The following is a 121896-nucleotide window of genomic DNA, read 5'->3' on the forward strand; positions in this document are numbered from 1 at the left end:
GAAACCATATGAGGGAACTCTTGGCAGAGGCAGAGCAGCCAGAGTTGGTGGGTGGGAGGGGAACGGGGCCACAGACTTCTAAGAGTGGGATGGGGTGGGATGGATGGAGAAAAAGCTTGTCCCACAGCTCCTGCAGGGGTGGTGACACAGCCAGGTCTAACGGAACTAGGATCGCAGAGGCTGGGGATTTTCCAGTCTCTCTCTGATTGAAGATTAGGAAGAGGCTGGAAAATGAGTAACTCTCTCAAGCCCACCCCTCATCCCTGCCTCCTGTAGTAGGGGCAGCTCCAAAGTCCTCCCCAACCCCCGAATTCTCCCTGGTGGTTACCCACCTGCCTGCTCTCCCCAAGCCGGGCCCCGCCCCACACGTGCCAGAGAGGGAGGAGGAAAGGCCCAGCTTAAATGTCCGAGGTGGAGGTCGGAGGGGAGGGGAAAGAAAGTCGGAGCCTCCGGGACCCAAACTTCTCAGGAGCCCGGGAGCCGGAGAGAGTGAAGAGAAAACGCAGCAGCCGAGAGCCCTGATTCTCAAGAGCCTCCCACTCCGCCTCCCCCAGCGAGGAGGGTGCGGAGACTCCGCTGGGGGCGGAGGAGGAGGCCGGGAGGCAGGGAGGGGGAGGCAAACCCTGCCCACTCGGCTCCGAGCCCAGGCGGCCGCGGAAGACGGAGGCCGGCGCACAGGGCGAGGGCACCGGGGGCGGGGGGCTCCGCTCCCCATCTGACCCCTCTCGCCCCCGGCCAATCAGCCAGTAAGTGCGGCTCCGCGGACTTTCGAGACAGCGAACAGACCAACCGGGACTGCCAGCCACTCCGGGTCAAGGACTCGCCCCACCCGTGCCCCCCACCAGGCGCTCCCAACTCACTGGTGAGCGCGGCCGCCCAGGCGCTGGATGCGGGGGCGGCCGCGATGGCCCCGCGCGCGGGACAGCCGGGGTTCCAGGGGCTGCTGATCGTGGCGGCGGCGCTGAGCCAGCCCGCGGCACCCTGTCCCTTCCAGTGCTACTGCTTCGGCGGCCCCAAGGTGCTGCTGCGCTGCGCGTCGGGCGCCGAGCTCCGCCAGCCTCCACAGGACGTGCCGCCCGACGCGCGCAACCTCACCATCGTGGGCGCCAACCTGACGGTGCTGCGCGCGGCCGCCTTCGCCGGCGGGGACGCGGACGGGGACGGAGACCAGGCGGGCGGCGTGCGCCTGCCACTTCTGAACGCGCTGCGCCTCACGCACAACCACATCGAGGTGGTGGAGGACGGCGCCTTCGACGGGTTGCCCAGCCTGACGGCGCTCGACCTCAGCCACAACCCGCTGCGCGCCCTGGGCGGCGGCGCCTTCCGCGGGCTGCGCGCGCTGCGCTCGCTGCAGCTCAACTACGCGCTGGTGCGGGGCGGCCCCGCGCTGCTGGCCGTGCTGGACGTCGCGCTGGCCCCGCTGGCCGAGCTTCGCCTGCTGGGCCTGGCGGGCAACGCGCTGAGCCGCCTTCCGCCCGCTGCGCTGCGCCTGGCGCGCCTGGAGCAGCTAGACGTGCGCTTCAACGCGCTGGCCGGCCTGGGCCCCGACGAGCTGCGCGGGCTGGAGCGCGATGGCGGCCTCTCCGGGCCGCGCCTGCTGCTCGCCGACAACCCCCTGCGCTGCGGCTGCGCCGCGCGCCCCCTGCTGGCCTGGCTGCACAACGCCACGGAGCGCGTGCCCGACGCGCGGCGCTTGCGCTGCTCCGCTCCGCGGGCGCTCCTGGACCGGCCGCTGCTGGACCTGGACGGGGCGCGGCTGCGCTGCGCGGACAGCGGCGCCGACGCTCGCGGGGAGGAGGCAGAGGCCGCCGGCCCGGAGCTGGAAGCCTCCTACGTGTTCTTCGGGCTGGTGCTGGCGCTCATCGGCCTCATCTTCCTCATGGTGCTCTACCTAAACCGCCGCGGCATCCAGCGCTGGATGCGCAACCTGCGCGAGGCGTGCCGGGACCAGATGGAGGGCTACCACTACCGCTACGAGCAGGACGCAGACCCGCGCCGCGCGCCCGCGCCCGCCGCGCCCGCCGGCTCCCGCGCCACCTCCCCGGGCTCCGGGCTCTGAGCGGCGCCCCCGGGCTCGGGGCTGCCCCTGCCTGGCCCGAAGCCGTGGAGATGAGACGCCCGTGAGCCCGGAGCTCGGAGACCTTCCCCCGACTCGGAGGCTCTAAGCTATACCCTCTCGTCCCCGCCTCCGAGAGCTCCCACCGTCAAAGACCCAGAGATAGCCCGTCCGAATCCAGAAACCCCTCCTGCCCACCCTAGTTTCTGAAACCTCCCTCCTAGACCACCCAAAGTACGTTCCCCGTCTCGGGGCTCACACAGAGACTCTGTCCTTCAAGGCCAGAGCTCTGAGACCTGCCTGCCCCCACCACCCTATGCTTGGAGTCCCAGCGCCCGAGACTGCCCTGACCCCCACCACCAGCTCGGAGCCCTCAGTCCCCTCCGGGGCTCCTGGGCCCTCCCATTCCATTCTGGTCTCGAAGCAGAGCACCCCCATCAGGAGGGGTTTGTGCACTTTGAGCCCTTTGTCCGGTCCCAGAGCTCAGAGCCCTCCATCCTACATGGAGGCCCAACCCTGGGGCTCTGAGGATTGGGCACCCTCCCCTCATCTGAGGATATATTACGTACCCCTGCCTCCCCCTTCACCCACCCCCGCCTCTGGCTCAGGCCCTCCCTTCCTCCGCCCAGGCATGGGGGCATGGGGCTCAGCTCCTGGTCTGTCTCTCCCATCCCAGGGACAAGCACACCCCGTCTAGCCTTAGTATGGAGCCGACTCTCACTCAGCCTTTCCCACCGGGGCGCTGACCTCCCGATACCCAGTGCCTGTCCCCAGTCTCAAACTCTCAACTCTTCATCCCGATCTGACTTTCATCTCCCGCCCGAGCCTTAGGCTCTTAGCTCCCCCATACCCAGTGCTGGCACTCAGCACCCACCCCTGCCATTCACTAGTGAAGGTACAGTGAGGAATCTGTCCCTGGGATGTCCTCATCCCCGTTTCCTCCCAGGACGAGCTTTTCAGTCCTGCCAGACAGGTGCAGGTGCCATGCACCCCCAGTGCATACTGGCAGATCCTTGTGGGGAAGGAGAGAGGCTTGGGTGTGTGAAAGGGATAGCGAGGTATTGTGGCCTCAGAGAGGGGCAGGGAGTGGGCTCTGAAGGGCTGGAAGCGCCTGCCCTCCGATTTCTCCATGCTCTTTTCCAGCCATGTGGCTCTTTGCCCCTGCGGATTCCTTGCCGCTGCCGCTGCCACCACCACCACCTCACCCCGTGTATCTTCTGGAAGAGAAGGGGGTCTTGCCTCCTGCCTCAGGCACAAGCCCTCCTGGTTCAGGGTCAGAACCTCAGCACCCTGCCTTCTCCAAGATCCCAAAGCACAATTGGTGAGTGGGGGAGTCACCCCTCTCCCTGACTCACCACCCCCTAGGTGAGGCAGAATGGCTGGCCTGTGCAGCGTCTGCACACAGGAAGTCACCCTTCCTTGAATATATTGACGTGAGGCCTGCCTTCCCTCCCCATACCCAGAAAATCTGGATCTCCCCGGAGCAGTTTTCTATAAAGTCTGCAATAATCTCAGATACTCTACTCTTGTAAGTGGTGCTGTATCATTCCTGCTGACCTTGGGGGACTGATGGGGGTGGGAGGGGACTCTTGGGAGGGCATTTTGGACCTCTCTGTGGTGGGGTAGTGACCCTGGATGCGTTCTCCCAGACCGTGGGAGAAGAAATGGGCTCTGATTGCACATAGCAGGATTAAGGTTAGCTACATGGAGGGACTTCTCATTGGGATGACATTGTTCCCTACACCACCCTGCTCTCTATTGTTGGAGGAGGGGTTATGCAAGCCAAAATGGGATCTGACACCTCCTCTACATCCTCTTCCCTTCCATTCCTCATCTTCAGGGTGGGGATGGAGTTAGACCGACAAACATTAGCCTCAGCCAAGGCCATCCGGGAGGAAATCCAGCTACAGAGAATGAGGAGTTAATTCAGACAGGAAAGAAGAGGGATTGCTTGCTGCTTTGGGATCAACCTCTCTGATGAATTATCTGATAGTCCCTTATGTCTCGTGTCATGTCACACTCTCCTGGCCAGAGGGTAAGACCTGCATATTGGGTATGTGAGAGGCTGTGAGGTGGGGGCATGGATGAAATGACTCCTTGAGATATGTGAAGCAGGGGTCTGGTGGGTTCTGGGCCAGGAGGACTTCCAGGTCCCCAGGCTGGATTATTTCGCTTTCAGGGTCACAGAGCCCTAAAACCATAGGGCAGAAGCCTAGAATTCTGGCATTTTCTAATTTTAGGGCCATATAATTCTAGAATGTGTGCCTTCTAACTATTGAAAGGTACTACAGAGATAATGTGGGATGCCGCCTAAGCATCTCAACTGGAGGCATTGTCTCGTGATGGGAGGCCTGCTCCCTCCCCTCCTTTCAGTGTCCCAGGAGCCTGCCTGGGACTCCCTGACAGCCCCAGCTTTGCCATGGGGTCAGGAGCACCCCTCAGCCCAGGACCATTCTTCACAAGTCAGAGACCGTGGATGGGGCTCCTTGTCTTTTCCTGGCACGCTCCCTACTGCTTCTCCCAGTCATTCCTCATGAGAAAGGATTATCTCTTGACAAAGTCCCATCTGTCAATGACCTTTAAAGGGTGCCCGGCAGTCCCCCAGGACAATATAGTGTTGGTATCTCTAATGCAAGTTAGAGCATGTTAGTTGATTTTTTTTTATAACTATTGATTTAATTCTTAGTTTAGCAGTAGCTCTCATAAAAGCCTCAAAGATTTTTGCTGACAACAAACCTATAGCTAATAGCATGTTTTATTTGCCAGGCTTGCCAGAACTTACTGTGATCTTAAGCTACATTACCAGAGAGCACATCTTTGAAACTGAGGAGGTGATCTGTACATCTGTAGGTCTCTTCAGCTCTAAAGATGTATATGAGAGCTACTGCTAAGACATATCAAATCAGTAGTCATCAAAAATCAACTAATTGAGTGTCTACTGTGGGCCAGTTGGTGTTCAACCTTAATATGATTCGCTGATCCCCATTAAATGTCTTCTCTGGGCTGCCATCCTCCTTGCTGTCTGTCTGTGGCCTTTAGCCTTATGGGGCTATCAACAAGGCCCAGGGCCCCCAGCTTCACCTCTTCTACAAACCCAGCCGTTCACTCAGCCCTTACTGAATGGAACTTTGCCAGTTCTAGAAAAGTTAACAATCCAGGGAAGGAATCACATGTAATCAATATCTGGAGAAAAGAAATCCCAGGAAATAATGAGAGCTCAGAGTAAGAGCCCTGACCCCACCTAGACAGACTTCTTAGAGGAAGTCACATTTGAACTGGGTTTTGGTAGATGAGTAGAAGTTTGCTGAACAGAGAAAAATCAGAAGTACCAACTTCTGCAAAGGTCTGGAGGCAGGAGGATCTTGTTAGTCTGAGGATTAAAGGCTAACAATGGCTGGGGGTAGGTGGGAGGACCTACTACATTCACCACATTCTCCACTGGGAAGCACCAGAGGGACCTCTGCCCTCAGAGGAAAAGTCAGGAAGGCATCGAGGTTGAGAGATGTGATGGGGGAGGGGTCGGAGGCAGGGAGCTGCACTGCACCTCCCGCTTGTGAAGCCTGGTTGTTCCTTCCTTCTGCCCATCCTTTTTGTGCCTGGCCTCATACTGGGCACTGGAGACACAGAGAGGAATCAGACCAAAGCCGTGGCTAGATAGGGGCGGAGAGAGAAGGGAAGGGGAGGGATCCCGGAGAAGCCTTGCAAGAAGAAGTGAGATGGGGCGTCTGGCTGGCCCTGCCCGGACTCCTTGACATCATCCATTCCAGACCCTCTCTCAGAGGTGCCAAGGCCCCACTAAATGACTGGCTTCCTCCTCTAATCACACACTGGGGGTGCTGCTGGAGTGTGAGGTGGGCAGAGGCCCAGAGGCCTGGGGCCTGCCTGCAGAAGCCAAATGATGGAGGGAGAAATCTACCTCAAGGCTGTCCCCTTAAAGAACAGGCATAGCAGACAGCAGGAGAGGACAGATGTGTGTGACTGTAGGAAACGTGGGAGACATGAAGCCAGCTGCACACCCAGAGAAACGTGGCAGACTTCCCAGGTTCCGTGACCTCATGAACACATGAAATTGCCTCTCAAAGATGTCTCCTTGAGAAGTCTTTCGCTTCCAAGCCCCCTCGCCTACTCGCACCCTCAGATCTGGGGTGGGAACCAGGGAGGACCTAGCTAGAGTCGGGAGGACTGGGTTTGAGTCTGCACTCAGCACCTGACTTGCCATGACACCTGATCCTTAGCCAGAAATACTGGTTGAGACCCTACTATGTGCCAGGGTCTGGGGATTCAGCAGTGACCACGGCAGAACTGGCCCCTGCCTTCCTGGCCCAGCCTGGCACTGTGGCCTCAGACACCCCTGCCTGCCTCTGGCTCCAGGTTCCTTCTGTCCGGGCTGGGGCTAGACTTGTGACCTCTGGAGGGACTGCCTACTCTCCCTGAAGTCCATCTCCTTCTTCATTAAGCCACTGCCTGGCAGACTCCCAGCCCTAATTTATGGGTATGGCCTTTCCCAGACTAGGAAGAGTGACAGGGGCAGTTAATATTCCTGTGCTAATAATGCACTTGGCCGCTTTCAGAGTCCCCTCTCCACCCCTCACCCCTGCCTCACTACCCCCACCTGCTTCCCTCAGCACTGCCACAGGGTGATTTGCTAGGAGCTGGCCAGGCCCATGCAGACCCTCAACTAACCCTTCATTGGATGGGTGGGGAAACTGAGGCTGAGAGCATGCAGGAATCCATCCAGGTTACACAAGTTGTCAGGAACAGATCCTGAGCCCAGGATGCCCCAGGGCTGCCCCTGCTATGCCCTGGGTCTGAGCATATGGCAGAGCCACCCCATCTCCCAACTTGCTATCTCAATGCATCCAGTAGCCAGCCCCAAGCCTGTGGTAGCCTGCAGATGAAAACAAGAAAGTGAGCTCTGGAGGGCTGGAAGCACTCTTCAGCCTGTCAGCGGCTCCCGGCAGGCCTCAGGAGCCCTATGCCAGCATCTTGCAGGCAGCAGCCCTGCTGAAAGTCATGTCTACCCTCCCTGAGAGGAGAAGGGGGTTTGTCTGACGCCCCAGGCTCTGAGGTCCCAGGCATTAAACTCATTGTTCCTGAGCTTCTATCATCTGAGCACGGGGCTCATCTGGATGAACCGGATCTTGTTCCTGTTCTCAATCAAGATGGTGACCACACAGGTCACTGTGATCATGGAAACACAGGGGAGACGCCTAATTTAGGGGATCATCCAAGCTGGCAAACTTGGGAGTGAAAGGGGCCACTATTAATTATTGCACTTGAGCAAGAGTAAACTAGGACTACCTGGGCGTGGTGGCTCACACCTGTAATCCCAGCACTTTAAGAGGCCAAGGAGGGTGCATCACATGAGGTACTGAGTTCCTGAGTTCGAGACCAGCTGACCAACATGGTGAAACCCTGTCTCTACTAAAAATACAAAAAAGTAGCCGGGTGTGGTGGCGCATGCCTATGATCCCAGCTACGTGGCAGACTGAGGCAGGAGAATCACTTGAACCAGGAAAGGGCGGTTGCAGTGAGCTGAGATCATGCCATTGCACTCTAGCCTGGGCAACAAAAGCAAAACTCCGTCTCAAAAAATATATAATAGTAATAATAAACTAGGACTGTACCAAGCTGCTGGGCCCTGGACTTCAATGACTTTTGACAAGACCTGGAGGGAAAAGAAAAAGTACTAGATTGTTAGACTAGACCAGCAGATCTACCAGCAATAAATAACTAATACACTCCCCTTCTTTGAACCATATTCTCCAGCAGCACCAAACTGTGAGGATGTTAGTAATGGAGCCCAGCTCTTCCATGCCTTGTGCCTTTGCTCACATGGTACCCTCTGCCTAGGATACCTTCCCCAGCACAGGGAGCACTCAACACAGCCCAGGAGTACCCCAGTCTTTAGGACCACACCGTCTTTCTCCTACTGCTGTACCGTCGAGACCTTTCTTTGTATTGACTGGTTTTCTTGCCTCTTGTCTGCATCACAGAAGCTCCCACATCACTTTTAGGGCCCCAGTCACAGTGCACAGAGATTGGTGAACGCTGTCCTAGCCCCTGCCCCACAGAAATAACACAGAAGAAGAGGCATCACCCAGAACGCTGTGGCTTCCCTCTCTGCACATTGCATGGGTGCTTCCTTTGACTCTCACAACCCCCGCTTCATTAAACTGAGGGTTTGATGATATAAGATTCCAGGATAGTTGGCTCCTTGGTCTACAAAGTGAGCGAGCAGAAAGAAAATGCAGTTTTAGAATATGTGATCATGCAAAACACAGTCTCTTAATTTCGGCATTTATTTATTTGGGTTTTTGTTGTTGTTTATTTACGAGATAAGATGAGATCTCCCTCTGTCACCCAGGCTGGGAATGCGATGGCATTATCATAGCTCACTGTAACCTTGTACTGTCGGGCTCAAGTGATCCTCCCGCCTCAGTCTCTTAAAGTGCTGGGATTACAAGCATGAGCCACCGCGCCTGGCCAACTTTGGCTTTTTTTTTTTTTTAGACAGAGTCTCGCTCTGTCGACAGGCGCCAGGCTGGAGTGCAGTGACGCAGTCTCGCCTCACTGCAACTTCCGCCTCCCGCGTTCAAGCAATTCACCTGCCTCAGCCTCCCGAGTAGCTGGGACCAATTAGAGCTTCTGGCCCTCCATTTGGAATCTTTGTCCAGGACTCTGTCTCGGCAGCGCCTGCCGCTGGCTTAGTCTTGGTTTCTCATTCATGGGAGCTGCAGCGACATCTCTTGGCCCATGGTGTCGGAGCCGAACCAGCTTTAACTTTTCTTGGCATACATGCGCCATCTGTTGGTGGAAATGGGAAAGTGCCTTTCTTCATTCGGTCAACAATCCCTCCAACAAGTGTCTGCTGTGTGCCAAGCACTGTGCTAAGAAGATGAGGACACAATTTTTAAGAAAACTAGAGCCGGGCGTGGTGGCTCAGGACTGTAATCCCAGTACTTTGGGAGATCGCTTGACCTCAGGAGTTCAAGACCAGCCTGGGGCAACATGGCGAGACTCCATCTCTATAAAAAATGCAAAAATTAGCTGGATGCCGGGGCGTGCACCTGTAGTCCCACCTACTTGGGAGGCTGAGGTGAGAGGATTGCATGAGCCTGGGAGGTGGAGGTTGCAGTGAGCCAAGGTCATGCCACTGCACCCCAGCCTGGGTGACAGAGTGAGACCCTGTCTCAAAAAATTTTTTTTTAAAAAGGAAGAAAACTAATAAGGTCTCTGCCCTTATAAAGCAATAATAGTAGTAACTAACACATATAGAATTTGCTATGTGCCAGGGATTGTTCTAGGTACTTTACCTATATTTATCCATCTTGTCCTGATGACAATTCTGTGAAGCAGGCATTATTATTCCTACTTCACAAATGAGGAAATTAAGGCACATAGAGATGAATAATTTGCTCAAGATCACACACCTAATAAGAGGCCAAGTCAGGCTTAGAACTCAGGCTCTGCTCCAAAGCCCTGTGCTTACTTAGACCACAAACAAGTAAATAAACAAACACGGTACTTCTTATGAGAGAAATAAGCAGAGTGATGTGAGAGTGAGTGACAAGGAGGGGTCTCTTTTGAATGGGATGTTGGAAATAGATACTCCCTGCTGCAAAGAAAAATTTAGTACTGGGACGAAGGATCTCTCAGCAAAGCAATTCTTTTTACTTCCTGCAGAAAGGGTACTCCCATAGCAATCTTGCCACAAGAGTACAATGAACAAAGGAAAGCAGACATATTTATTTCTTATGCATTTGGGGTTGTCCTTATGCTGTGTCGGATCTCCGTTGGCTGGAGCCAGATCTCACAATTTAAACTAAAACCCGGCCGGGGCGGTGGCTCACACCTGTAATCCCAGCACTTTGGGAGGCCGAGGCGGGTGGATCACGAGGTCAAGAGATTGAGACCATCCTGGTCAACACGGTGAAACCCCGTCTCTACTAAAAATACAAAAAATTAGCTGGGCACGGTGGAGCTTGCCTGTAATCCCAGCTACTCAGGAGGCTGAGGCAGGAGAATTGCCTGAACCCAGGAGGCGGAGGTTGCAGTGAGCCGAGATCGCGCCATTGCACTCCAACCTGGGTAACAAGAGTGAAACTCCGTCTCAAATAAATAAATAAATTAATTAAATAAAATAAAATAAAACCCGATTGACTAATAACTTGAAACTTTTCTAAGCAGGTAAAAGCAATGGCAAGCAAAAAGGGGAAGTCCATATAAGGAAGGGGCATAGGCTTCGAGCTGGGACATGCCTGTGAGCAATGATATTTTGACTAAAGTACAAGGACATAGAATGTACTATGTGCCTGTAAGCATGTCTAACAGCTACATAGTATAGGGCTTCTAGCAAAAAGGCTTTTAAAGAAAGTGTTTAAAACAAACTATTATTTCTAACATGGGGTAAGTCATGGAAGGCCCCTCCGAGAGGGCGACCCACCTTGAAGAATGGGAAGGAATGATCTATGCAGAGAATCTCGGAAAGATTGATCCAGTCAGAAGCAACAGCAAGTGCAAAGGTGCTGAGACCAAATATTCAAACATTGGGTGGAAGGCAAGTTCTGGCCACTCTACCCCTTCACCTCCCCACACTGTCTTAGGCTCCTTCCCCACCTGGTCGCAGCCTGGACTTCTCTCATCTGCATCCCTGCCCCAGCTTCCTCCCTGGTCTCCCAGCCTGAAGCTTCCCCCTCTGATCCCACGCTGCAGCCGGAGTGAAAATGCATTAATCTGATCCCTCTCCTTACTCTTCCTAAAACCTGTCCCACTGTCTTCTGGATAAAACCAAGCTCTTTGAGGCCAGGTGCAGTGAGTGGCTCACACCTGTAATCCCAACATTTTGGGAGGCTGAAGGAGAAGGATCAGAGGGCAGGCATTGGAGACCAGCCTAGGCAATATAGCAAGACCTCATCTCTACAAAAAAAAAAAAAAAAAAAAAAAAAAAGCTTTTTTTTTTAACTGATTATCTGTAACCCCCACCCACTAGTCCAATCTCCTGCCAGCTCTCCCAGCAACCTTCACTCTGGTCATTCTGATGTCTTTACAGTTGCCTGAAAGCCCCAGATTGTCTCACCCTGAGACACCCCATATGCTGTGTCTTCTACCTAGAAGGTCCTTAGCTCCTCCTTGCCTACCTAATGCTTTTTTACCCTTCAAAACTCAGTTCAAGACCAGGTGGGAAGGCTCACACCCATAAACCCAGCACTTTAGGAGGCCAAGGTGAGCAGATCACCTAAGGTCAGGAGTTCAAGACCAGCCTGGCCAACATGGTGAAACCCCATCTCTACTAAAAATACAAAAATTAGCTGGGCATGGTGGCATGTGCCTGTAGTCCTAGCTACTCAGCAGGACAATCACTTGAACCCGGGAGGTGGAGGTTGCAGTGAGCAGAGATTACACCACTGCACTCCATCCTAGACCACAGAGTGAGACTCCATCTCAAAAAACAAAAAACAAAAAACAAAAAAATCAGTTCAAGCATTTTCTCCTCCTGGAAGCCTGCCTAATTCTCATCTTAGCCACCCTAGCTAAATGTAAGACCTCTCCTTGGTGCCCTCATGGCATACTGTGACTACACAATAGGCCCCCTGTTATCAGCAATTCCAAACCTTTATCCCCCAGTTAATCTGCCAGCAATTTGAAGGAAGGGATTGTCTTTTTTTTTCCCTAAGACTGAGTGTCACTCTGTCGCCCAGGCTGGAGTGCAGTGGCGCAATCTCAGCTCACTGAAATTTCCACCTCCCAGGTTCAAGCGATTCTCCTGCCTTGGCCTCCTGAGTAGCTGGGATCACAGATGCCGACCACTATGCCTGGCTAATTTTTGTATTTTTAGTAGAGACAGAGTTTCACCATGTTGGTCAGGCTGGTCTCGAACTCCTGACCTGAAGTGATCTGCCCACCTCGGCCTCGCAAAGTGCTGGGGTTACAGGGGTGAGCCACTGCACCCAGCCAAGATTGTCTTATTTAATCTTAGTGTCTACAGGGCCAGCACAGGCCCCAGCAAATGGTACATGCCCAATAAATACTGTTTGCAGTTGTGGGCTATAAATTGTTCTGATTATTTTTATTGAAATTTTTACAGAGTAAAGTTCACCCTATTTGGCATACAGTTCTGAGTTTTGACAAATGAGATATAGAGTGTTCCATTACCCCCCAACATCCCTCCGGCTGCTTCTTTGTAGCCAACCCTTCCCCAAAGTTCAGCCATTGGCAACTCCTGGTCTGTTTTCTGTCCCCGTTGTTTTGCCTTTGACACAATGTCATATAAGTAGAATCATACACGTTTGTCCTTTTAAATCTGACTTCTTTCACTTAGCATAATGCAGTAGAAACTCATCCATGCTGTTGCCGGTATTGTTATAGTGTGTTCATTTTTATTGCTGTGTAGTATTCCATCATATGGTTGTACAATCATTTATCCATTCAATAGCTGAAGGACAGCTGGGTTGTTTCCAGTTTTTGATGACTACGAATATAGCCACTGTAAACATTCTTGTACAGGTTCCTGAAGGAATGTCACTTTTTATTTCTTTATTTCTTTTATTTATTTTTTGAGAAAAGGTCTCTCTCTGTTGCCCAGGTTGGAGTGCATTTGTATGAACACAGCTTACTGCAGCCTCGAACTCCTGGGCTCAAGTGATCTTTCTTCAGTCTCCTGAGTAGCTGGGATCACAGGCATACACCACATGCCTGGCCATTTTTTTTCTTCTTTTTTGTAGAGACAGGGCCTCACCGTATTGCTCAGGCTGGTCTTGAACTCCTAGGCTCAAGCAATCCTCCCACTTTGGCCTCCCAAACTGCTTGGATTACAGGCATGAGCCACTGTGCCCAGTCACTTTTTCTTTAAAGAGTGGAACTGCTGAATATTACAGTATGTTTAAATTTATTGTAAGAACCTTCCAAATTGTTTTCCAAAGTGTCTGTGCCATTTTGCATTTCCACTAGCAGCGTATGAGAGTTCTAGTTCCTCTTTGTCTTTGCCAAAACCATTTGTTGAAAGCAACAATTGAATTACCTTTGTGCCTTCGCTGAAAATCAATTGACCATCTATGTGCAGGTCTATTCTGAATTCCCAGTTCTGTTCCACTGATACAGGTGTCTGTTGTTTCACCACCGCCACACTGTCTTGATTACCGTAGCTTCCTAGTAAGTCTTGAGACCAGATAGTAGAGTCCTCCAACTTTCTTCTTCTTTATAAAGATTGCTTGGCCATTCTAGATTTTTTTACCTTTCTAAATTTGGAATCAATTTCTCTATGTCTTAAAAACAGTCCTACAGAGGTCTTGATTTGTATTGCATTGAATCTAAGAAGGAAAACAACCCAACTGTTCTTCAGCTATTGAACGGATAAATAATTGTACAACATAAGATGGTACAACCATATGATGGTTGTACAGTCATTTAGCTGTGAACATGATATAGCTAGCTCTCAGTTTATTTGGGTCTATTTGATTTCTTTCATCAGTACTTTTTACTTTTCAGCGTAGAGATCATGCACATAATTTGTTAGGTTTACATCTGAGTATTTCAGTTTTGGGTGCTGTTATAAATGACATCATCTTTTAAATTTCTATTTCAGTTGTTCAGTGTTACTCTACAGAAGTACAGTGGATGGATTTTTGTGTGTTAATCATGTTTCCTGCAATCTATCTAAACTCAGTTATTATTTCTAGTAGACTTTTTAGGAATTTTAATGTAGATAATCAAGAAGTCTGTGAATAGAGACCATTTTCATTTTTTTTGTTTTTGTTTGTTTGTTTTTTTAGAGACAGGGTCTCTCTTTGTTGCCAGGCTGGAATGCAGTGGTGCAATCATAGCTCACTGCCACCTTGAACTCCTGGGCTCAAGGGATCCTCCCACCTCAGCCTCCCGAGTAACTGGAATTACAGGCATGCACTACCATGCCTAATTTTTAAAAGTTTTTGTAGAGATGGGGTCTTGCCATCTTGCCCATGTTGGTTTCAAACTCCTGGGCTGAAGTGATCCTCTTGCCTCGGCCTCCCAAAGTATTGGGATTACAGCTATTGAGGGTCTGCTCCTGGCCCTATTTTATTTCTTCTTTAAAATCAGTAGGCCTTTTGTACCTGTTTTTTGCCTTATTGCACTGGCTAGGACCTCTAGTATAATGTCAAATAGGAGTGGTCGAAGTAGTCATCCTTGTCTTGTTCCCAGTTTTAGAGGAAAAGTATTAAGTCTCTCACCCGAAACTATGTTAGTAGATGTAGGTTTTTCATAGATGTTCTTTATCAGGTTAATAAGTTTTCTAAGAGCTGTTTTGCTTTTTTGAATCATAAACAGATGTTAAATTTTGTCAAGTGCCTTTCTGTATCTGTTGAGATAAGCACTGCTTTAGCTGAATCCCCAAAATTTAAATATTTGTCTTTATTTTCATTTAATTCACAGTATTTTCTAAATTTCCTTGTGACTTCCTCTTTGGCCCATTTAGAAATAGCTTAATTTTCAAATATTTCCAAATTTTCCAGTTAACTCTCTGTTATTCTGGTTTAATTCTGCTGTGACCAAAGAACATACTTATGATTTGAATTCATTTAAATTTAGCCGGGTGTGGTGGCTCATGCCTGTAATCTCAGCACTTTGCAAGGCCGAGGCAGGAGGATTGCTTGAGCCCAGAAGTTCAAGACCAGACTGGGCAACACAGCGAGACCCTGCCTCAAAAAAGAAAGATTTTTAAAAGTTTAAAATAAAAAACATATAAATTATTTAAAATTTGTTAAGATGTTTTTGCCCAGAAAATAGTTCTTGGAGAATGTTCCATGTACACTTGAAAAAAATGCATATTCAGTTGTTTTGAGATGAAATATTCTGTAGTGTTTATCAGGTGAAACTGGTATTGTTGTTCAGGACTTCTATGTACTAATATTCTATCTTCTTGTTTCATCAGTTACTGAGGGAGGAATGTTGTGGATTTGCATATTTCTCCCTTCGGTTCTATTACATTTTGCTTTGTATATCTGGAAACACCATGATCAGGTGCATACACATTTAGGGTTGTTATCTTTTCCTGGCAAATTGATTTTATTATTATATATGTCCCTTTTTACCCTGGTAACATTCCTTGTTGTGAAGTCTATTTTGTCTGATATTAATATAGCCATTTCAGCTTTCTTTTTATTATTGTTTGCATGGTGTATCTTTTTTATTCTTTTCATAAGACAAGCTTATCTATGTCTTTACATTTAAAGTATGTTTATAGACCACTATAATCAGCTCTTGTTTTTTAATCCAATCTGGAAATTTCTATCTTTTGTTATATACAGTTCATTTACATTTAATGTAGTTATCGATATGGTTGTATTTAGGTCTACCACTTGTATTTTTCTGTTTGTCCCCCTATTTTTTTTTTTTTTTTTTGTTTTTTCTCCAAATTCCTGGTTTAATAAGGACTTGTTTATTTTGAAGAAAAAAGGTCCCAAACATCAGGCTGTTCACAAAAATAACCCACAGTATCAACTTTAGAAAACAAATCTTAAGACTATAACACTAATTATTTTTCTAGAGGATGCATTTGACATGCCAACTCTCATTCACAAAAATACATCATTACATTTGTGTTGAACTGCCCCACACAGCACACTAATGTTGGGGTGTAACACACATACTTCTAACTCAAAGCTGCTTTCAGGAGCTACTCAACTAAATGAGATTGCCTTTGCAGTTAGGGAAGCAACTACTGAACATATGTATGAATGAAAAGAACTGTACTCCCTTCATAACAAGAGATTATTTTGGAGACAGTTGATAAAAACCATACATCCTTTTTATTGTTAAGTCATAAAGAGGTATCAAAATTAAAAGCAAAAATTACAGGGTAAGACTTAACAAAACTACTAGGAGCGTCAAAGGAAGTGAAAATGGGACTAGGCGCAGGGAAATATGAATTAATGAACATGGGAAGGACAAGGATGGGGAGAACAGTGAGCATGTGCTGAAGATACTAGGGGAGAGGATCTGGTGAAAAATTTGATCTTAGACAAGCGCCTAGGTAAAGAAATAATGGGATAAGATTTCTAAACCCCACTATGTGCTTAAGAGTCATCCTCGCCATTGGCGCTGTCTCTGTCATCCTCTCCTTCCTCAGCCTCTTTTTCATCATCCTTGATCAACTCCAGCTGGTCATCCCCCCGATCTTCATTATCATCATCATCCAGTAGGTCCCCCTCCTCAGCAGAGTCATCTGCACCCCCCTCAGACTCCATCTTCACATTAGTCTCATCTTTCTTCACGGAGCTGCTGCTCTGCTCCTCTTCTGACTTATCATTCTTCATCTCTACTGCTTGTTTGCTCTGTTCCTTTTCAATTTTTTCCAGGTTTTCCAGGAGAGAATCCACTTTTTGTTTTATCTGGGTCAGTTCCTTCTTAATGGCCTGAAGGTCATCTCCTTTCAACTTTCCAGACTTGGAAGATCCCCACTGTCCACTCTTAGAATTGAAGCCACTTTTGCCCCTTCATGAGGTGTTTCCTGATACACGCTGACGTTTCGAGGGCACTACAGCCCGAGCAATAGGAGGAGGAGGAGGTACACGTGCTGGGTAACTGTACGTCCTATCATAATAATCCCGTTGAAAGTCATAGTCCAAGTCAAAAGAGGAGCCGTACATCTCCGCTGCAGATCGTTTCACACCTGCTTTTCCTCGGTTCACTTTTGGCTCTGCAGCCAGGTTAATATCTAAAACCTGGCCAGCAATCATCCTGCCATCCTCTCCTGCTACAGCAGCCCGGGCATTTCTCTCATTAACATATTGAACGAAGGCAAAGCCCTTATGAACAGAGCAGCCCACAATTTTGCCATACTTCGAAAAGATTGCCTCCACATCAGATTTCTTGACCACGAGTGTGTTGAGATTCCCAATGAACACACGGGAGTTCATGGAGCGAGGATCTGTCTTGTTGGTAACGTTGCTGGCCATTGTGTTTGATGATAAGGTTTCTCACAAAGCCGAAAATGTAGCTGAAGATCAAAAAAATCTCACAGGAGGAAGGAGGGAGAAGAGATTCGATTCTGAGTCTCCTACTCCCGGGTTCTAAGTGCAGAAGCCGACTGCTGCTGGAGGTCGGCAACGCGGACACAACCGCTCAGTCTTCGTCTCTTCACAAAATGGCCCTGTCCCCCTATTTTTTATTCTTTTGTTTCAACTTTCCTGTCTTCTTTTACAATACCTGGATGTTTTTAGTATGTCATTAATTTTTTTTTTCACTATTGTAATTTATCTATATGTCTGGCTCCATTTTAGTTGTTGCTGTAGGGACAATATACATATATAACCTTTCACAGTCTACTTAGAGTTAACATCGTACCATTTCACCATTTCAAATGTAATATAGAAGCTTTGAAAACAAATATGTTTATCTCCCCCCACTGAGCGTTCCCTGATAGCTGTTACATGTATTTCATCTACTTGTCAACATTGGTAAACCTATCAGACAATGCTATATATATTTTTTTCAACAGTAATAAGGCAGGCATGGTAGCTCATGCTTGTATTTGCAGCACTTTGGAAGGCCGAGACAAGAGAATCGCTTGAGCTCAGGAGTTTAAGACCAGCTAGGCAACATGGCAAGGTCCCATCTCTACAACAAAAATAAAGAAAATTGATTGGGTGTGGTGGTGCATGCCAGTAGTTCCAGCTACACAAGAGGCTGAGGTGGGAGAATCATCTGAACCCAGGAGTTCAAGGTGGCAGTGAGCTACGATCACACCACTACACTCCAGCCGGTCCAGCCTGAGTGACCGAGCAAGACCCTGTCAAAAAACAAACAAACCAACAAACAAATTTTAAAAAAAACACCAATAATAAATACTCTAAAGAACTTAAGAAGATTAGGGGATAAATGATAAATATAGCATTTTAAATTTATCCAGATAATTATCATTTCTGCTGCTCTTAATTTCTAAAGATCTGGGTTTATCTCTGGCATCATTTCTAACTACATAACTTTGTTGAGCATTTTTTTTTAGAGTAAATCTGCTGGTGACAGATTCTCTTGGTTTTCCTCCATCTGCTCATCTATTTTGCATTCTTCTTGAAGGATGTTTTCACTAGATATAGATTTCTGGGTTGGCAATTCTTTTAGTGCTGTAAAGATGTTGTACCACTTTCTTCTGGTCTCCTTGTCTTCTATTAAGAAATCTGTATTCAGATAGTTATTCCTTGTATGGAAGAAAATACATGAATGTGTCCTTTTCTCTAGCTGCTTTCAGAATTTTAAAATTTTTCCTTGGTTTTCAGCAGTTTGGTTATTTATGTTTATATGTGATTTTCTTTGAGTTTAATGTATTTGAGATTTGCACAGCTTCTTGAATCTATAAATTTATGTCTTTTACCAAATTTGGGGTGTTAGTGGCCATTATTTTCTCAACTATTTTTTCTCCACCAGTCTCTTTCTCCTCTCTTCTGGGAGTCCAATGACATGAAATCTTAGGCCTTATGATACTGATCCACAGGTCTCTGAGACTCTGGTAATTTTTTTCAACCTATTTTCTCTGTTTTTCAGATAATAATTTCTATTGATCTGTATTCAAATTCACTGACTCTTTCTTCTGTCATACCCATTCTGCTATGAGCTTATCCAATAAATTTTTAATTTCAGATATTGTACTTTTCAGTTCTGAAATTTCCATTTGGTTCTTTTTTAATAGTTTCTATATCTCTGCTGGGAACAACTATTTCCATCTATTTTAAGTTATAACAGCCACTTTAAAATGTTTTATAATTCCAACATCTGAGTCATCTTAGAGTTGGCATCTGTTGATTGTATTTTTCCTTGAGAATTGGTCACATTTTTTTCTTTTTTAATTGAAACGGAATCTTGCTCTGTTGCCTAGGCTGAAGTGCAGTGGCACAATCTCGGCTCACTGCAACCTCCACCTCCCAGGTTCAAGCAATCCTCCTGCCTCAGCCTCCCGAGTAGCTGGGATTACAGGCGCACGTCACCATGCCCAGCTAATTTTTGTATTTTTTTTAGTAGAGACGGGGTTTCACCATATTGGCCAAGCTGGTCTCAAACTCTTGACCTTGTAACCCACCTACTTCAGCCTCCCAAAGTGCTGGGATTACAGGCATGAGCCACCGCGACCGGCCAGTCACATTTTTATAATTACAGTTGTCGCCCCCAATCTTCAGTTTTGCTTTCCCCAGTTTCAGTTATTTACAGTCAATGACAGTTGAAAATATTAAACAGAAAATTCCAGAAATAAATAATTCACAAGTTTAAATTGTGCACCATTCCGAATAGTGTGATTAAATCTCACACTGACCAACTCTCTCCTGCCCGGGACAGGAATCGTCGTTTTGTCTGGGGTATCTTGGCTGTGTACGCTATCTACTCATTAGCCACTTAGTAGCCATCTTGGTTGTCAGATCAACTGTTGCAATAGCACAGTGTTTGTGTTCAAGTAACTCTTATTCTACTTAACATGGGCCCCAAAGTGCTAAAGTAGTGATGCTGGCATTTGTTATAATTGTTCTATTTTATTATTAGTTATTATTGTTAATCTCTTACTGTACCTAATGTATAAGTTGAGCTTTATAATAGTATGTATGTATAGGACAAAATACAGTATATAGAAGATTTGCTACTATCTGCAGTTTCAGGTGTCCGGTGGGGATCTTGGAGCTTATCCCCCGTAGATAAGTGGGGACTACCATATTTGAATGTTGAGTGATTTCAGATTGTGTCGTGGACATTGTGGAGGTCACATTGTATAGACTCTGGGTCCTGCTATAATCCTCTACAGAATGTTGATTGCATTGTTGTTACTGTTTCAGGAAACAATTAACTAACTTAGGTTCAGATTCTAAGCTCCATCTCACTTTCTATGCGTGGTGGTTCTAATCATAGTGAAAAGCCACAGAAAAGAGAAGAAATGGGAAAAATCGCCCTATGGAAATTACTTCTTTAAATTTTAACTCGCGTGTATCACTTGCCTTTATTTGTCTAACTTTCAGAGTCATTATTTAATTGTGTTTTGTATATTCGTCCAGGGTTTTTAGGTGTAATCAGTAGGAGAGATAAGCTATAGTGGATTTACTCTATGTTGGCCAGAATTTGAACCTCCTGCTCAGTTTCTTTTGATTTACTGGAGTTTTAAAAAACTAAGAGAAATGAAGCTCCAAAGCAAAATGAAGACAGTGATAGTGGCATTAAGGTTGAAAGATATGAGAAAACAGCAAATATCTCTCCCTCGTTTGGAATCTTGTTCAGATGTCAAGGCATTCCTTCGAAATTGTGGTAGCCAAGCAAATATAACTACTTTTACTTTTTGGATGAGAACACTAAGGAAGAGCTTGCGATTTGCCTGTTTGATCTCAGATCAAATCCCCTGACCTTCTCTTGCTCTGTATTGTCAGGCCCTGACCATTGCAAACTACATTTTCAAATTTCTTAAAAATGAGCTTTTAATTAGATTCTGCCAATGGGAGGCACTGGCTTGAAATTGGAGGGTAGGAGGAGAGAATAAGCCAGAGCGTGTCTCCAGTCTCTGCCTTGGGCAGCATTCCAGCACTGGTGGTGTTTCCTCTGTGGTCCTGGCTGTCATAGATACCCTCTTCTTCAGTGTTCCTGCTGGACTGCCCTAGTTCCTCAGCCCCTCTCCTTGTCCCTCCACCCTAGGGGTAGTAATGGTCTCCTATTGTGCCATAGCTTCGGGTGGTCTCAAACCCCATCTGCACTTTCATCTCATCCAACATTTTAATAAACATTTCCCCAATTAAATTGCATTCTTTTTTTTTTTTAATTTTAAAACATTTGAGATAAAGTCTTGCTATGTTGTCCAGGCTGGTCTTGAACTCCTGGGCTCAAGTAAGCCTCCTGAAGCAGAAGCCACTGTGCTTGGCTTTTTTTTTTTTTTTTTTTTAAGACAATTTCTGGCTCTGCCACCCAGGCTGGAGTGCAGTGATGTGATCATAGTTCACTGCAGCCTTGAACTCCTGGGTTCAAGGGATCCTCCTGCCTCAGCCTCCCAAGCCTCCCAAGTAGTTGGGACTTCAGGCATGCACTACTACTCTCGGCTATTTTGTTTGTTTGTTTGGAGAGATGGGGGTCTCCTTATGTTGTCCTAACTGGTTTTGAACTCCTGGCCTCAAGAGATTCTCCTGCCTTAGCATCCCAAAGTGCTGGAATTATAGGCATGAGCCACTGCATCTGGCCCAGTTAAATTCTCGCCACAGGCATAGACTGCTTATCTGGATTCAGACTGACACAGTCCTTATGGGAGGGCAGCCGAACAAAAGTCTCCTGATTCAAATGTCAGTCTTCCCACTGCCCTACTGTGGCTGGAAGGGAACATCAGAGGAAACAGACTCCCTTCTGGCCACCCAGGAGGCCAATGTTCTGATCTACATTGCATTTTACAGGAATGTTAAAAAAAATATTGTTCACCAGAAGTTCAAGACCACCCTGGCCAGCATGGAAAAACCCCATCTCTACAAAAAAAAAATACAAAAATTAGATGGACATGTTGGCACACACTTGTAATCCCAGCTACTGGGGAGGCTGAGACATGAGAATCTCTTGAACCTGGGAGGCAGAGGTTGCAGTGAGCCAAGATCGCGCCACTGCACTCCAACCTAGGTGACAGATCAAGATTCTGTCTCAAAATATATATATATATATAGTTCATATATAATTAATGTTCTAGGGAAGACATCTTATACACATGGGCATCTTCCTTTTGTGTTAATACAGCACATTAGTGTTTGCAACGTCGACTGTTTCTCACTGATATCCTTACTCCCCCCATATGTTCTGTTAGACCAGGTGGCAGGTAAGACTTAGAAAACTGAGGTGACTTTAGGAAGACCCAGCAGAGCAGGAGATGAGCACTGATCAAGAACCAGGGCTGGGGCTGGGGCAAGGTGATGTGGTCAGTGATGCCAAAGATAGAAGATGGGATGGCTTCAGCCCAGGAGCAAACCATGGGCATAAAGTCCAGTGGTATCTGGTTCGGCAGCTTTCCAAGGCCATAGGGCTGAGAAGTGGTGGGAGAGGGACAGGAGAAAAGTCTTTGGCAGTCTCCAGAAGTGGATGCCAGGAGCAGGCCGGAGCTGGGGCCACAGACAAGGGAAGAGAGCACCCACTCAGGACAAGGGAAGAGAACACCCAGTCATGAGTCCCATCGCCAGTCCAGGGCAGCAGAGCAGCATTTCTTCGTCTTTGTCCTGCCATGGGCTTATGAGACAGAAATGAAAGCACAGCCAGCATCCTCTGTCACAAAAGACCTTTAATGGCCTCCTATTTATTGTTCTTTTGTTCATTTGTTAGAGTTGAATAAACTATAATAACTCATCTGACATAATAAGAATGCCACCGGTATAACAGATAAACCTGGCAGGTGGTCCAGGAATGAGAGTGGCACAAAATAATCACTCAACACAAGGGCCACAGACCTGGAGACTCTTCCCAGCCATCTCTCACTTCCGCCCCAGGACACAACCCATGCAGGCTCCCATTCCATAGGAAGAGGCAGGTCCCACAGCATCTGCGGCTAGACCTTAACACTGAGCAGAGACGCCCAGGAAGACGGCACTTCCTATACTAGTTCCCAAGTGCTCTGTCATCTACCGTGCAGATCAGCACCACACCCCAAGTTTGTGAGGCACCCACCTCTCATACTCACCACCTCATATGACCACCATATCCACCTCTCCTATGACCCTTGCAGTTGTCCCAGGGAGGTGGGAAGAGCCTGACACTAGCCCCATTTCACACACAGGGAAACTAAGGACACACTCGGACTAATGTAGTACACCCATGTCATGCGCTTGCTGTGCCCTGAGCTCCACATTTTCACCTAGAATTCCCTGGGGTTGGTGGGTGGGGGGCAGGGCAGGCAGGATTTTGTACCAAGGGCTGGTCCAGGTCTCACCAAAATGTCCAGGATTCCTGGGGGAATCCTGCCATCAAAGGAGGGACTTTTGTCATAAAATCCTCCCTGAGTCTGTCTTTTATGTGAGCCAAGATTTCCATCCATCTGGCTTTACATAAAGATGAATTTAACCCTAGCCTCTCTCTCCATCACCCTGCTTCTCCTGCTATCCATTGGGCCTGGGCCAGGAAAGTGGGGTGCCACACAGGGATGCAGACACAAGTCCTCGGCGGGGGATTGAGGCTGTTTCCTTGCTCCGGAGCTCCCCAAACTTCATGGGCCAATATCGGGGTCAAGACCCATCCCCACTGAGCACCAGTCCCCTGTCCAAATCAAACCTTGGCCAGAGCTTCGGGGTGGGTTGGCTAGAAAAACCATCGTGTGTGTGTGTGTGTGTGTGTGTGTGTGTGTGTGTGTAAATGCTTGGGCCTGGGTCTGTGACCCAAGTTCCAACACAAAGACACTTTGTACTGGAATGCTGGAGTGCTGGAGCCATTACAACGTGAACAGCAAGAATAGAACCTGTGCTTGCTGGTCTAAGATCAAACTTCAAGATGGTGGTTTGAAGTTTTGCTTCAAGGAAAGCTTGAAAATGAAATCTCAGTAGGCAAGACATAAAAGCAGAGTTGTTCTGGTGGAGGTGGAAATGGGAGGAGGGCTGGAAACCTATCCTTTGCCTCCACTCCCATCTTCCCACCTTAGCAGCCCCTGACAAAGCTCTGTGGAATACCAGGGGTTCCACAGCACCTGGTTTGAAAACCCCTGTGTCAGTGTCTACAAACCATGGGTCCCATGGACCTGTGCTTTAACTTCCCTTTTGGGGTGAGGAGTTGGGAGCATGATGAGGGGAGGATGTTTCCCCTTCAACAGAGCCTCTCTTTGAAGCTGCTGTGCAGTGACCCTGTATGGAAGAGGCAGAGATGGGGATCCTGCCACTTTAGTCCAGGAGGGAGGGCAGAAGTGATGGAGCTGCCTGGGCCAGGAGGACACAACACTAGGCCCAATTCAGGCCATATACATGAGGGTTCAGGAGTCTGTTTTGGTCCTTATTGAGTTTAAAAAATATCTGTACCAGAACAGGCATAGGCCTATGTCCATGAGACCCCATAAGAGTATAAGAGGGTCGGGCGCAATGGCTCACACCTGTAATCCCAGCACTTTGGGAGGCTGAGGCGGGTGGATCACGAGGTCAAGAGATCGAGACCATCCTGGTCAACATGTTGAAACCCCATCTCTACTAAAAATACAAAAAATTAGCTGGACGTGGTGGTGCGTGCCTGTAATCCCAGCTACTCAGGAGGCTGAGGCAGGAGAATTGCCTGAACCCAGGAGGCGGAGGTTGCGGTGAGCCGAGATCGCACCATTGCACTCCGGCCTGGGTAACAAGAGCGAAACTCCGTCTCAAAAAAAAAAAAAGAGTGTAAGATCAGGACCTAACTCCTTCCTCCTGGATGGGTGGATGGAGAGCATCCATCCCCAGTGAATGGCAGAAGAGAAGCCGCCACTCTGGGCTGCTGACACCACTGGGGGATAGATCCCCTGCGGCTCAGCTCTCAGGGCAAAAGGCTTGGATTTTCCCTGGGCCCGAAGCCCTCCCAATGTCACCGAGAAGCTGTGGTGGCTCCAGTTGATCCTGGAAGAGGCCTTACACTTTCAAGGAAGGAATAGGCAATTTCTATTTCTCCTTGCCCTTAGATTTCTGCGGTGGAATAGTGGTGGTTTCAGCTCCCTGAGCCTGGGAGCTGGAGGCGCTCTTTAACCTGGGGTCAGAGCCAAGACCTCTTGGCCTCTGTGGGGTCTGAGAGATGGAAGATGTGAGTGACACCAGGCCAAGGAGGGTCCAAGATGTTCCCATCCATCAATCACTGACAACATCCATGTCTTCCCTCTGTGTCTTGGTTGCTGGGACCGCTATTTTTGGGCATGATATTCCTGAATTGTGTCTACTCTCAGCTGGGTCATCAAAGCCAAACTGGCTGTATCTCATTCTGGTTGACATCTGCCTACATGAGAAGCAGGGCAAGAGATGAAGACTGGTGGGGAGGGCTCCTCCTGCAGCAAACTTCCTGTGTGACCTTGGGCCATCCCTGCAGTGGCAGGGCCACACCTCTGCAGCCATTTTCAATGTACAGAGCCCTGACCGCTGACTTTCATCTCATCTGGGCCTCATAACAATTCCTGTGTCAGGCAGGGAAGGGATTACAGTCCTATTTTACAGTTAGGGAAACTGAGCCCAAGAGGTCGAGTAGCTTGCCCAAGCCCCCCAGGTGGTTGGTGACAGCCAGGACTGAGAGGCAGCACTGGGGACTTCCAGGACATAATTCCTTTGACTGCACCATGTGGGAACCAGCTTGTCAGGGACTCTCCCACAGAACCAACAGCCAGGTGAACCCACTCTAGCAGGTCTGAGCTCTGAGGCTGAGGAGGGTGCAGCCAAATAACTCAGTCCTCTTCATGGGAACTCAACTCTTCCCCTGGGTGGAATGCTGAAGAGGTCCAGCTGGCCCTCTGCTTGGTGGGTTTTCCCTGGGGCTTGCTCTTCCTTCCTGCCCAGACCGGTGTCCACATGCCACCCACAGGGAGCGCTGCCAAGTCCCAGTGAGGGATGACTTTGCCAGCGCAGGCCCCAAACGCTTGGCACAGAAACCACCAATACTGTGGGCTGGTGCCTGGGGGCCAGTGAGTCTCCCCCACCCCTAGTTTCACTTCAAGGTCTCACCTGGGCAGGCTGACTTCAGAATGGAAAGGGGCTCTGCAGAGCAGCGCTCACTCGGCCATGTTTGGAGGCTGGGAGACGGTGTTTGGAGCTGACCAGAAGCTTGGAAAGATGACCTGGGCCTTCCTCTCCAGGAAGAGGCTGAAGGAAACACAGCCTCTTTGGCCTGTGCGTCCCTCGAGGCTACAGCACATGGCCATGCAGCAGGGCACCTGACCATGGGACAAGGGGTGCCAAAACCTAACCTGTGTGTCACTCACAAAGCTGCACGGTCTAGTGTGGGTCTGAATCCACCCAGAAAGGGCACCGTCTTCTAATTCACATCAAGGCACCGTAGGGACCAGCAGCCACCAAGAGCCCTAAAGGGACCTGCCCTCTATTACTTCCCCCTACAATGTTCCCCTGACCACGGGCTTCCTGAGGATAGGGGCTGAGACTGACCCATCTCTGTGTCTCCCGCACTTGGCATAGAGCTGAGTCATAGAGCTGAGCAAAGGATGGTTAGGCTGGATTCAACTAAATTTGACATTGCCTTGTGCAGTCCTGGCTTACGGAGAAAAAAAAAAAGTGCTCTGATGCTTTCCTGCAGGTGGAGAAATTTGCTACATAACACTAGGCTAAACCCAAAAGAGTGAGTGTCATGTTGAGGTGGAGAGGAGGCTCGGGAAACCAGCCTGACAAATCTTTTCCATGCATGCGTTAGGAACAGGGCAAGAGTTCTGCAGGAGAGGGGTCATCCCAGACACTAAAGGGTCTTGTGTCAGCCCCAAAGGTTTCAGAGGAAGACACTGGAGGGCGTATGCTTGCCATGTATTGCTCCAGCATTTCATCAGCTCCATGCCTGCTCAGATGAGATGCAGCCTGCCTAGCAAGCTCTGAGAGGGGCTGAGACATCTGCTGCTAGGCCCTCAAGACTGGCCTGGGGAGTGCCACTGCCCCCAGCTGACTTGGTTCTGGTCTGGGGAAGAGAGGTCCCTTGGGTTGAGTGGTCATGAGACTCAGAAGGTGCCCTGCCAGGATTGTGAAACGGGTGATTTCACCATGGGAAATAATCACACTGCCTGCCCCAGGAGGTGCTAGACTGTAAAGGATTGAGATCCCACTTGTACAAGATATTTTTGTCTCTCTTTTCAGACAAGTATGGGACAGAGATGAAAGAGAGCAGAAATTGAGGAAAGAGCTCTTGTCCTGCTAATCAATATATTTGCTTGGATAAACCTCGGGGTGTCTGCGTCCACAGGGGGCTGTGAGGTACTGGAGGCCCTATCGCAAGCCTCTCAGCTAAGCCTCAGCAAGTACATGCTCTGTCCCTCCTTGAGCAACTCATACTAGCTATGGCCACAGCCTGACATCAGTCCCTTCCCAGTCCTGGGCACGGGGTGGGGTTCAGGGCAGTTGGTACTCCATAGGGCCCTGTTACCTCTGAGGTCCAATAAGTCCCCTCTGGAGGCAGAGAGACCAATCTGCAGCTCTCGCTCCACTCACCAGACCACGAGCTCTAATGTTCACAAATTCTTGGTGGCTGGAGCTAGGAGGGCCCATTGCGATCATCTGGTCAAGCTCTTTGCTTTACCAAGTGAGAAACTGAGGCCCAGAGAGGGGAAGGAACTTGTCCAAGGTCACACAGCAAGTTATTCTCAAAGGCCAGGCAAGGAGGATAACTCCTAACACTTTCTACCTCATCTCCCATCTGACCTCTTGCCCCAGGAAATGCCCCAGGTCTTAATCACACCAACACCAGTGTGTGTGTACTGGGTACCCGTGACACTGGGAACTACTGGAGGTCATCAACTCCCCAAGAAAAGAGGGGGCTTCTTTGCCCCAGCAGCCTCCTTCCCTTTGGGTGAGGATATCTCAATGGATGCTGCCAGCTTCTGGGGTAGGACCCCCTTTGACTGTGGCATGGTGGCCTCAGGCTCTCTCTCCCAGTCCGCAGGGTCAGTCCAGCCCTGGGGAATGGCAGGGGGAAGCAGGAGATACTAGTGGCCTCGGCCCCCACTGGACCCCCAGCCTTGCTTCTTGCATGACCATGTGAAGTCCATAAGGAAGGGACATAAGACAGACTCCCCTCTCCCCTCCCCCTGCCCCCATCTCCGAGTGCCCCCAACTTTGGGAACTCTCCTCAGGAGCTTCAGCTCACTCTGCCGGGGGCTGGTGCTTGCTGAAGACCCTCTCCCTCCCTCCCTCTGCCTTTCTCTCTGTGCATGTCTCTAGACAGGCCCATGCACATGAAATACAAGGTAGCCAAGATGTCACATCCTGACAGTACTGAAATAGGCTTGGGTGAGTCCACGCAGCTTGCCTCAATCTAGGTAACTGCTGGTAGGAGTCAGTCCAGTTGCTTTTCTGCACTCCTGGGGTCTACGAACTTTCACCAATGTCACTATCAGACACGGGGAGACCGGATGGGAAGGCGGGTAAAGGCGGAAGGTCTTTGGTGGGTCAGAACTTCAAAAAGGCATTGAGAATCTGTCCACAGTTCTTCCCCTCCCAGCCAGAAGGAGGTGGCCTTCAATGCGTCATCTTTTAGCTGCCAGAACCGTGTTAACCACCTGGGACTGTGGACATCTTCCCTCGTGTCTTGAGCCCTCATCCCCACCCCTCCAAGCCCTCATGCCCACCGCACGCATGCCCCATCCTCCCCTGTCTGCTCCCCATCTCAAGTCCAATTCCAAGGCCAGAGCCCCGGAAGCTTTTCTGGGAGACAGCATGAAACAAAGGGGAGTTGGGAGGTGACGGCAGAGACGGGGTAGAGCCGGAGCGCTGTGGTCCTGTTGGCATGGTGACTTGGGGCCAATCCTGAGCCCAGAGGTTCATCACCGTGATCCGGAAGGCCACGGGGGTCCCCTGGTAGAAACTGGAAGAACAAAGAGGAGGAGAAACCAGAATGGGAAGAAGACAAATAAGCATCCGAGTGCACGAGAGTGGAGCTGGAGCCGCGTGGAGGCAGGGCCAGCCCGTCTATCTGTTGTTGAGCTGTGGAGAGCCGGTACCGTCCTCCTCTTCCTCCTTGTCATCCTTCATGCCTTTCAGTCTCTGACGGGCAAAGTCCTCAAATACAATGTCGTCATCACTGGTGGGAGAGACAAGGAAAACGTGGTGTGTTTGCAGGGGCAGGGAGAGTAGGCTTATCCAGAGGCCCGGCCAGATGTGACTCAGAGTGTGGCTCTGGGGCCAGGGAGGGAACCACCCTCTCTGAGGTCTCTGGCCTTTGGGGCTGACCGTGAGCAGAAACGCCTGCCTGGCTGGCACATGTAGATGCCACCTGTGGCAGTGGGGGCGGTCACATCAGGGCTCGGGCCAGTCATAAAAGGGGCAGAGAGGGGCATGAATTTGACTCTTGTGCCTGAGGGCTGGAAAAGTAATCCGATTCTTTTTTTTTTTTTTTTTTTTTGAGACGGAGTTTCGCTCTTGTTACCCAGGCTGGAGTGCAATGGCGCGATCTCGGCTCACCGCAACCTCCGCCTCCTGGGTTCAGGCAATTCTCCTGCCTCAGCCTCCTGAGTAGCTGGGATTACAGGCACGTGCTACCATGCCCAGCTAAATTTTTGTATTTTTAGTAGAGACGGGGTTTCAACATGTTGACTAGGGTGGTCTCGATCTCTTGACCTCGTGATTCACCTGCCTCAGCCTCCCAAAGTGCTGGGATTACAGGCGTGAGCCACCGCGCTCGGCCGTAACCCGGTTCTTTGGGAGGTGTGGGGAGCAGTGTGGCTCTGTAGCCAGAGGAAGGACTTATTCCCACTGCGAGAGGCCAGGCCACCAGCAGCTTCACAGCATGTTCTGAATCCCCCAAGAATAGCCCGGCAAATGCCACCCTACCACCCAGACAACTACCCTTAGGAAGTATTCCTGTTTCTGGACAGAAAGGAGTGGTTTGGCTTAATGGAAGAGAAGACCATGAAGAATCTTTCTCCCAGGAAGTGTCAGCTCAGATTCTATCATGGGGAATCCTGGACAGGAGAAGGATGGGGTAGGAGGATGGTGAATCCAAACAGGAGGGCAGAGGACCTGTTCGTGAGGAAGGGGGAGACTTGAATGGGGTTTCAGGACTGAGGACTGCCTTCAAGAACAGCAAGCCCCTTCCATCATTAAATACGTCCACTTAGGGACCTGCAGGGGTCCAACCAGGTCCCCTGCCCAACAGGGTTCAGCTAGTGCATGGGGCATGCTCATGGGGTGACTTGAGACCCCCACACCCCAGATTTCTCCTGGGGGACAAGGGAAGATTGGCTTTGGAGTTGGAGCAAGAAAGCCGCTTGGCCCTGGAGGTGGTCCACACAGTCGGCCCAGGTCCTCCCCCTCTGGCCACTGTCCGATGACTCGATGGCCTTTGACCGCAGGGAAATCCACATCGATTGGTCCTCAGGAGTCAGAAGCAACAAGATCCCCAGTCCCCTGCCCACCCCACAGCCTGATTCCACTGATTGGCGTGGGCAGGGCAGGAGAGCCGAGCCCAGGGCCACGGACCAGCCCTGTGTGAGCCGAGCAGGTGCTGTGGATGGACGAACAGACTGACGGACGGACGTGCAAGGACGAGGGAGGAAGACAGACCCCACCAAGGCAGGAGGAAGAGGAACAGGCACGGAGGGTCCTTCAAGTCACATGCAGGCAAGCGGGTTGCTGAAGAGGCGAGCAGAGGCGGCTCTCAGCAGACGGGGTTAGACCAGTTGCTCCTCAGGGATTAATAAGCAAATGAGCCCCTCCACCCTGTGCCCCCCCTCCCGCGGCCCGCCCACCCGGATGTCTGCAGGCAGGGTTCGGCTTACTTTGTGTCAAGTTCTATGAGATTGGTATCTACTGGCGTCTCGTTCTCTGGAACTAAACACAGGGCAGTGGGCAGGACGTCCAGGGGTTAGTGAGGGATAAGCACGGGGCGAGTGGGCACAGGCCCCCACCCTGGGGCAACCAGACTAACGTGAGGAGGGCGAAGGAAAAAGGGGACTGGAGAAGGGAGGACTCGTTCTTGGTCTTGAAACATCCCAAATTATCTGGAAGGCAGGGAGGAGGGCACCAGGAGGGCCCCAAATGCCCACTGCAGCCCCAGAAGAGCAGAAAATCCTCTAGACCTCTGTTCCTTTTGACAGGTCTCCAACATGACTTAGGTTAATTCCCTGCATGCATGCCTTTCACCAACTCTAAGACAATTTTTTAAAAATTTTCCTTCACATTTTAACATCTCTGAACTTGGAGCGTCTTACCATCGATGGCATTTTAACATCTCTGAACTTGGAGCATCTTACCATCGATGGCATTTTAACATCTCTGAACTTGGAGCATCTTACCATCGATGGCATTGCACAGTTTAGCCATGGAAATTCTTTCCCAATCGTACCTACTACAGTGTTGTCTCTCTCTACTGAAAGTCTCGGATTCAATAAAATATGACCAATCTGGTATCACTTGAAAAACATGACAGGCCAGGCGCAGTGGCTGAGGCCTGTAATCCCAGCACTTTGGGAGGTTGAGGTGGGAGGATCACCTGAGGTTAGGAGTTCAACACCAGCCTGGCCAACATGGTGAAACCCTGTCACTACTAAAAACACAAAAATCAGCCAGATATGGTGGCAGCCTCCAGTAATCCCAGCTACTTGGGAGGTTGAGGCAAAAGAATCTCTTGAACCCAGGAGGCAGAGGTTGCAGTGAGCTGAGATCGTACCACTGCACTCCAGCCTGGGCAACAGAGAGAGACTCTGTCTCAAAAAAAAAAAAAAAGAAGAAGAAAACATGACAATGGTGTGTCCAACAGTCATCTTATCCATGCAGCCCCTTCCCCTACTTCCAAACAGGACCCAGCCCATGCCTGAGTGCAAGATAGAGGCTCAAATCATGGCCAATGAGCTCCCCTCTCCACTCCTGGCCTCCCTCTCCCATGGGGAACAGGAGCCATGCCTCACTGTCTCCTGGTAGGGTCAGAAGCAAATTTAGTTCTGGATCCCACAAAAGATCTGGGGACCTGAGAAAAGGGTGACTGGGCTGAGGGCAAACCCGGGGCAAGGGGTGGGTTACAGGGTCACATGGCAGCTGCTGGAGAACCCCCACCCCAGAGACCCACAGATTCTGCTCACCTTCCCGATGCGGGGGTTCCTCTTTGGGCTTGGGGTGCATTAGGGTGAAGGGCAGTTCCACGGCCACGTCGCTGAAACAGAGACCCAGACCCAGTGAGCCTTGAGCAGACTCGCGGGCTGTGGGACTCAATGCCCTGCCAGTCCAAGGACTGCGGAGGGTTTTGCTGTCAGAGGAGGTAGATCCCAAAGATGCCCTCCAGCCCCAGTTCTGCCACTCAGAGCCTCGGTCTGCCTGGGAGCTGGACTAGGAGACTTCCTCTGGCTCCAAAAAGAAATGGAAGCCTCCCCTTTCCTGAGAAGGCTCCCTGGGTTCCCACGGGCTGGGAGGAGGCCAAGGGGTGGGCAAGGATTGCCCAGGGCGGCATGTACCATGGTCACTGGGGGGCTCCAGAGGTGCCCTGGAACCCTGCCCACCTCAAATTGCCACAGCCACCTCACCTCCCCTGACATTGCCTTCCCAGCTTCCAGGTTGGAACCCCTCCTACCCTGACACCATCCCATCTCCCAACACATCCAGCGCGCTCTTGTGAAAGTGCTCAGGTGACCCTAGCCCCCCTGAAATCTGGATGAAGCACTGTCGAGGTCAGTTTAGTCAGGTTTAGGATGGCCCCAGGGCCAAGGCTGTCCACACTGTGGGGATGCAGGGGAAAGTGGTCGGGAAGACCCAGCCACCAGCCAGTGCTACTGATGGGGCTATCTCTGTGTTTGGCCCTGACGGACAGAATAAGAGCAGGTCTTCACATGGTGCTGACCCTGTGCCAAGGATTACTGTAAGCCCCTTCCATAGAGTAACTCATTTAGTCTTGGCTGGGCGCGGTGGCTCAAACCTGTAATCCCAGCACTTTGGGAGGCCGAGGCGGGTGGATCACGAGGTCAAGAGATCGAGACCATCTTGGTCAACACGGTGAAACCCCGTCTCTACTAATACAAAAAAATTAGCTGGGCACGGTGGCGCGTGCCTGTAATCCCAGCTACTCAGGAGGCTGAGGCAGGAGAATTGCCTGAACCCAGGAGGCGGAGGTTGCGGTGAGCCGAGATCGCGCCATTGCGCTCCAGCCTGGGTATCAAGAGCGAAACTCCGTCTCAAAAAAAAAAAAAAAAAAAAAAAAAATCTTGCCCAAGGCTACGCAGCTATTAATGGTAAGTGATAGCGGATTCTGGCTCCATAACCACACCCTTGACCACTGTGTGACAGTCGCAGGATTGAGACTAACAAAAGCAACCCCGAAGGCTCCTCTCGGCCTGGGGTGGCATCACCCTAGGAGACCCCCCAGTTGTGAGTGCCTCCAGGCACAAGCCACATCTCACTGATCTTCTTGCCCAGAGCCCAGTTGGGAAGGAGAAAGGGAAAGGGAACGTAGTGGTCAGAGGCACAAGCTAGGCAACTAGAAGGGTCTGCTCCGCCAGCCTCGCCACTCTCTGGTGCAGCATTCTGGCTTTGAGTCTCACCGAGCTCAACTTCGAAACCGGGATAACAACGCCTGTCTTCTAGAACCACTGGAACTTCCTAGAGATGAGGCAGCTAAAATGCTAGTTTAACTTCACAGTTTAACTGTGAAGCTTGACCAGGCACAGTGGCTCATGCCCATAATCCCAGCACTTTGGGAGGCCAAGGTGGGCAGATCCCTTGAGCTCAGGAGTTCGAGACCAGCCTGGGCAACATGATAAGACACCATCCTCCACCACCCGTCTCTACTAAAAATACAAAAATTAGCTGGGCATGGTAGTGCACACCTGTAGTCCCAGCTACTCAGGAGGCTGAGGTGGGAGGATGGCTTCCATCCAGGAGGCAGAGGAGGTCACAGTGAACCAAGTTTGCACCACTGCACTCCAGCCTGGGCAATAGCATCAGACCTTGTCTCAAAAAGAATAAAAAAATAAATAAAAATGTGAAGCTTGTGCCGGCCAGAATCATTACTTCCCCCAGTGGGAACCTGGGGTTTTATAAGGCTGTCAGAACTATCTGGCCTTTTTTTCTTCCTTTTTTTCCTTTTGCTTTGGGGACTACTTCAGAATGAAGCTGATGGAAGACCAAGTTTGCCAACATTAGGGAAAGAATCTGGACCTTAGCCTTCTACCAGGCCAGGAACGATAAGGCAGGGGGCACATCTGATTCCTCTCCGGGACTTTGGCACTCAGCACCAGCCTGGGCACCAGCCTGGGTTGAGGAAATCCTTGCTGAATGATATTGAACTGAATTGAATTGAATGCATTTCACCTGTCAAATTAGACTAAGATTTCTTAGGATGAGCCACATTGCCATCTTGTGACAGAAGGCCAAACTGCTGTGTGTAGGGTACATACATGTTTGGAACCTAAGTGCATCGAGCTGGCTGCAAGGAAGCTGTGTTTACAGAAGAGGATCTCCTAAGGACCTCTCCTTAGCAACACTTGGCCAGCAGCAGCTCATTCTCATTAGTGCAGAAGTTTGAAAGCCATGAAGTCTGCATTTCTCCAAAAGCTCCTATAATTCAGGTGATCGGTAATTCAGACAGCCCTCTTGGGGGCCACTCCCTGTATCGATGCAATCAGGCTTTGCTCTCTGTAAAGGTCCCTGTCACTCGGGTGGGATGGAAGAGCAAAGTGAGGTTTGTTAAAGAGAAACGGTGTCTCCCAGCCCGCACCTGAACCTGGCAATCTGAAATGACCACCAGGATTCCTTCCAACCCAGTGCCCTGTGATTCTGGTCAGTCAAGCCAATGGGCTCCAGGCCCTCCAGGAAGGTGGGTGAACCAGGTGGAAGGGAGGAATTTACCTGGATGCAAGATCTCCCAACAGGCTGGGTGGGTCAGAGGAGGCAGGAGAAGTGGTCAGGAGAGAGTTCAGAGAGGAAGAAAACAAAAAGCACATTCATTCACCACTTCTGCTGCCCCCCAGATAGAGAAGACCCATGGGACACACTCCACCCGCCCCCCCGCCCCACCCCGCACAGCCCTGACTGCTCATTCAGGGATACGTGGAAATGGCATTAGCGCTGCCCTGGGGGACTGGCATCTAGACCCAGCTCAGCAAACCCCCTGAGCCGCAGGATCCTCATCTGTAAAGGCAGTGTGAAAATCAACCCTGGTGCTCACTGCCCCAAGGGAGGCCGGGCTATCTAAAGGCAGAGGGAAGGACTCCAGGGTTGCCAAGAATGTTTGAGAGACTGTGGGTCCTGAATGGTCACCAGACACAGCATTTGGGATTTGTAATTTTCAGGTGTCCTATTATATAAGGTCAGGATTACACACTGCCACCTGCCAAGAGGCATTCTTCTAATAACCAAGGAGACCCAATGTCTAATGGGATTTAGCTTTTCAATCTTTTCATGGAAATGCATGAACTAAGTCACACACACACAAAAAGAGTAGTTTCTTTTTTTTTTTTCCTCCCCAAGCTTCCACTAAATTACGCTCCAGGGCAGGAAAGTCTGGTCCACTGCTGTGATCCCAGCCCATGACCTGAGTTAGGGGAGGAGACTTCAGGCAATGTTTGGGGCACTGTTTGGGCCTGTTTCACCATCTGTAAAATGGGAAAGCTAGCAAATCCCCAATCCAGCTGTGGGTTCTGAGCCCTTTTAGCTGCTTCCTCAGAAAATCAGCTTGGGCATGCATGCGGGTGGGTGTTATGCCCCAAGGTGTGATGAGGGATATGGCACTCTAGGGGACCCCACAGCATAGACTCTGAGGACTCTGTCACCTGGGCATGGCCAATCCTCAGCGCAAGCCCAGACCCAGGATAGAAGAGGAGTTGAAGGAGAGAGAGAAAGAGATGGGCAGGGGCTGAGGGAGGGGCTGAGGGCCAAGGATGGAAGAGAGGGAAAGTGGGCAGGGGAGGAGAAAGAGGAACACAGAAGAGGAAGAGAAGGGACAGGAGGTCCTCCTCCAAGGTGGATGCAGCTGAAAGGACAGCAAACAGGCAGAATGGGGCAGGGGGCTGTGGGCGTCTGGGACGCTCCCCTCTGCACCAGGGGTCTTGGCCTGGGCTAGAGCACTCACCCGCCCCGAGACACCACCAGCTTCACTTTCACTTTGTAGGAAACAATGATCCCCAGGATCTCACGGTTGGCGCCTTCCCTCAACCTGCAAAGTGGCACAGGGGAGCCGGTTCAGGGGCCTCGAGGGGTGGGCAAGACCCTGCAGGGGTGGGTGTGCTGGGGGGCAGTGGCTGTCCATCCCCCATCTGGCTGGCCTCTCAGCCACCATGTCCAACAGAGCCCAGTGTGGGGCCCAGTGGAAGTAAGGAAGGCAAGCTATGCCATTAGGGAGCGGGGACCCAGAGCCCCAGTTGCACGTCTGGCTGTGAGGTTCACTCGCTGTGTGGCCATCTTGAGCCCCTCTCCCTGCCCAGGCCAGCGTCCCCACAGTGAGGGCCGGGGCCAGGCTCCTCCTCCCCTCAGATGGACTCTGCTTCTCTCAGCAACCTATGGGCAGAAAGGGCCAGATGGGAAGTTCACAGAAGGCGAGGCAGCTGGGGTGGGGTGGGGACCGTCAGGGGAGGACTTCTCCGTGGAGGTGGTGCCTCAGCTGGGTCTTGAAGATGGGTAGAGTGCAAGCCAGGGTGGAGACGGGGCAAAAAGCTTCAGGTAAGTGGGAGGCTGTGCAGTTGCTGGGAAGAGAGCTGAGTCTGTGCTGGGAGTGGAGGCTGCTCTAGATGCAGGCCAAAGCCCCACTGAAGGACCACACTTGCAAGAGGGAAAGATGGCAGCCCCACACACCAGGGCACTGCTGGAGTGGAGTAGCCTAGAGGTGTCTGTGATGACCGTGCAGCAGGAGTGATCAGAGGCCCTGGGGCCCCTGACTTGGAAGGTCACCCCATGTTGGGTCTAACTCAGCTCACCACCCTGGTCTCTCCTCAGGGATACCCCATCTGACTGAAGGCATTGGGTCAGAAGCCGCCACCTCTTGCAGGAAGCCTTCCCAGGTTGCCCTTCCCCAGGCATGGTAACAGAGCCCAGCACTGCCTGAGTGAGCTGACCTAGTGGTCCATCTTAGTCCCTCGGTCACCCCTGGATAGGGATGGGAGTAAGGAGGTAGCTTCCCTGATAAGTCAAGCACCTGAGGACAGGCCCTGGACAAGGCTGGGGAGAGGGTAGCCTGAGTCTTGTCTTTGAACTGGGGGGACTAAGGAGGGTGAAAAGCAACATGCACCAGGATCCCAGGGCTAGACGGGCAGGTCCTCACAGGGTGCTAGAGGCTAAGTTCGTGTCTTCATGCTTGAGCTTCCCGTCCAGGGCGAGGCCCCGCTTCTCGCGGTTGTTGGCCAGGAAGGGGGTCAGTGTGTAGACCTTGCAGAATGTCGAGCTGGGTGCCACAGTGTCGCTGGAAAGAAAGGAAGCAGCTGTGGAGCTGGCCCTCCCCAGAGCCAACCTCCGCCCTGCTCTCCAGCCCAGCAGAACATCTAGTCTGTCCCTGCTCCAAGCCTCCCTCTCCTAACCTCTATCCCCCACAGACACAGGGACCACCTGGGCCAGCCCAGCTCCGGAGACCACTGCCACTCAAAAGAGGCACATCCACATTCTATGCACAAACAGGACTGAATCTGGGATATTCTAAAAGATTATCCTGGTCAAGCAGCACAGTGCTAAAAAGCACATTTATTTAAAAAATTACAGCCACAGCAGGCACAGTTGCTTATGCCTGTAATCCCCACAATTTGAGAGGCTGACAGGAGGATTGCTTGAGGCCAGGAGTTTGAGACCAGCCTGGGCAACAGAGCAAGTCCCCATCTCTACAAAACATTTTACACATTAGCCTGGTATGGTGGCGCACACCTACTTGAGAGGCTGAGGCAGGAGGATCACCTGAGCCCAGGAGTTCGAGGCTGGCTCTAGTAAGCCAAGATCGCACCACTGTACTCCAGCCTGGGCAACAGAGCAAGACTCTGTCTCTAAACAAATCTTATTTTATCTTATTTTTTGAAACAGTCTTGCTCTGTCACGCAGGCTGAAGTACAGTGGTGCGATCTTGGCTCACTGCAACCTCTACTTCCCGGGTTCAAGCGATTCTCCTACCTCAGCCTCCCAAGTAGCTGGGATTACAGGCACGCACCACCATGCCCAGCTAATTTTTGCATTTTTAGTAGAGATGGGTTTTCACCATCTTGGCTAGGATGGTCTCAAACTCTTGACCTCAAGTAATCTGCCCGCCTCAGCCTCCCAAAGTGCTGGGATTACAGGTGTGAGCCACCGCACCTGGCCCTGTCTGTAAACAAATTAAAAAAAAAATTATAGTGACACACAAGCCATAAATGAAGCTATTTGGGCACTCACATACCCACCATCTAGGCTCAACAATGAAAACTTTACTTGCTTTATCACATCCATCATGTATAGTGTGTTTTGACTGTCCAGTGTTTGCTTGCTTTTGCTCTATCCCCCATCCTTTCCGACGAGAGAGCTGACATGCAGCAGATAGCGAGCAAGCCTTGGAGTCGGACGACCTGTGTTCCAGCCCCAGCTTTGCTGCTTGCTAGCTTGCAAGTCACATCTCTCTAGCCACTTCCTCCTCAACCCACTGGGGCAGCAGCAACCCCAGCCCCACAGGGCTTCCTGAGAAGTAAACAAGTCTGTGAGTGCCAAGGCCTACCCAGCCACCCCTGCTGGGATTTGTTATGCAGACGCTGGCACCATCTGCAGGGGTTGGGATGTTCTGCCCTTTAGGGATTATATGTTACTCTGTTCTAGATCACTTCACTTTACCATCTGGAATCTATGCCTCATGGCTCTGATGTTTTTAAAAAAGAACAACAGTGAATATCAAAAATATCCAATAACCAGAGAACGCTTGATCTCATCATAGCATGTTCACCTATAGGACATTAAAAACTGTTTCCAAGACCATCTAGTAACATTTTTTAAAAGTTTTAGGTTGCGAAAAATGCTGATTGGAATTATATGTAAACAAATACACATACACAGTAAAAATTACATCAGATGTAATTGCCCCAAGAAATTACTTGCAGGGCCAGGAAAAAGAGGGCGTGTGTCTTTAAATGGGAGCATTTACTTCCTTTAGGTAAGTAAAGATGTTTCACTTGAGATCTCTCCTCTTGCCTTAACTGCCAACAAGCTTGGGACAAAATTCAGTCCACACTCAACCACAGTAGCTCTCCTCAAATCTAGATTTTTTTAAATGTGTGTGTATAATTAGTCTCTACACTCCCACACACAACCCCTTTACCCAATGAGCTGGATTACCCCTTTATCAGACAAGAAGAGCTCTGCGCCCAGTGCCTTACCTACTTTGCCCTGGCCACCAGGAAGCTCAGAACAAAGTATTTCCCTTTAACCTAGGTTTCTTGTACAGCGTAATTATTTTCTCTCCCCAATCCCGATCCCCTTACATTCATTAGCTCGTGTTTTGTCATTCTAGTTTTAGTGGGTCTCTTCCTTGATTGTAGCTAAATCAGGTGGATGGTTTCTAAAAGGCTCTTTGGGATCATCTACTCTGAGTGGCAAGGAAGTCTGAGGCCCAGCCCTCTGCCAGGTGAAGAAGAGACACCTGGACTGTAACAGGACACCGAGAGCTTCTTTTTCCCACCCAATCCCACATGTCCAAGGCCAGATGTGTGCTCACTTACTCAGCCTCTTCCATGGCAACAGGGCACTTGTACTGAGCTGTGTTGAAAAGGCAGATGTCTGCATACTGGCGCACTGGGGAGGGAGAGGAATGAGGTGGAGTGAGTCTGGAATGCAGCTCCCATGGAGTCTCTCAGGCTTCCTGGGGTTGGGGATATTCAGCCCCAGGCAATGGCCAGAGGCCACCAGCGGGGACTTCTGCCTGAGACTACCTCTGTCTTCCATCCAAAGGGTAGCCCCAAAACACACATATTTCCTTCCATAACCGAAGCCTTCCCCTCAAGGACAGCTTTGCCCAGAACCCAAGAAACTAAAGAGAAGAGGTGGCTTAAAGAGTAAACTCATTACCTGGCCAATAAGCAGCCTGCCTGACCCGCCTCAAAAGCGGGGCCGTGTGGCTCAGAGCAGGCCCTGGGCTTCAGTAGCTATTTATTATACAAGGCTGTTAACAAGGGAGACCCTTCAGCCACCCCCAGCCCACAGGAAGATTGCCTCTCCTGTCCCCTACGCTGACCATCTGCCTGATCAAGGCCACATAGTTAGTAAGGGGTACCTGAGATCTTGATCTTCTTCACCATCTTGTTGGTGTTGTTGGTGACGTGGACGTTGACGCTGATGGGTTCTCCATGGTAATAGATCTGGGGGGCATAAGAAGGGATGGCTGGGAGGATAGCAAGGTTCTAGGGAAAGAGGAGGGAGAAAAGCCCCCCATGATCTTCTGGGGTTCCTCAGACCTTGGGTATTCTGACATTTGCCTTAAGTTCATCACCCACTTCCCATTGCTGCTAAGGTGGCATGAAAGTCACCAAGCACACTAGCCTTTCAGTTCCCTGGAGGGACCCTTGAAAGATAATGGAATTGGAAGGTGACAGTCCTGGGCTCCAGCCCTGGCTTGGCCACCAGTAATCACATGAGAAAAGCAGTGCGACCTGGGGTAGGTTATCTAAGCCTCAGGGTCTCCCTCTGTGCAATGAAGAGGTTGGACTAGGTGATGTCTCAAAACCCTGCCAGCTCTAAAATCTGTCCACAGAAGGATCTGGAAGAAGCAGGGAAAGGTGAGGAGTGGCTGACCAGCTCCCTGAGGGAGCCAGCTCTGAATCCCTCCCAAAAGGCCTTAACTTGCATCTTGCCCAAGGCACGTGCCTTCGGCCATGCCCCGAGAAGCGGGGGTGCCCACACCTCACGGAAGGGCCAGCCCAAGCTCACAGCAGGCGTCAGTCAGCTGGGTTTGAATCAGAGCTTGAGGGGAGGCCCTTCCTTCTGCAGGGCTTGTTGCCCTGATGCTCAGAGTTGGAGGGGAGGTCACGGTCTCCCCTGTCCCCTCTGCAGAGCTCGCTGGCCTTCAGCTCTCGGACTGAGGCAGGCAGCTGGTGGAGGTGGGGGGATGTCCAGGACCTTCGGGAGGGTCTGCTGCTCCCTTCTGAAGTCCGTCACATCCCTCAGGTTCATGCCCACTCTGCCACTCCTTTAGGCCCAAGAGGCTTCTCCACATCCCCCAGGGGAGGTCTCAGATTCCCTGAGCCCTGTGGTCCTCGGGCTGGGGGTAGGAGCTCTTGCCTGAGGCATCCCCGCAGGCCAGGAGAGAGCAGTGATCTGAGGCCAAGCCCTGGTGGAGCAGCCCCCACCCCCTGCCAAGTCTCCTACCTCCTTATCCAGGGAGGCCTCTAGGTGTAAGGGCTTGTCCGACATTAGGAACTGCCTGGTGGTCTCGGCTGTGGGCTGGGGACCAGGCCTCTCTGGGGCATACTGAACTTTCCGGATGACCAGACGCACAGAATTCCTAATGGAGATGGGCGGAGCAAAAGAAGGCCAGGGTCAACTGCCTTCATCCCCTCTCCTTTCGAGCCTCACATCACTCTCCTGCTCAAGAGACTGCCATGGCTCCCCATTGGCTTGGAATCCAGCCAAACTGCAGAGGTCAGCATAGGGGTCCTGTCACCATCTGGCCCCATTCCATCCTCCCCTGTTCTGTCACAGAGTGGCCCTGTGGCCACACAGGGGTCCTGATACCCAGCAGGATGCTGAAACAGGGACTGCATTTTCACCTCCTGCTTCCCTATGTCACCAAACAGGTGACATTTTCACTTCCTGCCTCCCTATGTCACCTTACACAAACAGTGTCCCTCTGTCATCTATTTTGGTCACATAGGAAACTATTTCTATAAGCTCTTTAAGGACAGAAAGTTGTGTCTAAAGTGTTCACAGCGGTACTCTGAGCACCTATGCTGTGCCTGCCATATAATAAACACCTGTCAGATATCTATCATGCAAAACTATGCAGAGGGGACAGGGGCCCTAGGAAGAAATGGGGCTTGAGGAGGTGTTGGGGTTCAGGGAGGAGATGTGGATTCAGTCAGGGGGATGCCAGCCAATGAAGGGGACAACCCCAGGGAGGGGAGAAGGCCCAGGGATGAAACTGGCTCCATGAAGTTTACAAGGGCTCAGGGAGCAAACGAGGATCTTGTGAGGGAGAGGGACTCGGTGAGGCTGTCTCTGAGACGTGCTGGAAATGCTGGCATCTCCATTGCTCAGATAAGCTGCCTCCATTGCCTGGAACCAGAGAGCCAGGGTCAAACTCCCAGCCCTCCTCTTACTAACTATGTGGCCTTGGGTACATTAATCTCTCTCTGCCTCCATTCCCTCATCTGTAAGGGTGATGATAGAAGGACCTATCTCTTTTTTTCCTTTTTAAATTTTTATTTGTTCATTTATTTTGAGATGGAGTCTCACTCTGTTGCCCAGACTGGAGCGCAGTGGCGTGATCTCAGCGCACTACAACCTCTGCCTCCCTGGTTCAAGCAACTCTCCTGCCTCAGCCTTCTGAGTAACTGGGATTACAGCCATGTGCCACCACACCTGCCTAATTTTTGTATTTTCAGTAGAGATGGGGTTTTACCCTGTTGGCCAGGCTGGTCTGGAATTCCTGGCCTCAAGTGATCTGCCCACCTCAGCCTTTCAAAGTGAGAGCCACCGCGCCCAGCCAGGACCTACATCTTAGAGTTGCTGTGAGGATTAAATCAGTTCATACACACCCAGCACTGTGAATGGTGTCTGGCACCTATTCAGCCCTTGATAAATGATAGCTTCTGTATCATTCTTAGTAACTCCTTGGTGTGGATTTTAAATGTCCCATTGGTGGTAGGGTAAGAGGGTGGCTCTCAAAGTCACCTCCTCTTTCTTGTGCTTACCAAGCCTCCTCCCACATCCCACAGCACCCGTCCTTTCCCTGGTCTCAGGTCTTAAGAGGAAAAGGGAGTCAGGGAAGCAAGGGAGAAAAGTCCCATCTCCCACATAGCTGCCTGGGCTGCAGATGCAAATGTATGCAATACACCCTGTAGCCACCAGGTGGCAAACGCAGCCTTCGCCCTAAAGAGGCTGCTGTGCCCTCAGCCAGCCTTCTCTGGGAACAGTGCCTCTGGATGCAGGAACATTAGCGTTGGGGGTGCCTAAGGCCAGCCATTCCAGGAGGCAGGCAGAGCACAGCCCGACCCAAGAGAGGCAGGCATGAGACATCCGGGCCAGCTGTTTCTGGCTGCCAGCCTGGGCTCTCCGTCTGCGTCTGCCCGGGCTGTGCCTCTCCGGAGAACGCTTCCCCTCTCTCAGATGTGGGCCGACCTCCCCATCACTCTGCCCTGGGTGGGTTCACTATCTCCACTTCCTCCTCCCTCAGAAGCTGCCATTGACACACACTCCACCCCTGCTGAACACCTCCCAGGAGGAAAACTGGAAAATGGGGATGGTCAGGAAACAGCCTGCTCACTGTTTAACACAATCTGAATTTAGGGTTTTTCCAAAACAAATTAAAAAGACATGCAGTCTAGAGGGGATGAAACGAGGGGCAGGGAGATGAGGGAGGAAGCTGCCACAATGGTGCAAAGGAGAAGATGCTGCAGCCTGAACCCAGGCAGTTGAAGCCACCTCCCCCAGGAAGCCCTCCGTGACCTCCCGGCTTCCAGAGTGCCCTTCTCAGAGCTCCCAAGGCTGGAATGTGCACCCCTCCTCACACACTTCCAGGTATTGTTACTTATCTCCTCTTAGACTTTGCCCATCCTGTCTCCCTCCTTACCCAGCAGGCGGCCCACACCCTGGCATCCTACTCACCGCTTGTGGATCTTCTCCTCCAGATTCTCTGCACAGAAGGCTTTGACTTCATAGTCCACACCGCAAGCCTGTGGGGAAGGGTTCACTGACTGCAGAGCCTTGGAGAAGCAGCGTCCCCAGTGCGCGGACAGCCCACCTCTCATTTTACAAACGAGGACACTGGACGGGAACACCAAGCTCCCACAGCCCAGCCCTCCTAGGTCTGGAAGAAGCTGGGAAATGCCCTTGTGCTTAGCCCCAGAGCTGTGCTGCCTCCTGCATCTGACATGGGACATCCCAAACCACCCTAATGCGGCTCTGCTCTTTGGGCTCCTGCCTTAGTCTGGGTGGCCATCCTCATCCAGGCAGCTGCTCAGAAATAGCAACAGGCACCTGAGCAGACTGGGTGCACCTACTTCTGTGTGCAGACCTAGCCCTGGGTGACTTGCTCCAGTATCCCTCTGACAAGACAAGGAGGCACATGCTGTGATCTCCACTTTGCAGATGAGGAAGCTGGGCTCAAAGGTCCAGAGCCTGGGACATTAGTAGTGTCACTTCTCTCCAAGCCTCAGTTTCCCCATCTGTGAAGTGGGGATGATCGCGCCTTGAATCAAGGTTGCCAGGGGTTACATGAGGCCAGGTGTAGGTCCTCAGAACACTTTGGTCCTGTTGCAGCCCACACCACGACCAGCAAGGGTGACTCAGGAGGGCCTCTGGACCCACCACTGGATGGGAGAGTGAGGCTGATCCCATACCTGCTGCCCTGTCTGAAAAGAGACTGGTTGTCCAAGGTGGGACCAGCCTAGCCAAGACACAAAGACTCTTCAACAGGGAGAGGGGTACTGTGTGTCCAGCACCTCCCAGGGAGAAAGCCAGGGACCTGGGGACATGAGAGTCCTGGAGCCAGAGAGATGGTCCCCTTGGGGTGACCTACCTTCCCCGTGTCTTCGGGCCCTGGCTGCAATGTCACAGAGCATGGAAGGTTTGGAGGGATCTGTCAAGAGGAAGACAGAATGAGCCACCTGTCACATCCACCACTGTCCTTTCTCATGTCTTGCACCCCAGACACTCCCATACACCATCAGACCTGGGGACCCTCGGAACAGGCCACGTCTACCCCATCAGACCATGCCAAGCCATGCCCAAGTGTCTGAGTTTTCGTTATCTAAAGGGTTTGGCTCAGCCCAGTCCTCACAGCAATAGTTTAAATAGATCTGTCTATGATATCTACTGTGGTAGGCAGAATAATGGTCCCCCAAAGATGTCCACACCCTGACCCTCCAAAACCTGGGACCTTAATGACAAAAGTGACTTTGCAGATCTGATTAAGGCCTTGAGATGGGGATAGTATCCTGGATGGTTCTGGTGGGCCCGATAGAATCAAGAGGGTCCTTAGAAGTGGAAGCAGGAGGCAGAAGTGTCCGCACCAGAGTGAAGGGATGTGCAAGACTCAACCGGCCACTGCTGGCTTTGACCATGGAGGAAGGCGCCGTGAGCCGAGGAAAGCGAAGCTGGAAAAGGTGGACGCTTCCCGAGGGCCTCCAGAGAAGCCAGCCCTGCCATGCCTCCACGGCAGCCCACTGAGACCTATTTTGGGACTTCTGACCTCCAGAGATGTAAGCATATACATCTGTGTTATTTTAATTGCCACCAAACTTGTGGCAATTTGTTTCAGCAGCCAGCAGCCATAGGGAGCTAAGGAAGGGACTGCACTGAATCTCAGAATCAGAGAATCTAAGAAACATGAGATTTTTTTTTTTTTAAGACAGAGTCTCGCTCTGTTGCCAGGCTGGAGTGCAGTGGCATGCTCTCAGCTCACTGCAACCTCCACCTCCTGGGTTCAAGCGATTCTTGTGCCTCAGCCTCCCGAGTAGCGGGATTACAGGCATACACCACCATACCCAGCTAATTTTTGTATTTTTAGTAGAGATGGGGTTTCATCACGTTGGCCAGGATGGTCTTAATCTCCTGACCTCATGATCCAGCCCGCCTTGGGCTCCCAAAGTGATGGGATTACAGGCATGAGCCACCGTGCCTGGCCAGAAACATGAGATTTTGAAATCCAGTGTCTCAAAGTCTCTGATTTGAAAGGCGGTGGGGCAGAAAGATCACTTGCTTGCCATCCCTCGCTTGCGAGCTGGGTGACCAGACAAGTGGGGAGCTGACCTGAGCGGGAGACACCTTGCAGTGACTCAGGGGCCAGAAAGGGCTCCTTCTTTCTCTGAAGTCCCTTTGCCCCCCCTTTCTCCCACCAATGACCTGGCCTCAGAAGGCTCTGAGGAGTAGCCCAGAGGTATGGGTGACACCCTCGGCAGGGGCTGAAGAACAGACACTTACCAGGTAACACAGGTGTCAGTGCCCCAGGTCCCAGCATCCGTTGGGAAACCGGGTGGCAGGGAGCAGCTGACCCTCACCACCCCTTGTGCCCACCCCAGAGGGCTTCCCAGAGGCGGCGCTTCTGGAATGGGGCCCCAGGGATGGCAGTCCCTGACCTCAAAGGTGAAAGGGTAGGCGTGCTCGCCCAGCTTCTTGATGAGGCGCTCCTGGAGCCGTGTCAGGGGCTTCTTGTCCTCAGGGGCCGGCGGAAAGGACTGCACGTTGGCCACAAACAGGTCCTTGCGAAAGGTTAGGCCCAGGACATCCAGGTCCTCCCGGCCATAGCGGAAGGCGCAGGTCAGCGTCACATAGACTGTGGGGAGCAGGGAGCACTGAGGAGGGGCCGGGGAGAGCGGCAGGCGAGCCCGGAAGAGTGCCCACTGCAGCCCGGAGACCCGCCCCACTGAGGACCGCAGGCCTGTCCCAAGCTCTGTGGGGATGGCTGTACTGTCTCCACCAGGAGGGGCCGGTACTGAGCACCTGGAGGGATGCCACGGCCCGGCCCCTGGGAGGAGGAGGGGCTGCCTGCTGAGCCAGCTCTGTCCTTCCCCTCCCACCTCTCCCCAGGGCTTGTGTGGAGGGGTATGGAAATGGTCGGACAGGCTTGGGGGTGGCTGAAGTAGTCTGGCAGGCCTGGGGTGAGGGTAGGGGAACCTGGGGAAGGAGGATCAGGGAGTGGTGGGGGCAGGGCAAGTGCTGGGTGGTGTCTGGAAGGCAAGGATCTTGTCACAGCCCAGTCCCCCACTCCTGTCTTCCTGCTGACCTTGGATGTGCATTGATACTGCTCCAATATCAGTGTTCTGTTTTGTTAAAGGAGACCCTGCTCCTGCCCTGCTGGCACCCCCAGCCCTGTCATAGTCATGACATATTGATGTAAAAGTGCTCAGGGCATGGAGAAACCTTCTCCCCAAGTAGACCGGGGGAGGACCGGCCCAGGCTGGGGAAGGCAAGGGCATCTGCGTGGGTATTTGTTGGGGCTTTCAGGGGAACCAGTAGGGATGGGCAGGGAGACCCTATGCTAGAGGTCCGGGGGGAAGAGGAGGCCCTTGGCAGGCTAGGGGTGGGGCCACAGCCTACCTCTCCTCTCTTTCAGATACTCAGGATCCACCAGGACCACACCATCTGGGGAAAGGACAGAGAGTGAGCAGCTTCCCCTAACCTGGCCTCCCAAACCCCTGCACCCCAAACACCAGCCCAAGCCCAGATGCAACCATCTGTCCATCTAAAGCCATCCTGAGGAAAATGAAAAGGCCGGCACCCGGCAGGTGACACTGCCTACTTCCACCATGCCCCACCCTTCCCCCATCCCAGGCCGGCCTTCTGGACCCAGCTGGTGACTTCAAGCAGGTTAGTTAACATTTCTGTTTCTTCATCTGTTAGGAAGAATAATAACACAGGTCCGAAACTCCTAGAACCAGGTACACTTTGGAATTCAGTAATTGTGAAGTACAGAGAGGCAAAATGGGCTGGGCATGGTGGTTCATGCCCATAATCCCAACACTTTGGGAGACTGAGGTGAGTGAATCACTTGAAGCCAAGAGTTCAAGACCAGCCTGGCCAACATGGTGAAACCTCGTCTATACTAGAAATACAAAAATTAGCCGGGTGTGGTGGTGGGTGCCTGCAGTCCCAGCTACTGGGGAGGCTGAGACAAGAGAATCACTTGAACCTGGGAGGCGAAGGCTGCTGTGAGTTGAGATTATGCCATTCCACCCCAGCCTGGGCAACAGAGCGAGACTCTGTCTCAAAATAAAATAAAATAGGCAAAATGGTACATGTTCTATATATTCTGTGATGACCTCTGCAAGATCTGCACCCTATTATTAAAGCCATTCGTGCCTCCATAGGAAAACACAAATATTCTGACCAAGAGGTGAAATAAGGCATAAATAGCCTCACATCAGTTTGGGTCAGGTTTGCCAATAAATGAAGTCTGCATTAAATTTGGAAGCAATGTTAGGTTTTCAGAGCTTCTTGGGCTTGGCACGTGTGGATCGGGGTTGTGATCTGCAGTGCCTCCCTCATGGGGCTCCCGTGAGGGCTGAACGGGTGCATGTGTGAATGTACACATGTGTACAATGCTTAGACAGTGCTGGGCACTCCAGAGCACTCTGCAGGTTGTGGAAGGTGCCTGAGTGCCCTGAGGCCAGTCCTCGGGGGCAGAGTCCAGTTGAACATAAAGGACATCTCTGCTCAGCACCCCAGGAGGCCAGGAACACTGGCTCAGGGTCACTCCCTTGTTGACATCCCCTGTCTATCTCTGGCCAAACCTTTCTTTCCTCTCTCTCCTCCTCTACCCTCTAACCCATTGTCACTCCCACTCCATGCTCCTCCCAGCTGACCTCTTAGAAATCTCAGAGGTACCTGGAAGTCAGTGCCTGGAGAGGTCCCAGTCCAGTCCCAGCCCTGGCGAGGCGCAAGGGACAGCTGGTCAGGGGAGTGCCCAGCCTGTCCCCAGGGCCTGCCATGCATCTCCCTTGCTTTTATGGTGAAGTGTCCTCTGTGCCACATCCTTCACTGGGCACCAGGGGCTCAGAAGAAAACCAGTGGAGAGGGAGCCCCCAAAAGGGCACTCAACCTATCGGTGGGTGTCACAGAAGGCTCCCTGGGGGAGGGAGGCTGGAGCAAGGCCTCAAAGGACAAGAGAGCATCATTGATAATATGATGGAGAGGGAGGCCAAGGCAGGCAGTGGGAAACATAGTGGCTCTGAGGCCTGGGAGAGCAGATTCTGGAGGCTGGTGGAAGAGGAGGGCCAGGCTGGATCACCAGAGTCCCGCTGGCCAGGCCAGTGGGCTTGGACTTGCATGCAAGTTTGGTGGGGAACCGGGAAGCATAGGGAGGATGTGATCAGATCAGGCCAAACGGCAGGGTCACTATGGGAGGAGCATCTCTCACTGTGAGTCCCTGATCAGCAACGCACAGTGCCCCAGAGCTCTCTGGGATCCCAGGGCTCACGCAGGGCCTGGCACTGAGTGGGTGCTCTGTGAACACCTGCTGAACAGCTCTCAGGGTGCCTGCGTGTGTTGGAGGCTGGTTTCCTGCCCCCATCCCTCTCCCAGCCTCTGGGCCACCTCTGCTGCTGTCCTTAGTAGGCCAATGGGCATGGACAACCCTGGCCTCAGTGGGCCCACCAGAAATGACATGAAGCAGGCCCAGGCGAACACCAGATGCCAGCTCCCAGCCTCTGAGGGGCCAGCTCAGGGAGAAGATGCCAATGGCAGAGGGACACTGAGCTTCAGAAGACACCAAACAGTATCCCAGGCACGGCTGGAGAGGAGAAGTGGGGGTGTTCTGCTCCAGGCCATGAAGGGCTCTGCTGACAGCCCCCTGCCCCAGGAGCCCAGTGTCCCCAAATCTTCCTCCTGGTGAGCTGAAGCCCTCTGCCGGGCTCGCTCCCTTGGCTCAGGAACCACACAAATCACTCCTGCCCTGGTCCCAGGACAGCCCACAGGGACATGATGGGAGAGGCCACACTAGGCCTCACTTTGATATGCTATTTTTTTTTTAGATGGAGTCTTGCTCTGTCACCCAGACTAGAGTGCAGCGGCATGATCTCAGCTCACTGCAACTCCACCTCCCAGGTTCAAGCGATTCTCATGCCACAGCCAGCCCAGTAACAGGGAATACAGGCACATGCCACCATGCTCGGCTAATTTTTTTTTTTTTGTATTTTTTTTTTAGTAGAGATGGGATTTTACCATGTTGGCCAGGCTGGTCTCGTCCTGACCTCGGGTGATCCACCTGCCTCAGCCTCCCAAAGTGCTAGGATTACAGGCATGAGCCACCATGCCCAGCTGGTTGGCTCATCTTTAAAAAATCATTGAACCTCTTTGGACCTCACCATGCCCAATTGTAAAACAGGGGTAATTCTAGGCTTCCCTCCACAAACAGGCATGAGAAGAGGCCATGAGACCAAGCCTCTTCCAATGACAGCAGTGATTCTTAATCAGGGTAATTTTGTCCCCAAAGGAGACATTTTGGTAATGTCTAAAGACTTTTTTTTTTTTTGAGATGGAGTCTTACTCTGTTGCCCAGGCTGGAGTGCAGTGGTACAATCTCAGCTCACTGCAACCTCCACCTCCCAGATTCAAGCAAGTCTCCAACCTCAGCCTCCCAAGTAGCTGGGATTACAGGTGCCTGCCATCATGCCCAGCTAATTTTTGTATTTTTAGTAGAGATGGGGATTCACCATGTTAGCAAGGCTGGTCTTGAACTCCTGACCTCACGTGATCCTCCTGCCTTGGCCTCCCAAAATGCTGGGATTACAGGCGTAAGCCACCACACCCAGTCTAAAGACATTTTTAGTTGTCATAACTGGAGCATGAGGTACTCTGGGCATTGAATGAGTTGAGTCCAGGGATGTGAGTATCTGTCCCATAACACACAGGACAGGCCACTCCAACAAAGAACTATCCAATCCAAAATGTGAAGCATGCAGAGACTGCAAAACCCTGAACTTGAACAAGACCTTGGAAGGTACCTTCAGCCAGCCTGGCTTCCAGCAGAAACCCCATGTAAGTGAGGAGCCCCCGTTTCACAAGTCCTAAGAAGGATTCTCCCTCTGCCTCCCACCCTTTGCCATCACAAGGAAGCAGAACAAAAGGTTTTGCAGACTGCCAGGTTTGAATCGGGCTACTCTATCTACTAGCTGTGTGACCTGGAGTAAGTCACCGAGCCTCTCTGTGTCTCATTCTCCTTTTCTGTAAAGCAGGGATAGTCATCATAGCCACTCCCACTGTCTGCTACATGACACGCCTTACAGTAAGTGGCGTCATCTGTTGTCATCACACCCACCCTTCTTACCATCATCAGGATGCCTTCCCTGATTGTCACCTCAGTCCTTCCCACAGTCTCTTCTTGCAGTCCTCACTTGAGTGGGAAAGTAGCTGCTCAGTAAATGCTGCCTGAAGCAGGAAGCCATTCACCCCCATTCGTCCCACCAGGCCCCTCTGGAGAGTTGAGAGCTATTCCTGGGAGGCTGGGCCAGCCCCACCTTCCCCCAGCCCTCCTCCCACCCTCCGGGGACTCACCCACAGGGTCCACGAGGTCGATGTGGTCCACAAAGTCCCGCTTTCCCAGGTAGACAGTGAGCTGGGGAGGAGAGGCATAGGGGGCGTTAGCAGCTGCAGGTCCGGAGGACACAGGACCCTGCCCTGGAGGAAACCCTGTGAGTTGCCTCTGAAACTCTAGACCCATCCCTAACCTTTATCAAAATCCTAACTGGACTTGGGCCTTCACCCCAGCCCTAATACCAAGATTCACAAACCCATATAAAATGGTGAAAGCACCTCTTCCTCCCAAAACCCTGTGAGGGAGTGATTATTGTTCCTGTTTTACAGATGAGGACGCTCAGACCCAGAGAGATCTTCATGCCAAGCACCACTGCGGGTGGAGCAGCAGCAGCAGAGAAGACGGCTGAGCAGGAGTGCGGGCACCTTAGAGGGCGAGAGCCCCAGGCAGGTGGGAGCACGGAGCGCTCAGGGGCTCTGAACGCGGGCAGCGCTGCATTCCCCAGGTGCTCCTCCTCCCATGCAGCCAGGCAGGGATCCACTGATATGAGGACTTTTCTTTTTTTTTAAAATTAATATTTTAAAATGATATTTATCATGCACAACACAATGCTTTAAAATAGATACACATTGTGGAAAGGTGACCTCTAGCTGATTAACAAATGCACCGCCTCCCACAATTAGCAGTTCTGTGCACGAGGACTTGCCTTCTGAGGCACTGAGGGATCAGGGAGCTCATGACCCGCTCAGTAGCCAGCCTGCAGGGAAAAAACCCCCGAGAGAGAATTCCAGAAGCTCAAAGCCCGATCCAGAGCGCCACCCTGATGTGTCCTGCTCCTCAACAAGTCTTCGATCCTTGTGACTCGACCTCCATCATACTTCTCAAGTCCATCCCTCTCCATCCCCACAACCATTCTTGCCGGGACTACACCAGCCTTTTGCTGCTCACTTGCTGAGAGCCTACTCTCCTCCTTAGCTAGACTAGTCATTCTAAAATGCAAATTTTTTTGAGACAGTTTTGCTCTTGTTGCCCAGGCTGGGGTGTGATGGCGTGATCTTGGCTCACTGCAACCTCCACCCTGCAGGTTTAAGCGATTCTCCTGTCCCAGCCTCCCGAGTAGCTGGAATTACAGGCGCATGCCACCATGCCTGGGTAATTTTTTAATTTTTTAATTTTTAATTTTTTTTTTTTTAAGATGGGGTTTCACCATGATGGCCAGGCTGGTCTTGAACTCCTGGCCTCAGATGATCCACCCACCTCGGCCTCCCAAAGTGCTAGGATTACAGACGTGAGCCACCGCACCCGGCCAATTTTTGTATTTTTAGTAGACATGAGGTTTCGTCATATCGGTCAGATGAGTCTCGAACTCCTGACGTCAGGTGATCCGCCTGCCTTGGCCTCCCAAAGTGCTGGAATTACAGGCATGAGCCACCATGCCTGGCTTTTTTTTCTTTTTTCTGATACGGAGTCTCACTCTGTCACCCAGGCTGGAATGCAGTGGCGCAATCTTGGCACACTATAACCTCTGACTCCTAGGTTCAAGTGATCCTCACACCTCAGCTTCCCAAGAAGCTGTAACTACAGGTGCATGCCACCACGCCTGGCTAATTTTTGTATTTTAAGTAGAGACAGGGTTTCAGCACGTTGGCCAGGCTGGTCTCAAACTCCTGACCTCAAGTGATCCAACCACCTCGGCCTCCCAAAGTGCTGAGATTATAGGTGTGAGCCACCACGCCCAGCCCTAAAATTCAAATCTAACCATGCTACTCCTGCCTGAAACCCATTAATCATTCCTCAGCGCCCACAAGTAAGGCTGACAAATGGGTTTTGTTCTAAGTGCCAACTCTGATCTACCAGTGCGGGGAGGAGCTGGGATGCTGTCTGGGGCTCCGGACTGAGAAAGAATCGAAGATGAAACCCTGGTGCAGCAGGAAAGGGTGATGGTGGCTGATGGTATCTGCTATGGGCACAGGAGAGAGATGTGGAAGCACATGTGGTGCTATTTGCCAACCCAGGCCAGCTCATAAGCCCAGCCACAGGGTTCCCGTGACCAGCCCTGCAGCCTCTCAGCCTCAGCCTCCCTCTCGGCACTCTGAGCTCAGCTGCTTAAGATTCTCACAGTCCCTATGCTTTTATGTCCTGCCTACAATGCCATTTTCACCTTGCCTTTCCTGGAAATGCACCCCTCCTAGAGGCTGCCGCTGCCCACCAGGCTGGGTCCTGCAACCTCGATGGCCCTGTATCTCCCGCCTGCCACTTCACGCTGAAATGATGGGTTTCTGTGTCTGCCTCTGCCATCTGGCTGTGAGAGGCACAGGCTGTGCCTCATTCATCTCAGTCCACCCTACCCCTGTCCCCGCCGGGCTCAGCCCAGGCCTGGTGTGGAATGATGTCAGTAATATCTACCTGCTGAACTGAGGGGGAGGCAGGATGGTGTCTGCACCTGCAGGGAGAAAGAAAGGGAGACAGGCCCTGGGAGCTGCCCCGGATAAGGAGGTGATGCCAGGGTCCTCTCAGCAGGGGATTCACTCTCCCACGGCCCTCGGCACTTACTGATTGGCTTGTCCTCCACGGTCACACCCTCAGTGAAGTCTCTCTACAACAGGCCAACAGGCCATCTCTCCCCACACCAGAGCTCGGGGGAGATGTACTTCCCCACTCAGACAAAAAGTTTCCTGAGTATGTCCCTCCTCCTTCAACTGACAACTCCAAAAGACAGAGCTGTGTCACCCCTAACACGGTGAGTAGCACCTGCCCCCTCCCACAGAGCGGAGGACATGCCATTTCCTCTGCTATCCCAAGAGAAAATGACCAGAGTGTGAGGTCAGGGAGGTGCTGGGCACAGCTGTAACAGACTCACCTTTCCATTCGGACTGGCCTTCTTGAACACTCTGTGGAGAGAAAGAGAGGTCAGGCCAGGGTTCGTGTATCCTGCCCAGGGGCAAGCTCCTGCGGGCCACCTTGAGGCAGGACCAGGGACCAGGGCCGGAGTGACTGACAGGCACTATGCAAGCTTGAGATCTGAACAGTGCCCACATAATCCACGCTTACCATCTCCACTGGTAAGCCCCCACGATAGCCATTCAGCTCTCCTGGGCGATGCAACGGCCCCTTTGCAGTCAGGTCTTTGCAGGGCAGACTGAGGGAGTCTCCAAATGCAAGTTTTCTGAGTTCAAGCGAGGAAAAGCCTGGCATGCCATAAGGTCAGTGTGATCTACCCTCACTTCCCGGTGTCACCTCCTACTCTCCCTCGCCCATCTCCAGTCACATCTGCCCCTGGCTGGTCCTCAAGCACACCAGGGCGATTCCCAGTTTGGGGACAGTTCTCTTCTGGGACGCTCTCCCTGAGACGGCATCCTCAACCCCACTGTGCCCGCAGGGCCTGACGTCCCTCTCTTGCCCTATTTCTTCTTTTTCCATAGCACTCATCACTTTATTTCTTGAGAAAAGTTTCACTCTGTCACCCAGGCTGGAGTGCAGTGGTGCAATCTCAGCTCACTGCTACAACCTCTGCTTCCCAGGCTCAAGCAATCCTCCCTCATTAGCCTCTCAAGTCGCTGGGACCACAGGCACAATGCCATCACCCCAGGCTAATTTTTATTTTTTGTGTACTTTTTTTTTTTTTTTTGGTAGAGATGGGGTTTCACCATATTGTTCAGGCTGGTCTCAAACTCCTGGACTCAAGCCATCTGACCACCTCAACCTCCCAAAGTGCTGAGATTACAAGTGTGAGCCACCACGTCCAGCCAACACTTACCACTTTCTAACCTGTATATATTTTACTTGTTTATTGTGTGTCCACTCTGCTAACATCTCACTCCATGAGGGCAGGGATCTTTGTCTCTCTTATCCACAGATGCATCTAATACAAGCATCCAGAATGGCACTGCAATCATTGTTTAATAAATGATGGGGCCGGGCACGGTAGCTCACGCCTGTAATCCCAGCACTTTGGAAGGCCAAGGCAGGTGGATCACCTGAGGTTAGGAGTTCGAGACCAGCCTGGCTAATGTGGTGAAACACTGTCTCCACTAAAAATGCAAAAATTAGCTGGGCGTGGTGTTGGGCACCTGTAATCCCAGCTACCTGGGAGGCTGAGACAGGAGAATTGCTTGAAACCAGGAGACAGAGGTTGCAGTGAGCCAAGATCTGCCACTGCACTCCAGCCTAGGCAACAGAGCGAGACTCCGTCTCAAAACAAAAACAAACAAATACAAAAGATGAATGGCAGGCAGCAAACACTCAATAAATATTAGTTGAACAGGTGAATGAATGAATGAGTGAAGGAATCAGCTGCCTTACTTAGCAGAAACTGAAGCCCAGGAAAGGCGGAGAATATGCCACAGTCCCTGCAGAGCGCTGGACAAGGAGTCAGGTTGAGATGTAGTCCATGACTCCCAAAAAGTGGAGCTCACTTGCCTTCCATTTCTCCTCCTGCCCTCTCCCCTGAGCTGTGTCTTGGAGGCTGAGACCCCCTTCCCTAGCCCCTAGCAGCTAGCTCTAGGACCCCTGAAAGTAATTGTTGGGAGGGAGAGGAGAAAATTGAAAGATGGAGACAGAGACCCAGAGATAAGAGAGGGGTTTGGGGAAGAGCAGGGGGGATTGGGACACAGGCCCTGGACGGGTTAAAATAAAAGATGGAATAAGAGAGGCTAAAACAGTCATGGACAGAGGGATGGGCAGGTACACATGAGGCTGAGAGGGCTTCTTGACGTCCAGTCCTCCCTCAGGAGCATGGGGTCCAGCAGGCACCAGGGTGGGCAGGACAGTGAGGCCTGCCACTGCACAGAGACAGCCACTCCTGCCTTCTTCCAGAAGAAAAGGCAAGTGGGTGGTGACTCTGCACTGCCTTCACAGCCCTGGCCCTGCCCACCCCCACTTCTCACTTCTGGGCCTGCAGGGACCACTGGTGGGTGTGAGCACGGCTTGCGAAGAAGCCTGGCACATCCCGCCCCCACCTCCCCTGGGAGTCCAGGACTTTTTTCCTCCTCATAAATATTTATTTATTTTATAATTTTATTTTTTTGAGACAGAGTCTCACTCTATTGCCCAGGCTGGAGTGCAGTGGCATGATCTTGGCTCACTGCAACCTCCACCTCCCAGGGCCCAAGCAATTCTCATGCCTCAGCCTCCCCAGTAACTAGGATTACACGCATGCACCACCAGGCCCAGCTAATTTCTGTATTTTTAGTAAAGACGGGTTTTCACCATGCTGGCCAGGCTGGTCTCAAACTCCTGACCTCAAGTGATCCACCCATCCTCCAGCCTCCAAAGTGCTGGGAATATAGGCATGAGCCACCACGCCCAGCTTCCTCCTCATAAATATTTATTAGTGTTCAGAGTATGAAAATGACACAGTCAGCTGTGGTGTGATAATTGCTAAAGTGAGAAAAAATACAGATCACACAGTTTGAAGCAGCAGCTCCCACACTGGGGCTGGACCTGCAGAGAAGACCAGAGAAGCGTCACGGGCCACAGGGACCCCACCAGCTTCCAGAAGCCTCGGGAGCCCAGGGTCTGAGCCCAAGTGCCTGAGGCTGCAAACAACTGAGTCACAGAGAGCCATTCCAGGGGCTGCTGGGAGGAGCAGGACACCCTGGTCAGGCTGGGAGGGGCAGCTTCAAGAAGGGAGGGAGGGAAGACAGAACTTTGCTGAGTAGCTAATAATTTCTCATAACAGCACTTATTATCATGCTCATTTTACAGGTAATTAACTCAAGGCTCAGAGAGGCACAGCAATTTGCCCAAGAACACACAGCAAGCCAGGGGCTCGGTCAGGATTCAGACCCAATTCTATCTGCCCACCTCCAGAAGCTGGGTGCTTCATATCCAACCCGGCTGTTTTCCTAAACCGGGTGTTTTTATCAACATCAGATACAACAATAAAGAGGGGAAACGAGGAGAGGAGGGGGCAAGGGGCAGAGTGAGGGTGGCCAGGGTAGGAAGCGTGGCCAGCAGTGGGGAATGACCTGCTGCTAACCTCATCAGCACCAGGGCCACCTCCTCCAGGAAGTGGGACTCTGATGGCTTCCTCAAACCACAGCAGCAGCTGCCGCATTCCCTGAGAACACGCCATGCCTTAGACATGACTGTGTTTTTCCTAGACCACTGCCAATCCTTATGGCAATCCCATTTCAGAGATGAGGACACTGAGGCTCACTGAGGTGAAGCGTGGTCTGCCTGTCTCCAGAGCCCATGTCCTTCCACTCCATCACACTGCCAAGCCCTCTGCGATAAAACTCCTCTGGCTTCCTGATCTTAACACGATCAGAAAAGAGGCTCCTGTGGGGATGTTTCGTTTCCCGGGACCCCCACCTATGCAGCGTCACACAGATGGCTCTGCCTGTCCACTCTGAAGAGCAAGCGCACACGTCCAAGACTGGTCAAAGCCAAATTTCCAGGATGCTGGAGGCAGGGTCTGCCTCACCCCCAGCCCCATCTATGCCCCAGGGCCTGATTCACAGAGTCACAGCTGGGTGCCCATAAGAGAAATACCAGCAGTGTTCCAGCTGATTAAGGCTCAGTGGAGACAAGGAACAGAACCAGCCCCCACCGCACCCGACCCCACGGCCCAAAGTAGCTCAAGGAAAAGGGGAGTCTGTTATAAGGCGGCAAAACTCTCACGGGAAGCAGGCAGGATGCATGGGGGCTGACGCCAGGACCTGGGAAGCCATCTGAATCTCAGGCAGTCGCGCTCTCTGCACCTCTCCCCCGGTTGCACTGCCTTCTGGGCAGCTGCCCCATTGCCTCTGTGGACCAGCTCTCTCTGCTTACTCAGGGCTTTTCTGCTCCTCCATCCTTTCGGCTTGGATGTGACTGTCACTCTGACACTGTTTCCACTCTGCTTCTCACTCAGCTTCCCACTGTTAACTGGCTGAATGGCCCACTTCCAAACTCCCAGGAGAGAAATTTGATTGGTCAACGTTGGTCACATGTTCCACACCTGGGCCAATCATCTATGCCTATGTGTGTCACACATCAAGTATGTCATATGGTCCAGGAGGCCTGGGCAGAAGAGGGTCTGTAGAGTAATGTTTTCCAAACAAGGGGTCACATACCAGTTGACAATAAAACCAACTTATGGCTGGGTGTAGTGGCTCACGGCTGTAATCCTAGCACTCTAGGAGGCCGAGGTGGGCAGATCACTTGAGGTCAGGAGTTCAAGACCAGTCCAGCCTACATTGTGAAATCCCATCTCTACTAAAAATACAAAAATTAGCCTGGCATGGTGGTACGCACCTATAATCCCAGCTACTTGGGAGGCTGAGACAGAAGAATCCCTTGAACCAGGGAGGCAGAGGTTACAGTGAGCTGAGATTGTGCCACTGCACTCCAGCCTGGGTGACAGAGCAAGACTCCATCTCAAAAATAAATAAATAAATAACCAACTTAAAAGATTTTTTAAAAATGGAATGGAATGGAATAGAATAGAATAGAAAATATAGGCATGCACTGCAGGTAGCAAGGTATAATAGACATTACTATATTCACCACAATTCAGTTTCCCTCTAAGGCTGGGCATACGGGAGTGTTAGGCATGTCCATGTGGCTTGCTCTGGCCAATGAAATATGAGTAGAAGTGCCAGATGTCAGTGCCAGGCAGATTTCAGTGCTGGTGCTTGATTCCTCATGTCCTCTGTATTTGTTTTCTATGGCTGCTGCAACAAGTTACCACACACTTAGTGGCCTAAACCAACACAAACAGGCTGGGTGTGGTGGCTCACACCTGTAATCCCAGCATTTTGGGAAGTCGAGATGGGAGGATCGCTTGAGCTCAGGAGTTCAAGACCAGCCTGGGCAACATGACAAAACATCAACCTGTCTCTACAAAAATACAAAAATTAGCCAGGCATTGTGGTGTGTGCCTATAGTCCCAGCTACTCAGAGGGTGAGGTGGGAGGATTGCTTGAACCTGGGAGGCAGAGGTTGTAGTGAGCTGAGATTGTGCCACTCTACTTCAGCCTGGGCAACAGAGTAAAATCCTGTCTCAAAACACACACACAAACACACACACAACATATTATCTTATAGTTTGGTAGTTTAGAAACACTAAATGAGCCTCACTGGACTAACATCAAGGTACCGGCAGGGCTGCATTCATTTCTGGAGGCTCAAGGGATGAATCTGTTTCCCTGCCCTTCCCAGCTTCTAGGGGCTGCCCACATCCCTTGGTTCATGGCCCCAGCCTCTATCGTCAAAGCCAGCAAGAGCAGGTTGAGTTCTTATCACATTGCCTCACTCTGACCTCCTCTTCTGCCTCTCTCTTCCATTTATAAGGACCCCTGGGATTATGTTGAACCTGTCTGGATAATCCAAAACTATCTCCCTATTTTAAGGTGGGTTAATTAGCAACCTTAATGCCATCTAAAACCATCATTACCCTCTGCCATATGACATGTCACATTCACAGGTTCCAAGGATTATGACGTAGACATCTTTGGGGAGAGCATTCTTTTGCCTACCACGCTCTCTTTCCTCTGCCACTGAAACCAGCAGTGATCTGGATGATAAAGCCTCCATCAACCTAAATTCCAGGACTGCCCCGCTGCATGACAGATGTGTAGCATAAGGAAGAATGAAAGCTCTTGAGCCACTAAGATTTGGGGGTTCTTACTGCAGCAGGCTGACTTCTCCTGCCTGATACAAAAGGTGAGTATTGGCTGGGGCTGGTGCCTCACTCCTGTAATCCCAACACTTTGGAGGCCAAGGCAGGCAGATCACTTGAAGCCAGAACACTATGTAGCCTGGTGAACATAGTGAAACCCTGTCTCTACTAAAAATACAAAAAATTAGCTAGGCGTGGTGGCACATGCCTGTAATTCCAGCTACTCAGGAGGCTGAGGCATGAGAATCACTTGAACCCAGGAGGTGGAGGTTGCAGTGAGCTAAGATCACGCCATTGCACTCTAGCCTGAGCGACAGAGTAAGACCCTGTCTCAAAAAATAAAATAAAAAGGTGAGTATTATTTAGCAAAATGTTTGTTTCTGGTGAATGTGTGTGTACTGAATTATAATGTAAAATGAATTTCATGCTGCAAATTTTAAAATGTTTCAGATCCACTCTTCTAGAAAACCATGCCTAAGCCAAACATGCCCTATCAGTGTCTGTGCAGCCTGCTGGATGCTGGCTTCTGATCCCATTCCTTCAAGGTGGTGCCACCAGGAAGACAGGTAGATCAGCTCTCCACGAACCAGAATGTCAGCTTCGCCAGTGAGCCCAATTCCCCACCTGCAGCACACAGTATCTATGGACCAACTTTGACACTAATATTCCACTGCTCTTCTGTGAGCCATCGGTCCTCCCAGTGTCCCTTTGTGCCTGTCAGGGAGAGGGCTACATGACAAGGGACCCAAATGAAGCACCATCCAAGACTGATTACACCAAACCAAGGGTTTATAATTCTATATGATACAGCTAAACAATGGATTTCTTTATTTTTATTTTTATTTTTTTAGATGAAGACTCTGTCACCCAGGCTGGAGTGCAGTGGCACCATCTCGTAATCCCAGTACTTTGGGAGGCTGAGGTGGGCAGATCACCTGAGGTCAGGAGTTTGAGACCAGCCTGGCCAACATGGTGAAACACTGTCTCTACTAAAAATACAAAAATTAGCCAGGTGTGGTGGTGGGCGCATGTAATCCAAGCTACTTGGGAGGCTGAGGCAGGAGAATCACTTGAATGCAGGAGGCAGAGTTTGCAGTGAGCCGATACCGCGCCATTGCACTCCAGTCTGAGCAACCGAGCAAGACTTTCTCTCAAAAAAAAAAAAAAAAAAACACTTAACTCAAATAGACCAAAGACCTATTTTATGGTTGCAACATATAGTTGCAACTATAAAACTCTTAGCAGAAAACAGAAGTATAAGCCTTTATGACCTTGGGTTAGGCAATGGTTTCTTAGATATATGACACCAAAAGCACAAACAACTGAAGAAAAAATAGACAAAATTTTTAAACTTCCATGCTTCAAAAGTCACTGTCAAGAAAGAGAATTGACAACCCACAGAATAGAGCAAATATTTTCAAATCATTTATCTGATCAGGTCCTAATATCCAGGATATATAAAGAACTATTACAACTTAACAACAAACAGGCGAATCACCCACTTTTAAATGGGCAATGGATTTGTTTGAGTAGGCATTTCTCCAGAGAAGATATTCAAGTGGCCAATGAGCACGTGAAAAGATGGTCAACATCATAAGTCACCAGGGAAATGCAAGTCAAGACTGCAGTGATGCACTTCACACACTAAGATGGCTATACTCAAAAGGAAGGATAATAAGTGTGGACAGGAATGTGGAGAAACTGGAGCCTTCATACACTGCTGGTGGGAATGGAGAGTGGTGCAACCACTTTGGAAAACAGTTTGGCAGTTCCTCTAAAAGTTAAACGTAAAGTTAATGTATGACCCGGTAAGTCTCCTCCTGGGTATACACCTAAGGGAACTGAAAACGTGTCCACACGAAACCTTGTGTGTAAATGCTTGTAGCAGCATTATTCAAAATGGCCGAAAAGGGTGGAAAAAACCCCAAATATTATCAGTGAATACATGTATCTTTTTAAAAATCAGTCTATTCATACAATGGAATATTATGTAGCCATAAAATGGGATGAAGTGCTGATTCGTGGTACGATATAATGAACCTTGAAAACATTATGTTAAGTAAGTTAAGCCAGACACAGGAGGCAGCATATTGTATGATTCCACTTACATTAAATGCTCAGAGTAGGCAAATTGACAGACAGAAAGTAAATTAGTGGTTGCCAGGGGCTGATGGGGCGCAATACGGGGAGTGGCTGCTAATTGGTACAGTTTCTTTGGGAGGTGATGAAAATGTTCAGGAATTGGATAGTGGTGATGGTTATACAAACCTGTGAATACCTACAAAAACCACTGAATTTCACCCTAAAAGTGTGAACGTTATAGTATATTACATCTCAATTTAAAAAAACTTTAAAAAGACAGAATGAAGAAAAGGGAAATGTGCCTAAATTCTCACAGGAGTTAAAGAAGACTCCGCCCACCCATGCACTTCTTTATGTCTATAATTTTTCTGTTATACAATAAGCATAATGTACTTTATAAAGACGCTTGGGTTTCCCTAACAAGATATGTCTCAAGTCTTGGAGAAAGGAGAATCTAGAAAGAAAAAAAAAAGTAAGTAAAGTAGGGAAAACGTGGACCCTAAACTCGAATACTTTGATGTAAGAGTCTCTGGTTCTGTGATTTTACAATCCAGGGTCCACGTTTCTGTGATTCCTGAGATCCCTTCCCAGGCCTGATGTATCGTATACCCAACCATCCTTTTTCCAGGAAGCCTTCCCTGACTACCCCCTAAGTCTGGGTTTGCCCCTCAGCTCCGCATCCAGTGTGTCCCCATTCACAGCACTTCCCGCACTTGGTAATGGTCTAGTAACACCCTCTGCTTCACTTTTATAGCAACAATGAAAGTAGAGATATTATTTGTGTTACATTCACTGTATTTCTGGGGCATAGCATGGCACCTAGGATATAGTAAGTGCTCAATAAATAAATATGAGATGAATATGGTTAAATGAATGCCCCAAGAGAATTATTCAAGTATGAGGATGGATGAAGTTTAAAAAGATGGTGGTAGGAAGGGCACAGTGTCTCACGCCTATAATCCCAGATCACTTAAGGTTGGGAGTTTGAGGCCAGCCTGGCCAGCATGGTGAAACCCCATCTCTACTAAAAATACAAAAACTAGCCAGGTGTGGTGGTGCATGCCTGTAGTCCCAGCTACTTGGGAGGCTGAGGCAGGAGAATTGCTTGAACCCAGGAGGCAGAGGCGGAGATTGTAGTGAGCTGAGATCACACCATTGCACTCCAGCCTGGGTGACAAAACAAGACTCCATCTCAAAAAATGTAAATATAAATATAAAATAAAATAAATAAAAATAAACAGATGATGGTGATGATCCTTGTCTCTGGGTGAGTAGACTCCAGGGAATTTCTTCTTCTATCTACACTTTCGTTTGGCTGTCAGGAGCCATGGGCACTGGGCTTAGAAAATGCTTTATAGGGGCCAGGCATGGTGGCTCATTCCTGTAATTCCAACTCTTTGGGAGGCTGAGCAGGAGGAATGCTTGAGTCCATGAGTTCAAGCCCAGACTAGTCAACATAGTGAAACCCCATCTCTACAAAAAATTAGAAATTAGCCAGGCATGGTGTCACATGCCTGTTGTCTCAGCTATCGGGAGGCTCTGCTTGAGCCCAGGAGTTTAAGGTTATAGTGAGCTATGATCAGGCCACTGCACTCCAGCCTGGGTGACAGAGCAAAACCCTGTCTCTAAAAAAATAAAAAGAAAGAAAATGCTTCACAGGGACAGAGAGGTCCACAGCCACTGTCAGGCTGAGCCAAGAATACAGCTGACCCATCCCAAACAGGCCTGTGCTCAGCTCTGACCAATGGCTATCCCATTCACCATTCACTCACCACTAAGCGAGCACACAGCCACTGCCAGGACAATGCTCTGGGGGCACTAATGTAAACAATGCATGGTCCCTGCTGACAAAAGGCCACAGCATAGCCTAGTTAGAGAAATCTACTAAGAAAAATGGCCACTGTACACTGAGCTCTCCCTATGAGCCAGGCGCGGTGCTAAGCACTTCACACATGTTATTATATTTCTTCTAAATATTCTGATTTTTCAAAGGAGAAACCCAGACTCAGAGACCCTACCTAACTTGTCCAGAATCACAAAGCCAGTATCAGAAAACACACAGCAAAGCAACCTCCTGAATGGACCATCTAAGAAAAATCATTTAGACAAGACCTAAGTTACTGAGAAAACTTATACTGGAAAGGTCATCCATAAATGTGGATTCAGTACCAGTGAACTGTGCAAGCACTCGTAACAGTTCCTTTCTTTGTGAGTATCAGAAAATTAATATTAGAAAAAAATGCTACAAATGCAGGGAATGTCAGAAGACCTTCAGGTATCTACTCAGCCTTCAGTCAACATTAGAAAACTTATCCAGGAGAGGCAGGTACGGTGGCCCACTCCTGTAACCCCAGAACTTTGGGAGGCCAAGGTGGATGAATCACAAAGTCAGGAGTTCAAGACCAGCTTGACTAACATGGTCAAATCCTGTCTCCACGAAAAATAAAAAAATTAGCTGGGCTTGGTGGCGCAAGCCTATACTCCTAGCTACTTGGGAGGCTGAGGCAGAAGAATCACTTGAACCAGGAGGCGGAGGTTGCAGAGAGCAAAGATTGTGTCACTGCACTCCAGTCTGGGTGACAGAGTGAGACTCTGAAAAGAAAGAAAGAAAAGAAAGAGGAAAGAAGGAAGGAAGGAGGGAAGGAAGGAAATCCAGAAGAGAAATCAGGTCCAGTTACTGCTCTAAGTGAGTTCCAAATATTAACTTATTTATTCCTCCAACAACTCTATAATAAGTATTACTATCATCCCATTTCACAGATGAGAAAACTCTGGCACAGAGAAGTTAAGTAATTTGCCTAGGGTCACACAGTGAGTAAGCAACGGAGCTAGATATCAGAGACCAGGTACTTCAGCTCCAGAGACCACACTTTTTTTTTTTTTTTTTTTTTTTGAGATGGAGTCTTGTTCTGTCGCCAGGCTGAAATGTAGTGGCATGATCTCGGATGACTGCAACCTCCACCTCCCAGGTGCAAGCGATTCTTCTGCCTCAGCCTCCCGAGTAGCTGGGACTACAGACGCACGCCACCACATCTGGCTAATTTTTGTATTTTTTAGTAGAGACGGGTTTCACCATGTTGGCCAGGATGGTCTGGGTCTCTTGACTTCGTGATCTGCCTGCCTCAGCCTCTCAAAGTGCTGGGATTACAGGTGTGAGCCACCGCACCCGGCCAAGACTACACTCTTAATCACTCACAATACTGCCTGAGAGGTGAGATTATGTGGTTCTGTCTGGGGAGTCAAGAAAGCCTTCAGGGCCGGGCGCGGTGGCTCACACCTGTACTCCCAGCACTTTGGGAGGCCAAGGAGGGCAGATCACAAGGTCAAGAGATCAGGACCATTCTGGCCAACATGGTGAAACCCTGTCTCTACTAAAAATACAAAAATTTGCTGGGAGTGGTGGTGGGCGGCTGTAGTCCCGGCTACTCAGGAGGCTGAGGCAGGAGAATCGCTTGAATCCGGGAGGCAGAGGTTGCAGTGAACCGAGATTGCACCACTGCACTCCAGCCTGGACAGAGCAAGACTCTGTCTCAAAAAAAAAAAGTCTTCAGGGGAAGAGGTAGCAATGAGGAAGATCTTGAAGGACACACGAAGGTCAGACGTGGTGGCTCACGCCTGTAATCTCAGCACCTTGGGAGGCTGAGGAGGGCAGATCACAAGGTCAAGAGATTGAGACCATCCTGGCCAACATGGTGAAACCCTGTCTCTACTAAAGATACAACAATTAGCCGGGAGCGGTGGCACGCGCCTGTAGTCCCAGCTACTCGGGAGACTGAGGCGGAAGGATCACTTGAACCCGGGAGGCGGAGGTTGCAGTGAGCCAAGACTGTGCCACCGCGTTCCAGCCTGGCGACAGAGCAAGACTCCATCTCAGGGAAAAAATAATAATAATAAAGAAGGACACACAAGGTGCAGAAGGGGTGACTGCACTCCAGGCGGAGGCCTGGAGAGGGCAACTGAGTCCACTGGGTGCTCAGGAGACAGCGAGCCTCTGGTGTGGCTGGAGTCTGCCCCAAGTGCTTGGGAGTGGCTCCAAGGGAAGAGGCTGGGCTGGAGAATGGTCCATTCGCTCCACAGAGAATCACGGAGCACCTCTATGTGCAAGCCCTGGGCTAGGAGGGTAGGGCTGTGAGGGACCTTGAGTGCTGGGCTGAGGAACTTGGACCCTATCCAGAAGGCAATGGGGAGCCATGGGCATTTGAAGGGAGAGAGAATGACTGGCCAGGGCCATAATTTGAACCCAGAGATGCCCTCAATCCCATAACGCTCCCCGCTCCCTGCCCAATAGCAGCCATGGCTCAGCTAGGTGGGGTGGGGAGATGCAAGGGGGCATTGGCTCAGACGCAGCCGCCCTACCTTCTGACCCACTTTCCTGGGTGTGAGAACAGCCAGCAGGGAGCAGGGAGACATGCGGAGCAAGTGGCAGCGGCTGCAGAGAGGTTCCTAGGCTCTTATCACATTCTCCCTGGTAGCAGAGTTATTTGTGTACCAGCTCGTCTGCTCTGCCAGAATTTCCCAGCCCTCCCTGTGTCACAGCGTGGCCTGCCTGTTTACCTGCCATCAGTGCACCTGCTTCTCAGGACAGCCCAGGAGGGGGAAGGAGGCAGGAAGGCAAGACATGTCACTCCATTTCAGAGATTTCCGGAGCCTCAGGGGGCACAGTCCCACCTGCTTCATTTCCCAGATGGAGAAATCAAAGCCCGAGGGAGAAAAGAATCTCACACCAGGCCAGGAAGCTCAGGTTCAGGGAGACTCGCTGGCGTGCCCAGAGTCAGACTGCGATGGGGACCACCAGCTTCTGAGCTTCCCATCTCCCATCACCTCCCTGCTGAAACTCTTCCATGGCTCCCCTGGGCCTTCACATGGCTCCCAGGGCACAGAGCAGTGCCTGGCAGGCCAGAAGGGTCAGGGTGGTGGCTGGGGGGTGAGAGGTTCTGGCCAAGTCAGTCTCCTGGGCTGCAGACTTCCCATAGACTTCCAGGCAGACAGCAATTCCCCAAGCCTCCTGCCACATTCATGGATTCACTTTTTTGGACATGAGGTATATTTGTGAAAATTCTCAGGTGGTGCAGAGTGAGGAAAGAGGGGGCCATGGACAGAGGGGAGAGTTTTTCAAAAGAGCTTGGCTTATTTTCTGTTAACCCATGAAACTGGAGATCTGAAAATCAAAGGCTTATAAACATTTCCCCAGGCAGGGTGGCAGCTGGATACCAAAGAGCCCACAGACGGCGCCTGAGCGCTCCCCAGCCTTCCTGGGGCTGAGGTTCAGGAAGGGAAGGTTGCTGGCAGCCAAAAGAGCCCAGGGGCTGAAGCAGACAGTCCCTGCCTGAGTCCAGTGTGACCTCAGGCCCATTTCCTATCCTCTCTGAGGCTCAGCTTCCTTTGCCTGGAGAATGGGGAAAAATATCCACCCAGAGGCTAGGGATATGTGTAAAAACTTGGTCCCCAGTAGGGACTCAACACAGGGAAGCTGACATTGTTGATGATATGATACTGTGAAATTATCATCCTGGCCCATGTCCCATCCCCACCCCCATGCTCAGGGAGAGTTCTCCCCCAGATGTCCCTCAGGTGAGAAGGCCTTGGGGGTGGGAGGAGATGGTCATGTTACCCCTGCTGGGACAGTGAAATGTTTAGGCTGTCTGTTTCCCTCCAGTCTTGGGTAGAAAACACAGTTGATGATGTTATCTTCCCAGTTTATTACTATTATTATTATTTGGAGATGGAGTCTCACTCTGTCACCCAGGCTGAAGTGCAGAGGCGCGATCTACACCTCCCAGGTTCAAGTGATTCTCCTGCCTCAGCCTCCCGAGTAGCTGGTGCTGTCACCAGCTAATTCTTATATTTTTATTAGAGACAGGGTTTCACGATGTTGGCCAGGCTGGTCTCAAACTCCTGACCTCAAGTGATCCGCCCGCCTCAGCCTCCCAAAGTGCTGGGATTACAGGCATGAGCCACTGCACCTGGCTTTTTTCCAGTTTAGACATCCATATTCCAGCAACATCCAGGGGCGTGCCCTGCTCTTCCCTCTTCCTGTACTACCCTTTGCATCAGTTCTACCAACTGCAGTCCCTTCGCATCCTTCACACAGTCCCAGCATCACCTCACCCAAGAAGCCCTCCCTGACTGCCTTGGCTTAAAGTGCTCTTGCCCTGGCTCCTCTGCCCTTGCTCCCTCCTTTGCTTCCTTCCATTCATCTGTCTTATTTCCCTCCTTTCTTTTCTTCTCTTTATTTTTCAAATCTCTGGGCTTGGAGCTGTTTTCACCTATCCCACCTGGCAGGAGGTACAGGCCCCAGCGTCCTATCCCCAGAGCACCTACAGGGCGGCAGAAGGCAGACCCTCCAGACCGAGCAAGCCCTCCCTCAGAAGCACAGTGGGAGGGTGGGAGGAGGGGCATGTGTGATGTGCCCAGCTCTGTTCCAGGCACACACCAGGCACCTAGCACACATGTGCATCTTTCCCTCCCTCTCCTCCTGTCCCCTGAGCCTCCGAATGGGGCCTGTACACAGCTGCTCCTGAGTGGACGCCATGGAACTGAAATGATGGCAAATCCCCAGAGAGCAGAAACTGCGACTTCAGTCACTTATATTCCTTGGTACATAGTAGGTGCTTAATAAAGATTTTGAATGACAAAAAATAAATAAATAAATAAAATAAAGATTTTGAATGAACAAACAAGAGCCAAGCCCTGAGCCTGAGGCTGGGAGAAAACAGGACCTGGGCCAAGAAGCAGCAGCCTCGCCACCTGGATGAGCATCACAGAAGCACAGCCTGGGCGGGAACCCATTAGCTATAGGGCGCTCCAGACACAGGACAGGCCATTATTTTCCCAGCAGAAAGATTTTATTTAAAGGGGATTTTTGTTTGGTTTGTTTGTTTTGCCAATTTCAACATGCAAACTTTTAAGGATATAGAATAACATTATGTTAAAATAAGATATCAATTCAAAAACATTAATTTCTTCCTATTCTCACATTTCATAAAATGTCACAGCACAACCACTAAGGTAGCACATCTCTGACTCTGTGTCCACTGCTCTGTGGACCAGTCAGGAAGCCAAGAGGGTTTTCCATGGTCAGGGACTCTGTACAGACTGAAATCTAAGGCCTAAGGTGGCAGTTCTTTCCTGAGAAATAATTTTTGGGGAAAAAACTGCCTTATATTTATCTGGATGTGGTGCCTGTGGTGTGTTGAGCTTGTACGGGCTCATAAGAGCCAAGTGTCACATTTTTAGGAATTTTGTGAGCTAGCTGTTAAACACAGCCAGTACCATTGGTTCTCAGCCCGCGGTGAATTTGCACTCCAAGGGATACCTGGCAAGGTCTGGAATGTTGTGGACTGTCACGATTTGGGGAAGAGGTGCTACTAGCATCTACTAGGTAGATGCACAGGTCAGTCCTCCCATCCCCAGTCAAAGGATCCCCAGCCCAAAATGTTATGGTGCTGATGCTCAGAAATCCTTCCTGGAGCAGTGGTTCATGCCTGCAATCCCAGCACTTTGGGAGGCTGAGGCAGGAGGAACACGTGAGCCCAGGAGTTCGAGACTGGCCTGGGGCAACATAATGAGACCTGTCTTTAAAAAGAGGGAAAAAAGTTTAAAACAAAGAAAGAGAGAAATCTTTTTTTTTTTTAATTGCATTTTAGGTTTTGGGGTACATGTGAAGAACATGCAAGATTGTTGCATAGGTGCATACGTGGCAGTGTGATTTGCTGCCTTCCTCCCCTTCACCTATATGTGGCATTTCTCCCCATGCTATCAAGAAAGAGAGAAATCTTAATGTGAACTTAAAATTAAATAAATTCTATTAAAAGCAAAAGGAATGCATTTTCCTTTCTTTTCTTTTTTGGTTTCTTTTTTTGAGACAGAGTCTTGCTCTGTTGCCCAGTCTAGAATGTGGAATGCAAGGATGTGATCTTGGCTCACTGCAACCTTCACCTCCTGGGTTCAAGCAATTCTCGTACCTCAGCCTCCCAAGTAGCTGGAATTACAGGTGTGCGCCACCACACCCAGCTAATTTTTTGCATTTGTTTTTAGTAGAGATGGAGTTCCACCACGTTGGCCAGGCTGGTCTTGAACTCTTGACCTCAAGTGATCCTCCCACTTCAGCCTCCCAAAATGCTGGAATTACAGGCATGAGAAACCACACCTGGCCCAGGAATGCATTTTCAAAACTGATTACTTACTAATTATTTTACTAATGTCACTGTCATGCCCTCAGGAATATTTATGCCTACTACACCTGTATGGTGGACATGCTATACAATGGTGTCTACTGTTATCTCTTCCCAACTCCACGTTCACTGACCTCACGCTGGTAGAGTGAAATCTGAGGTCAGAGCATTTATACCACAGAAGTTGGCAGGTGCTAAAATCCCCACCCTCCTTTTTTTCTGGAGGACCAGTTGTTACCAGCACACTTGGGTGTAACCCTAAGTAGAGAAGAGAAATTCACAAGCTTGATGAATCCTTCCCAGTTTCTAGCCCAGGCAGACAACTCAGCACCAGCCTGCTGTACGGAACAAGGATCCTAATGTGGTGGTGTGCACACACTCTACGCACCATGCACAGAAAGACACGAACACTAAACACATGCACACACGCATCACACTCCCCACACACATCTTGTCTACAACCCCCCACGCATACAACATTTACACAGCATATAACTGACTACACGTGCACCCCACAGTAGCCCTTCAGTCAGTAGGGGAATAATTTTAATAATGAGAAAAATAAGCAAAAGAATGACAACCTCATTGACCAAATTCCTTGATGTCTGAGCACTTTCCCCTTAACTCCCTCCTCATCCTCTGTGGTCCACCCTTCCCCACACACCCCGACATCACACTGCAAAGGCAAAGGTCTCAACACCTCACAAGAAGCACCATACCCACTGACCCCATTTCAGTCCTGCTGGAGGCCCTGGACACATGGCTCCCATCCCTGCTCTGTGCCCAGCTCTCGGAGACTCCAGAGCTGAGTTTGACCTTGGCCCCTTCCCAGAGCCCATGACAAGGAGTTCCCTGGGCAACTCCACCCACCTGACCACTTCAGCTGCCACCAGATGCTAGTAAGTACAAACCTCCGTCTCCAGCTAGACCCTCTCTGACCCACACCCATCAGCCTTCAGACATCTCTACTCGATGTTCCCCAATGCCTCAGACAAGTCCCAAAGAGCCTTCCTCCCCCTCACTGTTCCTCCGTGTTCTCCATCCCTGCCTATGCCAGAGGCTGGTGCACAGGAAGCATTCAATGCACATCTCCTGGAGAGAGGAAGAAATCATGTAAATCCCAGAAAGAGAAGAAAAGCAAACTTCCTGGTGAGGCCGATAGGAGGTCTTACCCCATTTTACAGATGAGAGCCCAAAGATTCAGTGGAGTGAAGAGGCCAGCCCAGGAGCAGCGCCCAGGCTGTGGACTGTGAGGTTGGGGCCTGAGCTGGAGGCCGCAGGCAGCAGCAGTCAAGCCAGGGCCAGCCCGGCAGGCTCAGCTCTCCCCAGCCCCGAATGAGGGGTTAGTTACAAAGAAAAGGAAAAGGCGTTCCTGATACGCGTCCTGTTTCCTCTCCTCCTCTGGGCTTCTCAGGCCATGGAGGGCGGATGTCCCTGGGCTGGCAGCACTCTGCCTGTACACAGACGGACAGGGGGCGAGGGTCTCCCCAGCGATGGTGAGGGTCTCCTTAGACCCCTTTCCATTCCAGCAGTCCAGCCTGCATGGAGACAGGGGCTCACCAGAGTGATCTCTCAAGTTTCCCTTCCAGCCTGGGAAAGCTCCTGCCCCTTGTCCTCAGTGGGTACTTGTCACAGCCAGGCACCTCTTGTCCATCAGAGGATCTCATACAGACACCTTCACCAGGAAGCCTTCTATGTCACCCTCACTTGCTGCAGGGGGCCTTCTTACAGTCTCCCCTGCCCCGCTCACTCCCTAGCTATTATTTGTGGGACTTGGGCTCCCCATGAATCAGGTAGGGGAAGGGGTGCCCAAAGGTGAAGGCCATAAGTGGGCTTTTTTTTTTTTTTTTTTGAGATGACGCCTCACTCTGTCACCCAGGCTGGAGTGCAGTGCTACGATCTCAGCTCACTGCAACCTCAGCCTCCCAGGTTTAAGCAATTCTCCTGCCTCAGCCTCCTGAGTAGCTGGGACTACAGGTACACGCCACCATGCCTGGCTAACTTTTGTATTTTTAGTAGACAGGGTTTCACCATGTTGGCCAGGCTGGTCTCGAACTCCTGACTTCAGGTGATCGCTTGCCTTAGCCTCCCAAAGTGCTGGGATTACAGGCGTAAGCCACCATGCCTGGCCCAAAAATGGGGTTTCTTGAGTGAGAGGACAAGATGAGCCTCCATCAGACAGGGGTCCTTCCTGAGGACAGAGGTCAGGGCTCGTCTCTCAAATAGGGAATCTTTCTGATGGAAGTGACCGCGTCTCCCCCATCGGATTGAAGCCTCCTGCAGGACGGAGGCCATGCCTCCTTCCTCAGACACACAGTTCCTAGAGGACAAGAGGACTGTGTCCCCTCTGTTACATAGGGGGTCCCAGGAAACGGGAGCCACGTTGCCCCCATCAGACAGGAGTGTCCTGGAGGACAGGGTCATGCCTACTCTATCACACCAGGAGCTCACTGAGAGCATGATCCCCATCTGCTCCCTCTCCACGGACGTTCCCAGGACAAAAATAAAAAAATAAAAATAAATAAATTAATTAAAAAAATAGAAGTTCCCAGGACAGACTTCAGCTCAGTCAAACACATGGAGAAGGGCTTCCCTCTGGGGCAGAACTGACAGGGAGTCTTGCTCACACCCTCTACTGACCAGTCCCACTCCAACTCCCCATTTATGCCCTCCATTGAACTGAAGCCACCATGCCATACTTATGACAGCTGTGTGTCTGGGCAGAGGCCAGCAACCTTTAGAGAGATGGCAAGGGGGCAATGGGGCGATCCCTGACAAGAGGATCCCAGGACAGGCCCTGGCCGCAGCTCTGGCTAGATGTGACCCAGTGTGTGACTCAGATGGGTGTCTACACCTGGCTCTGCCACTAGCTGGGCAAGCCTCTTCCCCCATGGCCACAGACAGCACCGTCCCCATCAGCAAACTTCATCAGCACCCACTCCTGGCTAAAGTGGAACAAAGCATCAGGGACAGGGGATAGCAGACCCTTCCTTAGTCCCACTGTGAGGACAGCACTGGCCCTCCCTGGGTGCTGGCCCTGAGCCTGGTCCAAGCAACCTCCACAGTTGTCTTTCCTACTCACAGCCGCTCCAGGGAACTGCTATTAGTTAGCATCGATCCACAAAGTACTTTGCTGACACTTTATGAGCTCAGTCTCACCAGAGGCCCCAGGGGCCATGAGCAAGAGGCAGGAACCAAGGCCCAGGAGCTCAGGCCCCTGAGTAGAGCCAGGGAGTCGCTGAGCCAGCATTTGAAACCACGCCCCACGACCAAGACCCAAGCGAGCCCAGAGCCAGCACTAAGTAAATGTTTGCTGAATGCCTGTTAACCGAAAAGCAGTCTGACTGGATTTTGGTAACAGTCTGGGCATATTTTCTTATTAAGAAATTTGACCCCGCCAGGCACGGTGGCTAATGCCTATAATCCCAGCACTTTGGGAGGCCGAGGCGGGTGGATCACGAGGTCAGGAGATCAAGACCATCCTGGCCAACAGGGTGAAACCCAGTCTCTACTAAAAATACAAAAAAATTAGCTGGGTGTGGTGGCACACGCCTGTAGTCCCAGCTACTTGGGAGGCTGAGGCAAGAGAATTGCTTGAACCCAGGAGGCGGAGATTGCAGTGAGCCGAGATGGCACCACTGCACTCCAGCCTGGCCGACAGTGTGAGACTCTGTCTCAAAAAAAATAAATAAAAATTAAAATTAAATAAATTTAAAAATTAAATAAATAAATAAATAAATAAATAAAATGAAATTTGACCAGGCACAGTCTGTAATCCCAGCACTTTGGGAGGCCGAGGTGGGTGGATCACTTAAGATCAGGAGTTCAAGACCAGGCCAACATGGTGAAACCCCGTCTCTACGAAAAATGCAAAAATTAGCTGGGCGTGGTGGCACACACGTATAATCCTAGCTACTAGGGAAGCTGAGGCAGGAGAATTGCTTGAACCTGAGAGGCAGAGGTTGCAGTGAGCCAAGATCATGCCACTGCACTCCAGCCTTAGTGACAGAGTAAGATGCCATCATCTCAAAAAAAGAAAAAAGAAAGAAATAAAGAGAGCGAGAGAGAGAGAGAGAGAAAGGAAAGAAAGAAGGAAGGAAAGAAAGAGAGAGAGAGAAAGAAAGAAAGAAAGAAAGAAAAAGAGAGAGAGAGAAAGAAAGAAAGAAGTGCTACAATAAAAAAATTTTTTTTCATTTGAGGAAGGGTCTCACTACGTTGCCCTGGCTGGTCTTGAACTCCCGGGTGCAAGTGAGTCTGCCATCTCAGCATCCTGAGTAGCTACAACTACAGGTACATGCCATCATGCCCAGTGATTATTTTAAGACATACCATTTATTAATTTGTCATGTGCTGAGTACTTTACGTATCTATATTTAATCTCAAGGATAACTCAAGGAGAAAAAGCCAGTATCCTCATTGTACCAAATTGGAAACTGGAGGCCAGGGAGGGGAAGAGAGGAGTTACCCGGCTCAGGGGAGGCAATACCAGCCTGGTGGCCCCACACAGCTCCCTGTGCTCTCAGAAGGTGGCCTGGGGAGGCCAGAGGCCCACAGACAGGCGCAGCCAGCATCCATGTGTTCAGGCAGCCTGCCTGGTGGGCCTGACCCCACATTGCAGGGACCCTCTGGAGGAGAGGCCTCAAGCCCTGCCCCCTAAGGGAGCTTTGCTGGGCCTCTCTGAGGGCACCTATTTCATACCCCTGCCTTGGTGGGCATTATTCATTTGAGTGTTTGTCCCCCAGGATGGGAGCTCCTCCAGGGCAAGGCCTGTGCTTGGCACAGAGAATGTGCATCATAAAGGAGTTAAGGGCACAGGCTTAGGGTCAGGCAGGCCTGTAGCCTCATCACCTGCACTGCAGCCATCTAGAGTGAAATGAGGCCTGGCACAGAGTTGGAGCTCTGTGAATAGTGAAAATCCTAACCCCCACCACAACAAGCAGACCCGCTGATGGCCTTGGGCAGGTCCTTGTCCATCTTGGCTCCAGCTGGCTCACAGGCTCGCTCTCAGTGGGGGTCACGTGACCTCATGGGAGCCTGGGCAGCTGAGAGGAGATAATGGGGATGAGGAGTCCTGGGGAGCCCAGAGTGCTGAGCAGAGACAAAGGCCTGTTATTAGAACAAGGCTGAATTATCGAGCATTTTAAATAAACGCATTTCCATTACTTCCAAGAACACACAGGCTTGCAAATAAGGTGGGCACAGCAAAGCCAACCAAGCGTAGCTGTGGCTCAGTGAGGCAGGGAGCAGGGGAGGAGCATTCTAGAGCATCTCCAGACCTTTCCCCAGACACACACTGGGACTCGGTAATACGCAACCCCCAAATCTTCCACCTGCTCCTCAAATCAGTTCCCTTTTATGGCTTCAGGAGGGGTGGTAAGAAGCCCACAGGAGGAATGGAGCTGGTCCTCTTCTTAGCCACCAACCTGTCTGGACTGACCTCCCCACAATCAGCTCTGCCTGCTGCAACCTAGAAGCTCAGGCCATCTGATCCCAAACCTCAGGGAGAACTGCGCCAATGGAAATGGATGTGGCAAAGAGCAACTGGGAATGGGGTCTTGATCGCTCCCCTGATATTTAATGGCTGTGTTTGAACGTGGCATCTTACCTTCCCGGTCCTCACCTGGATAATAGGGCAACACAGCCTGCTCCAGCGTGTTGAGGAGGATGGAAAGCCGACGTCTATATGTCCCTGGCAAGTAACCTGGGTTCAGCATAGGTAGGTGAGTGCACTGAGAGGCACTGGGAATGCCAAGAGGAACAAGGCCATCCCTGGCCCTGCCTTTGTGGGGCTTAAAGTCTAGCGAGGGGGAAAAGTGTACAGAATCGCACATAAGAACACCTGCAGCCAGGTGCGGCGGCTCACACCTGTAGTCCCAGCACTTTGGGAAGCCAAGGTGGGCAGATCACCTGAGGTCAAGAGTTCGAGACTAGCCTGCTAACACAGTGAAACCCTGTCTCTACTGAAAATACAAAAATTAGCCAGGCGTGGTGGTACATGTCTGTAATCCTAGTTACTCCGGAGGCTGAGGCAGAAAAATCGCTTGAACCCAGGAGGCAGAGGTTGCAGTGAGCTGAGGTCGCACCACTGCACTCTAGCCTGGGCGACAGAGGGAGACTCTGTCTCAAAAAATAAAATAAAATAAAATAAAAAAGACACCTGCAGGAGGCCAGGTGCGGTGGCTCACACCTGTAATCCCAGTACTTTGGGAGGCTGAGGCGGGGGGATCATGAGGTCAGGAGATCGAGACCATCCTGGTCATGGTGAAACCCCATCTCTACTAAAATACAAAAGAATTAGCCAGGCGTGGTGGTGCGCGCCTATAGTCCCAGCTACTCAGGAGGCTGATTGGGGGAATCACTTGAACCTGGAAGACGAAGGTTGTAGTAAGCCGAGATCATGCCACTGCACTCCAGCCTGGTGACAGAGAAAGACTCCATTTCAAAAAAAAAAAAAAGAAAGAAAGAAAGAAAAGAACATCTGCAGTAAGTGGAGGAGCCTTTGGTCACCATGCCACATTGTTTCCAACATTTATGTGATACTCTCTGTGTATCGAACCGGCACCAGGCAGTGGGACACGGGCTTCCAGGGGGGTTTGGAGGGTGGTGGATGAGCTTCTGGAATGTGCTTCCTTAAGATCTAGACGGCCTTCCCTTCGGCACCATCTCGTGGCTCAGATTTCACCCTCATCAGGAAACCTCATGAGCACACAGCCCCTAGTGCTGTCTGATTATCAGCAGGAGAGGCAGTGGGCATGGGCACTCATGTCATAGACAGCAAAGGACCTGAATGATTTGGTCACCTGCTTTTAGCTCAGGTTCGTGTGAATCTGATTGAGTCAGTCATGGGATCTGCTCAGTTCCAAGGGCTAGACTGCCATGTGGCAACTTTGCACAGGCCAGACCCCAGGAGGCCAGCTCCCCCACAGCCTTTGCCTCACTGTCTCTGTCCCACCACAACCACAGTGACCTTAAGGAGCAGATGGCTCTGTTACAAATGTACTTCCCAAACAAGGTGGGGGCAGATGTGCAAACCAATACCCAGCCCACCAAAGGCACCCCAAGAGAGGGTTATAAAGAGACCACAGGGCTGGGCATGGTGGCTCATGCCTATAATCCCAGCACTTTGAGAGGCCGAGGCAGGCAGATCACCTGAGGTCAGAAGTTGGAGACCAGCCTGACCAACATGGTGAGACCCTGTCTTACTGAAAATACAAAATTAGCCAGGCATGGTGGCAAATGACTGTAATCTCAGCTACTGGGGAGGCTGACGCAGGAGAATTGCTTGAACCCGGGAGGCAGAGGTTGCTGTGAGCCAAGATGGCGCCATTGCACTCCAGCCTGTGCAATAAGAGTGAAACTCTGTCTCAAGAAAAAATAAAAATTAAAAAAATAAAGAGGCCACAGTAATTCCAAGGAGGGAGCAGCTCTATTCTTTCTGGGACAGGCAGTGGGCTGCTGAGAAAGTTACAGAGAGCAGGTGACATCAGAGCTGGACTTGAAGCACAGTGAAGAGTTTGTCAGATTGTCAAATTGCAGAAGAGAGAATGTTAAAGGAACATGCTACACATGGAATTCACATCCTCATATAGCACATTTCAAAATCAGTTCAAAATCACGATCTCGCTTCACCCTCTCAGATCCCATAATGGTGTTATTAACTGCCTCTCCCACGGCCCCCCACCCGCCACACACAGGCAAACAAAAAAAGTGAGGTCCAGTGAAGGCAGATGATGAGCCCCAGGGCAAAGAGTGACTAATTTCTGAGTAGAGGGAAGTGGGGGTGGACGGTGGCTGAAATGGTCCTCTTCTCACTGAAGTGGGGATTCCTAGATTCCTGTCCAGTGGCAGTGCCCCACTTTGGCCTCTGCTGGCCTGTGACACCCTCTTCTCATTCCCAACATACACACACACTCCTCCAGCCACCAGGGGCTGTCAGAAGGGGCTGGCTGAGAGCAAGTGGCTGACAGAGGAACCAAGCAGCTGGGCCTGGGCTGAGGGGCTGAGAAAAAGTTGACCATTCTCAAATGTCCAGGTCAGAGACCCTGCTCAGCCTCTTCCCCTCCTCTGAGTGCTGATCACCTCAACCTCTCCCGCTACAAGCCTCCTTCCCTGGCCTCTCCTTTCCCATCTCTTGCAGTGGCTGCTGCCAGCCTCTCGCTCCTCCTCCCCCTACCCTCGTCCTCCCCGGGGAGCAGTGAGCTCAGCCTTTCCCAGCAGCCGCCCCTGGGAATGATGGGAAATGCACCTCCAGGAACTAAGAACAGGCCTGCCCCCGGGGGGGAGTGGGAGAAGAGGCATCTGGACAGAGCTCAAGTCTGCCACTTCCTAGGAACCCCTGGCCGCCGAAGGCACTGTCTGCCTATGTGTAATGCACACTAGAAGGACGTGGAACTCAGACTATGTGGGCTGCCAGGGGCCTCATCTTACAGATGGGGAGATACAGGCCCAGGGAGAGGAGAAAGGGGACTGACTGCGTGTCCTGGGCATTGGGAGCCTTTCACTTGCCTTGTCTCATGTCATCCTCACAACTGCTCTATAAGGTGTGTGGGGTAGGCTGAGGTGCCCACATCCTAATCGCCAGAGCCGTGGCTGTGTTAGGTCGTGTGGTAGAAGGGATTCTGCAGATGGGATTTGATTCAGGGTCTTGAGATGGAGAGATTATCCCGCATGACCTGTGTGGGCCTAATGTCATCACAAGGGTCCTGACGAGAGGGAGGCAGGAGGGTCAGAGAGAATAAAGGCGATGGGATGATGGAAGCATTGAAAGACGAAAATCTACACTGCTGGCTTTGAAGCTGGAGGATGGGGCCAGGAGCTAAGGCATGCAGACAGCTTCTGGAAGCTAGCAGAGGCAAGGGAATGGATCCTCCCTAGGGTTTCCAGAGGACACAGCCCTGACAACCCATTTCAGGACTTTGGACCTCCAGAACTGTAAGAGAATACATGTGTGTTGTTTTAAGCCACTAAATATATGGTAATTTGTAACAGGAGTAATAAGAGACTAATACAACAGGAATTCTCATTCTCATTCTGTGGACCAGGAAACTGGGGCTCACAGGAGGCTCATAACTCCCTCACGCCAGGCACAGTGGCTCACATCTGCAATCCCAGCACTTTGGGAGGCTGAGGCGGCCAGATCACTTGAGGTCAGGAGTTCAAGATCAGCCTGGCCAACATGGTGAAACCCTGTCTCTACTAAAAATACAAAAATTAGCCAGGTATGGTGGCGCACACCTGTACTCCCAGGTACTTGAGAGGCTGAGGCAAGAGAATTGATTAAACCCAAGAGGCGGAGGTTGCAGTGAGCTGAGATTACAGCACTTCATTCCAGCCTGCATGACAGAGCAAGACACCATCTCAAAAAATAATAACAATTATAATAATAACTCCCTCACATCCTGCAGGAATCTCTATGGGCTCCTGAGGCTGGAGGCCCTTCAGCCAGGGCTTTAGGTCAGGGAGAAAGTCTGAGGAGGAGGCAGGGGCCTGCCACCGTAGGCTGAGGTTGAGGACAAGGTAGAGAACTGGAGAAGCTTAAGCTTTGTGCTTTATTACAGCTGGGCCCTTCCAGATCCCATGACTAAGTCTTGCCATGTCCTGATTGAGAAGCAGGGAGGTGTGTGACACACAGGAAGGGCCTGCCTATGGAGCTGGGATTGGTTGGCTGAGTATTTGCTGGATTAACTGAAATGAGATAAAATCCCCTACTTATCTCACTTGGATCCTGATAAAACCCCTGTGAGGAAACTTCTTATCCTTCTGCATTACTGGTAAGGAAAATGAGTCCCCAGGGTTAGTGACTGGCCCAGGTTCTCCCAGCTAGTAAGCAGTGGAGTCTGGGTATTCATAAGGAGCAACAGAAAAAGCTTCCCAGCCAGGCCTGATGGCTATTGAGTGCTTCCTACGTGCCTAACACTGCCTTAACAGCTGCAGGCATTTTCTGAATCATTCTAGATGCAAAACTGATCACGTGCCTCCTCTGCCTCAAAACTCTTAACCGCTCCCCAGAACCCTTCACCATCTGGCCCCTGTCCAGCCTTTAGCCTCCCTCCCACCGTGCTCCCTGCCCCCACACACCCTCCAGCCACACTGACCTTGGTCAGTTCCCTGGAGCCACCAACTTCCTTCTTACTTCTGGGTCTCCCACAGAATTCCAGCCCCACCAGCCTGGGGCCCCACTAACTAGGATGGAAAGGTGGCAATGGGGCCACCTCTGCTCCCCATTGTGAGCAAGGAAGGGATGGGGCCAGGGGTCAGCCCTCAATGGCAAGGAGCTTGGGAGGCTGCAGCTGAGAGGGCCCAGATCAACTAGTCATCTTCTTAGTAAAGGTAACAGCAGACTGGATGCAGCGGGGCATGGTGGCATGGCTCCCGGGGGATGCCCCCATCCCTGGAAATGCAGACCCCAGGACACTGGAGCTGAGGGGGCTTGTGGAACACAAGGTGGCCCCCTAAGCTCCAGTGTCATGACAGTATTGAGGCCCACAGAAGGGCAGGACTTGCTGCAGGCCCCACAGTATCACTCTGGGAGTCAGGTCAGAGCAATGGTTAAGGCTTTGGGGTCTGGCACTCACTCACTAGCTGGGTAACTGGAACTCTAACTCTTGTCTTTAAGGCAGCACTTTTTTTTTTCTTGAGATGGGGGACTCACTTTGTTGCCCGGGCTGGAGTGGAGTGGCACCATCACGGCTCACTGCAGCCTTGACCTCCCCAGGGCTCAAGTGATCCTCCCACCTCAGCCTCCCTAGTAAGCTGGGACTATAGGCGGGCACCACCACACCCAGCTTATTTTTGTATTTTTTGTATATGCGGTTTCACCATGTTGCCCAGGCTGGTCTCAAACTCCTGACCTCAGGTGATCCACCCACCTCAGATGCCCAAAGTGCTGGGATTACAGGCATGAGCCACTGCGCCCGGTCAATAGTGCCTTTCTTCACTGATGCGTGTGGAGCACTGGTGCAGTGCCCGGTGAAGAGCGAGGCCCATGGTAGATGACAGCTGCTCTTTCCATTGAAAGAGCAGAGCCTACACTGGGGATGCCTGGTCCCAGTAAGTGCTGCTTCCACCACCACCACCCCAGACTGCTGGATGGGGGAGCTCACCCGCTGTAGTGAATTTTCACCATTTCATGTCGCTTGGGCATCCGTTCTGAATATGTCATATTTTCTTGTACCAGAAGTAGGGCTCAGTCACCCTTGACACAGCTTCCAGTGCACAGCCTCCTCCCTGCTCCTCAATGTGATCAATCTGCTTCCTCCTGGTGACCACACATCATGGGACAGCTAGACAGAAGCCACCTGACTTGCCCATTGACCCTCCCGCCCACATGGGCTGCATGGACGTGCCGAGGTGACCCCCCTCAGTCACCATGCCTTGTGCCTGCTGGCTCTAAACCCACCAGTTATATTTACCCACAGAAACCTGCTTGGTAACATCCTGCACCCCAACAAAGCCTCCAGCCCGCAGGTCCTCCCATCTCTCTCCTGCTCCAACTCACTGGCTAAGCACGGGGTCCCAGGCAGCTCCCCACTGCCCTGCTCTCTGTGAGTAATACTCTCTGCTTCTGTTATTTCCTGCATTTCGCCATGCTGCCTACTCCAAGTCTCATCTGACCACGCACTCTCCTTGAGAGCGGCTTTCTTGGTAAGAATAAACTGGACACCGGTCAGAAAAGAGCCACAGGGCACCTTCCACTATAGGCCAGTTTCCTGTGAGACAGACACCTGGTCACGGCAGGATACTCAGGCATCAGACCACCCACCAGAATAAGGAAGCATCCCATGAAAGGCACACTGTGGACCCCTATGACCACCTGCCCTGGAACTCTGTCAGCAGGGTTAGAACGTATAGCCACTCTCAGAAAGAGACCTCAAGACCAAATTAGAGGAAAATACACCCACCCCACCCCCACTCTATGATATAGCTGAGTGGGTTTAACCAAACCCCCAGGTGGGACACCGACACGGTGGACAGCTGGAGAGGTGGCACTCAGCTGTCTCTGGAACCACTGCTTCTGGGCCTCAAAGTTGGTTACAGGCAGGGCACGGTGGCTCACACCTGTAAGCTCAGCAATTTGGGAGGCTGAGGTGGGCGGATCACCTGAGATCAGGAGTTCAAGACCAGCTTGGCCAACATGGTGAAACCCCATCTCTACAAAAATTAGCCAGGCATGATGGCGGGTGCCTGTAATCCCAGCTACTCAGGAGGCTGAGGTGGGAGAATCACTTGAACCCAGGAGGCGGAGGTTGCAGTGAGCCAAGATTGTGCCATTTTACTTCAGCCTGGGCAACAGAACAAGACTCTGTCTTAAAAAAAAAAAAAAAAAAAAAAAAAAGCTGGTTATGGCTGGGCGAGGTGGCTCACACCTGTAATCCCAGAACTTTGGGAGGCCAAGGTAGGTGGATCACAAGGTCAAGAGATTGAGACCATCTTGGCCAATATGGTGAAACCTCGTCTCTCACTAAAAATACAAAAAAATTAGCTGGGCATGGTGGCACGTGCCTGTAGTATCAGCTACTCAGGAGGCTGAGGCAGGAGAATTGCTTGAACTTGGGAGATGGAGGTTGCAGTGAGCTGAGATCATGCCAGCCTGGTGATGGAGCAAGACTCCATCTCAAAAAAAAAAAAAAGCTGGTTATACCCTTATCTCCTCTGGCGATCTATAGAAAAGGGGTGATCAGCCTCATTTTTCTTACAATTAAAGGAAGAGGCTAGCACTTCCCAGGGGAGTGAGCCTGAGCCAGAGGAATTCCTAATCCAAAACTGAGCTCTCCACTTGCAAACCAACAGAGAGGAAAGAGGAATGGACAATTCACTGAGCACTTCCAGCGGATGGGTGCCATAGGAAGCTGCCATGAAACATCTTACCTAAACACCACGACAGCACAAAGGGACTAGGCAGTAGTCTAATCCCATTTTGCTGGGCACATGGCTTGCGCCTGTAATCCCAGCAACTCAGAAGACACAGGCAGGAGAATCACTTGAGGACAGGAGGTCGAGACCAGCCTGGGCAAGACTGTGAAACCCTATCTCTTAAAAAAATTTTTTTTAATTAAAAAAAATTATTTAATTAAAAAAAATAATAGGCCAGGCGCAGTGGCTCACACCTGTAATCCCAGCACTTTGGGAGGCCGATGCAGGCAGATCATAAGGTCAGGAGTTTGAGACCAGCCTGGCCAACATGGTGAAACCCCGTTTCTACTAATAATACAAAAATTAGCTGGGCATGGTGGCATGCACCTGTAGTCTCAGCTACTCGGGAGACTAAGGCAGAAGAACCGCTTGAATCTGAGAGGCAGAGGTTGCAGTGAGCCGAGATCCCCAGGCTGGGTGACAGAGCAAGACTCTATCTCAAAGTAATAATAATAGCAATAATTGGGATCCTCTCTAGGATGAAAAAAAAAAAACCAGTAATAATCCCATTTTGCTTACAAAGAAGCTAAGGTTTCCAGAGATATAACAATTTAACTTGTGGAACCAGATAGGAAAGCCATTCTCCTCCACTGTGTCAGGTGGCCTCTGGGTGAGGGCCCTATTTCCATTCGAAATCGCTACAGTCTAGGGCCTTTTTGAAGGAAAGGAACCCAGACCAGGAAGATGAGGCCAAGGCAGCCCCTGACCCATCCATAGCTCCTAAGGCCCATCTCCTCCTCCCAGCCCCTCTCCCCTCCGATCAGCCTACCCCAGAGGCTGGTTATTAATACCTGTGAAAGCAACACCTAGCAGTGCTGCTCCCTGCCCTCACTCCCCTGACGGTATCCCCACCCCCACGCCTGGTTCACAGCCACTCCTGCTCTGAGTTTTGCTCCTTTGGCACTTCCAAAGCCTTTAGTGAGCTGCAACTAGGTCAGAACCCCCCAACAGACTATCTCCTTCCTGTGCCTGCACTTTTCCCTCGGACCACATCTCACAGTGTGCATCTCCTGCCGTCTGTCTCCCTGCTCCAGACCATAAGCCCCATTAAGCCAAGGACATGTCTGTTTTGCTGCCATGGTATCCCCGGAGGTGTGCACCGCACTGGCACCCCCTCAGACTCACTCCACACTCGTCTGTGCCAGGCCCCGTGCTAAGAGCTGTGCCTGGGCATCACACTTAACCCTATCAGTGTCCCAGCAGAGTGAGAATGATCACCCTGCTGTACAGATGAGGACAGCGAGACTCCGAAAGGGGAAGTGACTTCCTGGAGGTTACCCCCTAGCCTGGGACACAGCAGGGACCAGCACCCAGGACTAGCTACATAATTTGTGGACCCAGTGCAAACTGAAAATGTGCTCAGATGTCAAGACAAAGTCAAGTCCTGACTCAAAATCGAAGCCAGGTTCCACCCACCGAGATGCTTAGGTCCCCTAAGGCAGTGAGTCTCACACTTGAGCTGGGGTCACAATCACACAAAGGGCTTGTTAAAAAACAGCTTGCTGGGGCCCAGTCCTAGAGTTCTGATTCAGTAGGTGTGATGTAGGCCTGGAAATATGCATTTCTAACTGTTTTTTATTTTTGTTTTTGTTTTGAGAGAGAGATGGGGGGTCTCACTTTGTAGCCTCTGTTGCCTCGGCTTGAGTACAGCACAATCATAGCTCACTGCAGCCTCAAACTCCTGGGCTCAAATGATCCTCCAGCCTCAGACTCCTGAGTAGCTGAGGCTACAGGCACATGCCTGGCTAATTTATTATTATTATTATTATTACTTGTAGAGACACGGTCTCACTACATTGCCCAGGCTAGTCCTGAACTCCTGGACTCAACAGATCCTCTCTTGGCCAGGCACGGTGGTTCACGCCTATAATCCCAGCACTTTGGGAGGCCGAGGTGGGCAGATCACTTGAGGTCAGGAGCTCGAGACCAGCCTGGCCAACATGGCGAAACCCCGTCTCTACTAAAAATACAAAAATTAGCTGGACGTGGTTGCACATGCCTTTAATCCCAGCTCCTGGGGAGGCTGAGGCAAATGAATTGCTTGAACCTAGGAGGTGGAGGTTGCAGTGAGCTGAGATCATGTCACTGCACTCTAGCCCGGGCAACAGAGTGAGACTCTGTCTCAAAAAAAAAAAAAAAAGAAACCAGTTTCTCCCGCTTCAACCTCCCAAAGCACTGGCACTGGGATTACAGGAGCGAGCTATGGCACCCGGAATAACTGTTGCATTTCTAAAGGGGCTGCTGATGCTGTGGCCCATAGACACTGAGAACTGGGCTGTCAGGGCTGAGGATGTACAGGCTCCTTCAAACAGCAGTCAGGCCCTCAGTCCAAAGGGCCAGCCCTACTAAGAAGGAGAGGAGCATATGGGAGGAGGGGCAGGAGAAAAGGAGGAAAAAGGAAAACTTTACACAAGTGACCTTGTTTTATTCTCATAACAATCTTGCCAGGTAGATTCCATTATCTTTATTATAGAAACAACTGTAGCACACAGAAGTCAATAATTTACCCTGGGTCCCAGCCAAGAAATCATGGAGACCAGATCTGAACCTGGTTCTATCGATGTTACGTAGCCAGAACCTGCTTCAACCACAGCTGGCTCCGACAGGTTCTAATCCCATAACCTGCTTGCCCAGGGAGCCCAGCCCAAGCCTCCGGAGGGAAGGATTAGCACAGCCGCAAGCCCTGGGGAGCCCTGGCAAGCCCCCAGGATCCTCCCCTTCCACTGACTGCCTGCTCTCCAGCCAGGCCAACAGCACAGAGACCTGCGACCTGCTGAGAAGGCCAATTGCTGGTGTCACTGCAGCAGGCCAGGGTGCCCATGCCCAGATGAGAGGTTCCTCACACATGTCCTAAGTCCCAGATTAGACCACACTGTTTCAGGCTGCACGGGCTGCTCCCGCCTGGAATGCCCTTTCCACCCTGCCTCTCTGTCCAACTGTTAGTCATCCTTCAAAATGCGGTTCGGCTGTGGGAAGTGTTCCCTCAGCACCTTGTCCACCCTCACTGGTCCATCAGGTCACCCTCTGCTTCCCTGGCTGCTCCTCCAGCCATTCATTCCACAAAAATTTCATAAGATCTGCCCTGCCCCAGGCACAGCGCAAGGTGCTAAGGCCACAAGGCTGACGTTGAGCTCTGTCAAGCCAGGATGTGTGCTGGTTTCATCCCTGTGAACCTCTGTGAGCCAGGAGGAGCAGACAGAGAACGGGACCACGAGGGTCCCCAGGAGGACCCCTGGGGGTTTGAAAAACTGGAAGTACTCAAAGTCTACATTGCAGGCCACTGCCTAGGTGGTGGGGTGGAGGGTAGCGCCTCCCAATGCCTCCAAGCCTGGGGTAAAGATGCTTGGGAAAGCAGCATGAAACTCCCACCAAACAATTACAAGGCATGCTAGGTGCATCCGTGTCAAGAGGCCCAGCTGGCTGTGAACTCCCCAGGAAACAGAGGCCCCAAGGGGGACAGGGATGAGTCCAAAGTCTCCCCTAGAGCAGGAGGCAGCCCTGGAGTGGGCCTGCAGCCTCCTCTCCCAGGAGATTTGGGCTTCAACAGAGGAGGAAGAGGTGAGGTGTCCCCATCCTGAAGGACTTGCCTGCAGACCCTCCACTGCGAAGGGGGCATTAAGGGCGCACCCTGGGAAGCCACAGCCCACAGAAGCCCCAGGCGGGAGAGGAAGGCTGCTGCCTGTCCAGGGTGGGGAGGGGGCTGGAGCGGAGCCAGGCTGGTGGAGGAAACAGCTTGAGCGGCAAGCGGGAGGAAGGGAGGAGGAATAAGAGAGGAGGAAAGAGCCAGACACGCAAACTCCTCCGCCTCCTCCTTCCAACCAAAACAGAATCCCCAGCACACTGAGACCTGTGGGGAAGGAGGCGAGAAAGAAGCTAAGGCCTCTGAGGGCTGGTGCTGGATGGTGGCCCTGAGGCTGGGAGCCTCTGGAAGCTTCGGGGGCTGGGTAGCTCCAACAGAGATGAGGAGGGATCAGTCCTCAGGGCCTGCCCAGCTCTGTACCCTCAAGGACTGAAGGTTCCAGGAGGAAGAGGACATGGACTCCACCTGATAACTCTGATTCCACCTTTGAGACCCCACTCAAGTACCCAACTCTCCCCAAAGCCTTCAGACCTGACCTCAGCTGGGCTGGCTCCGGCACCGCACAAACTCAAAAGCACTGTAGAGTAAAACCCATCCTAGCCTCTGGAAAGCCCAGAATCTGCCCGGAAACCCAAGGAGCTCAGAGGAGGAAGTGCGGGCAAAGAGATGGCCCTGGACTCCCAGACCATCAGGTGCTGGCTCACACTTCGGGTCCATCGCAAAGCCTTCACGGGTGCCTTTTCCTCTGGTGGGACAGGAGGCTGGGATTGGGAGACAGGAGGGGCCACTGGAGCTGAGGATTAGGGAGACGTTATCTTTGCCCCTCTACCCCTAACAAGCGTGCACGCACACACACACACACATATACACACACACACATTCATATACATTCACACACACACACACACACACACACACACACTCACTACTGGGGGCTAAGAGGCTCCCAGAGACCTGACTGTATGTCTTGGACAAATCCTTCGACTTCTCTGGTTCTCTGTTTTCCCTCACCTGCACACCTGCCTTCCTGCCCCCTTCCTTTCAGGAGAGACACAAGGTAAAGGTTAGGCCTCCAAACAGGTAAGAACAAAGGCCTCTGGTGTGACCTCAGCATGTGGAAGAGAATCCCACCCCACTCCTGCCCGCCCCCACCTCCTCCTCTCTCCTCAGGCCTCTATTATGGCAGAGTGAGCCTGGGAGGCAGAAGCTGTAGTCAGGAAAGTAGGCAGCCAGGCTGGGAGCCCACAGGGAGAGTGATCGCCAAAATAGCCCATCTCCTGTCCAGGGGCCTTTCGTCTCCTTCTCTCCCTGAGGAAACCACCTTCCCTACACACATCCTCACCATCATTTGAGAGAGGCTTTATTGGGATGACTTTAGTCTGGTGTTTTCCTTACAGCCCTCATCCTAGTTCCTTGAAGCTGCTGGAATTTAGGGGTCCTTCCTTCATTCACTTTTTTATCATAGTGAACCAGTTCCAACCGGCTAGAGGGCATCAGTCAAGTGACCTCCCCTCACTCAACTTGTTTCTTCATCTGTAAAATGGGATGACAGCAGCGCCCACCCCCTCAGGTTGTTAGAGGATTAAGTGAGTATAGTGCCTGGCACCTAGTAATACATGTTAGCTCTTCTTATTATGAATATTCAACAGAATGTTTTCTTCTTTTTTTTTTTTTTTTGAGACGGAGTCTCACTCTGTTGCCCAGGCTGGAGTGCAGTGGCATGATCTTGGCTCACCATGACCTCCGCCTCCCGGGTTCAAGTGATTCTCCTGCCTCAGCCTCCCAAGTAGCTGGGATTACAGGTATGTGCCACCATGCCCAGCTAATTTTTGTATTTTTAGTAGAGATGGGGTTTTTACTAGGTTGGCCAGGCTGGTCTCGAACTCCTGACCTCATGATTCACCCGCCTTGGCCTCCCAAAGTGCTGGGATTACAGGCGTGAGCCACTGCACTTGGTCTATTATGAATATTCAACAGAATTTGTTGAACACCTATTGCGTGTTAGACACTGCTGGCCATCAGGCATATGGTGAATAGGGCAGATTCGTGCAATGGGCCCTGTCTATTTAAGCTTCCCTTCTGGCCAGGAAACTGCAGGGCCTTGCACTACACAACTCCTTTGGTTACCATGACACAGACCACAGCGCAAAAAGAACACAGAGCGCTCCTAGAAGCAGGTAACACAGCAGCCCTACAAGACAGACATCATACGAACAAGTATACAGTGATTCTCACAATAAATGCTGTAAAATGTAGGGCTCCAAGAGCCCAGGATGGGCACAGACCAGCCTGAGGAGTCAGGGAAGGCTTTCCCAAGAAAGTGACATCTGGGCTAGGAGTTTAAGAAGCAGCAGTACTAACTCTGAAAGGGATAAGGGCTGGGGTGCCGAACTGAGGCAAAACCAGACCAAACCTGCCATCTGGCCTGTAACCCCAGCACTTTGGGAGACTGAGGCAGGAGTTCGAGACCAGTCTAGCCAACATGGTGAAACCCCATCTCTACCAAAAATACAAAAATTATCCAGGCATGGTGGCACACGCCTGTAATCCCAGCTGCTTGGGAAGCCGAGGCAGGAGAATTGCTTGTATCCAGGAGGCAGAGGTTGCAGTGAGCCGAGATTGTGCCACTGCACTCCAGTCTGGGCAACACAGTGAGACTCCATCTCAAAAAAAACACAAAAACAAAAACAAAAAACAAAATCCTACCATGAGAAGGTTCTAGGGGAAGAGGTGGGAATCACTGAAGGTACAAGGCCAGCAGAGGGATGGAGGCAGGGCCTGGTCACCAGGAGGCTGGATCAGACGTGTGGATGTTACCCTATCACTGTGATACGACGTTGGTAAGGTTTCAGCAGATAATTGACACAACGCAGTCATGCTTTAGTATGTTCACTTGGCTGCTGGGAGGCAAATGGAAGGGCAAAGAGACTGGAGCAGAAGCAGAGAGACCAGTTAGGAGGCAGGTTCAACTAAGCTGCTCCGGGTTCAAATCCCAGATCTGCCATTCATTAGATGGGAAACCTCTCAGGGCCTCAGTTTTTCCTTCTATAAAATGGAGATTACAACAGTATCTACTTCCTTGGGTTGTTGTGAGGATTAAATGAGCAACTTTATGCGTGTAAAGAACTTGGAACAAGGGCCGGGCGGGGTAGCTCACACCTCTAATCCCAGCACTTTGAGAGGCCGAGGTGGGTGGATCACGAGGTCAAGAGATCGAGACCATCCTGGTCAACATGGTGAAACCCCATCTCTACTAAAAATACAAAAAATTAGCTGGGCATGGTGGTGAGCGCCTGTAGTCCCAACTACTTGGGAGGCTGAGGCAGGAAAATTGCTTGAACCCAGAAGGCGGAGGTTGCAGTGAGCTGAGATTGCACCATTGCACTCCAGCCTGGGTAACAAGAGTGAAACTCTGTCTCAAAAAAAAAGCTTGGAACAATATGTGGACCACAGGAAGTGTTGTGTGTTTAGCTGATATTATTCAGCTGGGTAAGAAATGAGGTTGGCCCAGATTAGGGAGGTAGCAATGAGAGAGAAAGAGAGAAGTGGACAGATTCAGAGAGAAAATCAACAGGTCTTGCTCTGGCCCTGCTTGTGCCACCTGCAGCCACCGGAGAGACTCTAAGGCAGAACTGCCCAGCAGAGCTCTTCCCAAACTCCTGACTCACAGGAACCACAGTCGGTAACAAAATGAAGGTTGTTGTTTTGAGCCACTAAGTTTTTGGGTGAATTGTTATGTAGTAAAAGATAAATGGAACAACCCGCATTGAAATGTACCCAGAGGGGCTGGGCATGGTGGCTCACTCCTATAATCCCAGCACTTTGGGAGGCTGAGGTGGGCAGATCACCTGAGGTCAGGAGTTCAAGACCAGCTTGGCCAACATGGTGAAACCTCATCTCTACTAAAATTATAAAAATTAGCCAGGGGTGATGATGCACACCTGTAGTCCCCACTACTTGGGAGGCTGAGGCACAAGAATCGCTTGAACCCAGGAGGTAAAGATTGCAGTGAGCTCAGATCGCACTTCAGCCTGGGCAAGAGGAGCAAGACTCCATCTCAAAAAAAAAAAAAAGAAACGTACCTGGAGAGGAAACCTGCTCTCCTCGCCTGAGCAAGAAGGGAAGCAGCTGAGCAGGAAGGAAGCTGAAAGGTGTGCAGGGAAGACGGGAGGGGCTGAGAGCCAAGCCTGGGACCTCTGCGCCACACAGGGTCCAGGTTTCTGACTTCAGGAAGCAGCAGGATAACTTCAAAGCTAATCGTTTCAGCACTATTTACAATAGCAAACACCTGGAAATACTGTAAATATCAAAGAAGGGGCTGGTTAAACTGTAGGGCACCCACATGAGGAACAATCATTAACAAATCAAGATACTATGAGTTCACAGCAGAGGAGAGACTGAAGAAAAAAACAGGATTCAACATTTTACCTATAGTTTAATCACAATTGTGCTTGAATATACAAACGCATGCGCGTGCACACACACACACACACACACACACACACACACACACAGAGCAAGAAATGAAAACACCAAAAAGTGCTAGAAATGTTCTTTCTAGGCCGGGCGTGGTGGCTCATGCCTGTAATCCAAGCACTTTGGAGGCCAAGGTGGGCAGATCACCTGAGGTCGAGAGTTCAAGACCAGTCTGACCAACATGGTGAAACCCCCATCTTAAAAAAAAAAAAAACAAGAAATTTTCTTTCTAAATGATGAGATCCTGGATGATTGCTCTCTTCTCCTTGTCTAATGTGGAGGGTTTTGTTGTTGTTTTAATAATTACTGAAAGATAACTGTTAGTTCTTTTAATCCCTCAGAACTCAGGCTGCGTGCCTGCGCCCTCCCCCCAGGTCTAGGGGAACTCAGTGCCAGTACCAGTTGCTCCGTGAGGGCAGGGATTCTTGCCTGCTTCCTTCACTGCTGGGACAGCACCTGGCACACAGCAGGCTGGAGGAGCAATTGCTGGTGAATGAATGAATGGTCTTTATCTGCCTGTGCTGAGCTCCTGAGTCCATAGCAGCCACCCTCATCAGCCTCAGGTGGGGACGAGATCTGGTCCCACTGTATGTCCTCAGGGTTCAGAATAGGGCCTGGCACCAAGGAGGCACTAGCAAGGGCCGTGAATGAATAAAGGGCTGAATAAATGAACACCCTACCCAAAGAAGCCCTCCCTGATCACAGCTGCCGAGCCCTGGAAGCCTGGGGAGCGTGAGGGTGAGGGTGGGTGTGGGTGTGGCGTGGGGGCCATCAAGAATGGGAACATACCTGGGTCTTCTGAGAACCCAGAGAGCCTGTGCACCTCCGACTCCACCTGCTTCCCTGGGACCCTTCCCTTTCTGCTTTGACTTTGCCTATTTGGTCCCCTCCTGAGACCACAGAGGAGTTCTGCAAGGGTCTAACTGCTATGTCTGCACTCAAAGTGTAGCTGTTTTTAATAGGAGAAGAGAGCAAGGCCCTTCCTAGACTTTTCTGCCTCTCTCACCACCCCATCCCCCATCCCCCATCCCTAGAGAAGCCTCTAGGAGGGAGGCCAGTATGTGGGGACACAGGGCTGGTGCTGGCGTGTCAAGTGAGGTGGGGAGGGATGCAGGTGTCAGACTCAGGCAGGGCTGGGCAGGAGGGCCTTAGGGTACAGGCCTGAAGAAGACCCTGTGGGAGGAAATGGCAGGGAAGGTGTGCTGGTTGTCACAGGTGGAGGGGGACTATATGGTACAGGGGTGACAACTGAGGCTGGCAGTGGGGGAGGTGCCAACATGGAGGGGTTGACAGTAAGGAGGGCCAGCAGTAGAATCAGATTGCTTTTGTCCAGGAGAGCTGAGGTCAGACTGAGCCTGAATGGCTACCAGAGGGGTGGGGCAAGAATCCCCTGACCCTCACCCCAGCCTCTACTCTGGCTGCCCAGAATGCCGGGCCAAAAAAGACAGTTTACTCTTTTTATTTTTCAGACAGGTCTCTCACCCTGTCACCCAGGCTGGAGTGCAGTGGCACGATCTCAGCTCACAGTAACCCCCACCTCCGGGTTCAAGCAATTCTCATGCCTCAGCCTCCCAAGTAGCTAGGATTACAGGTATGTGCCACCACATTCAGCTAAGTTTTGTATTTTTAGTAGAGACAGGGTTTCACCATGTTGGCAAGGCTGGTCTCAAACTCCCAACCTCAAGTGATCCGCCTGCCTCAGCCTCCCAAACTTATTTGGATTACAGGCGTGAGCCACCGCTCCCAGCCCCATTTACTTTTTATCAAATAAATCTCAACAGGCATGACACTTGAAGCCCATCCAAAACATAGACTAGTGAACTTCATGACTCATGCTAAGAACAGGCGGGGGCTAAGGCCACCAAAGCCCCTCCCCGGACCAGGCTTGGCCATCACCTTCCAGGCCTCCTCAGGCACGTCCCAGCCTCTCTCTGGACCTCACCAACCCTGTGCATAAAGGGACCGCTGAGATCCCTTCTGGACCTCACACCCAGGGCTCTCTGGTTTGACCCTGCCAATGCTCAAAGCAAAAGCCCCAGGCCCACCTCAGGCCGGTGTGACTCAGAGACCTGGAGGTCAGAAAAGAGAAGAATATCAGAGCACAGCCAGCCTCACCTCTCTCATGACAGGCAGGGAAACTAAGGCCTACGGTCCCCTCAAGTCTAGGGCATCAGCTCCCAAGCCTAGGGCATTTTCTAACACCCTGCAGGAGCTCTGCAGAGCCCCAGGGGAGGCAGTGCCTGCTCAGGCAGTTCTGAAGAAGCAGGAGGTGATGAAGAATTTTCATTAACAGCCGAGGCTGCAGGCTGCGGGGAGGAGGGTACTGCCGGAGGATGTGTGAGAGCTCCTCAGAGAGGCACTGAGTCATGCTTGCAGCTGTGTCCCCAGAAAGCAGCCCAGGGTCTGGTGCAGCGTGGGTGTGCAGTAAATGAACAAATAAATAAAAATGTGAATGAGTGATAATAACAGCAGCTAAATGTAGTACTTACTTTGTGCCAAGCACTTTACAAATATTAACTCATTTAATCCTAATGGAAACATTAAGATTCCCATAATAAAAGACTAAGATTCTCACAATAAAAATTTTGTTATTCTGGCCAGGCTTGGTGGCTCACACCTGTAATCCAAGCACTTTGGAGGCCAAGGCGGGCAGATCACCTGAGGTCGGGAGTTCAAGACCAGCCTGACCAACATGGTGAAACTCCGTCTTTAAAGAAAAAAAAAATTGAAAAAAGTAAAGAAAAAAAAAATTTTTGTTATTCTTCTTTTATAAACAGGGAAACTGAAACAGAGGTTAAATAACCTGCCCAAGGCCACAAAGCTTTGAAGTCTGGCAGTCGACCTTGGTCTTAACCACTCTGCCTCCCAGTCGGCACCCTTATGGGCCATGGCCTCTCTCCCACACGCTGTCTCCAGCGGTCTCACCCTAATGCCCACGTCTCATCTCAACCCCATCCCCTCCTAACACATGCTGCCTGCTTAAAATGATATTCTTTTTTATTTTTATTTTTGAGACAGGGTGTCACGCCAGCCCAGGCTGGCATGCAGGGGTGCAATCATGGCTCACTACAGCTTCAACCTCCCACCTCAGCCTCCTGAGTAGCTGGGACTACAGGTGTGTGCCACCATACCCATGCCTAATTTTTGTATTTTTAGTAGAAAAAGGGTTTTGCCATGTTGCCCGGGCTTGTCTCAAACTCTCTGGCTCTAGCGATCTGCCCACCTCAGCCTCACAAAGTGCTGGGATTACAGGCGTGAGCCACCACACCCAGATTCTTGTTATTTTTTATTTTTATTTTTTTGAGATGGAGTTCTGCTCTTGTTGCCAAGGCTGGAGTGCAATGGCGTGACCTCAGCTCACTGTAACCTCCACCTCCTGGGTTCAAGTGATTCTCCAGCCTCGGCCTCCCGAGTAGCTGGGATTACAGGCACCAGCCACCATGCCCAGCTAATTTTTTGTATTTTTAGTAGAGATGGGGTTTCTCCATGTTAGTCAGGCTGGTTTTGAACTCCCAACCTCAGGTGATCCGCCCACCTCGGCCTCCCAAAGTGCTGGGATTACAGGCGTGAGCCACCGCACCTGGCCGACTCTTGTTATTTTTAAGAATAATTTTATAAAATATATATATTTTTAATGGAGACAGGGTCTCACTAGGTTGCCAAGGATCATCTCCAACTCCTGGACTCAAGCTATCCTCCTGTCTCAGCCTCTCAAAGTGCTGGGATTACAGGTGCAAACCACCTCAACCAACAGAAAAAATAATTTATTCAGGTGAAATTCACATAACATAAAATTTACCACTTTAAATTGAACAACTGGCTGGTTGCTGTGGCTCATGCCTGTAATCCCAGCACTTTAGGAGACCGGGACAGGAGGATCACTTGAGCTCAGGAGTTTGACAGCAGCCTGAGCAACACAGCAAAACCCTATCTCTACAGATAAATAAATAAAGGTAAAATAAATACATAGAGTGAACAATTCCGTGGCGTTGAGTACATTCACAATGTTGTGCAAACCACCACTTCTATCTAGATCCAACGTATTTCCATCACTCCAAAGTAAAACCCCTTACCCACGATGTAGTCTCTCCCCATTCTTCCCTCTCTCCAACACCTGGCAACCGCCAGTATCTGCTTTCTGTCTTTACCGATTTCTCTATTCTGGATATTTCATAAAAATTGACTCATCCTATAGGTGGCCTTTTGTGTCTAGCTTCTTTAGCAGAAGCTTTGCAAGGTTCATGCACTTTATAGCATGGATCAGTATTTCATTCCTTTTCATGGGTGAATAACGTTCTACGGCATGAATATACCACCGTTTGTTTATCCATTCAGCTGCAGATGGGCATTTAGGCTGTCTGTTCTCACTTCTTGGTTATTGTGAATAGTCAGATGCTGTTTGTCCCTCCTTCCCAAAACCCTGTGAGTGAGGAAAGTTGTTCATCCCCATTCCCCAGAAGACAACACTGAGGTTCATTTGTGATACAGATGGTGACTTGAACTGAAGCCCCTGCCTCCCAAACGACAGTGCCCTTCTTACATCCTTGTCTCCCACTAGCCATTCACTCATCCCAAGTGTCACACCTTCCCTGGGCATCTGTTACCATATGCTGGGCTCTGGACCAGCTGCTGGCCACCTGGTGTGGACGGCTCAGGCCAAGTCCCGGACTCTACTATAGTCTGAAGCTGCGGAGGCCTGGAAGCTGCAGTCTCACCATCTGGGATGGGATCCTGTCCAGCCAAGGAGTCCCAGGATCCAGGGCCAGGGGCCAGGCATACCACATCCAAGATGCGTACAGACAGGAGTGCCCAGCTCCTGTCCTCCCTGGATCACAGTTTTCCTCAATGCAAAGACAAAGACGGCCCCCAGCAGATGGCTCCAGAGATCTGCACAGCAAACCATTGATAGGAATGGAAATGGCTGGGCTGAAAGGGCCATCAGAAAACATAGAACTCAGAGCCCTGGAGAGAGTGGGGCAGCCAGTGAGGGTTTCCCATGCAAATCAGTCATTGCATCTCTCAACTGTAAACACAGTAGAAACAGCACTTCTCCGGGACTCCTAACCATCCCTTCCTGCTGTGTAACCATTTTTTTTTTTTGAGACAGGGTTTTGCTCTGTCACCCAGACTGACATACAGTGGCACAATTACAGCTCACTGCAGATCTCAACCTCCTGGGTTAAACTGAGCCTCCCATCTCAGCTTCCTGAGTAGCTGGGACTACCAGCACGCACCAACATGTCCAGTTAAATTTGTTTGTATTTTTTATAGAAATGGGATCTCACCATGTTGCCCAGGCTGACCTTGAACTCCTAGGCTCAAGTGATCCTCCTGCCTCGGCCTCCCAACGTACTGGAATTACAGGTGTGAGCCACCGCGCCCTGCTGCTGTGTAACATTGAGCCAAACCTTCTCTGAGCCATCTCTGCCTAAAAGCAGGGTTCAAGATCTAGAATTCCAGATTCTAGGGTGGGAGGAGTGGGTTGTCTTTGCAGAGCCCCTCCTGTTAAAGACTACATCCAAGTCCCAGTGCGGTGGCTCATGCCTGTAATCTCAGGACTTTGGGAGGGCAACGTGGATGGATCGTGAGGTCAGGATATTGAGATCATTCTGGCTGTGGTGAAACCACTTCTCCACTAAAAATACAAAAATTATCTGGGCGTGGTGGCATGCACTTGTAATCCCAGCTACTTGGGAGGCTGAGGCAGGACAATCGATTGAACCCAGGAGGTATAGATCTCACCACTACACTCCAGCCTGGGAATAGAGTGAGACTCTGTCTCAAAAAAAAAAAAGACTACATCCACTCCAGCTGTCTCTTTGTATAAGATAGTGTGGCTATGACCATTATGCAGACCACTGCCTTCCTGGCCCTTCACGAAACCACCTTCTGCCCACACGTTAGCCTGTTAATGGGACCATTCTCAGGGGGTTTCTGGCATTCCGTGTAGGGACAAACAGTCACAATAGTCACTACTGGCTGGGCACTGCGCTGCATGCCTGCAATCCCAGGGAGATCAAGGTGGGAGGATCACTTGAGCCCAGAAGTTTGAGACCAGCCTGAGCAACACAATAAGACCCCATTTCTACAAAAAATTTAAAAAACTACCCGGGCACGGTAGCACATGCCTGTGCTACAAGTTTTAGCTACTTGAGAAGCTGATGCAGGAGGATCACTTGACCACAGTTCAAGGCTGCAATGAGACATGATTGCGCCACTGCACTCCAGCCTGAATGACAGACTGAGACCTTGACTCTGAAAAAAAGTCACTACTGCCTCTCAGACCCCCTTCCTGTCACACATGACAGAAGCCTGACAAATGTGCACTGAATGAATAAATAGATGAACGAACAATCTGTTACTCATTTCCCAACTTCTAGCCTCTCTTTTCTAGTCTATTTACCTACCCAGCTGCCACGTGAACCTTCAGATCCTGCTGCTCCTGCAAGCTGTGTGGTCTCGGGCCAATTGCTGAATTTAGCTTAGCCTTCATTTCCTCAGCTGCAAATGGGACTCTACTTGGGTAATTAGGAAGATTGAAAGAAAGCATAAGCACAGCTTCTCAGGGCCTAAGGAGAAATCCAGGAAAAACTGTTAAAGGAAAACTGATTTTCCCCTTCCCACTCCACCCCATCACACCCCACACCACCCTAATCCTCTAATCTCTCTCTGTTCCAAAGGCTGCAGGAAAGAGCCCAGCCCCTGGGCTGGTCCCTGGCTATATGTAAATGTTTATGCGAAGCCCAGCCTCCAAGGGACAAGTTATTTGCTTTGCTTGTAATTAATTCCAGAAGGCCAGGCTGGGTAATAAACTCTGCTGAAGAAATATAAACAGTTTGCACAGAGCTCCGAATCTATCGTGAGGCCAAGAGAAAGGGTCTGCTAGGAATGGAATGTTCTCCCCAGTCTCCTCCAAGCTGGAGGCAGAGAGATCACTGAAGGTCAGAACTGAAAGGACCCTTGGAAATCATTTGAAAAATAGCAGCTGGCAGCATTACCTTGTTCCAGGCCTGGCTGAGCACTTGTTTTACATGATACAGCTAAATTCCCATTCTAAAGATGAAGAAACTGAAGCTGAAAGTGGCAGGCAACTTTCCCCAACTAGAAAGCAGGTGGACTGGAAGTTGAACCAGGCTGGACTTCAGAGAAAAAAAAAGAAAAGACAGCCATTCATTCAACAAAAATATTCTGTATCCCCTGTGCCAGCCACTGGCACCTGTTGACACAGCTTCTGCGGCACTTGCATTCCAGCGAGGAGAGGCAGATTTTACACATTGAGGACTAAGTCTAATTTTTTTTTTTTGAGACGGAGTCTCACACTGTCAACGGGGCTAGAGTGCAATGGCACAATCTTGGCTCACTGCAACCTCTGCCTCCCGGATTCATGTGATTCTCCTGCCTCAGCCTCCCGAGTAGCTGGGATTACAGGTGCACACCACCACAACCAGCTAGTTTTTTGTATTTTTAGTAGAGATGGGGTTTCACTATGTTGGCCAGACTGGTCTCAAACTCCCAACCTCGTGATTCACCTGCCTTGGCCTCCCAAACCACGCCTGGCCTTGATTTTTATTTTTTGAGGCAGAGTGTCACTCTGTCGCCCAGGCTGGAGTGCAATGGCGCGATCTCAGCTGACTACAACCTCCGCCTCCCGGGTTCAAGCAATTCTCCTGCCTTAGCCTCTCAACTAGCTGGGATTACAGGTGCCTGCCACCACGCCTGGCTAATTTTTTTGTATTTTTAGTACAGACAGGGTTTCACCATGTTGGCCAGGCTGGTTTCAAACTCCTGACCTCAAGTGATCCGCCCACCTCGGCCTCCCAAAGAGCTAGGATTACAGGCGTGAGCCACCATGCCTGGCCATGTCTGATTTTCTTATCTTGCCCAATTCCTATCTAAGGGGTCTGCCCTACAAACCATAAACTCCATCAGATGGGTTTTATTTAACCCTACATGTGGTGACTTACTTTCCAATCTGACTCTGCCAGTAACAGTATGAGATAAGGCAGAAAATCAGAATATTTTACCCCAAAACATGTTTCCCTGCCATATCTTGAAATATCTGCATCTGTAAACATAGCTAGATCTTTTTCTTCCAGGCCCTTCCAATCCTGAAGAGATTAACTAAAAGTCTAGCACCTTTTAAAGATCTGAATAGGAAATGTTTATCATCTATTATCTCTAAAGGCAGCCACCATAAGACTTCAAAAGAACTTTGGTCTTCACAATCTTTTATCTTAACCTAAGCATTTCCTTGCCATGGATCCCAAGTCTTTAGACAAACTCAACCAACGGTCAACCAGAAAATGTTTAAATTTACCTATAGCCTGGAAACCCCCCCAACCCCGCCCCCGGCTTTGAGTTGTCCCACCTTTCTGAACCAAACCAATGTATTTCTTAAATGTATTTGATTGATGTCTTATGCCTCCTAAAACAAATAAAACCAAGCTGTACCCAAACTACCTTGGCCACATGTTCTCAGGACCTCAGGCCATGGTCACTCATATTTGGCTCAGAATAAATCTCTTCAAATATTTTGCAGAGTTTGACTCAACGGCTCACCAGATAACGATTTGATTAGAGCAGGTGCTAAGTGCTCTGAAGAAAAGAACAAAGCTGCTTATCTAGAAGGGCACAGCCACAGTTGTGGGGGCGATTCAAGCTCTGCAGGACAGAAACCACACAGTAGTGCTCTGGCAGGAGCACACAGTAGGTGTGTTGTAAGCAAGTTTCCAGCTAAAACTTAACACTGTTTTTGTTGTTGTTGTTGTTGTTGTTTGAGACGGAGTCTCACTCTGTGGCCCAGGCTGGAGTGCAAAGGCGAGGTCTCAGCTCACTGCAACCTCCGCCTCCTGGGTTCAAGCGATTCTCCTGCCTCAGCCTCCAAGTAGCTGGGATTACAGGTGCGCGCCAACACACCCAGCTAATTTTTGTATTTTTAGTAGAGACGGGATTTCACCATGTTGGCCAGGCTGGTCTCAAACTCCTGACCTTGTGATCAGCCGGCCTCGACCTCCCAAAGTGCTGGGATTACTGGCATGAGCCACAACACCCGGCCTTAACACTGTTTTCTTTTGGCCCAGTGCAGCTTCTTGCCAATCTGTTCAAGGTGTCTTGAAGTCATTGTGCCAGGGCTGGGGAATGGAATGATCGGTAAACAAAACTCAGTCCTTGCCACCAGAGAGCCCACACCCAATTGGGGGCACAGCCAAACGGAGAAGCGTAAAACAGAAGTTGATAAGGGTCATGCAGCAAGAGAGGGACAATCAGCATGTACTGAGCACCTACTGTGTGCCAGGCACTGTGTTAAGCCTGCATTATCTAATTTAAGCCTTACCACAACACTATGGGGGTGAGGAGAGGATTTTATTAACCCCATTTTAAAGATGACAAAACTGAGGTTCAGAAAGATTATGTAACCGTCTCCAGGTCACAGGCTTAACAAGCAGTAGGGGTGGGATCTGAAACCCAGCCAGACACCATGTTTGTGCTTTGCAGCCCTGCCCCTGTCTTAGGGAAGGACAGAAGCCAAGACTTTGCTGCCGATAAACTCCCCTTCCCTGACTCTACAGAGGGATGCACCGCACCCTGCCAGCCTACTTTCCTTTCTGAGCAGGAAAGGTCAGCTCGGCCTGCCCTGGCACCTCCCCTCAGGCACCAGACCAGACAGACTCCTGACCCAGTCCCAGGGGCAGGAAAAGCCTGTCCAGACTTCCACTCTGCCCCACTCCCCCAGAAGGCCCCATCCCGGTTACAACAGCCCCTTCCCAGGCAAGCTGTGCTCCACTATTTTTTTTTTTTTTTTTTGAGACAGAGTCTTGCTCTTTCACCAGGCTGGAGTGCAGTGGCACGATCTCAGCTCACTGCAACCGTCTCCCAGATTCTAGTGATTCCCCTGCTTCAGCCTCCTGAGTAGCTGGGACTACAGGCTTGAGGCACCACGCCCAGCTAATTTTTTGTGTTTTTTTTAGTAGAGACGAGGTTTCACCATGGCCAGGATGGTCTCAATATCCTGACCTCATGATCTGCCTGCCTCCCAAAGCGCTGGGATTACAGGCATGAGCCACCACACCCGGCCCATGTTCCACTGTTAATAACGACTTTCACTCTCTTGGCCAATCTAATCACCTCACCCCAGCAGCCTGTATCCCAGAGCCTAGTACCAGGCCTGGCACACAGCAGGTGAATTTGACAGACAGCAGGACAGACTGCATCCCAATGGAAGGCGTGGGCTCCCTTGAACCGTCTCCATCCAGCTTCCATCAGTGTCTCCTGAGCTTCCAAGACAATCCTGGGGCTAGACCAGGGAGTTTCACCTGTGGTTCATTATTTTAACCTTTCCAGGAAGGTCTTATCTCCATTGTGCAGATGAGGAAGATTGAAGCCAGAGAAACCTTTCCAGTCCCTAATTTACACAGCAAGTGAAGCTACAGGCTCAGCCTGCCCCAGAACTGGCTCCCCCGGATGCCTTTCAGGTCTTGCTTCTGCAGGGAGGACTCTAACCGATGACTGATCTCTGCTGTGGGATGAGAGCCCCCTGAGGACATGCAGCAGATGTGGCACCAACATCCCAACCCAAAGGAAAACCTGCCAGAGCAGAGCAGAGCAGAGCCAGGCTTGTGGGCCTAAAGCTTATATAGCTTGGAAGGCTTTTTTTTTTAAAAAAAAAAAAAAAAGGAGTACAAAAATATCTTCCTTTTGCAAATTTCACAAAACCCCTGAGCACGTGGACACATTGCTAGGCCTTGGCAAGGGCCCGGGAGCGTGAAGGGCTGGAAGCTGAAGCTGCGTCAGCCTCATGGTGAATCCGCCTCGGGGCTGGAGGAAGGGCCCAGAGGCGATCTGAGCACCACCCGCCTTCACAAAGGCCCTGCCTCCAGCCCAACAGACAGATGAGGCTCTGGAAGACATTCCTTCTTCTTGTTTGGAGTCCTGCAGCTACTTAACCCTCCCTGCAGAAGGTCCAAGTCTGTCTGTCTTTCTCTTGCCATGGTTTCAGAAGAAGCAGATCTTGGCTGGGCGTAGTAGCTCACACCTGTAATCCCAGCACTTTGGGGGAGGCTGAGGTGGGAGGATTGCTTGAGTCCAGAAGTTCAAGATCAGCCTGGGCAAAGTAGCAAAACCCCTCCGTACAAAAAATTTAAAAATTAGCCTGCTATGGTGGTGCACGCCTGTGGTCCCAGCTACTCAGGAGGCTGAGGAAAAGGGATTGTTTGAGCCCAGGAAGTCAAGGCTACAGTGAGCTATGATCGCACTATTGTATTCCGGGCTGGACAACAGAGCCAGGCCCTGTCCCTGATTCAAAAAAAAAAAAAAAGCAGACTCAGCTGAGTCCAGGATCTGCAGGGATCTGCTGCTCCCAAGGGCAGCACCGCCAGATTTCTTTGTGATCCTGGGGCACATCCCCAAGAGGAGCCTTCCATGCCTGGGCTGGGATCCTGGGCTGGCAAGGGCAGCCCTATTAAAAACCCCATCTCCAAACAGGTGTAGGGTATGATACAGTTTACCAAATGTTCCCACATCCACATCCCATTTGGCCCACACAACAGCCCTGGAGGTATGTGCAGGGCAAGCTTTATTGTCCCCTTTTTATAGATGGGGGCAAAAAATGAGACATACTGTGCACCTATGATGTACTAAACATGCCAAGGGGCTTTCCACATGTGACAACTCACAGACAGCCAGTGAGAAATGAAGGCTCACTCTGTTTCTGGGCCTGGGCCTGAGAACAGGCCTGCAGCCCTGCTCTCCCATCTTCCAGCCCATGCCTCTGCCCTGTCTCATCTCAGTCTGGTATGGACAGCTCAGAAGGCAGCAGGCAGGCATGCTGAGACTCAGTGGGCTGGGGAGGGAGAGGCCTCCAGCTGCCAAGGCGGAAGAACAGCTGAGGGCTCAATATATTAATAGAATCAAAAAAGTGAGAAGGAACCATGCCCTCTCTGGATGTGTCTGAGGAAGAGCACATGGCCCTTGGGAGCTTGAAACCTGTTTGAAAGCTATCATCAGCCAGGCACAGTGGCTCACATCTGTAATCCTGACACTTTGGGAGGCCAAGGCAGGCAGATCACAAGGTCAGGAGATCGAGACCAGTCTGACCAATAAGGTGAAACCCTGTCTCTAGTAAAAATACAAAAATTAGCCAGGCGTGGTGGCCTGTGCCTGTAGTCCTAGCTACTTGGGAGGCTGAGGCAGAAGGATCGCTTGAACCCCAGAGGCAGAGGTTGCAGTGAGCCAAGATCGTGCCACTGCACTCCAGCCTGGGTGACAGAGCGAGACTCCGTCTCAAAAAAAAAAAAGAAAACAATCACCTTACAGACTCAGAGCCTGATGTCCTCCCCACACCCTGCCAAGCCGCAGATGGCCCCATCCCCACCTCCCATTGTCCATGTGCTGGGCCTTCCAGACCCTTCTGCTGACTCCTCTCAGTGCCCAAGGCAGTCACCTAGTGCTTGTCCTGGCCTGTCTAAGTCCCATCTCTGTCCTTCACTAATAATTAATTCCTGGATATACCTATTCTACAAATCTTTATGAGAAGGTGCTGTAGGGTGACCCACAGTCCTGATTTGTCCAGGAATGAGCTGAGGAGTTTCCTGAGATGCAGGACTGAGACTGTCCCAGGAAAATCGGGATGGCTGATGACCCTCATGTACTGCATGCCTGGTCCTGGGCTGGGCGCTAAGGGCACATTGAGCTACTGGACATGGACACTGCCCTCAAGAAGCTTCCAGTTGAAGGGTGGCTACCACTCAATGAGAAACCACTGTCAAAGGCACCTGTTCAGCCCCTCACACATATGACCCACCACCACCTTATGGGAGGAATATTATCACCTCCATGGTATGCATAAGAAAACTAGGGCTCAGAAGGTGGCACAATGTGCCCAGAGTCAGAGCTACAAGTGACATGCCAAGATTTGAAGTTGACCCAATGAAACAAAGAAAGGAAAGGGCAGTTTCCAGCATGCACATTATGGAGATAGAAAAAGATAGACATGTTTTAGTTAATTCATTTTTGTAGCTCCAGTGGCTGGCATGATCTAAGTATTCAGGAAATGTGTGAAGGGAGAGAGGGAGATCTAGGCCTTGTTTAATTATCTCCAGGCTAGGAGATTCCATCCCCCAATTCAAAAGCTATACATTTCCCTTTTCAGTCAGTTTCAGACCAGGCATGTTGGCTCACACCTATAATCCTAACACTACGGGAGGCTGAGGCAGAAGGATCACTTGAGCCCAGGAGTTTGACACCAGCCTGGGCAACACAGTGAGACCCCACCTCCACAAAGCCTGCAGTGAGGTATGATCACACCACTGCACTCCAGTCTAGGCAACACAGCAAGATCCTATCTCAAACAAGAAAAGAAAAGGGAAAAAAAAAGTTTCAATCGTTTTCTTTCAGCACCAGGACCAGAAAGGAAGTGAGAAGAGGGAAAGGATGCTTCTTCTTTAAGTCAGCAGCTCAGGGCTCACTTCCTCCAGTGAATATCTTCCCTGACTCATTCGCCCACCCAAGTCTGGCCCCACACTGTGCCAGGCCCCAGTCAGGAGCCGGGAGTCCAAGAGATAAAAGATACCCTTGAGCAGAGAGGGAACTGACATGTCAGCAGTCATCTACAACACAAAGTGCCATCCCAGAAGCCTGCATGGTGCTAAGGGAGCCAAGAAGAGGCCATTCACTCTGCCTGGGCAGGGAGCAGAGTCAAGGGAGGGCTTCATGTCTAGAGCTTCATTGAAATGTCTTTTTCTTTCTTTTATTTTTTTTGAGACTCTCTTATTGCCCAGGCTGGAGTGCAATGGTGCCATCTCGGCTCACCTCAACCTCCTCCTCCTGGGTTCAAGTGATTCTCTTGCCTCAGCCTCCCGAGTAGCAAGATTACAGGCATGCGCCACCACGCCAGGCTAATTTTGTGGTTTTAGTAGAGATGGGGTTTCTCCATGTTGGTCAGGCTGGTCTCGAACTCTCAACCTCAGGTGATCTGCCTGCCTCAGACTCCCAAAGTGCTGGTATTACAGGCGTGAATCACCATGCCCGGCCTGAAATGTCTTTAAGTTCAACCTGAAAATATAAGGAAGATTTCACTGGAAAAGGAAGGGCATTCCAGCTAAAGAGATTGGCTTGAGCAAAAGCACAGAGGTGTGAAAAGTACAAAGACTGTTGAGGAAGATCCAAAAAAGTCAGTGCAGCCAGGTTGTTAGCAGTGTGGGGGGGACAGCCGGGGAAGGAGCGTGGAAGGAACACTAGGGACAGATCCTGAAGGGCCTCCAGTGCCACTAGCCAATGGAGACTTTCCTATAGGAGATCGGAGCAATAAATCAGGTTTTAGGATGGGAAGGATATGGCCAGATGTGAATTTCAGAATCAGAGGATGACTTGGAGGGTTGGGACTGAGCAGAAAGAGAGCAACTAGAAGGCGGCTGTAATGGTCCCAGCCAGGCGTGGGGCTTGATCGGAGCCAGTGGCTGTAAAACGAGAACAGTACTTTGGGAGACATGTCTCTATCACCATTCAGTTTGGATCCCCTGAACTGGGGCTGCCCATGGGAAGAAATGGGTTTCTCTTCTCCAGGGAGCTCGGCCCACCCCCATCCAGCTCTACACTCAAAGGGAAGTCGAGGCCAGAGCAACCCAGGTCTGTCTGTGCGCTGGGTCAGGGCTCAGCGTAGGGCCGGGTCATGGTTCTTTGAAAGTTCTTCCTACTACAAAGTTTACTCTGCAAATGGTGAACATCAGAGGTGGCTGGATTGTTTCAAGTATGCATACTGAATCACTGCTGATGAACAGTCAGCGCTGGGAGAAACCACGATGCATATTAACCACTTGATTATGGTGTGTAATCATCTTTGTCATTTTTAGAATATCAAAAAAAATCTGTTGCAAAAAAAAAAATCTGCTTATTAAGTTTTAAAATGTCTCTAGGTTCCTCCCAGTACCCTGGGGCTATACAGACCCATCATAAAATCAACCAGTGATGAGCCCTGCTAATGTGCTGGGTGCTTTCATTAGCACAGCTGTAACAGAGAAAGGATGAACACATTATCCCCAGAGGCTGGAAAACTTTCCTACAGACATGCAATTACTGGTAGAGGGGAGGTGAGAACCCCAGCCTGCTGCCTCTCTCCACCACTCCACGTGGCCTCAGTGTGCGCAAAGATAGCCCTCCAATCTAAAGAGACTAGCGCACACGTCCCCTGGCTGCCAGCCCCAAAGCCTGGAGCTGTTTCTCCTAAGACATAGTTTCCCAACTGTCTCATATCCATGGGCTCCTCTGGGAGCAGCCATCAGACCTCTGCAGTGTCTCCTGGGCTGGAGGAAGCTTTGCTCTCCAGACCTTCAGCACAGTACACCCTGGTTTCCAATGCAGATTTGCTGAGCCCAGTGTCTCCTGATATGCCCACCACCTTTTCTTTCTCCAGGCCAAAACACTCACTGTGATGCCATGGGACAGAACTTTCACTTTTCACCCTGGTTTTTTTTGTCCTCAAGCAGTCTGCATTCCCAAACACTCCTTACTGACAGCAGATGAAGCCAGTGCCTGACACTGTGCCCGCACATAGTAGGTTTCTCAAGTCTCTGCTGAAGGAAGTCAGTCCTGGTTGAAAACACAAGTCACAGAGATACCACCAGGAAGAGTATTACCTCTGGCTGAAAGGAATGCACTTCCCAACCTGCTCGAGGGTCCCTCCTTCTGGGGAGCTGCCTCTGATCCTTAACCTCTGGCCCTGCTATATATAGATCCCCACTACCCCTTTTTTTTTTTTTTTTTTTTTTTGAGACAGAGTCTCACTTTGTCATCCAGGCTGAAGTGCAGTGGTTCAATCTCCGCTCACCGCAACCTCCGCCTCTCGGGTTCAAGCAATTCTCCTGCCTCAGCCTCCTGAGTAGCTGGGATTACAGGCACGTGCCACCATACCTGGGTAATTTTTTGTTTTCAGCAGAGACGGGGTTTCACCGTGTTAGCCAGGATGGTCTCGAACTCCTGACCTCGTGATCCTGCCGCCTCTGCCTCCCAAAGTGCTAGGATTATAGGCATGAGCCACCACACCCGGCCCCCACTACCCCTCTTCTGGCAGTTGTTGTGATCATCTATTTCCTCTCTCCCAATACATGTGAGCAGCATGAGGGCAAAGACTTGTCTGAGTCCTCTTCGTATTTCAGGTGCCCAGCACAGGGCCTGGGTGTGGCACAGAGAGAAAGCTTTGTTCCTTGGAACCTCCTCGGGAGGGCAGCGGTGGCCTAACAGAAACAATATAAGCTACCTTGAAAACCCCTAGCCCGAGGTCCCGAGAGGTAGTGTTCCACATCTTGAGGTTCCTTGCCACCCAGAACCCGGGAAGGCCAGGCCCCCAACCTCAGAGAAAGGGCAGTCTCAGATGGGAGGCAGAGCACAGCTGCTCCATAATCGCCTTCCCACTCAGAGAGAGACACACCACTGGGACAGGCCAGGCCAGCGCTTCACTTCGGGAGATGCCTTGCATGGAGGGAGAAATGTTTGTGGAATTGAATGGAACAAACTGTGAAATGCTAGCTATTTGTTCCTCTGGCTGCAGAGAGGCCAGTTGCCCTCTGGGGGCAGTTTGCAGTCAAATTATCTCAGGATGTGGCCTGTTTCCTCTAATGAGGCTTCTCCCTTTTGCAGCTCTGCTCCCAGGAGGGTTGGAGGGGACAGTCGTCAGAGCCAACCCCAGAGGCCTGCACTGAGGAAGCACACAGGGCTCACCAACCCACAGGGCGTGGGCCAAAGCAGGGGGTGCTCCCCACGACCTTCTGGGCCCAGCAGTTCTGAGCAAAGCAGCACCTCCTCCAAGGCCCCTCTGGGTAGACCTGGGGGAAAGGAGCAGGGAGGCATGCTCAGTTACATAACCAGCTGCCTTGGAGTCAGAGGCCCAGGCGTGTCTCAGCCCGGCGCTGCCAGGAGAGGCTGTGGGGGCTAGGGGGTCTTTCTTCTCTTTTGCTGCCTCCTCCAGACCTGGCAGACCCTGTAGCAGGCACTGCTTTCCAAATGCCTGAGCTCCAAGCAGGCACCTCCTACTTGGGGTTGGGAACCAGGAAGGCTGTTGTTTTCTGAGTGTGTGAAACAGTGGCCTGCTGGCTCCCTTGGCAGAAAGCCAGGCTCAGGGCTCTGCACAGGGGTGAGGGTTAAGAAAGAGGAGCCTGGGGCCAGGATGCCAAGGGACTTCCCTCCACAACCGCCCCCAGCTTCCTGCTCCCCAATCTCTCCCCACTTCCTCCTAGAGAATGGGCCGTGGGTGAGGGGCCCCAGCTGCCCTAGCACCACACTGCTGCTGCTGGCCCTGGGCAATCTCACTTCCCTTCCTGCCCTCCTTAGAGTTTCTCATCTGGCTGGCACAGCCTCCACCCCCACGCACTCAGCTGTGTGCACAGCCCTAGACCATGGAAAAGAGGGATGAAAGAGGAGGGAGGGGACATGGGAGAGGCAAGGAGCTGAGATCCATTCTTGATCTTGAATTACAATGGCTTTTTTTTCTTTTCTTTTTTGAGACGGAGTCTTACTGTGTCACCCAGGCTGGAGTACAGAGGTAAGATCTCAGCTTACTGCAACCTCTATCTCCCAGGTCCAAGTAATCCTCCCACCTCAGCCTCCCTAGTAGCTGGACTACAGGTGTGTGCTACTACACCTGGCTAATTTTTGTATTTTTAGTAGAGGCGAGGTTTCACCATATTGCCCAGGCTGATCTCAAACTCCTGACCTCGGATCATCTGCCCACTGAGCCTCCCAAAGTGCTGGGATTATAGGCATGAGCCACCACACCCAGCCAACAATGGCTTTTTATGAAGCCCTTATCCTCTCTGCCCACAGCAACCCCATTAATAATATTATTATACCTATTTCCCAAAGGAGAAAACTGAGGCCAGAGAGCTTAAGACCCAAGCTGAAGGTCATGGAGCTAGCAAGTGAGGGGTAGAGCAGAGTCTGTCTGACTCTGAATTCCAAACTCCAAACCTCCTGGCTCTAGCTCTGGGAGCCCCTCCTCCACACACTCTGAGGGTGCTACTTGGGAAATTCCAACACAGATGGAAATGACACTGCTCAGCTCTGGGGCGGGAGCTCTGGGCCTTAAAAAGTCCCTCCCCGAGGACTAGTTTGGGAACCACAGGACAGTCCCGAAGACAGGACCAAGGCTCAAGGGTGGGACATGCTTGGGGAGGACGTCCCCAAGTTGCTGCTCCCAACTGTCTTCCCTTCCGACCCAATCTCAGGCTGGATCAGACTCCTACACTCTCTGCCACTTCCAGAAGGCAGGGTTGCCAGAGGCCAAGCTGTCCTGCACAGAACTATGCTGCAGCTCGTGTCCTCTGCCCTCCTAACTAGAGAAGGAAAGGGTCCTAGGGAGCCTCTGGCCAAAGCCTCTCCAACTTCCTGCTTGACACATGGAGAAACTGAGGCCCAATCAGGAGAAGCAGCTTGCCTATGGCAGCACCGGGACAGTGAAGAAGTGGGATCCCTGTCTCCCAGGCCAGAGCCCCTGCCCTCCACTCACCCCACTTGGGTGCTCTCCCCAGACGGCACCTTTGGCCATCTGCCTGTCCCTCTCCCTGCTTCTCACCCTCCCTCTGCACTTCCTGCTTCCCTCTCCCAGCCCTGCTCTGCAGACCCATCTCTGAGCCTCCCCTGTTACATCTCTTCCCAGCCTCACCACCCCACCCCCCTTCCCTGTGCTCTGGGCCAATGAACAATGCTTGGGTGGTTTAATTAGCTGAGTATGACCGCAGCCTGCTGGATGCAGTGCCCAGAATTCTGTCCCCAGTAATTAGGTGGGTTCTGAGTACTTGCCCGGTGGGGAGCCGATGGGGAGCTCTGTGCTCTGCCAGCCAAGGGAGGCTGTCCAGCTGCATAAAGAGCTCCTTGATCACTGGTGGGTCATCGGAAACCAAGGTCCCCTCCTCAGGCCAGGTCAAACCACACTGGAGGGACTGCAGCCAGACCCAGATGTCCAGCCTAAGGAGGGACTCTTTACTCTCCCATGTCACTGCCCACACCAGGGAAAGGCTCAGTACATGACTGAGGATGAGGATGAAGAATGCAGCGTGCCCTCTGGAGCCCAGGAGAGAATGGCTCCGTGGCCGGGGCATCCATTTAGGAAGTAGGATTGGAACAAGCAGACAGAGCTAAGGTGGTATTCGAGACAGGAGGAGCAGCAGAAACAAAGTCCCAGAGGCAGGAATGAGCCACCAATCCCCCTGCCAGATAGCTCTGGTTTTTAGAAAATACATTCTCCCAGCAAGGTAAAGCTGGACATCCAGTAACCTCTGCCCTTTACGTCGCGAAGAATAATCTAATTCCTATGGCTCTGGGCTACTTTTGAGATATTTTGAAATCAACAATGATGTCCTATGGTTCTCACTAACCACACTGTACCCCCCAGCCCCCAGAATATCTCCTCCCAGTGAAACACCTTGGCTGAACAAATATTGATGGCGCTCAGTGGCATGCCAGGTCTGCACAGGTGCGGGAGACAAGCAGATCCAGGCCAGGTGCTCTTGAAAAGTTCTTGACCTCACAAAAGGACATCACGAGTGAGCAAATAACCAGGACCTATGCAGGGAGGGAGGAGGGAGTGCTGACAGAAAGAGACTACAAGAAGGTCACAAAGTACTGGGAATCAGTGAGGGCTTCCCAGAAGAAGAGGTGCATGTATGTGACCCAGGCCTTGCAGGATGGAAAAGGTGTTGTATGTGGTTAAGTCAGCAATCAGATACTGAAAGCCAACGATAATACAGACTTGTACTGGGGCCTTAGGAGACTCAAAAAATGAATTAAACAGGGCCCTTCCCTGGGGAAGCTCACAGCTGGGTAAGGGAGGCAGGCCTGGTTCGAGAGGTCATATAAGCATAACAGCCACATAACACTGACCTTGCATGGGGACTTTCTTTGCTTTATCTGACTTAATTTTAACTCAATTCTCATGACCACCTACTATCCCACTTTACAGATAAAGGAGCCACAGCAGCAAAAGGGTTAAGTAATCATGGAAGCCACCCAGCTGGTAAGTGTCAGCGCTGGGATTGGAAACCAGGAAATCTGGTTCTTCCAACAGCCTAACCTCTATGCTAATCTGCTAATAATCCATGCTAATCAGATCACCGAAGGGGCTGCAGGAGGCCAGAGGAGGCCAGAGGAGCAGCAGAGAAGGCTTCCTGGAAGAAGGGCTCCTGAGTTGAGTCTTAAAAGGAAGAGAGGGAAGGGCGTTCACGAGGAGCAAACAGCCCGAGAAAAAGGCCTCCTACTGGTTACTCCAAATGCTTTGTTTATTTTTAATTTTTAATTTTTAATTTTTTTTTTTTGAGGCCGAGTCTTACTCTGTCACCCAGGCTGTAGTGCAGTGGCACAATCTCCTCTCACGGCATCCTCCGCTACCTGGGTTCAAGTGATTCCCCTGCCTCAGCCTCCTGAGCAGCTGGGACTACAAGCGCACACCACCACACCCGGCTAATTTTTTTTTTTTTTAAGTGGAGACGGGGTTTCACCATCTTGGCCAAGATGGTCTCGATCTCCTGACCTCATGATCCATCCGCCTTGGCCTCCCAAAGTGCTGGGATTACAGGCGTCAGCCACCGCGTCCAGCCTATTTTTAATTTTTTTAACCATATTTTATTTTATTTATTTTTTGAGACAGAGTCTCATTCTGTCACCCAGGCTGGAGTGCAGTGGCACAATCTCGGCTCACTTTCCTATCCTGGGTTCAAGCGATTCTCGTGCCTTAGCCTCCCAAGCAGCTGAGAATACAGGCGCATTCTACCACGCCTGGCTATTTTTTGTATTTTTAGTAAAAACGGGGTTTCGCCATGTTGGCCAGGCTGGTCTCAAACTTCTGACCTCAAGTGATCCGCCGCTTGGCCTGCAAAGTGCTGGTATTACAGGCGTGAGCCACTGCCCCGGACCTGCTACAGATGCCTTATGTCCCTGGAGGTGAGCATGGCTGCTGTTCAAGGACGTGACCCCATGGGAGACAGCACCACCCTTTCGAGCAGTAGCCAATTCCTTCCTGGCCCTCAGCACTCAACACCCGTCCCCACCCAGGACACACTCCCTGGTGGTCTCAGTCCCACTGATCTGTGGCAGAGGCCTGAGTTGCTCAATCTTCCACTTTGGCCACCCAGAAGAAAAGCCACTCCCAGACCTGCTAGCAGAAGGGCCTCTCAGATGATTTGACTTCAAAGGGACAGTAGGACCCAGATAGGGTGCATGTCATGCCCAAGGTCACACAGCAATAAGTAAGCAGTAGAGCAAACCTCTGAGACCCTTCTGAGATGGCGAGCCCCAGCAGTCTACTCCCTACTCCTCCCCTGGCCCTATGCCAAAACCTGTCCATGACCATTGCACCAGGCTGGGGCAAGGGTGAAGAAGGAACAAGGCTGGCAGAGATTTGCTTGCCCTCTGTCCTCCAACCCTCTGTTCTCCAGCCCCCTACCAAACCAACCCCCTCTGACTCAAACCACCCCTGGGATGGACCCATCCTGCACACGGGAAGGATGAAGGGAGGGTGCCCAGGAACCATCTGAGATGATACCTGTTCTAATCCCAGGGCTCACTTGGGAGACAAGGCCCCAACCTCAGGAGCCCCCAGCGTGATGGGGAAGAAGGAGTTCAGTTCAGTTCAGTTCAACAAACCTCTGCAAGGCTGAGGGAAGAGTGTGGCTGCACAAGGACCAAAGTGAGCTGGCTGTGGGCTACAGGCCCAGGGCCAGCATGAAAGGGACCTCCTACCTCATCCAGGATCACACTGAATGGCTGAGACATCGCATCCTGCCTCCCGCTGACCCGACGTCAGTCATAGTGCCCACACTGCTGGAGGCCCTTCAGACCAGCAGATCCCTCTGCAGGTGCAGGGAGATGGAAGTTCAACCGCGGCCTCAGCCAGGTGCCACCCAGCACAGGCAGAGGAAAAGGTGTTCAGTTCCTGCGGTGACCTTAGTCACACAGAACTCTGGGGACCTGTCTGGTCCAACTCCCAGGGGCCTCATCTGGCACCAGGTCTCCTGAGAAGGAACAAGCAGTTCTTCTGGAGTGGGACTAAAGATGGGGCCAGTCCCAGGAAGGAGGAGGCGCGTCTCCAGAGAGATGACCCTGCCAGGGCTCCTTAGGGAAGGCGGGAGGGGGCTGAGACAAGAGAGTCCTTTGTTACTCTTGCAAAAGTAGCCACCCCGTCCTGCCAACCCCCGTTCTCCAACTCCCTACTAGGACTCAAGCCACCCCTGGGACAGGACCCATCCTGTACATGGGAGATAAGGACGCAGGGTGCCCAGGGACTGTCTGAGGTGATACCTGTTCTAATCCCAGGGCTCACGGGGAGACAAGGCCCCAACGTCAGGAACCCCCATTGTGATGGGGGAGGCATCCTCCTTCAGAAGCCTCCAGCCTGAGGAGGAAGACATGGCTCCCACTTGCAGAGGCCAATCAGATGAGGGAGACCCAGGCCTTCTGCTCAGGCGCCCCTTGCTAATAGGGGTGGTATACCCCTGTCCCTCAGGACTTTACAATCTGATGGAGGAATCAGGACCCCACCCCTCTCTCCTGAGGACTTTGCCTATGTGGGAAATACTGCTTTCAATCTTAGGGCCTTTCACTAATGGGAAAGGCCTAATTTCAGCACTTAGGGAGTCCCTGGGCCAATTGCAGAGGCAAGAAGGGAAGAAAAAGTTCAGTCCAGTTCAGCAAACCTCTGCCAGGCATCTCCTGGGAAAGCAGACCCAGCAGTGGGTAAGGAAGCATCAAATGGGAAACAAAAATAGCCCTGAACCACAAGGAGCTTACCAGCTGGGGAGCTCACTCAGCCTGAGGTATGAATGAATAAGCAAGTACCTTGAACCACCCACTCCGGCATCCAAGGCCTGCTGGCCAGGGCTGCCCCTTCCTCCACAGCCTCACTCCTCACACTCCCACACCTGCTGCACCCAGTATCGGCACCTTGGTCTAGGCTCTTCCTTCTGTCTAGATCTTTCTCATACTCCAGCACCCAGCTCAGAGGTCACTTCCTCCAGGAAGCCTTCCTCCAAGTCCCCCACCCGAGTCAGATGCTCCTTCTTTCTGGAGCCAGCACGTTGCATGTCTTCCCCAAGACCAGCTCACACTTCACAATCCCTCAGCCTGAGCCTGAAAGGACAGCACAGGGCAGTGGTCTTTTGCCTCTGGACATAAGGCAGAAGGCGGGGGTGGATGAGATAAAACCCTCAGTTCCCATACCCACAGTCTTCACTGCCCCCAGCCCATGGCCCCACGCCCTTCCTCCGAGAGACTCCAGCCTTGCTCCAGGCCATGTAGAAAAGCAGGGTCTTCTCCCGCTCTCCTCTGCTCCCTGTAACCTAGCTTTGCCCTCCCCACTCCACCAAAACCCCATGCCACCAGCTACTGCCTTCTGGCTGAATCTGAGGGGTCTTGCTCTAGCTCAGCCTCTGTGGGTCTGTCCCTGCTTCTTTGGCTCCAAGAACACGGTCTTCCCTCAGTTTCCTCCCTCTTCTCTCCTGCCCAGGCACTGGTGCTCTCAAAGGCTGTGGCTGTCCCTAACCATCTCTTCATACTGTTATCCGTCCTCCCTACGCAACGTTATTCATCCACACTTCCAAAGCCCTGCCTCACACCCTGATCCCTACCCCAGGATCCAGACCCATCTACACAGAAGCCCCCTGTGTCCAGCCTATAACAGACTGCCCTGGCTCCCCTACCAAGCTGCTCCCAGCCCTGCAGGCCGCAGCCAGATGGTCGGCACGGGCACTCTGGCAACAGCGGAGGATGGCCGGGCGGAGGCAGGACCTCACTTGTGGTGTGCTGACTCCCAGCCTGCTCTTCTACTGCTACCACCCCAAGGTGTCAGAAGCCCTGGAAGTGGCAAGCCCACAACTCAGGGCCTCTGGACTCATGCCAACAGGAAGCATAGCCTCAGGCAAGGAAACCCAAACTTGGGAGAAAGAAAGCTGTGGAGAAGTCTGAAGCCCAGAGGCTGGCTTGGAATCAGGGATCAGAGACAGTGGGCCAGGCTTGATGCACCACTCCCAGCAGCCCCACGAGCAAGCCTGGCCAAAGCCACAGGACTTCCCCATGTTCCAGCCAAGATGGGTCACACAGGGCTTAACCACCAAGAGAAATGACAGCCAAAGTTCACAGAGAGCTGGTGGTTACATGTCCCCATCACCCTCCTTTCTCTGAAAAAAGAAGAGTTCATAAACATATGCAGGAAAGGAAATTCCACTCCCTTCCATTGCCTCTCAGGAAGTCCCTCCTGTTGTCTAAATCTGATCCTTCATGTTGTCTGTTGAGTTAGTGGGAACAGCAAGGCCCAGAAAGGGTGCACAACCTTAGGCTGGGAGCTGCCAGGGAGGCCAACTGTGAGCCAGACAAGGCCCCCTCACTTGGGCAAAGCGTCGAGTAGCAGAGAGGGCTTTGTGGGCCAACAGGCCTGAGTTCTTATGCCTGCTGGCTGAATGACAGTGGACAAATACTTACTCTCTCCTAGTCTGTTTCCTCATCTGCAAAATGGGGACAACAAGCCCCACATTACCAGATTACAGCTGAATTCATTGAGATTATGTGTGTAATTCTAACACACACCAGATACCAGGCAAAGGGCCAATCAACCAGCAAGATTGATGGACTCCACCTCCTTATTCATATTCATATTTCTCAGCTCTATCCTCTCTGCAGCCTAAGTTCAGAGCGCGAAGCCTTAGTTATCAGGTTTCTCCCCAGCCTCCTCGCTGGTCTCCCTGCTTCCAGGCTTGCTCTTCCCATCCATCCTCCTTGGCGCTGCCAAAGACATCTCTCTGAAATGAAAACATCTGCTTCCATCCCTCTGCTGCCTCACACTCTTCTCTGAATCACCATCCACTTCAGAAGAAAATGCTCTCTCCTTAGCCTGACATTCCCAGGCTGCTGGTGACCGGCCTGTGTTTACCTCTTAAGGCTCACTGTCATCCCCAGCCCAGGCCCCGGGCTGCACACCTTGCTTCCTGCCTCCAAGCCATTGCAGATTCTGCACCCTTGGCCAGGAATGTCATTCCCAATCCCACCCCCTTGGCCTCCTCATCCTTTCAGATGAAGCTCAGTGGTTCTAACACCACCTCCTTTTCAGGAAGGCTTCCTTGGCCATGCTCCCTGCCTGGGCCTGGGTTGGGGACTTCTCCTTTAGCCTCCCACAACACATGTCATCCTGCTTTATAACCACCTGCTCTGCTCTAAATCCCTGGAGGACAGTGTAGACTCCTCTCTGAATCCCCAGGCCCTGGGCACTCAGAAGGTACTCATCAACATTTGTTGAATGAATACAAGATTGTTCCCAGAGCACCTTACAGCAACCATCATACTCCTGCCCTGTAATTAACCCTGTCCAGGTATTTTGTTTTTATTTTTTCACTCTCTCAGGCTGGAGTGCAGTGGCATGATCATGGCTCACTGCAGCCTTGACCTCCAGGGCTCAAGTGATCCTCCCACTTCAGCCTCCTGAGTAGCTAGGACTACAGGCATGCGCCATCATAATCAGCTGATTTTTGTTATGTTTTGCAGAGACGAGGTTTCGCCATGTTGCCCCGGCTGGTCTTGAATTCCTGAGCTCAAGCAATCTGCCCGCTTCAGCCTCCCAAAGTGCTGGGATTACAGGTGTGAGCCACCATTTGCAGCCCTGCCCAGGTATTTGTTTTAACACTTATTTCCCCTTGGCCCTGGGAGTTCCTAGAGGGCAGTGACAGTTTCTGATTAATTGTCATTATCACTCTCATATGGGGGTGCAATTCCAGATGGAGTGATGGATTCGATAGTTCCTGATGTTCAGTTTTCGATATCTGCAGATTCCTCCTCTTAGTCATAGATAAAGTAGAATCTCATGGCTTACGGAAAAAGAAAGGGTACAGCCCATTCCTAATTTTGCCCTTCTCTTCCAAATTACTTGGCAAACCGTCTGAAAAGGGAGAGAAAGTCCTCATAGGACTGCAGGAGAGTCTGAGTGGGAGATCAGGGCCACCATCAGGTGGGTTTAGCCAGGCCTTGGCTCTAGACTTCAGGCAGTGCTTTTACCCCTGCCCAGCAAAGTCAGTAAGTATACAAGGGGAGCCCTAAAATGGAATTATTGATAGCTCCAATTTACAGATGGGAAACTAAGGTCCAGAAAGGTAAAGGCAATTGCCCTATGTCCCAAAGGTCCACCAGTGGGTTCAAGGCAGGGCAGGGGGAGTCATGGAAAATACCCTGGCCTCAGAGACAGGGTCTCCAGCAGGTGCCTGGAAGCCCATGGTGTCCTCATCTTCCTGACAATCCATGTCAGCAGGACAGCAATGACACTTATCCCCCAAGTCACAGAGAGATACAGAGAGACCCAAGAGAGGCTGAGTCACCCAGATCACAAGGCAGCCCAGGAAGGACAAGGGAGGGGAGAATGGCTCAGACTCCCTGCTATGCCCTGCAGGAAGAAAAGCCCGACCTCGTGGGTCAAGAGGGTCTTAATTTCGGGGCAGATGGATGTGGCTAGGGAGGGAGTCACACACCTTCCTCCTGCAGACAGAGGCCTAGGTCACAGTGCTGGCCAGCCAGCTGCAATGGGGACTAACCATCGAGGTGCATGCAGACACACCATGATCTTCTGCAGTCTCCCTCAAAGGTCTGGGCCTCCAGCACAGAGCAGGGCACCCCTCCCTGGCACATGAGGGGCCTGGCAGTGCCCTAGGGCCATCCACAGAAACATGACCAAGTGGACTCCAGCCTCTGCCCTGCCTCTAACCCATCTTGACCTTAAACAAATCACATGACAACTCTAACCCTCTGGTTCCTCTGCTAAAAAACAGGAAAAGGAAAATTAACCTCCTGGAAGAGCTGTCTGGAGGATGGCTGGAAAGTACTTTCTAAACATTAAGAGCTTAAGTTGCCTCAGAGCCTCAGTTTCTTCCTCTAGAAAATGAAAATAATCTCTGGAAGCCCTTTCTCATGCTGTTGAGAGAGAGCCTTAGACGGCAGTGGGTGAGAAATGGCTTTGTCAGTGGCCCTGAGAGGTGGTGCCCTCTGGGGTGGTCTCTCTAGTCTGTTAGCTCCTTCGGGGGAGGAAGGGGCCTTGCACATCTTTGATCCCCCACAATATGCCTAGTATACAGCAAGAGCTCAATAAATAAATGGAAACGAGGAGAGGGGAGGGAAGGGAGGAGGGAGAAGTTGGACACAAGAATAGGAGGGGAGGAAGACAGAAAACAATGAGAAAGAGGGGTGGAAAGGGGTAAGAAGGGGACCCCAGGGAGAGGCTATTTGCAGACTTGGTGGGTAGGGAGGGCAACGGGGAAAACAGGATGACAATGCTGAGCCCCTGAGGAGTGCTGGTCCTTTCTGAAGGGCTGCCCCCAGGGCTACCCTGTTCTAGCCCCTTCCCCTTTTATCCCAGTTTCCCCTTTCAGAGGCATAGACTGACTCTTTCTGAGTCTTTCAGGCCAGGTTCCAGGAGAACAGGAGGGGTTCTCCCAGCCCTAGTTTCAAAAGAGCTCCTGGCCAGCCACTCCTCAGGAGGTCAGAGAAAAGGGAGCAGAGTGCATGGATGGGATCTGGATGGGATGGGATCTGTTTTCCCCAGGCTGGGGGTGGCGGGAGTGCTCTACCCTGAGTGATGTGTGTATTTCCACTTCTGGCCACGTGGGGCCTGGAGCATGTGTGTCAGCGGGCCTCGGAGCTGGCAGCTTGTGCCTGTTGGGTGCCAGTCTTCGCAGGCATCAGTCTGATTGTGTCTGTGGGGGTCAGTGTTGGTGTGGCTTTGCGCTCCGCTGTGTTGGTGAGACGTGCCAGCAGCACAAGTGTGTGTGCCAGTGAGGGTGATGTGTGTGCCAGCAAGGGTGTTTGCTACAGCGAGTGCAGGTGACAGTGTGCATATCAGTGTATGCCCACACGTGTATACCAGCACTAGGATGTGTTAGAACTGGTGTGTGAGTGTGACCTGTGAATGCCAACAAGGCTGTCAGCAAGAAAGTGTTGACTGAGGCGTGTGTGATGGCGTGCCACTGCGTGTGATGAGCGTGTGCCACCAGCTGCCAGTGTGTGCGCCAGCATGCATGTGCCACGGGTTAGTGTGTCCGTGCGTGTATTGTGTGTCAACCTGCCTCCGTGCGTCTCTGCGTCTGCTGGCCAGTGCTGGGTGTCAACGAGCTGCGAGTGTGTCCGGGCCAGGAGTCGCGGCCCACATGGGGCGGCCTGGCCCTTGCCCTTTAGTCTCCGCCGCCCACGGCCCTGCCGGAGACCACACAGGAGACCTCGGGTGGAGGAGAGCGGGTACTTGATCCCAGGGTGGCCCCGAATGCAGAACCAGGACGCAATCAGAGCCCCCGCCCGTGCCCTCGCCGAGGTCGCCCCCACGCGCCCCGCGCCGGGCGACCGCCCTGCACTCACCGTGTCCCTTTGTCGCCCATGGTCCGCGACGGCCACAGGGAGGTCCGCGGCGTCAGCGCCCAGGCTGGAAAATCCCCGGCCAGCAGGAGGAGCGCGGGCCAGCCCGCTCCCGGCTCCCTGCTCCGCCTCCTCCGCTCTCCCGGCCACCGCCGCCGCCGCCCACGCCCCCGGTCCCCGCCCGCCGCCTGCCGCCTGCCGCCTGCCGCGCGGAGCCGCGCAGCGCCCGGGCCGCGGCCAGGGGCGTGGAACCACGCGGGGTGTGTGCGTGTGTGTCTGTGTGTGCGCGTCTGCGTGTGCGCGCACCGCCCAGCGAGCCAGGGCAGCGCGGCGGGACGCGTCAGGGCCCCAAGGTCGGCGTTTGGGGGTGTCTCCCCGGGTGCGCGTCCTTGTGTGTGAGCCTGTGTGTGTGTGTGTGTGTGTGTGTGTGTGTGTGTGTGTTGGTGGTGGTGGTTTGGTGTCTGTGAGGGCGCACGGCTGTGTGCGGGCCCTGTTAGGGAGTGTATTGGTGTGGATGGAGGAGTGTGCACGTCTTTGTGCAGTTGTGCGTGTGTGCGCACGGCCGTGGGTGCGAGCGCGCTCTCCCGCGCATGCCGGGGCAGCCTTTGTGTGTGAGGGTGATTGGAACCCGAGGGTCTGGCGACCCCGAGGCCGCGCTCCCTGCCGCGCCTCGCTTAGCAAAAGACCCCAGGATGTCTGGCAAGGCCTTTGCCCTGTGCTCCACCCTTCCCCATCCCACCCCACCCCACCCCACCCCCTTCTTCTGGAGAGATAACACCCAATCACCCAACAGGGACAGGAAGAAGGGGTGGAGGGGGCAGTAGACGGCCTTGACGCTGGGGAACTGAGCAGAGACCAGAGGCTAGCAGGGGCTGCCGGAGGCCGCCCGGGAAGAGGAAGCTGCGAGAAGGGAGAAGAGGCGAGAAAGGAAGAAAGCAGAGCTGCTGGCCTGCTGCTGCGGCCGGGTAGCACGGTGGAAAGCGTCCATGCCCAGCTCCATGGCCTGCTGCGGGTGACCCTGTACACCAAGCTTCTGAGAACCAATGTCCAGACCTGTAAAGTGAGGATACACTAATATCAGGCTGCAGAACTGTTCATAGGTTGAAAGAACTCGCTTGTGTTTGCTGGCCTCCCCTGAGTACCTGCATACAGTAGGTGCCTAGCAGATGTTAGCCCACTCCTCTGCAGGCTTCTTGATGTCCTGTGAAATCTTGGTGGGGACCCTGCTTTGTCTGAGGTGTCTTCCTGCTTTGCAGGTAGTGGGAAATTGTAAGGTTTTTCCCACACCCTCACTACTGAGATTTGGCTAATTAGCCCTGATAGGTCCCTGGTATCTGAGTATTAAGGGAAAAGGAAGCTATCATTTACTCTGATGATGTTGTAGGTATGCAAACATCTCCTGTAATTATGTCCAGAAGCAGTTACCTATACTGTTTATATGCAGCATAATTACTATAATTACGTCCAGATTTGGCAGAGGAGCAGGGGGAGGCTGATGGGTAGGCAGGGTGGCCCACCTCTGGGCAGTGTTAGGATCTAGAGAATATGGATGAACCCTCCTCCCAGTCTTGGCCTCTGGGCTTCACCCTCACCCCCACGGGGAAAGAAGAGGAAGCCACCTGTTGTTTCTGCAGGGGTCAGAGATCCGGAAAGGAGCAGACCAGACTCTTCCTTGATGACAGGAGGTCACTAACCAGGATAGCGAGGACAGGTCCCACCACGATTTGCATCAGTTTCCCCACTTATAAAATAGGTTTGACCAAACCAGATGATCTCCAATGGATCTCCTCATGCTGATGCCCAAAACATCTAAATTTATTTATTTATTTTATTTTATTTTATTTTTTTGAGATGGAGTCTCACTCTGCCACCCAGGCTGGAGTGAAATGGCATGATCTCGGCTCACTGCAAACTCCGCCTCCGGGGTTCAAGTGATTCTCTTGCCTCAGCCTCCCCAGTAGCTGGGATGGCAGGCACCCTTCATCATGCCCAGCTAATTTTTGTATTTTTATAGAGACAGGGTTTTACCGTGTTGACTAGGCTGGTCTCGAACTCCTGACTTCAGGTGATCCGCCCACCTTGGCCTTCCAAAGTGCTGGGATTACAAGCGTGAGCCACCGTGCCCGGTCCTAAATTTTAAAACTCATGCAAATTCTTCATTCCACTAAATATTCGTATTTGTTTTACTGTAAAAATGATGTTTTTAATTACTTCCGAGCAAAAGAAACAGTCCAGAAAGATGCATCAGGTAGTTTCAGGTAACCCCTCCCTTCTCACTGCTTGGAAAGCAGGGCTCTGACATTTAGGGACACTGAACAGACTGGTAGACTGTGGAGTCAACATGCAGGATTCCAAATACTGGACATCCCCACTGGCCTGTAAACTCCATGAGGCGGGGCTGTGGTGCTACTTGATACAAGTCTATGACATAAGTGCCCTCTTCCCTTTTTCTTTCTTTTTATTCCCCCCCTGTTGAGGTCTCACTGTCACTTAGGCTGAAATGAGCTATGATCACGCCACTGCAGTCTCCAACTCCTCACCTTAAGCTACCCTCCAGCCTTGGTCTTCCAAGTAGCTGGAATTACAGATGTGCACCACTACACCAGGCTAATTTTTAAATTAGTTTTTGTAGACATGGGTTCTCACCATGTTGCCCAGGCTGGTCTCAAACTCCTGGCCTCAGGCGATCCTCCCACTTCAGCCTCCCAGAGTGCTGGATTACAGGCATGAGCCACCATGCCTGGCCCTCTTTTCCCTTTTTTATAAATGAACAAACTGATATTCATAGAAATTAAGTCACATGCCCAAATCCATAGCCTCCTCTGGGCCTTGCCTATGACCTATCCTCTGACCTTCTCCCAAAGGGGAGAAGCTGATATAGAAATCAAAGTAGAAACTATGATTTAATTTACTTTAAATTCCAGTGAAGGAGCAAGGATGGCAGAAGAAGAGTCAAGAG

The 121896-nt window shown here is 51.2% G+C and overlaps 2 protein-coding genes and 1 pseudogene across 8 annotated transcripts; 1 reads left to right on the forward strand and 2 right to left on the reverse strand.

The window, feature by feature from the left end:
• Positions 1 to 629: 629 nt before the first annotated feature.
• TPBGL (trophoblast glycoprotein like) lies at positions 630 to 3579 on the forward strand. Its single transcript, XM_064365581.1, has one exon. It carries the CDS (start codon positions 905 to 907, stop codon positions 2057 to 2059), a length of 1155 nt encoding a protein of 384 aa, XP_064221651.1. The 5' UTR covers positions 630 to 904; the 3' UTR covers positions 2060 to 3579.
• Positions 3580 to 15821: 12242 nt separating this feature from the next.
• Positions 15822 to 17178, reverse strand: LOC135270121 (heterogeneous nuclear ribonucleoproteins C1/C2-like; annotated as a pseudogene).
• A 5105-nt stretch (positions 17179 to 22283) lies between these two features.
• On the reverse strand, positions 22284 to 119039 carry ARRB1 (arrestin beta 1). 7 transcript variants are annotated; one of them, XM_012469652.3, is made up of 16 exons: positions 118941 to 119039; positions 53616 to 53646; positions 50776 to 50836; positions 46822 to 46866; positions 45861 to 46057; positions 44303 to 44362; positions 43390 to 43457; positions 40933 to 41068; positions 39842 to 39926; positions 39291 to 39363; positions 36893 to 37030; positions 35708 to 35791; positions 34486 to 34509; positions 31731 to 31801; positions 30432 to 30483; positions 22284 to 28735 (listed from the first exon to the last, which is right to left on the reverse strand). In XM_012469652.3, the coding sequence occupies exons 1-16, from the start codon at positions 118958 to 118960 to the stop codon at positions 28624 to 28626; spliced, it is 1257 nt and encodes a 418-aa protein (XP_012325075.1). In that variant the 5' UTR covers positions 118961 to 119039; the 3' UTR covers positions 22284 to 28623. The 7 variants fall into 7 exon arrangements, with proteins under 7 accessions (XP_012325075.1, XP_012325077.1, XP_064221368.1 ...); XM_012469654.2 differs by lacking the exon at positions 118941 to 119039 and adding an exon at positions 112305 to 112324; XM_064365298.1 differs by lacking the exon at positions 118941 to 119039 and adding an exon at positions 106005 to 106344.
• Positions 119040 to 121896: the final 2857 nt, after the last annotated feature.

Source organism: Aotus nancymaae, unplaced genomic scaffold (genome assembly GCF_030222135.1).
Source record: "Aotus nancymaae isolate 86718 unplaced genomic scaffold, 86718_ANA_hifiasm-v0.15.2.pri h1tg000059l, whole genome shotgun sequence".
Taxonomy (NCBI): domain Eukaryota; kingdom Metazoa; phylum Chordata; class Mammalia; order Primates; family Aotidae; genus Aotus; species Aotus nancymaae.

Coding starts and splice junctions, on each gene's coding strand:
- ARRB1 (XM_012469650.3), bottom strand. CDS start 80,777: ATGACATATTCAGAACGGATGCCCAAGCGACATGAAATGGTGAAAATT. Junction 44,363..45,860: donor CCTACCCTTTCACCTTTGAG/GTCAGGGACTGC, acceptor TCCTCTTGACAG/ATCCCTCCAAACCTTCCATG. Junction 31,802..34,485: donor TTGGGAGATCTTGCATCCAG/GTAAATTCCTCC, acceptor TCTCTGTTTCAG/CGACGTGGCCGTGGAACTGC.
- TPBGL (XM_064365581.1), top strand. CDS start 905: ATGGCCCCGCGCGCGGGACAGCCGGGGTTCCAGGGGCTGCTGATCGTG.